We start from the raw sequence: 126,306 nt of genomic DNA on the forward strand, positions 1-126,306 counted from the left end.
CAGGTTCACCAATGACTATTCTCAATGACCTGTGAGTGTGTGGTGCAGGTAGAAGGGTGGAGAAAAATTGGAATGCCGACAGAAGCAGTCAAGGGTAAGGGTTTAGGCAGTGGGAAAAGAATAATGGAAATGCTAGTGTTGGACCAAGAGGCAAAAACATTAAAACTGACCACTACAGCAGGAAATAGCAGGAAGAGAAAGTGATTTGGGGAGAAACATGGCAATCTTGGTTTGGAGCTATTGATGTGTAAAGGCCAGAGGGAGACTGGGCGTGGAGTACATGTTAGAGCTGGATACACAGATGTGGACATTGTCTGTTCATCAATGGTAGATGAATCAATGGAAGGGTGTGAGGTTCTCAAGGGAGAAGAGGAAAGAGGATACACATGGGCAGGATTTAGAGTCAGGGATGGAACAAAGAGTCAATTATGGAACCAGGAGAGGCAGAGCCAGGAAAGTTTTCTATCATGGAAGTCAAGGAAGGTGGAGAGTTTCAAAGAAGGGTTTCAAAAAACACCACAGTGTTTTCAAGACGCAAGAAGGTCAAAGAGGATGAAGAACAGGGACAGTCTTTGGCTGAAGCAATTACAGGACTGCTTAAAAACAACAGAAGCAGGTTCCAGACAGTAGAGAGAGGAAGGGTCAGATGGCAAAATACTGAAGAATGAGTTGGTGGTGTAGATGTGGAAACAGTGAATGTAGACAGCTCTTTCAAGAAGTTTAGGACTCAAAGGAAGGCAGTGTCAGAAAGAGGAAAAGATGTGTTTAAGATAGGTAGGGTAACCCTTGGTATATATAAGCAGAAAGAGTGGAAAAGAATGAAAATGCTCATGGAAATAGAAAAATATATATTTGAGATGCTGGTATTCAAGCAGTTTTGACTTATAAAAACAGCAATTTCATATGATTCAATCTAATAAAAAAGTAATGAAAGCTAACTATTCACTCAGAAAAGAGTCCATTATCCAGGTTTGTTTTGGACTAGCAATATGCCAAACATATATCAAAGATCTTCCTGCCAGGCTCTGGAGATGCTAGATGAATAGTATCCAGTCAACTAGGACTGGATACTATTCATACAGGGAAATTTACAGATACAGAGAAATTTAGGAAACAGACATGAAACAAATCATTTTGATTCACCATGGTAAATGCCCAATGTATGCCACTTTAGACTGACAGTAAGGACTTCCAAGGAACCAGTGAAAATCTGAAAAAATGTCAAGAAAATGCCCAGGCAGGGCATCTGATCAGCCTAGAGGGACAGAGAACATCACCATGTGAAGGATGTGAAGGAAGCCAGCGTCTTCCCTTGAAGATGAAGCAGGAGAGCACGGTGAACTCAGGGAGTTGTAAGCTTTTTGACATTGCTGAAGTTAAAAGTACAAGGGGAGATTGTTAAGAGATTAAAGTGAAGATCAGACAGGGCAGAACATGGAGGTGCAGTGGGCAATAGGAAGGAAGTACTGCAATACACACGCTCCAATACAGCATCCTCAGTGCACCCACCAAAGACTAGAGTCTCAAAGCTTCTGCAACATTCATGACTCACCGCATCTGCAGCTCTGACCAAAGCCACCTGAAAGGGGCTTAGACTAATGGCAGGAGCATAAACTAGTTGGAAGTGTTTTAATCTGTGTGATCTTGCTGATCAGACACAGATGACCATATGTGTTTGTGGAGATAACACAGCACAATAACTGAAAGAAAGATTCTAGAGGCCACATGACTCCCTCCAAATAACATTTCTACCACTTACCAGCTGGGTAAGGAAGACGAAGGAAGACTGTTGCCTCAGTTTCCACATTGGCCAAATGAAGATAATAATGCTACCTACAGCAAAGGGCTGTATTCAATATTAAGTGAGATGATAAATGTAGACGTACATTGCCTGACACCCAGTAAGTACTTGACAAACATTGGTTAACAGTAATAAGCATGGTTACAGTAGTAAAAGCATGTGACATTATGTCTCCCACACTTTTTGGCATGAGTTCTGATCTCCCTCCATAATAGTAACCCTTGGACGAGCCAACACGTCCCAAGCATCAATAACGTAAGGAGAGTGTGAGGTCCAATCAGAGCTCATGTTCCGCCCACATTCATCTTTTGGAATTCTCCCACATGCTAGTAGTGTTCTTCCCTCTCCAGGCAACTAAAAGTAACCATAATTAATTGCCTGATTCCGTTGTTCCACACCTCTTAGATTCCATTTTTCACTCATGTTTTGAAGGGACAAAAAAACAGGCTGAGGAGTGGAAATGTTTTCTCACCCCAAAATTCACAGAGAGCATCCCTAAATGGTGATGCCACTTGTGTAAACCAATATGCAAGTGAGAGAATTGGACCTGAACAAAAATTAATGTACTACTACACCCAACAAACACATTCAGACGCACATAAAGAGTAAAGACTGGCGTTTAAAGCCTGCTGTGACAGTGAATAAAGGAAACCATTTAAAATGGAGTAGGGAGGCCAGAAGGGGGAGCTCTCACACACTACCACTGCCTGTCAAATACAGACCCGAACAGGAAGAGATATACATTGCATCCCCAACAAAAAGCGACTACTCCAGCAACTCAGCCAATGAGAAAGTATTACCACCTTTCCACCTATGGATTTTTGTTCAAAACAACAAAATTTTTCTTTCATCAAAGAAGAATTGGGCTTGGTGGGGAGAGAAGGCATGGATTATTTTCAACTTTTCCAAAATCTTAATACCAATAATTTATTTATGATAAGGCCCCACAGAACTCTAAATAATCCTTAACCTATGATCCATGAAGCAAGTAATGAGAGATTCCTTTTAGGTCTAAAATTAAAACATTTTGCAGTAACTAGGTAAGAAGCCTCATCTTAAGGTAAAGAGAACAAGACTCAGAGAGGTGAAGCAGGTTTTCCAAGACTGCACAGCTCCTCAGTTGTAGAACTGGGCCTGGTATCCAGAAGGATTCACACTCCTTGCAAAAACTTTCCACTCCTTTGCACTACTTTCTTCAAAGATGAAATTGGAGCTCATGTGACATAATAACAGTACTACTTGCAATTCCTTTGTTACTCTCAAGCTTTTGGGAGTCAATGCAATAGAGCTGATAAAGTTTTGATGACCCAGTAATCAAATAACATCAGGTAAAAAACGCTTATATCCTGCTACAGCCATGAGAGCAATTCTCATGGGGAGACTGTTTGAATCTTACTCTGGTGGTTTTATTCCCACACCTTTTTTATTTCTAAAATGACTTGGGAAAATGTAATAAAGAACACTATAGCAATAAAAACAAAAGGAGAAAATAAGGAACCGATACATGTACCCTCTAAAAAGGAAACTTGACTTCAAAGTTAGCCTGCTTTGTGCTTTAAAAAAAGAAAGAAAAGGAGAAAATAAAATTCCTGTATAGTTTTAGCACAGAGTTTTAGGACAGAATGGGGAAACACTGAAAATACATATATTTCATCCTCGGTGGATTTCCCAAGCACCACAAGAAACATCAAAAAATTATTAAATTCCCAATTACTGCCATCTGTACATATGTTTTTCACAGCTAGAAAACAAAGTTGAAAATCAACCAAGACAAGTGAGCAGAATATAGATGCTCTTGAGGCCTTTACCAACCCATGTTCCCCAAAGGGGTCAAGCAATTCAAAAGCTGAGCTAACAAGGGAAGATTTCCCACGGGAAATGCCTGCCTTGGAGCACAGGAAACACTGTTTATTTGCCGTTACTCAGAGGTCCTTCAGAGAAACAACGGTCCAATGAGCCAAGCTCAAAACTGACCCAAACAACAAGCAAGGGCCCAGTGTAGTCTAACCAAATGACCCTCTATTGGCGGAAGTGGCTGACACTGACATCCCTCACTCCCTGAATCACTGACACACACCAACTACAGAAACTCACAAGGATCACCTTTCTTTTCTCCCTATGGCTCTGCTGCCTAGAATAGAACAGGCTTAATAAGGGTTTTGGAACCTTAGGATAAAACTCTGAGGTTCCAACAGGTTAATCATTTTGTCCAAGGCCACACTGCTAGTAAGTTTTGACTCCTCGTCCAGTGTTCTCTCTACCCCTTCCACCTGCTTCTCCTCCTGCCTCATGTCATACACAGGCAGATCACATGCCCAGATCACCACACTCTATTAATCACTTATTTTCCTTGAAGATCCCAGAATGAAAAACAACTTGCTTCCAACAATTCCCCTCTCTCTTTCCCTACCTCTTCTCAGTGTCATTTTGCAGTCCCTCCCATTGGGCTGGCTTTGTGACTTGCTTTGACTGAATGGAAAGTGACAGAAGCAGCATTGATACCGGCTGCTTCCACTTGCCGTCTTGGAACTTTGTGCCTGCCACGTGAACAAGCGCCAGTGAGACTGAATGCCTACCACTCCCACCAAATTCGTAGTCTTTCCAGAGTCGGACAGGTTAAGTGAGTTGCCCAAAGGTACACAGCAAGTATAAAGGCAAAACTCTGTATAGAAAGCTTGTCTTGACTCCCCTTTAGGGCTTCTTCCACTGCACCTATGAAAAAATGCCATTTAATGAAGTTAAACAAAGAGTGTTGGATAAAAGAATGAAGCTCACAACAGAAAATTCTCACAATTAAATCTCAGTTCTGCACTTGTCACCCAAGTTCCAGGCCCACATTTCCAATTGTTTACTGAACATCACCACTGGAATGATCCTCCATTCCTCAAATTCCAAGTCAAATTCCATTCTAAGTCAAATCTTATATCCAAAATCAAGCACTGTGGTTTTGTTTTTGTTGTCATCACTGTTGTTTTGTTGTTGTTGTTCATTTTCTTCATATTTCCTGGAATATATGGTGACAGAAAGACTAGGGTTCAAATCCCAACTCAGCCATTTAATTGGCTGTTGCAACATTCTTAAGCCAAGGGCAGAATTTACTGCAAAGAAATACAAATCTGTTTGACCTGAACTTCCCTACAATTAATTTGCTGTCTAAAAATAGTTTCCACTAGAAAAAAAAAAGGGGGCAGGGGGAAGGTGTTAGCCTAACTAACATCTCTGGAGAAACAGCCAGTGGGACTTCATGGAGACAGTTCCTAAAAACGTATCTGCAAGGTACAGGATGTGGCTTTTTCGGATGTGACACGCCACAGGAAAAGCACCTAGAGCCGTTGTGTTTCTGCAACTTCTTCTTCTGTTTAATTAGAATTTGTCTGTCAAAGAAGCAGCTTAAGCAGCAGTTATAAAAAGGGCATAAATATCTCCATATCAACCCTTCTGCCCCAGAATTTAAATAGAACTTAAAAAAAAAAGGCACAGGAAAATGCCAGAGTGTCATTGCTACCTTATCATGTGAGCCTGTGGGTGGGCCGGTGCACAGCCACCAGGCGCCCGGAGCAGCCCAGGATGGAGGCAGGTTGCCAGATGTCTGTCTGGGGAGCTCCATTCCACTATCACTAAAGCAATTAGTTTAATGTGTCACTCCACTGGTCTCTACTTTTCCTTAAAATTCATTATCTGATATATTCAAATTTGCTGTATCTTCTCTGGCCAAGAAAACTCACAGGTGACAATAACAGATGATCCTTTGCCCATAATGACAACTTTTTACCTTTGGCAGCTATAGCAACAACAAAACGACATAGCCAGATATAGTCTGTTGCTGTTATGTTGTCATTGCTGCTTCTTAAACAGGGAAGTGGATCTTCTTTGTCCCACAATGCATCACTTCAGGGCCTGTCTAACAACATCTTTTTTTTTTAGTAACTTAGCAAAAGCTGCCACTTTATTGGGTTTGCAGAGCTGGAACTTAAAGACTAAGTTTAAATAAGAAGACTGGACGTTCTAGATAGGAAGCAACCAAGACCCCAGCCTTGGATGCTCCAGATTCAAAAGCAAGACAATTCATTAGAACGTCTTCAGGGGCTCCAACCAAGACTCATAGTAGGGCAAGTCAATAATACCTGAGATGAAATTTCTTCTGGAAAGGGAGAGGCCCGTGTAGCATAAGAGCCAGAACACTCCTAGGGAGACACTGATCCCGGCACAGTTAGGTCCAATACTGGACACCCCTCCCCTCACAGAGCCATGCTCTTTCAAGTGCTTGTTGTCTATGGAGACTTTTGCTCTACAAAGACAGAGTTGGGTAGATGCAACAGAGATCATATGGCCTGCAAAGCCTAAAATATTTACTACCTGGCCCTTTCTAAAAAAACTGTGTTGATCTCTGCTTTAAGGAACGGTGGCTGAGCCTATGACATGATGGGGAAAGCTGTAACTTTGGAGGCCAATCCTGGAGCACCAATAGCACATACTGGTATGTGAACTAACATTGACATCACTGCAGATTGTCCAAAGTCATAGAGCTGGTGACTGGCAGAGCTGGGCTCAAATCCACGTCCTTGTGATTCCAAGTCTGTAAACCAAACGAATACAAATTACATTTCATGAGGGAAGGGGTGAGTCCAAATGACTGCTACCAACTTAGGCTTGCATCTCAGGTCTTCCTCTGGGGAGGGTCGGCAAGGGAGTCCTCTTCTCTGAAGGATTTGCTCTCTGGAAGCCTTTAAAGAACTTTCCTGCTTTGCAGCCAGTGAAGCCACTTTGGGGATGGTTGTAGAAGTCAAATATATTCAAAGATTTTACAAGATAAACTACAACCAAGATAGCAGGCCAACTTGGTTGAGTTATTTATTTATAGCCTCTCAGGTCCAAATTCACCCTTCAATACCTGCTCTGTGACGATGGACTGGACTCTCGAAGCATTTCTCCTTTTCAGTGAGCACAATGTTAAGGTTTGTCAGTAGAGGGCACTGGTGGGACATTGCAGGAGGTAGGGGCTTCTGATTCTGCTTGTTCTGTTTTGCTTTTTCTAGCTCCACCTGCATGTCTGTCAGTGGTGCATGTGGGCGGGGACATCCAATGGCACTCTGTCCCAGATGCATGCGCAAATTGGGTAGTTCCCCAGTGACCTAACAGCCTCCGCCTCAGCCCAGGGACCATCTTGCTGCAGGTCTCCGCATGCTCCCAGCCTCCATCCCACAGTGGCACCTCCCCAAGTCCCTCTGCACTTCTAACTCCCAGCCTCAGCTCACTCGCACCCCACAGAGTTGTTGCTGTTTGTCCAGTGACTGTGGATTAGCTCTGGCTTCTACAACCCAGCAAATTCTCCATCACCCAGGGACCTGCACCTCGGCCTTCTTCCGTGAGGTCCGTTCACCCCCTTCCACATTGTCATTGCTTGGGTACCTTTTAGAGCTCTTTTCCATCTTTACACATATTATCTTATTATAGCTTAATAATTCTTTATATTAAACTTCCTCGGTGTTGAAATCACTGAATACAGTGATTGAATGCAGACTAATTCAGAGGGAAAGGTCAACCAGTAACAGGGATGTGCTACTGCTCTCACGAAGTCACCCTGAGAGGCTGGCCACCTGTTTTACTTCTCTGAACATCCCTCAGAATATATGCTATCAAAAGCTATTTGTTAATGAATGAATGAATGAACAAATAAGTAAACAACCCTATGATTGAGAAATAAAATACAGAGGGGATTAAATGGACAACCTAGAAAACAGAAGCCAGTATGACACAGAAACTCAGGAAATTTTACTGACACCACGAAGCCCTCTACACAACATCTCAAGCCTGTTTCTAAAAGGCAGCATTTTTTCTAAGTGTATATAAGCTATGCCTGTCCATATTGGAATATCTACTTCAATTCTTTTCAAATTCAGCATCCTCACGTCACCATGGCAACTCACAGCTCATAATAAACAATCAGCTTTTATTAAGAGAATTATAAAAAGGAAGCTTTTGATATTTTTCTTTAATACTCTTATTTTTCCGTTATGGAAAATCTGGTATTTCACAATGTACACCTTCACAAATTAGGCCACATGAGCTCTAGATGCAGCCAACAACAGCCCAATGTTTTGGTGCCAGAATATACAACTTTAATCCAACTGCGTCCTGCCCCAACATCCAGCAACTACACATCAAGAGTCTCCATTACATGAACGCTGCACGGCAAATAAGGGAAGTGAGAATGCATCTTGCCCTCGCCACGCGCTAATTATAATCCCCAGAGGCCATTGTCATAAGAGCCTCCTTCCAGGTTTTAGATAAGGAGGTGTGATGTCCAGGGAGAGCAAATGCCTCTGCCGGACACAGAGCTGTCACCAGCTGACCAGCCACATTGCCCATGAGCATTAAGACTCCACATTGGTAACAAGTATTTTATTTTCTTCCCTTGAAATAAAGAAAATTGATATTTGTTGAGCTCTTACTAGATGCTAGGCAGTGTGCTTGGTACTTTACATGATTATATCTAATCTTCACAATAGTTCTTCGAAATAGGTATTATTATTCTCATTTTACAGTTGAGAAAACAGGGGCTTGGAGAGATCAAAGAACTCTCCTGATGAGAGACACATCTGGACAGCCCTGAAGGCTCATTCCCCCCCCCCCCCATTTTAGGGGGCTTAACAAAGAGCAAGCTCAGCGGGCTTGAGTTATTTCAACTGAAGAACAGGTCGCTGCCAGCCCAACTCCTGGGCTCCCCAGACCCCTCCTTCCTCATAACACCAAGGAGCTCCCATTGCCATGTAGCTGCACAGACTCTCTCCCCCAGACCTGTCAGTATAGGGAGCCTCATGGAGGGGGTGTCCCTCTCCTCTGGGACTTGGCTGTGGGCCGCGTATCCTAGACCTGCCCCACACTGCAGGAATATGGGAATTCAGGGGATTACCTGCACTCTACTTCTCTGCTTACGATTTTCCCCCAATAAACTCTATTTTATTTCTGCCCCTTGTGGTGCTACAGGTGTGTGACTATGCCCCTTTTACATGGTATTTCCCAGGATTCCAGGATTAGAACAGTTTTTCTGATCTTTGAGCTCATCTTCCTTCCACAATGCTGTATGTGTGTATGTGTGTGTGCAAAATTCTCAGAGATTATTATCCAAGTTATCCCTACCACTTATAGCTCTTTGTTCTAAATAAGGCAAGTGATGGCATCCTTAAAGGTTTCCACTCCGTCATGGGGTGGACTGGGAAGAAGGGGACAACTGTACCCATTGTTTGCACTGATGACTCTCTCTTACTCCGCACTTTTTCTAGCTGCATTCTGCCACCCATCCCCCAGATAATATTCTGATTAATCCATTCTACCTATAAAATCAAAATTTTGTAATGGGCAAAATATTTAGACAGACACTTCACAAAAATTAAAGTAATATGAATGGTCAATAAGCGCAAGTAAAAGTGCTAGCATCATTATTCATCAGGAAAATGCAGCTTAAAACTAATTTGAGATACCACTGGACACCCTCCAGAAGGAATAAAATTTTGAAAGACTGAAAATATTCTGTGTTAGAATTGTCAGGCAGTTTCTGATAAAGTTGAAGATATGTCTATCATATAACTCAATAATCCCATTTCTAAGTATTTATTCAAGAGAAATGAAAACATAAGTCTACAAAAAGATGTGTACAAGAACAGCTACAGCAACTGTACACATAATAGCCAAAGTCTGGAAACAGCCTAGGTGTACATGAACAGGAGAATGGATAAACAAATTGTAGCATATCCATAAATGGAATACTACTCAGCAATGAAAAAGAACAAATTACTGATACACAGCACACCACAGATAAATCTCACAGGCATTTTGCTGGGCAAAACAGCCAGATACAAAATAGTAGATGCCATTTGATTATTTTTACATGAAATACTAGAACAGACTAAAGTAATCCATGGTCTCAGAAGCCAGGACAGTGGTTACTTTAAGGAGTTATTGATTTGGGCAGGGGCACAAGAGGGCCTTCTGGGGTGGCAAAGATGTTCTATGTCTTGATTGGGATGACGTTCATTTAGAGAACATACTTGTAAAATTTCATTAAGCTGAACACTCAAGATAATACACTTTACTAAATAAATAAATATGTGGGCACAAATTTTAGGACAGGCTATGAAGAACAGGTGAAAAGATAAAGCCCACAGCAAGTGGCAGAGATGCAGCAGGAGCCTGGACCTTCTGAAACGCACACATTCCCTGTATATACTACCCTTCTTCTGCAACAGAAAGTAGGGCTTTCTCATCACACAGAGCAAGGCAAGTAGCAAGGTAAGCTTGTTTCCCTAATGGAGTCGGAGTGCCTGCTCAGCAGGCTGTGTGGAATTTGGGGTGTTCATTTGGACAGTGAATCATAGCTCATGGGGATGAGAGTCCTTCAGCAGCTCAGGATTTAAATAATGATGTGTCAACATCTGCCTCTGATGACTCAGATTTAATCTTAACAGTGACCTTGTAAGCTTGCAGGATTATTAGAGCCAGCCACACAGACACAAAGAATATTAAAGTTGTTTGTCAAAAACCTCTCTGCTTCTGTCAAGAAAAACTTCCAGAAGAGAGGAACACACATGCTCAACACAGAAGAACCTCCAACTGGAACCGGAAGGCAGAAGATGCCATTTAAGCCTATTTTGCCAAGAACAATCAATTGGAAGGAGTAAACTTCTGGTGTTTGCAGCTTTAAAGGAATTCAATATCTTTCATGTCGTTCAAGGATCTACTGCGTCGCAATACTTTAAGATTAAAATTATATGCCTCTTGGATACTCTCCTATCTTCTCCACCCTATGCTGAAGTCAAAAATCCTAAGTGATTGCCTCAAATCATATTGGACTTGTGTCCAGGAACCCGATTTCTTATCCTAGCTCCATCATCGCTAGCATAGGTCCTCAGGGAAGCCACATCAGCTTCTCTGTGCCTCAGTTTCCCATCTGTAAAATGGAGATAAATATTAAGGTAGTAATACTAAAAGAGATAACGTTGAGGCTAGAGAGAGACCGGGCACGTGTAGTAGGTACTCAGCAGGCATGAGCTGCATTCAAAGCCTCCACACTACGCAGCCTTCCTCCATCCCATCCAAAACATAGCATCCTCAAGTTCTGCTGGGAACAAGCCTCACCAGGGCTGTGGGGTTGATGGACAGGTGACCCACAGAGCCTCAGAAGGCTCTTTGATTCCCTTATGCCTGACAGTGTACTAAGGGCCAGACACACCACAAGGCACTTTCAAATGGATTGGTTCCCTGCAACCTCACCACACCCCTAGGAGGCCTTATAAGGTCCTATAATAGATGCGAAAGCTGAAGTTCAAAGTTATGTGAATGCACAGCTAATAGGTGGCCGAGGAAAGATTCACACACTACATCACCAGAGTTGTGAAAGCCGGTGTTTTTCTCAATTCAACACAATTCGCAAGGCCTTGGGGAAAAGACACAGAAACCTGGAAGAGAAACAGAGGACCATTTAGTTTTCTATCGCTGGGTTACCAACTACCCCCAAAACTGAGTCTTAACACAATCATTATTTTTTTCACAATTCAGTGTGTTGGGAATTCACAATTCAATGGGTTGGGAATTCAGGAATTCAGTTGGAAATTTCAGGAAGCTGGAGCCGCAAAATTCACTTCCAAGATGGTTTCTTCCCTTGATGTTGAGCCAATACAATTGAAAGTAACTTGCAGTGCATCTGGCCCTTAGTATGCTGTCAGGCTAGGTTGGGTACATCTTTCTGCTCTTGGCCTTTCTTTCTCTCCACAGGATACATTATCTGGGAGTCTCAGGACAGTCACACTTCTTGCATGGCAGGTGGCTTCAAGAGTCAGGAGGCAGACATTGCCAGGCTGGCTAAGGGCTACACCCAGTACTGACACAGGGTCACTCTGCCATATGCCATTGGTCAAAGCAGGCATGGGGTCAACCTAGAGTCAAGGGGATGGGGAAATCAGCCACAGTCCTTGAGGGGGGAGCGGTAAGGTCACCCTGAGGAAGCACATGAGTTGGGAGATATTGTTGTGCCATCTTTGGAAGACACAATCCACCAGAAACTCCCTAAGAGTTCTATATTTGCAGAAGTGAGAACCAAGGAATTCATTACTACTATAACCAAGAACAGCAATAAGTTCAGTGGTTTACTGATTATCGAATGCTTTTTATGAGACATGTATCATTAAATGCTCATAAAACCCTGTGAGATCAGCATTGTTTGCAGAAGAAGAGGAGAGAAGAGGCTTGTCCAAAGACCTACAGCAGAAAGGTCTTTGGGGCTCCAAGCCTGCTATGATGGGATGGTGGGGGGTGAGCTGGAGCATGGGGTCTCAGAGGCCTTCCATGTGTTACCACAGGGTGTTTGGGAAGAGCTGTGAGTGTGAGCCTCCTGTACGTACAGGCTAAATCACTATGCCACAGACACTGAAGAATAAATAATGTTTGTGGCTCTTCCTACCTTACTTATGACATAAAACATCAGAACCCCGTCCTAGCAGGTGTAGGGCTCAGGTTTCCAGGCGAGGACTGGAGCTACCAGGGATATAACAAAACCACTGACATCAGTGAGAACAGGAGTCCCAACTGTGGCTGGAATTCACTGTCCCCCAGCTGGCCTTTGGTTTTCCAACAACATAGCCTTGAAGAGCTCCATTTAAAAAAATCTATACCCCACCCTCCACCACTGGTCCCTTGGGTTTTCTTGGTGATAAGGAAGAGTGGTCAACAAAGATGCAAGACATTGACGTGAGATTTGTGTTTCCCACAGGAAGCTGCCTCCTCTTGAGAAGAAATGAAGAAGGAAACATACACTCTCCTTGTTACACACACATATCCACAATCATTCTGTGCATTTCCACAGTACAAGGTTGAACATAGTTACAAAACTTGAACCAGTGAGGAAAGATACCCATGTGGACTGGACCAGTAAGCATCCTTCAAACTGTGTCATCATATTTTTATTTTATGAACTTCTCTGCTTGGCATCTCTCCCCTCTCAGATTATAACCTGCACCAAGGCAAAGGCAGTATCCGTCTTGTTCACCCCGGTATTCCCAATGCCTAGCACAGAGACTATGAAATATCAGGCACTGCGTGAATGTTATTGAACAAATAAATGAATGAATGCAAACTTCTGCGCTCCTATCATATCTATACTAGATGGATATGGACTATATCTGTCTTGTTTATCTGGGCTTCCCAGCTCGTGCATAGTAGATGCTCAATAAAGGTCTCATGAGTGAATGAGGAAGGGTGGGGCAGGGGGGAACAAAGGAACTTGGACTAAGAAACAAGAACTGCATCACATGTGTAGCAATAATGTTTTGCTCAAGTCATTCACGCCTGCTCTTGAATTTCTTAGCTTTTGAAAAGCCGAACAGCCACTGCCACTCTGAACAAGCTGCCTATTTTTTACCCTAAGTGAAAATATGATCACAGCAACTGAGAAATATCATTACTGAAGAATGTAGTCTCATTTGCAAAATTTCACAGCAAAGACAAATATAACCAAAGAAACAATTAGAACCAGAAGTTTGTGAGTTTCAAATAAAATGTGGTTTTAAGAAAAAGCCACGAAGCTATTTGCATGTTGTTTAGATGTTAATAGCTACATCTCTGCCTCTCTGGCCCTCCCCAGGGTTTCATCTTACTCCTCTCTCTCCTCTGCCCTCCTCCACCCTCATCTCAACAAGTCTAGTGAAATCTGGGGCTTTTTCCTCTCACAATTTGTCTTGGAGCTGTCTCTCCTCGCCACTTCTATAGGATCGCTGCAGCCCATCCATGTCATTCACATCCCACCTCTGCTAGCTGCCTCCTGGGGGAAGATGCAATGATCCAGCTAAAGCATCCTCCTCTGCTTAGTGCAGGAAAAGGGCATCCTGTGCGATGGAGCCTGTTCTGAGTGAGTCACCTTTCCCCAGAGACCCTCCCCCATGGCTGAGGGAGCTGACACCGACTGAGGTCCTAGCAGCTAGCTCATCTCCCTCCCAGCACAGAGACCCAGCCACAGGGCCCAGCACACAGCGGTTGTTCACTGCCTGGGTGCCGAATGGAGATCAGGGTGGAGAGACCCACGTGAAGCAACTCAGGGGAGGACATTACCCAGAACCTGAAGGGTTTCAAGTAGGCTTGTAATTCCAGATACTGAACTCTCTGTCTTGGTGAATACATTTTACATTTACTCAGATCATTCTCCAAGCTTCAGGGAGAAAAAGGAGGCTGGATCAATGAAGCTATGTGGCTCCACTTACTTAGGCCAGAAGCCTTTAGCATTCCTATTACTAGTGCCCAGATTTGTGCCTCTCCAAAAGGCTGAGGAGGCTTCCCTGGGCGGGGGGCGGGGAGTCACCCCAAGTAATCACGCTCGAGCTAGGGCACCCAATGTCAGAAGAGAAGCATCGGCAGAATGGATCCAGCTGGCCTAGCCATTCACCCACAAACAGTTATTGGGGTCTACTAGGTGCCAGGGTGCACAGATGGCCCTAGACATGCAACAAGGAACAAAGTCCAGAACCCACCTTCATAGTCTCAGGCAGGGGGCACAAACATAAGCATGCAAGTTCTGCACAGGGATCCCAGGCAAGCGTGGCAGGGCCACCTACCTTGACAGCAGGAGGTCAGGAAAGCTTCCCAGAATGAAAAGAATGTTGTACTACCTGGCTTAGAAACTGCCTGCTGCCCCTCATGGAACAGAAGACTTTTGGAGGTAAGGAGTGAGGGCCAACCGTGCACTCTGAGCCAGGAGTTCATTCACAAGCACATGCTCTACTCCCCTAACAAGTGGCAGCTGGGCCAATGCAGGGACACAGGACAAGGAATCAACTCCTAGGCCTATCACCCATCAGCTGTGAGGACCTGGGCAAGTCACTTCAGCTCTCTGGATCGCCTTCTGTTCAACCTGGGCACTGCACAGTGTGGGCCCTTCAATTCCCTCCTGCCACCGAATTCAGACATTTAGGACCACCACAAACTGCCAACAGAGGCTGGCTTTTCCACAGCTGAGTCTCCCCAGCCCCAGATCATATGTTGTGGCTGCTCCAGAGAGGAAGTGGGTAGTTCTCATCTTTCCTTCCAAAACCCAGAGCATTCCACCAGCAAGGCAAGGAAAGAAACAGACATTTATGGAGCCTCTTCCATGTCTGGGGGCTTTACCTATGTGATATCTCATTTAACCTTCACCAAAATCCTGTAAGGTAGGCATGGCTGCCCTCATTTTACAGACAAGAAAACTGAGGTTCAGACATGTCCAGAAATGCAGAGCTTGAAAGTGGCAGAGCCTGAATTGAACCCAGCGCTTTCAGGCTCCAAAGCGCCCTATACGGCCAACTCTCTGCGCTTATGAGGCACAGCACAAAGCAGCTGGGACAGGAACAGAGAGCCGGTGGTGTTTGCTAAGGGGCACCCTGCTGCAGAGAACACAAACTCTCAGGGCCCCTTGGACAATGGATTGCATACCTGTCAAAGCCCCCTCAAACCTCCCTCTCTCCACTTTTAAACACCACTTTGGCGTCTTGCTCTCCTCCCTCCACAGCACTCACCTCGGATGAGCCAGGTGGGGGCGAGGGTTGTGCTGATGGACCCTCCCACTTCCTTGTAAATCCTCCAGAAACAGGAGACGCAGAAACATCTCTGGGACTCCTCTGTGATTGCTCTGTAAGGACACTGGGACCTTCTTCTTTTAATATCTTGACCTCAAGGAACAAAAAATAACACTCATTTCAAAACCAGAAGACTGAATTTCTTTCATTCACTCATTCAGAAGATTTTTGTGGGGAGCCCACTCCCCCTCTCCTTCAAATGAAGAGGGAAATATAAAAGTCTCGGACTCTGTCATGTGTTCAAAAGGCTTCCCGCCAGACTGACTTGTCAAAGCTGTTAACCAAGAGGAAGGCCATGTTTCCAGTGCCAGACTGGGGGTCCCTGAAGACAGCAGGCACCAGCTCTACCTCTTCCAGCTTCGCCACAGCCCAGCATGCAGCCAGTACTCCATGCACGTTTGTGGACTCAACCAAACATCTTTCCTACAGAAGGCCACACACAATAAGTGCAACAAGATGTAAAAAATGGAGGTTTATCCTGAGGCAGATTCCAAAGGAGGTGGGAGAGCATCTGCAGAATTTATAAAGGAGTTGACCAAAAATAATAATAACCACAAGACTCTCATATAAAAGGGCGAAGGGTCGACTCTTGGAAGAGAGTTTTTGAGGATTCCTTGGGAGAGAGCTATGCTGTGACTCATTGAGGAGAGCCCTCTACAGTCTGGGGTCACAGTGGACTGCTGTCTGACTCCTCCTTGATTATTCCCAAGACAAAGGAATGTGCTGGCTAGCAGCTGACAACCAAGTCAAAGGAGGTAGGGCTGGGTAGGGTGGCCTGCACTCCCAAAGATGCCAAAACAGAAAAGCCACCACTGAGTGTTTGCTGGGGACCAGTGGGAACTTTACAAGAAAGAGAGCAGGCAGGGGGCCATCTGATCCTTCCAAGAGATACACCCAAAGGGAGGAAAGAGCCCTCAGAGAGAAACTGGAGGTTTTGTCAGATGCCTGGGGTCTGAGGAAAGAGAACACCGAGAGCTAGGTGAGTGTCATCACCTGCATCAGGTGAATTGCAAGTGAGTGGTCCTCAGGGAAGGGGAGGTGTGGGAGATAGTCAGTGCATCACCATAGTCCTTGGATCCCTTTTACCGTTTCTGTCCGTCCCTTTCCCAGCTTCTGTGTGCTTCCACTTTTAACAGCCCACACCTGCAACTCTCTTTGGAGGCCTTCCCTGGAGCTACTGGAGCTGCTTTGCCTGCTGAAGAAAATTGCAGCAAGTGCCCAGGAGTTTATGCCCTGCACACCCGACTGCCGTGATGGCTCCTAACGAACATCTGTAGGGTAAAGAAGGATGAGAGTCCAGTCCCCTGACCTTAAGTCAAGAGGAACTGAGGTGTAATTTACACTCCAGTGAGGCCCCCTCATGATCAATCTATGTGACTCTCTCTGGAATTTTGCCTGAAGTCGTACATTTGCCTGGCTCCCTCTCCTTGCCCATCCAACTTCCCTTCACTAACATGCACCCAACCTAAGACAGGGTGTCTCTGCAGAACCCCAAGAGAAAGTCAGAAAGAATATCAGCGAGTCTACACTGGTACCAGCCAAGTAAGATATTCCTGTGCCCCCTACCTCTTCTCCGTCCTCTATACCCAAGACCTGTGGAAACTGACATTAACAAATTAGGGTAGTGAGAGTAGACACTGAAGTCTCAGGAAGCAAGAATTGGCAAGCCACATTCCTTTTCTTGACCTCAGGCTTTCTTGTCCTCAGTAGCCCTTAGCTGGCAGAATGAAAAATGGAAAAGACATAACATTAAATCAAGTTCAAAGTTTGGACTCCTACATAGGAAATGGATATTGAATTACTTGTACTACTCAAGAGGGACCGGAGAAGTCATGGACTCCACCTGGATTGTCAACGAAGAGTAGAGGAAGAATTAGTCCCACCAAGTGTATTTAACAAAACAGCGAGGAACAAAAGGAATTCTAATTTCTTTATGATTCTATCCCACAAACATGCCGGTTCAACGCACGCAATTTTATAGGAAAGATCCTCATAGAGATGAGGCCCAACTTTGGAAGTGGAAGTCCTATTTTAGTACATGACACTGTTCTTCCCATTCTCTACAGTGATTCTGTTAAGAGACGTCCCCATAAGAGGACCACATATTTGCCAACCACTGACTTCCCCATGTGCCAGCTGCTGGAGGCACACTACAATCTGGGTTTGGTTTGCCTTTCCAGAATTCTCTCCAGCCACACCACACTGTGTTCCAACACCCCTTAGCTTCCCTGCCTCCAAGCTCTTGTTCCAGACATTCCCCCGCCTCCTTCTCCTGAAGTCTTGCCCAACCTGCCAGGGCTCGCAACCAAGTTCCACAGGGCCTTCATGGGGGTCCTGGTCCCATGGATCATTTCCCCCCAGGAGTCACAGTACACATGGCTTCATTGACAGTTGAAGAGGCTCAACTCATTTCTTCTGGATCTGAGGAAATGGGAAGCAGGCAGGAGGAGGAGCATTTGGGGCAAGACCAGCCCAGGCAGCTGGTAATCTCATGTCTTGCTGCTCTTTGCTTATGTCCGGTTGTTTTCAAACTTCCCTGAGCATCAGAAAATCCTGGGGAATTGGCTGAAAATGCAAATGTCCTGAGCCCTAGAGATTGAGAAAGTCTAGGGCTGAAGGGTGTTGTGGTAGACCGAGAGCTTTAATAGCCCCTGTTCCTCACCCCCTCCTGTATCCTACCCTTTGCCCTGTGATTTTTGCAGTCCCTTCCACTACAGTAGCAGAATCTGGATCCCACTACTACCCTCAAATCTCGGTTCAGCCACGTGACTTTCTTTGGTCAATAGAGTAGACAAAAGTGAGGATGTGCCACTTCTAAACCTCGATCTCAGGAGGCCTTGCCGATTTCCCTCTTGTTCTTGCACCTCTGCAATGTCCTAAGAATGACACACCCAAGCTAGCCAACTGGAGGATGAGAGATGGGGGGCACAGCTAAGGATATGCCCTCCAAGGATAGTCTCTTTTGGCCACTAGCCAGCTAACCCCTAGCCATGAAAGCACACCCAGCTGAGGCCAGAGAAACCACCCAGGTGAGCGAAGTCTGAATCTCCAATCTTAGCCTCTTAAACTAAATAAATACTTATTGTTTTAAGACACTAAGTTTTAGGGTGGTTTGTTACATGGCATTATCATCGCAATGGATAGTTGATACACAGAGAAATCTGCATTTGTACCAACTATCCCACAGTTTACTACGGGGCTCATCGAGAACACCACAGCCTCGCCCTCACCAAGCTCGACACAGTCTGCCTTGAACAGTGGTTACTTGTGGCAGGAGAGGAGGCCAGTCTCTACCCTTCCCACACAGATAGGAGCCCCTGGCAGGTAGAGATGCACCTGCAGTATTTATTTGTGTATCCTCCACAGCTTTGGCCCAGTGAGCAGTGAAGCTCCATTTGCTAATTCATTGGGAGGGTGTCAGTCTCTCACCGACTGCAATAAGGATGAAGAGAAAACAGAAGGTGCTAACTTTTACTGACCTCTGAGTAGTTAGCAACTCTGAACAATGCACTGGAGGGAAGGGAGGAGGGGGTCACAGACAGAGAGAAATTAAAATGGAAATTTAAAAGGGAATTTTTCCCCTTTTATTGGCAGCATAATTAGCGAGAGGAGCCCCAACTGATGCTGTTATGACTACTCTGATATGAAAGCGAAATCGAATGGGGGAGAATCAGATGGAAAACAATAACACTTAGCATTTATATGACTTTTTACAAGCAGCACTTTTTGTTCCTTTTGTACCTCATGAACATTAACTAATTAATTGCCATAGCACCCCAGAGTAGACAGGCGGTTTTCCTGTCTATATTTAACAAGGCATAAAAACAAGCGCTTCCTAAGCAAGATAGAAATTGATTCTAAATTCCGGGTACTCATTTTGGGTCTTTTGCATCTTGCCACAACTCTCAGGGCTCACACTTTTTTATGTCTTTGAATCCAGAATTCTAGAGATTCCTATTTATAGACTTAAAATATTAGTATATTTGAACAGGAAGGGACATTAGGGAAGCGCTGATCCAAATCTCTTATCTTACAGATGCTGAAAAGAGGCTTATTTCAGCCAAGGACTGTTTAAGGTCACAAAACAATTCAGGGAAGAAGCAAGTTGGATCTGTGTTGCTCAGTCTGGGTCAACCCTTACATCCCCAAATTCTAGAAGATACGGTTATTAATGTTAGACCCACAAATGACTTTCCCCCAACCTATGTTCACCAATGATTTTGTATATCCTAGTCATTCAGTCATCAGACCTTTATTGAGCATGTGCCATGGGATTCCTGGGGGACTAGGGATTTAGGAATGAATATGGCTTGTGTCAAGCCGGGTGTGGTCAGGAGTTAGTCCTGGCAATGAGCAGAGCACAGAGAAGCTCTGCCCTGGTGGAGCCACAGGAGTCCATGACCTGGGGAACTGTGGTATTTCTCAGCCACATATATTGTTCTGAGCACATAGTAGGTTCTCAGTAATATATGGTGACTAGTCAAAGTGGGTATATTCCAGAACTAGTTCAGAAGCAGCCCAAATTAAAAGCTAGGGAAACTTCCTTGCCCAAGAAAAAAACTCACCCACCAGTGTTTGACTCCTGAAATCCAATCATTGGGAGTTCGAATTCATTGTTATCCCCACTCCCAACAATTACAATTACAATTACAATTGAGAAACATTGCACCTTCGCCCCTTCATATGGATGATCTTAAGGCCCTTTATGGCAGGATCTCTGCCAAGCTCTTCAGCCACATCCTCACCTCAACCCTGACTCCATTCTCCAGCATATCAAACTGTCTGGACAGCCCTGCCCCCTGATGCTGGTTAGACTCCCAAGCCTTTGCACAGGCTATTCCCTCTGCCTAGAAAGCCTTTACCCTACCTGTCTGCCTGTCAAACTCACCAGACTCTCCTGACTCTACCCCCAGCCCCAACACAGGAAAGAGCACCTCCCTCCCTGATACCCTGTGTCCCATGCCCATATCTACTGAAGACACATCTGTCTCACCTATAAAACTCTAAGCTCTGAATCTTCAGCAATTAGCCAATGGCCTCACACACAGAGGTGCTTAACACATTAGAATTTCATTTTAAAATCGAATCCTGTTGTAAAAACAACATGTAAGACAGAGGGATTGAGTGTAGGCAGAAGACACCTATGAGCATTGGCAAAAGGGGAAGAACACAACAGGAGTCTAGAAGCTCCTAGGACACTCATTTTACCTCCTCCTCACTTACCCTGAAGTATCAGATACAGAAGACAAATGATGCACAGCCCCTCAGATTCCCCAGACCCTCATTTGGCTGGTTGATGGGCGTATTCACTCATTTCCCACCTTGCAGCTGCAGCCTCAGAGGCAGCCAGGAAAAGTGTATGCAGTTCCTCAAGTTTCTTTTCTTAGAGACAAGGAGAGTTGATCACCTGGGGAGGCTGTGACTCAACCATCATTCATCCCAGGAAGTGATCACAGCACGTCCCCAAAAGGCTGACATATCCTGGGTCTTGCCAGCTTCTCCACGGCTCAGAAGCATAGTGGGGAGGTCAAGGGTGTCAAGCTGTGCTTGTCCCTGAGCCCCCAGGTAGTTGCCAATAAACGCTGAAATCTCTCTGAAATATCACCCCATTCTCCAGGCTTCTGAGTCTCTGTCACTTCTTTCCTTTCTCTCCATTCACTTCTCTTTCGTTCCCTAAATCCCAAAGTGATCCTCTCAGGACCAAATCCATGCAAATGGCATTTAAAGGAAATTAAACAGTCAGGCTCTCCCAGTAGTACCTGTTCACTTCACACACACAGTACTGATTTCCCACTGATGGAAATAATTACTAAGCTTAAAGATCATCCAGGTTTTTCTTCCCTTTCCAAGAGGAGCACAACAAAGTGTCTTACACTGTGCCATGTCGGGGGTAAGGAAAAGAAATTTACCATACACTTTGTTTTAAATAAACTTTGTAAAGACATAGATAACCAAAAAATAAGGCTGAAGACTTTCAATTCAGCTGATTGTTGCCTAATTTTCACATGTGGCTCATCAAAGTCTCCCAAGGTCATGATTTAGTCAATGAGTTTGACTTGAGTCTGTAGAGTGAGCAGAGGGCAGAGAGAACAAGGATCACTGAGGCAGGAGACCCAAGACATCAGAGAATGTTGCACATACCTCCGTGTGCCAAGGATGGTGCCAGCCTCCAGGGCTGAGAGGGACAACAGGTGGTCAAGACCAGGTTCCTTTCTCAAGGGGCTCTGTCTCATGAGGCAGACAGGCAACTAAAGAGTCAATGACAATGAGATGACAATGGGATGGCCAAGGGACTAGGGGGAAAGGAGTGGCCAGCTCAGGCTGGATGGCCCAGAAAGGCCTTCACATAAGAAGGAAAAGTGGAATTGACTTTGAGGGACATCCCCTCCAGGGGCAGGAGCTGTCATGGATGTACTATGCTCTAACTAGATCCTGCTTTTTTTACATGGGTGCACCCATGCCCCTGCTGCTGTAAATAATGGCTGGTAACTTCTCACAACTGCCCCTCCTCCAGGTAATTGCTCTGGGCCAAAGGACCTGCCTTGTCCAGGAAGTTACACTCCACGGTGCCCCACAGGGGACAACCTGCACCCAATGGTTGACTGACAGAATGACACAAAATGCTGCCTCGAGAGCTGTAGGGAACTTTATTCTACACTTCCTTCCTGTCACCTCCTTCTGGGTTGGCCCCTCCAAGGACATTTTCCTCTTCTTGCCTATGAAGGTTATCAAAATTTTGCTTCAGAGAGGAAGGAAGAGACTACAGGAATCCCCTGTCTTCTTGCTTTTGCTTTCCATGACATCCCAACACAAAGATGCTCCTAGAGCTACATCCGCCAAAATCCTGTTGGAGACAAAGCATGCCCACTGTTCTATTAAGATGTTGGAAGAGGAGGTGGACAGCCAGGGTCTAAATACACTCTGAGTCTGTCATCACCTGACTGATTAGTGGTCAGCTTAACCTCCCAACCAATGACCTTGCCGCTTTCCGGCAAAGCAGCCACTTGAGCCAGAAATTCCACGATTGTGTCCCTGCTTCTCACCCCGCCCTCTGGGGAATCCTTTCAGATACACTTTAGCTGCAGACTTCAAAGAATGGGAACAAAGTTATCGATTCACTGTTATTAAAAATCAGAATGGGGAGTCACAAGACATTTGGTTCAGTAACATACGAAGTAAATCCGGGACAAAAGACTGAATCTTTGAAGGAATCTAACATTATTAAATAAATCTCTAATGGATTCAGATGGAAAAGTTCAAAAACAATTATTTTGGAGTTCCAAGAGTCAGTATGGTCTCTGGCGTTTTTCCTGTTATACTTTCCCTGAGCTGCTAAGAGTTATTGAACTCTTCCAAGAAGCAAATTCCTGGCCCTTTATAAGGGAGCCACAGCCATCATGGGAACCATCTTCCACCTCAGAGCCATTAGCAAATGTGAGACCCTTTCTGCTGTGCATACACCATGAAATTTAAAAAAATGAAATTAAAAAATCAAACAAAACTAAGAGCTGAATAGGAGAGTATCACATGGGAACTGACTTTAGGTAAAATAGATGGAAACACCTTGCTGAAGAAATCACATTTAAGGTGATGTTTTTAAAAATGGAAGCAGCTGTCCAAGCAGGGAGGGCTGAGAAGAGCATCCAAAGTAGAGGAAGACTGTTCGAGAAACTAAAAGAAGACCTGTAAAGGTACATTGAGGCAAGCAACGACAGGATCATCTATGATAAGGCTGACAGCAATGGCTGGGGCCAGAGCATGCAGGTCCTTCTAGGTTTTGGGAAGGGATCTGGATTTTATTATTGAGATAAAGCAGTTGAAGGATTTAAGGCACGAAGAGCACCATGATCTATATTGTATTTTGTTAGAAGAGCAATCTGAGGGCTGGGTGGAGGAAAGCAAGAATGAAGCAGGGCCAGCCAGGAGGGTTTTTTAAGAATGCAGACTGGAAATGTTAGTGATACGGGTCAAGAAGATGGTATTGGACGAGGAGAGAAGACTGGCCCCCAGTTATGGTTTGCAGATTGAATCAATAAAACTTCCTAATGGATCAGACCCAGGGAGTGAAGGGGAGAGGGGACTCAAGAGTGACACTTTGGTGTCTGGCTCGAACAGCTGGGTGACTGGAGGTGCTGTGAACAGAGACAGAGACAGCTGAGGGAAGTGAGAGGGCAGGTGGGGGGCAGATGCAGACATCTGCTTGGGCAGGTTAAATTTGACATGTCTAGGAAACAATACACTGGAGATGTCAGGTGAACAGTTGGATATGAGAATCTGGAACACAGAGAGAAACATAAATCTGCGACAACACCAGCATAAAATGACATGTAGACCTATGGGAATGGAGGAGATGAAGAAAAAGAATACAGAGAGGAGAAGAAAGACCAGACTAACCTGAAAGAAACCCCAACTTTTTGTGATCTGGTAGAGAAGGAAAATGAAAAAGATAATGAGAAACAACAGCAGGAGAGGGGGTACACAAGAAGCCATGCTAATCTGGTTTGCACCATCACCACTCCACTGAAAATGACCTGTCAAGGTCACCTATGGCCTCTGTGTAAGCAAATCCTAGCACAACCTTCAGTGTTTATCATTTACAGAGTCAATCGCTCCTGGCTTCTTGAAACATTCGCCTCTCTTGGCTTCCATTAGATGTTCAACTGCAATTAACAACCACCTCAAACCAAACAAAGAAAAGTATTATCTCACATAACAGGAAGCATCTCTAGAGGGAGATCAGCCTTCAGGGCTGTCTGATTCATCAGCTTAACAATGTCTTCAGGGACACAGGCTCTGTCTGTCTCTCTGCTTTGTTGTCTGTGGTACATGAACCTCTGAAAGGAAGGGATAAAAGAGAGAAGTAAAGCAAAAGGTTAGAATCCTCGGATCTCTCCCCAATTTCATCTAGCCATTCTCTGGAGCAACAGTTCTTGAATGTTTAGCCTCAGGACAACTATACAGTCTTCAAAATTATTGAGGACCCCCAAAAAGATTTTATAAGAATTATATATATTGATATCTATCACGTGAGAAATTAAAACTGAGTCATTTAAAACCATTTTTATTTACTCGTTTTTAAAATAATGGCAATAAATAGTAATTATACATTAACAACACATTTTATACAAAAAATTATATTTTCTAACTCAAAAAAATTAGTGAGAAGAGTGGCATTGTTTTACATTTTTCAAATCCCTTTAATATCAGGCTTAATGTAAGATAGTTGGTCTTCTATGTGCTTCTGCATTCAACCTCCTGCAATATCACACATCATGCAGCCTCTGGAAAACCTCACTGTATACTCACGAGAAGAATGAGAGTGAAAAAGGCAAATGAAGTCTCGGTATGATTATGAAAATAGTTTTAATCTTGATGATGCCCTGAAAAGGTCTTAGTGACTCCTAAGGGTCCTCAGATAATACTTTGAGAATCAACGCTGGAAAGAGGGTAAAAGTGGGGAGCTGTGGATGAGATACATCAGAGACAACTGATAGACAAACTTACTGTACCAAAAATACAAAAATTAACTAAAAGATCCACACTGACTGTTGAAACTCCACCCTCCTTCCCCAGACCTCTCAGTCTACCTCAGCTCCCCAGATACTGACAGTCAGGATAAATCCTCCAACCGGGAGACTAAAACACCTTCTCTGAGGAATCTAGCCAGCCTCATGGAAAAAATCTAAAGATACTGATATTGGGAGTTCCCCAGTGAAACAGTACAGTCTTCACCCTATGGGGAAAGCCATGAAGGGCAACACAGAGCTCCAAATGAGGGGTTTTTTTGATGTTCCTCTTAATTACCAGCAGACAACCAAAGATAACAAGATATTTGAGAAAAGCCTCTAAAATGAATAATTAAAAATAAGACAAACATACAGGGGAAAGAAATAGAGAAAGCAAAGAGTATGCAGGAAGATAAAAACTTTGAAAAACTATGATTAATATCTTCAGAGAAAATACCTAAAAATAAAGGAAATACTAATGAAATATTACCAGAACGCATTTTAAAATATTCAGAGAACAAATAAAAGAGCCCTTTGGAAATTAAAAATATGACAACAGGAATGAGAAGCCATTAGAAGTGCTGGCAGATAAAGTTGAGGAAACCTCCCAGGTGGTAGAGTAAAAAGACCAAGAAATGGAAAAGATGAAGGTTCAATTCTAAACAGCAGGCACTCTGGAAAGAGAGAACAGAGAACATCAATGGAAAGAAATCATCAATAAAATTATTCAAGAAAATGTCCCAGCACTGAAAGATTTGCATTTCCAAATTGAAAGGCTCACAAAGTACTCAGCACAGGAGATAAAAATAGACCCACATTGAGACCCATCATTTTAAAGTTTCAGAACAAGGGGGACAAAGAGAAGATGCTAAAGTTCCTAAGTAGAAAAAAAAAATTATATTCAAAGCATCAAGAATCAGAATAGCACTGAACTTCTCAATAGCAACACTGGAAGCTAGAATTCAATAGGCAATGCCATCAGGATTGTGAGAGAAATAGTTTCCAATAGAAAACTTTATATCCAAACTTTAAATGTGAAGGTAAAATAAAGACACTTTCAGACATGAAACACTCTCAGTAAAATCTCTATCACTTCTCAGAAAGCTACTGGAGGATGTGCTCCACAAAAATAAGAAAGTAAGCCAAGAAAGAGGGAGACATAAAAACCCAGGAACATAAGAGAGAAGGAAAGGAAATCCCTAAGGTGATGGTGAAGGGAGATCCCAATGTGATAGCTAGGCAGCAGTCCTGGAGAGCAACCAATTCAGTTTGGTCAGGTGAGAAAATTTGAAGATATTTCTTCAGGAAGAGAAAACTGATAGAATAGCTAATGTGGCTGAGCAAACTGAGAATAAAGCTACACAAGTATGGGAGAGTTTTAAGTTGAATTGGTGATAAATACACAGAAAACTATGCACTGCTAATAAGAGTGTCCACTGGTACAGAATTTGGGAGATCAAACTAGCAGTATTTAGTGAAATCAAATGATGTTCATATTTTATGATCCAACATTCCCATTTTGAGGGACACATCTCAGAGAATGTGTCCTCTCATTGGGGAGCACATGTACAGTGTTTTTTACAGTGGTAAACAACTGGAAACTACAAGGTAACTACAAATTGAGAAATGGATAATTAAAAGATGTAGGTACATATGATGGAATATTATGCAGCAAGCAGAAGAAATGAACAAGATACACATAGCAATAGGGAGAGATCTCAAAAACTTAAGTTGAAATGAAAAATGTAAAGAACAGAGCAAGATCTATCGCACAATACCATTAATTCAAATACTTTAAAATACAACGAACATGGATATATTTATGCAAATAGATGTATGGAAAGTAGAATGGAAGAATATACACAAAGGATAAATACACCAAAATGGAAGTATATGGGAGGTAGGGAAATTGGATTGGAAATGGAAGATAAAATAGGAAAGCAATATATTTAAAAATTTAAAAGAGAGCAGCCACAGACCAGCAATGATAGGGTATAATAAACTGAGGAGGAGGATGAACTCAATTTTGTGCACATAAGATACAAACAACCAAATCAACAAAGGCACACGCATACCTCACAGATTCATCTCATCCAGTGTCACCCTCTGCACTCACTGCTCCAGCCACTCATGCCAACCTTCTATTCCTTGAACATTCCGTGCTCTATTACCACCCCCAAAGACTTTTTGGACTTCGATTTCTTCTTCCTGAATTGTTCCTCCCCTGGTTCTTCGCATGGTCAACCCCTTTTCACCTTTCAAGTCTCAATTCAACATTTCGCCACATCAGAGAGGATCTTCTTCACCCTCCTATGCAAATTCATCCCTTCAACCTTATTCATCCCTATCTATCTAGCCTGTCTATTCCTTTAATAGCAACTATCAAAATGAAATTTTCCTGTTTGCTCACTTATTGTTTGCACCCCTCCACCCTTATAAAGTAAAGTCCATGAGGGCAGAGACTATGTCGATCCCATTGCTCCTGTAGCCTTTGAATCTAGAATAGTCCCTGGCAAGCAATCAATGTTCTATCATTTATCTGGAAAATTAAAAGTTCACTGAAGATGAGATCAGGAACCAAGAAGTCGTGGTCTTGGATGAGTCATCAATATGGATGCTAAAGACACTGAGAATGATAACAGTGTTTAGGAGAAGAATAAGAGAGTAAACCAGGTACTGAATTCTCCCATGACTAAGAAAGAAAGATGGGGCAGTCAGTGGATGACACATTAAGGAATAAGAAAGAACATCATTACCAGATGGCATGAGCTTCAAAGGAGCAGATTTTTGCGGGGAGGATGAAAAATACCTGTCTCGATGCAGCAGTGAGGAGAAGGGAGGACACCTACTTCACCTCTTAGCCTTTATTTAGGTAGGTAAGATGTGAGAGCACAAAGAATCTCCATTCGAGACAGCCAAAGGATAGCCAAGTTTCAATTAGAGACATGAGACAGGAAAATTCAGAGAAGGTAGATAACTTTCCTGATGACATTTTAAGAGGGCACAAAGGAAGGCGTAGGTTATATTAGAGCATTTCTCAGTCAGGGCAATTTTGTCCCCCTTTGGAAATTACTAGAGACGTTTTTGGTTGTCATAACTAAGGGAATATTACCGGCATCTTGTGAATAGAGGCACCTGGTGCGTGCTGCTAAAAATGCATGGAACAGCCTTGCATAACAAAGAGTTATCCAGCCCAAAACATCAATAGTGCCAGAAACCCTGGGTTGAGAAACAATAGAATACAGGACGAACAGAACCAGCAAGGACAAAAGACCAGCTGAGGATAGAATGCCAGGGAGCTCAGGCATTTAGCAGAGTCACTGAGGCAAACCAGGTTGGGTGGCATGATGAGATTAGTCCTGATAGATTCTGGGATGGAAATTGGAAACCACACCTGTTGGGGAAGTTGATTCCACATATCTAATGGGATGGCAGCTCCCCAAGGCATCTCCATCTAACATAATGGAGACCCTGTGCAAGACCAGCCCAGGGTAATGGAATGCACATGTGGCATCTCATGGATGTTTGGCTTGGCCAAGTTCCCAGGATGCCCCAGGTCTAAATGCTTGAGTGTCATCTTCTGAGGAACTTAGAAATCCTTGGAAAACATTAACACTCAAGATGCCTTGGGTTCTCTTAATTACCATATTGTTTACTGTCATTTTCTTCAATTACTTCTGTTAACAAAATGGCAAGATGGAAACATTATGGTGAGCTCCATTTAAAGTAACCTTTCTTAAAGGTGCATATCAGTTAATCAGGAACTAAATAAGGAAGATAAAACAAGAGAAACAACTAGTATTTACAGAAGCCTTAAGTATCAGGTATTGTTCCAGGTACATAACAGCCCTATGAGGGAGGGATCTGGAAACCTGTTATAGAGATGAGCAACAGGAGGCTGCAGAGATTGTGAGCTTTGCAGATCACACAAACAGCATAAACTTATAGCTGGGATTATAACTCAGGCCAGCATGGCTTTAAAGTCTGTAAGATTTTTATTCTAATATGCAGCTGCCATATCCAAGCTCATGCCTTGCATATATAAGCACACGAAATATTGGATGGATGGATGGATGGATGGATGGATGGATGGATGGATGGATAGAGAGAGTGATGATGGACAAAGCACCTGTATGGTTCACTCACATTTTTTTCCTCCTACTTCATCCCCTAGTTGTGGGGGTAATTTTTGCTCTGTTTTGGCTTGGTTTTTTGAAATATCAACTTCTGATTACCCATGATAACAGAAGAGATAGATAACAGAAATAATTGAAAAACAGAAGACAATCCAGAAATAATTTCTATTTAGTCTGGGGATTTTGCTCATGCCCTTTCAAACAGAAGATTTACCAACCTAATTATATTCTACCTTGACAAATATTAAAATTATTTTTATTCTTTAAACACACACCAACTGGTGTTGAGTAAGGTAAAGCCAGACACAAGCTGGATGGCAGAAAAAGGCAAGCTGGGACATCAAACTTTGGAACACAAAATTTGCAAGCTTTATTACCTTCAAGTGAGTGATGAAGAATTTATTTATAACCCCAGAAAAAACCATTTACATTTAATTAGAAATGATGAGTCATTTCTCTCCGGATGTTTTTCTATAGTACAATCTGTAAAGAGATATTATTCAGAATCTCTTTAGAAAGATTTTGACTTGCCCAGTTCCTTAATAGTAGGTCCCATCTCAATCTTTGGATGAGCACGTGGGAGTATGAAAGAAGCCAAGTTATCTCAAGCTGAATTCATGTGCCTTCTGATCATCCTAACTCAAGCCAGTCCCTCTGGTGATACTTTCCATTCTCTCTCCCATCAAAGTGTAAGTCAGAAGTCTCCTAGCTTTCCTAATCAATGGGCCAGAAGAACACAGGGAGATTCTGGGAGGCAAAGACTAGAAGAGCTTCCTCTTTGTAGAGAGACTCTCTAGATGGCAATGCAGAGGCCCTCGGGAACAATTAAGCAGTGCTGTAAATGAGGTGCAGTGGTGGAACTGGATGCTGGAACACAGACAAATTAACCACCAAGTGCAGAGGAATTGTGGTCCCCTGGGAAAGCAGCAATGCATGTCCTCTAGAGAAAGGCAGAAGAGGATTGTCTGGGTTCTAAAGGCTGTTGTGCAGTCCAGTGGGCAGTGTGGCCATTGCTCTGTGGCCCACACTGCCCCAAGGAACTTTCACCGTGCTTTTCCCAGCACCTCTGCTCAAGACACTGACAATTTCCACGTCACATCACCACCACTAAGCCATGCATCCATGACTTTTCCTCAAAATCAGGGAGGGAGGGAAGGATCTGGCCTCGTTTGGAGCCTGGTTAGGTCCAGGTACTTGAGGGCTTGACTTTATTTCCCCATGGTACCTGCCCAGCCCCAGAGCCTGACCATGATATAGGCTCAGTAAAGATTTGCCAAATGTCTGTTATGAATGTGGGTCTTGGCCTTGAAGAGTTAATTTCACCTTTTGTGGTGGTTGTTTTGAATATGTTGCACAGCAGGAATGAGCTAGCCAGACCCAAGCTATGAGATGATTATGAGGTGATTCCTGTCTCTCCCTGCTGCTTGAAAGTGAGATGAGGTCTGAGACACTCACTCGCTCACTCTCCTGCTAATGGGAGAAGAGGAGAACTTGCCAGGGCTAAGACAGATAACGAGGAACACTCTAGTAGAGCAAGGATTTTGGGGTCCAAGAGGCCATCTGTAGAGGGTTGGGAAAACCAAAAAGGCCTTGGGGCATGAGAAGAGGTGGAAAGAGACAATAGAGAGTGTGCCAGAAGATGTTCTGTTTGAATGGCATACACATCATTTCTAATTACATTTTTAATCTGTTGATCAAACTTTATTTTTAGATTGAAAATAAATCAGGGTGCATGTCACGGTAGGGGCAGCTCCTCTTGTGTTCCAGACTCCTAGGGGCAGCAGCTGCCTCTTGCCAAGCCCTTTACCTCTGAGTGTTGTTGATGGCAGAACAACAGCCTCTATCACCCAGACAAGCAGCCATCCATTAGGGAAAGAGATGCTCCAGTGAAGAAAAGATAATGGACAAAGATGTGGCCAACCTGTCCCAGGAATGGAACCAGAGAGTGGGATTGGTCATGGCATCATCCATTTTGGCACCTGTATTTCAAGTCCCCCTTATCACTAAATCATTCATTTCTCCCCAAGATTGGAGGAGGAATACAACACCTCCATACTTCTGCTTTGCTTGGTTCCTTCTTTCTGTAGGTTTACCTCTTCTTTGTTTAGCTTCTCTTAAGCTTCCCCTTTCATCGTGACCCAACCTCATCCAACAACACGGCACATCCCAGATGTGACTGTACCATAAAAGGAACAGTACAATGGGAGTCCCCTGACTGTGACTCTGTGAGGAACCAGCATGGGGGCAGGAGGGAGAGTGGAAAGACCTCAGAGCTTTAAGTCAGAAAACCTACATTTGTGTCTCCTATTTACTGGCTTTGTGACCCTGGAAAATCCCTGTTCTGACTTCTCTAAGCCTCGTTTCCTTATTTATAAACTGGAGAAAAAGTGCTCATGAGCAGCTGACATCCTGCAGTCATCTGAAAGGCTAGGCTAAATTATAAAACCAATAAATAATGTATGAGGTCAGTTGTGCAAATGGCACCTCAGAAACAAAATGTTTCCTGTGCAAGCTGCAAAGAGAGAAACAAATTAGCTTCATTTCTATCCATGGTATTAATTCAGAACACCAACAATAACATCAACAAAAGAAGTGTCCGTCAGAAGAGGGAGGGAACTCCACTTAGAATCCAGGAAAGCGAGACTCAGAGAGGCAACAGTTGACAGCCCATGTGGCAAGAAGCGAAGACCCTGGCCCTGAGAGTGCACCCATCCACTGGCTGCCCAGCTGTTAGCCTGATGCCATTAAGCACTAGAATTGTGATCCATTCTCAGTGGGAAAACTTACAGTGAATTGATTACCACATGGTTTCCCCATAGAGAGAGAAGGGACTAGTCAAGTGATAGGTCTGTCCAATCTTGACAATTTCACCTCAGAGGTTCACTATAAGACCCTATGAGAAATCACTTTATAAACTGCCCAGTGCTGTGTACTGCTCTAACATCCTCAAATGCTGAGTTTCACTGGACCTCTATAAGGATAGGTTTATCCATCAGCCATGACATCTGGGTCCATCTGACCTGTTCCAACAGGAGTCCAAACATCTCAACGAATCCAGAAAGGGGAGAAATGCAAAAAAGTGCTGTTGAGTCAAGATCTGCAGCATGCAGGAAGAGCCATCTCTTTGTCCTCAGTCCCTGCTTGCTTGTGCACTCTTAATCCATTTTGCCACAGACATACCACCAGTTTATCTCTGGTTCAGCTAGTCATTTACCTGCTAGCTTTAATCCCATTCATCTTTAAGGAAGGTTGATTAAAAACCCTGCCAACAGTTAGCTACTTATTCCACCATCCAAATACTACTCTAATATTCCTCTTGAATTTGTGGCAGTCTTTCATACAATTCCATAATCTCTCTTCCTGGGTTCTGGCATTCCAATTTCTTAGATATTGTTTTGAAGTTCTCAGTAGTAATGAAGTCTGCTTTGTACCAGATGGGAACAATTCACAAAACTCTATCTTCTCTCTTGGGTCCTACACCTAAAATTCAGAACTCTCCTCAATGATTAAATATAATTCAGCTTTATTCAACCAAATGGTAATTTCTTTATTATTTATACTGGATCAAGAACTAGGACCAGAGTTTGGGTAAAAGCAGTTGTTGTGTGACCCACATCTGTATTCATTCATTGATTCATTCATTTAGCTCTTACTTAATACCTACTAGGCTCCTATGTCACAGAGCCTATGGTGCACTCAGAGAATGGAGAAATGAGGAAAGTGGCTTCTGTTCCAAGTAAACCTGACAATCAGGCTCAAATCCTTCCACTGTCACTTGCTAGTTACTTAATCTTTCTGTGCTTCTAGTTACTTAAACTTTCTGAGCCCTAGAATGGAAATGAAATACTATTTGTAGTCAGCACCTTCTGATATGGCTCCCCACCTCCTGGTGTTCCTGACCTTGTGTAACCCTCTCCCCTTTGCGACATGCTGGACTTAGTGACTTGCTTCTAACCAACAGAAACCGCAAAAGGTAATGGGATGTCACTTCTGTGATTAGGTTACAAAAGACCGTGACTTCCATCTTGTTGGTATTCTCTCGCACGTGCTCACTCTCCCTCTCTCTTGCTCTTATTGCATGCTCTCTTTGATGAGAAGTCCACTTGGCAAGGAACCAAAAGCGATTTCAGGCCAGCGGCCAACAAAGAGCTGAGTCCAAGAGGAAATGAATCCTGCTAACAACCACAAGAATGAACTTGGAAGCAGATCCTGGTCCAGTTGAACCTTGAGGTGATAGCAGTCCCAGCCAACACCTTGATTGCAGCTTTGTGAGAGGAGAGACCGTGAAGCAGAAGTCCCAGCTAAGCCATGCCCAGATTCCTGACCCACAGAAACCACAAAATAATACCTAAAGCTTTGGGGTAACTTGTTATGCAACAATAGATAACTAATTATTAAAGTTTGTGGTACACCTGCGGGACAAGGAGCAAACAGTGTGTGGCAGGAACAATAAGAAAGGGTATAGAAAAGGAGGTACACTGGCAGCCAGATCATGGAGAGCCGAGAACCACATGCTGAATATTTGAGACTTCTCATGGGGTCAAAGGAAGTCACCAAATATTCTGTAAGCAGAGTAGAGACTCAATTTCTTCTTGAACAATAAGACAAATATGGAGTCATAAAGAAAACATCTTTCAAGAAAAGAAGCCACAATGACATTTTGAACTGGTGTTTTATCCAGGATATAAAACTGGAAAACTTCCAGAGAATCGAGATCTCTTATTTTTAGCCCCTTCAGCTGTTAGGCAAATCAGTTGGGATTTATATTACCAAGTTTAATGGTGAAGAAAAGAAACGAAAGTGAAGTTACTGAAATAAACAATTTCATTAACTTCAAAATCAGTGAGTTCAAAATCAATTAAATTGTAATACCCTTATTGAGGACACAAGTAGTGAATTAATAACAGTGAAAATGAGTTTTTAAGAATACAAAAGGCGTGAGGTTTTTGTAAATAACATTTGACATTTCAGCTTCCTAAATCAATAAAGATACATCATTTTTTACCTGCACACTTGTTTTTAAATCCCATATAAAGACTTTACATATACCTGCCCTTGGACTAGTCCCATAAATCAGCTGGAAAGTGACCCAGTTTTTGTACATGAGCCATAATATCCATGTATCTAGGTCTTGTCATTTTAAGATAAGAGTATGGTCTATAAAATAAATAAAAGGAAAATATCTCTGAAGTATTTACAATAAGTGTCAGGTTCAAAAGGGAGGGCATAGGGGACGAGGAAGAATGATTGCTAACTTGTAATCCATGAGACAAATCCTAGACCTTACTATTTAAAGTTATCTCATTGACCTTCACACATTCATTTCTTTGACCAGCACTTCTTGGGCACCTACTATGTGATGGGTGCTGTGCTAGGCCTCAGACAACCTCCTACATAACACTGGTACTGGAAATCTATGGAACTTTGACTTGTTTTTTTTCCTTGAAGGTGTAAGTAAGCCTAGTATAAGAGGAAACTCTCAAAGTGCCCAGAGTCGAAGCCTAACCATTAATTTGCTAAATTGTCCATTTCACCTCTCTAGGGCTCATGAGAAAAATGAAGGGGTTGTACACAATTATCTATAAAACTGCCTCCAATTCTAAAAGACTCAAAATCAATAGCTCCTGGGTCCAGCCCCATGGCAGAGGGGTTAAGTTCACGGGCTCCCCTTCAGTGGCCAAGGGTTTTACTGGTTCGGATCCTGGGCGCAGACATGGCACCACTCATCAAGTCATGCTGAGGCAGTGTCCCACACAGCACAACCAGAGGGACCCACAACTAGAATATACAACTATGTACTGGGGAGCTTTGGGGAGAAGAAGATGAAGAAGAAAAAAAAAAGATTGGTAACAGATGTTAGCTCAGGTGCCAATCTTTAAAAAAAAAATCAATAGCACCTTGAATGCCCAAATTTGGCTCCTTCTCAAACTGTGGAGACCATGACTGAAAAGGCAGAGGCTCCATCTCACCATCTTGACAGCCCACTTCAGGAAACAAGAGTCCCCAGCATCCCTAGGACCAGGCTGAGTGTGTTCTATCACCAAGGTGTGGCACTGCCCAGGGAATCCCATAGGATCCTCTCTCAGCACAGCTGCTGATGGAGGAAACATTTGGAAGCAGAGGACCTAGAGCCAGAAGAGCAGCCACCTCCTCCTTATTCTAGAGACAAGTCAAGTATGGTCCAGAGAGGGTTTTTGACCTGCACCAGGTCACACAGGGCATCTGTCCCCAGTCTATGCCATCACATCAGCATAGAGCTGGTCTTGAGCTAAAGCATCTGTCTAGATATTGCCACATCTGGTGACTACAGTTCTAATTCCTCCAAAACACAGCAACATCCAAGAACCACGGAATGTCTATGATCCCCAACCTACCTCTGCTCCTCCTGTTTCACAGAAATGAAATTCAAGGCCATGGGACTCAAGTGCTGGGATGCTGAGCACAGATCAAGAGCTAGAACTCAAGTTAGCACTCCATGCAAACCTCACTCTCCTTCCCAAACCCTCTCCCACCTGCTCATTGCAGAGTCATCTACTGAGTGTCCCCTGAGTGCCTAGTATCATGTCTAGTGCTGTAACCAGACTCAAAGCAAGACACTGAGCTGAAGCCTCTCATTCTGTACAACTGAGCTAGCCAGGCAGAACCCAGCCTGAGCAAGGCAGGCTCTAAGAGAAGTCCCAGTGGAAAATCTGAAGAGAGAAAGTGACGACAACAACCAAACAAGGCAAACCTATTCCTTTAATATCCCAGATAATTCCTTCCAAGAGTTGAGGACCCTTACTCCAGTTTTCACCCTTCTCCTTTTAGTGTTTTTCACAGCAGCAGGTCAAATCTAATCTTTGCAGATTCCTCCAAGGGAAGTAGCTGGAGAGGAGAATGATATTTGCTGATGAGCTGGAATTAGTTAAACTGATTCCTTGGGTGTGTAACGCCCTTTACTAAATCAGAGATAATGAATTCCACAGAGAGCACATGAGGGGAAGGAAAAAAATAAGCACACAGTGTAAATACACTCCATTTTAAGGGAAGAAAAGGGAGAGTCACAGAAAGTTCACCTTAGAAAGGGCACAGTGCCCTGACTGGACAGAGGGGAACAATGGCCTTCATGATTTGCCTGACTGACAGTGGTCTCTCTTGGCCATCTTCTCCACTCAAACCGTTTTTGTCCTTTCAAAAGCATTTTGGCTTTTGAGAGCCATCCTTCAGTCTCGCTAGGGTCAGCGTTAGCTGTAGCCTGTGTGAGATGAGAACTTCCCTACCAAGGGGAACAAAGACTTGGTCAATGAGAAATCATTTGTCTTCTGCATTCCCCTGGAGTTATTTATCACCATGATGGGGGCTGTCCCTGCCTCAGAAATTACTGAAGGGAGAAAGAATATGTTGAGTGACCCCAGGAAGAACCCTTGAAATACAGACATGGTCATTTTAAAGTGTCTGCAAATCTTTTGACACTACTCCCTTAAGAAGGTGAAGGCTGGTTCTCCTCCAATTGAAAGTGGGCCGCACTTGGGGTTTCACTTCTAACAAAGAGAATGAGGCAAAAATGATGCTATGAGACTTCTGAGGGTAGGTTATAAAAATGACAGCTCCTACCTGGCTCCTACTCTCTCAGCTTGCTTGCTCTGGGAGCCAGACTCCATGTCATGAGGACACTCCAGCAGCCCATGCAGAGGCCCACCTGGAGGATATGGCCTCCCACCACTGTCCCCACCAACTGCCAGAGCCACCTGTGAAGTGGATCCTTCATCCCCAGTCAAGCCTTTAGATGACCTCAGCCCCAGATGACATCTTCATGGCTGCCTCATGATATACTTTGATCTAGAATTGTCCAGTTTGGCTACTCCTCAATTCCTGACCCATAGCAATCATGAAAGATAAATATTTAATGGTTTTTTTAAGCCACAAAGTTTTAGGATAATTTGTTACACAGCAGTAGATAACTAACACAGTAGATGAGCCTGGTTCGCTCTCACCTTCGGAAGATCCCACACCTAAGATAAGAAGAAGTTGGGTAGAGAATAGGAGAATAGAAAGGAGGAAGGGAAAAAGAGGGAAGGGAGGGAGGGGAAGAGGGCGAAAAGGAGAAAAGCAACATCTCCACCTACTCCAGCCTACACTTCTCCCTCCTCTGAATTTCTATCCCTCCCTTGCCAACATGCTCTTGCTTGTTCTCATGTGTACTAGCTTTACCTCATCATTTGGCCAGCTGACTTCTTAAGATAGGAAAAGAGCTCATATTTCTTCTGTATTGTTTACAATGCCTGGCAGTGTCCTGCACAATGTGAACCAAGACCAGTGGGTAAAACTGGCAGGCCAATTATGACTCAGTATCAGAAGGAACATTCTAACAGAGTTTGGCAAAGAAATTGTGGTTAGGGCATGAAGGTTCAGAGAGGAGCTGAGCCATGTACAATGTTTTGTGTACTGTGGTTACAAAGTGGATTCTTAGAGATGGTAGTAGACTGTTACTGTCACTATTACTTTGGTGGTCCCAAATGAACCACATCTCTCAGTATTTATGTCTTTGTGTAGGCCCCTACCATATTGTCTCTGAACTTGGCCATGTAATTACCTTTGTCCACTAGCAAGCATGATGCAAGTGGAAGCTTGATAAATATTTGCATATTAAGGCTTGAAACACCCTTTCTTAGAACCCTGCTACCATGCTGTGAGGAAGCCCAAGCAGCCATGTGGAGAGGCCCACATGGAGAAGAACGAAGGCTCCCAGCCAACAATCCCAGCTGAGCCTTCAATCCGCAGGCAACACCAATTCTCATCCATGTGAGTGAAGCTATTTTGGACCTACTTGCCATCCTAGTACCCTAGCTTATATCACGTAAAGCAAGAGAACTGTCTCATCAGCCCACAGAATCATGGGAAATAAATTGTGCTTGCTCTTAGCTGCTAAGTTTTGGGGTGGTGGGTTACACAGCAATGGATAAGCAAAACGAAGGTCAATTTCGAATCTGGGGCAGGACCATTTCTCAGGCCACACAACTTGCTCAGGTGTGACTCAGAAATGGGCTTCAAACCAGAATGGGTCTGTTTGCAAACCTGAGTTCTTTCCACCACTGCCTCCCAAATCATGAGAGTCAGTGGATACAAAAGAACTTTGCAAACTCTAAAGTGTCTGGCAGATATTCTCACTGGTACAGATATCAAAGTTGTTATTGATTTCCTTCCATTGCTGCCTCTAGTTTTTATTTTTGCCTTGCATTTCCTTCTTTTTCTCCATCTTTCTTGCTAAGATCTTTCAGCTTCCTAGTGCACCTTCAAGCATCACTGGAGGCCAAAGGCACTGCTGACCCCTGATAGGGCTCGTCTTCTTTCCCAGGCTTGAGTTTGGGACTCAAAGCACAACTATATGGCCTTGAAAAGTTACGCTCTGAGGCTTGGTTTCCCCATCTGCAGAGTCTGGAAATCACAAGCTGTTTCACAGGGTTCCTAAGAAGACCCAGCAAGAAAAAGAACAGAAAACCCTACCCATAACAGAGTCTCTTGGCTTCCTAGGTTTCTCCCCTTCTTCCCCGTCTCCCCTTTCAGCTGCTCATCTGTAATGCATTTCCCTGCACTTGAGTGCCTTTACCACGACAAGACTCAGTCAACTCCTCTACTCCTCACTGGAATCCAGGAACAAGGAAGTTGCAGCTTTCGACGAAGTGATATTTGAAGTTCTTTTACGAATTTACAGAGTGTGAGCCATCCTGAAACCTTTCCCCTTTCCAGAAAAAAACAAATTGCATCCATTTTCCATGACTGCAGAATACAAGTAAACAGACCTCTCCTTTCACTCAAAAGATAGAAGACATTTTGTGACAAAACAATAATGGAAAAGGAGGAGAGAGAGGCGCAACTAATAAGAAATATATTCACAACAATCTGTATTATGAATATATATATATATTTATATCTCAGCAGGCCCTGTGGAGTTACAGATGAGCTAATTAAAATGCTTATGCTTTTAGCAATGATGTTTATTGAAATCATTTTATAACCATCCAAATCGAGATTTGTTTTCAGCTATAATGCAATGCTACCTGTAATATTCCGACCTAAATTATTTATGTGCCTAAAAATAGATTGCCTTCCCCCATTACTGATTTTGTGAATATATCTCAGGATGTGGAAATTTTTGGTGAGCTCAAGTGGCTCCTACAGGCTTTCTCTGCATCTCTTGTGCCTACTAAGACAGGCACTGAGCACACTCATGCAGTAGGAAGCCTGTGAAAGGTTAAGAGGTTGAAATAACCCTGTGGGAAAGGCTGGGCCTGGTTAGATGCTCCTGAGTACAAAAAGATGATCGTAACACAATTGGGATATAAATGGATAGTAATAGTTCTGTCTGGGTTCAGGTTTCCACTCTAGCTCTTCTAGCTCTGTTAGATATGGAAGGAGAGGGTGTGACTACAAAAGAATAGCACTAGGAAGTTTTTTGAGGGTGATGGAACTGTTCTGAATCCTGATTGTGGTGCTAGTTACATAAATCCATAGGTGTTAAAATTCCTAGAACTGTACACTACAAAAAAGTCCATTTTATTCTATGTTCATTTAAAAATAAAAATGTAAAGGGAAAAAATAAATAACACTTAGTATGTTTAGTAATTGATAATTCTACTTTCAAATTTTATCTTGAATCGGTCCGCTTCCCTCCATCTCCATCACAAGCAACACCTCTCTCCAGACTTTTGCAGTAACCTCCTACGTAGTGTTCCTCCTTCCACGTCAGCCCCTATAATCCACTCTCCTTGCTGCAACTGGAGGGTTCAGGTCACCTCCAGGCTTAAAACTTTCAAAGACTTCCCAGCATGCTTTGGTTTAAACCCTTCACCTGCCTGCGGGGCTCAGCACAATCTGGCCTCTGCTTCCCTCTCCAATCTCGTCTACCCACAATTGCACTGGACTCACTAGGTTCCTTTAAATAGCCAAACTCATTCTGGTCACAAGGCTTCTGGAAACAGCCTCCTGGGATGGTCTTCCTGCTTCCTCTTCCTCGCTCTCGTTACTTAAGTAAGTCCTCTTCATCTTTCAAGTCTTAGCTTAACTGCCACACCTTCCCTGACCAGCCGCCTAAATTAACTTCACCAATAGCACCTTCTCAGGATCAGATATATCTCATGATATGCATCGCTTAACAACAGGGATACCTTCTAAGACCACGGCATTAGGCGATTTCATCATTGTGCAAACATCATAGAATGTCCTTACACAAACCTAGACAGTATGGCCTACTACACACCTAGGCTATAATGGCACTAATCTTATGGGACCACCATTGTATATGTGGTTTGCCATTGACTGAAACACCATTGTGCAGTGCATGACTGTACACATAATCATACATTTTTTCCTTTCTCTCTTATGTACGTATTTTAATGTATTGATTCACCTCTATACCAAAGTACTGCAAGACCCCCAGAGGATCCTCTAGTTTACAGACATACTCTACCCGGCCTCCTATCATGTAACAGCTGCACCATTTCTCCTGAATAAACTGGATCAATCACCAGCCAACCAATCTGCCTGCTCATTGAGAGGTTGAGGGAAGCATAGAGCAAACCCAGCCTCTCCAGGCTAGGGGTTTGGGGGTGAAAGTAGAGGTGGAGGGCACTTTAGAAATAGGTCCTCTGACTCAAAATACTTCCCCTAGAATCCTCATAATACCTGAAATTCTACTGTTAGGAAAGAGCTGCTTTTTCAATGTCTCTCTTGGTTCATAAACTTTCTAACAGAAACAGCTTCTAAAAAGGAGTTGATTTGTTGCCACAGGGTTTCTTTACCCAAAAAGTTAAAACAGAAAAATGCGCGAGTCAAAAACTCAGGAATGGCTTTATATTGTGAAACAGAACAGAAAAGAGGTGCAGCTCTGTGCCTCTTGGGGCAGAAGCCTGTGAGTAGAATAATAGATGTCAAGAGTATGTGAGGGCAGAAGAGAAATCCTTCCCTTTATTTCCCTAGAGACAGCAGCTCAGAGGCCTGGAATTAAAGGTGACAAGCCCAGGTGTCAGATGGCAGATTAGCTTTGTTTGAGGGATCCAGCAGGAATAAGGGATTTACAGAGAGTGACAGTCTGCGGGCAGTGGCTGGTACCAAATGCCATCCAGAGCTCTTGCTATCTTAAAAGCAGACTCCAGGGAGAAACCTGCAGCGGGGAGCCTGAACATCAATAATGGCCACAATCATGGATTATAGTAGGCTGGGTCCTCTGCGAGTCCCTCTTATTTGGAAAGCTTAGCATTCGTCCAAAATTTGATCAGAAACTCCAATTCCACGGGTCTAAGACACTTCTCAAACTAGTCCTGATAACCTAGGAAGTTTATTTCCTGATTAAGATTTTGTTTGGCAGATGCAATCCACTGACATCTCTTAGTATGGGAAGGGTGATAGTCCTGATCAAGTGATCCATACATCAGAAATAGGGAATTTGTACCGACAGCTTAACTTTCCCCCTCGGTGCCTTGCCCAACTGTTCTTCTGCCAAGGGAAAGAGCCTGGTCTGCATGTCATGCAGGGAACCTCACAACTCCTACAATACCTTCCTATGTGGTAATCCCAGCTTGCCCAAGCTCTGCTCAACTCTCTGCCCTAAATCAACTCTGTACCTTGAGATTAGCAGCCTCACCTCCCTGGATGTGCAGAACAGCAGAGACCTGATTCCCCATAAGGACCCAGCCACCTCCATATTTCCATAAGTCTATGTTTTACTGAAGTTTCTCCACAGCCCCCCACACACACTCTTCCTTCTCAAAGCATATTCAACCATTCTCTCTTCTAGAAATGCAGATCTGACCTTAAGAAACACAACTTAAGAGAAGACCCACACCCAAATCTGGTTTGCTTCTTACCTTTGGCAAAGTTAATATGAGAAACAGTCCATGGCAGCAAATTAGGCCACTACTTAATGGCCTGGAATTCCAATTAAAGGAAGGAGCTTTATGAGGCTGCCTGACAGTGGGGAGGAGTGTCTGACCTAATCTTGGATCCCAGAAAGGCCACCTTAAGAGGGAAAGCAATTGCCCATCAGATTTGCCGTGGGTGGAAGGAAGCCATAAACTACAGGGAGACTGGGCTCGTTAAAATGGTAATGCTCCTGTCTCCACCGGGAAAGCACTCCCTGGACACCTCCAGAAATGAAATTTGGAACAATCAAAGAACCGAGTATTTCTGCCCCTGATCCAATCTAATTATTGTCATTTTATGTTTTGATGCACAGTGAGGCCCATTAAATCTAGACTTACCACTCCTGAGTGCGTGTCACACTTCCCAGACGCCTGCAGGAAAACAAAAGGCCTAGAATCTCAACTATAGGTTATTAGACGGGGATGTCAGGGAGCAGTCAACAGAGCTCCTTCTCACTGACACCATCTCATCAGTCATTTGAAACTCACTGAAAGGCTAGCCACCCCAAGAAAACTATACAATGTGTACTTGGAGGGGACACACTGTGTAGTCTGTGGTTGGGGAGAAGGCACGGAACCAGGCCTAAGAAGAAACCATGGGATCAGGCAATAAACAAAAATCAGAGAACCTGCAATATCTAAATTCATCATATTCCCCCCAATGACCCATCATCTAATCAATATTCAAAACCAGAATTGTGGTAGTCATCCTTGACTTCTTCAAATGCATAATTCCTTCACTCACTCAACAAGTATTTACCGATTCCTATTATGTGCCAGGCACTGTGTTGAGCACTGGAGACAGCACTGAACACTCCCATCTGTTCTGTCACAGGTCCCATTGGTCTCTGTCTTAGATTGGGCCCTCTAGAATCAGATTCTTAGATAAGAAATTGCATGCAGAAGTTTACTGGGGAGAACTCTCAGGAGCTACACCTGAAAGAAGGGAGGACAGCAGGATCGGGCAGAGGGAGAAGCTGATCCACAATACAGTTGTCACTGATGCCTCAGCTGATCCTATATGGGGCTCTGGAGCTTGGATGGCCCTTCAATGTTGTCCCAAATTGAAGACTTTGTATCCCTACATCAGACACTGGCTAGGAGTGGATCCCTCGGAAGCAGCGTAACCTAGGGCAAGGCAGTCTTGAGGCATTCTCTGTCACTGAGGGTAATTCCCAGCGGCTGTGAGCCATGAACACGATATTCCCAGCAGCTGCCTAAAGAGGGGATCTTGGTGGAGCACGACAGTAACCCCTGGAATGTCACCCATCCACCCCCTGCCAACCTTAAACCTTAGCTCAGTTACTGTCGCTCTTTAGGATGTCTGTCCCAGACTCCTCACTCTTCTCTGCCTGTAGTACGGTCCCCTCCCCTGGTGATCTTCAGGTCTTGTCACTTGAAGTATCCTAAATACCTAAATCATCTGTGGGATTGGCATTCCTAGCTGGAGACTGTGAAGGTCTTCAGACATAGCAAGGTAGGACTTCAAAATCTTTATGAGAATATTTTTCCTCTTTTCATTTCAATAAAATTTAAATTTTTTAAATATAATTATATTTTGGATCATCTGGATTTTCACTTTAAAATCAAGTACTATCCTGAAATTTTAGTGCCCACATTTGCATTTGCTAACAACTACATGGGCTCCAGGTAGTACAATTTTAATTTCCCCAGGCTAATGAGGGGAAGTCCAGAGACAAACGCTGAATAAATGATGCCTTGGGGCCAAATGAAGGTTGAAGCACTTCACCTCACTGCCCAGATTAAGGTTTTGCAGTGTTTAACAAGAGAAAAATGGTGAATGGTTGAGTCATTTCTGACACACAGCCCAAGTAGGTCAGACTCCAAACACTCTGCCTGATAGCAGTATCATTGTCACATTAAGAGGGGCAATTTTGTTTCCCCAAAACAACTTGATCTGACACATCGAATTAAATTTTTATTTGATATTCTGTTTAGTTTGCAGTTTTGTTTGAATGCAATTTATAAATTTGCTTTGGTTTCATAGTTGCATAAGAGCTATAAATATCAGGACACTAAGCCTAGTTTTACAGTTGTATATATTTAAGTAAAATTACAATGAAATCATTGAAGTCAACACTGGGATATTTTGAGACTTTTTTTTTGCTACAAGATAAAGTTGGAGGGTGTCAAAAATTACTCCAGCGGAAAACAGAGATCTCAACTCCTTCACATGGCCTCTGAGGGCCCTCATGGTCTGGTCCCCGCTTACCTATCCAAACTCTCACACAGCTTCCAGCAGACTAGAGGGTGAGACGATTATGTAATACCTAAAGGGACTGCAGCCACTTTGCCTTCCAGTGGGAAAGGGGCCGCATTATTTGTATAACAAGGAATTGCTCAGTTGTTCTATTCCATCTCACTTACAAAAGCTAAGGCTGAAAGGAAAATGGGAAGATTGAAATTTCAAAGCCCCTCCTACATCTTTCTGTGCTTCTACAGCGTGAGGCCCCAAGCATACAGCTCATCTGGTGGAGCTCAGTAAGTAGGGTTTCTCTAACAGGTCTCTTCGCCAAAGGAAAAGCTGATGTTGCAGTAACTCTAGTAATAGGGAGAATCAGACCCAGGAACAATCTAGATGGGTTTTTAAACTGTCCAAGGAGGGTGCCAGACAAGGCCTGTGCAAGTACGGAGTTGGAACAGAGATCCTTTAGACCAAAGCCCTTCTAAGTGTTGCAGGCACAGTGGGAAGCAAAAAAATCCCACCAGTACGTAGAACAACAAGGAAGCTTGTTCCTCCTCAGACTCAGAGTGAAAAAGTCGCCCACGAGGCATCAAAGCTGCAGAGCTCGTGTTGCGCATAGTCTGAGAGGCCAGATTGTCACTACCCACATTGCTTTTTTACTTTCCACATATAAGTGATGTCATGTGGTATTTGTCTTTCTCTGTCTGACTTATCTCAGCATAATGGCCTCTAGGTCCACCCGTGTTGTCCCAAATGGCAGGATGTCCTTCCTTCTCACGGCTGATTAATTTTCCATTGTGCATATATATACACGACACCTTCTTTAGCTATTCGTCCACAGACAGACTCTTCGGTTGTTTCCATATCCGGGCTATCGCGGATAATGTTGCAATAAACATGAGAGTACAGATATCTCTTCAAGATCCTGATTCATTTCCTTTGGAAATATACCCAGAAGTGGAATTGCTAGATCATATGGTAGTTTTATTTTTAATTTTTTCCATACTGTTTTCCATAGTGGCTGCACCAATTTACATGCCCAGGAGCAGTGCACAGGCCCCTTTTCCCCACGTTCTTCCCAACACTTGTTATCTCTTTGTCTTTTTCATAATAGTCATCCTAACAGGCATGAGGTCACATGTCATTGTGGTTTTGATTTGCATTTCCCTGATGATTAGTGATGTTGAGCAGCTTTTCATGTACCTGTTGGCCATTTGTATGTCTTCTTTGGGAAAAGGTCTCTTCAGATCCTCTGCCCATTTCATAATTAGATTGTTTGTTTCTTTCCTATTGAGTTGCATGAGTTCCTTATATATTTTGAATATTAACCCTTTATCAAATAAACAGTTTGCAAATATTTTTTCCCATTCTATAGATTGCCTTTTCATTTTATTGATTGTTTCTTATGCTGTGCAGAAGCATTTTAGTTTGATATAGTCCACTTATTTATTTTTGCTTTTGTTGCTTGTGTTTTTTGTGTCATAGCCAAAAAGATCATTGCCAAGACTGATGTGAAGGAGCTTCTTCCCTACATTTTCTTCTAGGAGTTTTATGGATTCAGGTCTTATGTATAAGTCTAATCTATTTTGAGTTAATTTTTGTGAGTGATGCAAGATAGGGGTCCAACTTCATTCTTCTGCATGTGATTCTCCAGTTTTCCCAGCACCATTTATTGAAGAGATTGTCCTTTGCCCATTGAGTATTCTTTGTTCCCTTGTCAAATATTAGTTGATCATATATGTATGGATTTATTTCTAGGCTCTTGGTTCTATTCCATTGGTCTGTGTGTCTATTTTTATGCTAGTACCATACTGTTTTGATTATTATAGCTTTGTAATATAGTTTGAAATTAGGAAGTGTGATGCCACCAGCTTTGTTCTTCTTTCTCAGGATTGATTTGGCTATTTGGGGTCTTTTGTGGTTCCATACAAATTTTAGGATTGTCTTTCTACTTCTTTGAAGAATGCCATTGGAATTTCGATAGAGATTGCATTGAATCTGTAGATGGCTTTGGGTAGTGTGGACATCTTAACAATATTAATTCTTCCACTCCCTGAATATGGGATATATTTCCATTTATTTATGTCTTCTTCAATTTCTTTCATCAGTGTCTTATAGCTTTCACTGTACAGTTCTTTCACCTCTTTGGTTAAATTTATTTCTAAGTATTTTATTGTTTTTGATGCTGCTGGGAGTGGTATTGTTTCCTTTATTTCTTTTTCAGATGTTTTGTTATTAGTGTATAAAAATGCAACTGATTTCTACATGTGGATTTTGTATCCTGCAACTTTACTGAACTTGTTGATTAGTTCTAACAGTTCTTTGGTGAAGTCTTCAGAATTTCCATATATAAGATCACATCATCTACAAACAAAGACAATTTTACTTCTTCTTTTCCAATTTGATGCCTTTTGACTCTTCTTCTTGCCTGATTGGTCTAGCTAGGTCTTCCAGTACCATACTGAATAGGAGTGGTGAGAGTGGGCACCCTCATCTTGTTCCTGATCTTAGAGGAAAAGCTTTCAACCTTTCACCATTGAATATGATATTAGCTGTGGGCTTGTCATATATGGCTTTATTACGTTGAGGTATATTTCTTCTATACTCAAGTTGTTGAGAGCTTTTATCATGAAAGGATGTTGTATTTTGGTAAATGCTTTTTCTGCATCTATTGAGACAAATTATATGATTTTTATCTTTCATTTTATTAATGTGGTGTATCACACATTGATTTGTGTATGTTGAACCATTGTATCCCAGGGATAACTCCCATCTAATTGTGATGTATGATCCTTTTAATATGATGTTGAATTTGGTTTGCTAATTATTTTGAGAATTTTTGCATCTATATTCACCAGGGATATTGGCCTGTAGTTTTCTTTTCTTGTAATGTCCTTATCTGGCTCTGGTATCATGGTAAAGCTGGCTTTAAAGATGAGTTTGGGCGTGTTCTCTCCTCTTTGATTTTTTGGCAGAATTTGAGAAGGATTGGCATTATTTCTTCTTTAAACATTTGGTAGAATTCACCAGTGAAACCATCTTGTCCTGGGCTTTTCTTTTTTGAGACATTGTTGATTGCTAATTCAATCTCCTTACTCACTATTGGTCTGTTCAAATTTTCTATTTCCTCATGATTCAGTCTTGGTAGGTTGTATGTTCCTAGAAATTTCTCCTAGGTTGTTCAATTTGTTGGTGTATAATTGCTCATGGTAGTTTCTTATGATCCTTTGTATATCATAGAATCAGTTGTAATGTCTCCTCTTTCATTTACAATTATATTTATTTGGGTCTTCTCTCTTTTTCTCTTGGTTAGTCTAGCTAAAGGTTTGTCAATTTTGTTTAGGTTTTCAAAGAACCAACTCTTAGTTTTGTAGATCTTTTCTATTGTTTCCTATTCTCTATTTCATTTGTTTCTACTGTAATCTTTATTATTTCCTTCATCTGCTAATTATGGGCTTAGTTTGTTCTTCTTTTTCTAGTTCCTTGAGGTGTGAAATTAGGTTGTTTATTTGAGGAGGGGTTTTTTTGTTAACATTGGCATTTATCACTATACATTTCTCTCTTAGAACTACCTATTAGTTATTTTTAGTGTCCCTTTACACTATGAAGTGTCTCTGTTTAGGGGCCTGCCCAGTTGCATAGTGGTTATGTTCACGCACTCTGCTTCAGCGGCCCGGGGTTTGCAGGTTCAGATCCCAAGCACAGACCTAGCACTGTTCATCAAGCCATGCTGTGGCAGCATCCCACATAAAATAGAGGAAGATTGGCACGGATGTTAGCTCAGCAACAATCTTCCTCAAGCAAAAAGAGGAAGATTGGCAACAGATGTTAGCTCAGCGCCAATCTTCCTCACACACACACACACAAAAAAGTGTCTCTGTTTGAATGATAAATTATATAGTCACCTTAATTACAAAGGATAAAGAAGGATATTACATAGTATCAAAAGCACAGTTCACAAGGAAAACTTAATTGTTGTTCCTCTATAGTGGGGAAAGAAGGGTGCCAAGTGGCTGAATGATGTTCAAAAACAACTCTTTCTTACTTGGGGTGCCTTTATGGGATTCAAGGAAGTTTCCCCACTAGGACATTTGACTGCATCTCACTTCTTGCAGGTAATACCCCTTCTGCTCCTAGTTGCTTGTGACTCCTTCCTCTACCCATGGGCATCAAGCAGTCTGTCCACACCCTACCGATGGTTCCATAGCTCATCCATGAACCCATTCACCCTCTTAAGCAAAGTTTAAAATTTCACTCCCAAGTCAAGGCACCTTTGATACCCATTGACATTAGTGGAAAGGCTGTTATTTCCCAATATCATCATCTGTCTTCACTCCACTGCCAGGTAGGCTGCTCCACTGATCTCTCTTCTGTTGACCTTTCAGGCATGAGTCAGCCACCAGTCCACTGGAGCCCCAGGAATACATATCAAGGCTCCATGGGGTCTCCTTAAATTACCTCTCACTAGACATAACCATACTCTCCCTCTTCCCCATGGGGAAATACCAGAGCCCTCCATCGCCTTTCTTCAAAGATATTCTCTCACCCAGCCTTTCCAAACTCCATCATGTTTTATCCTCAAGCCGGAGGTTGATTAAGGATCACAACTCTTGTTCCCAGTTACCTCCTTCACAGCCCTGTATAGGTGGTCTAGCACCTCATTTTAGAAAGTAGGTTTAGCATGCATTATTTTGTGATTAGATTTACACAGCCTCTACTGAAACTAAGATAGAAAGAGTTCTATTTTAACACCCTCTTAACAGAAGTGTAAATTCTATAAAACCTAGGTATAAATTGAGTAACAGAAGGCTGTCCTCTATAATTACATAGCAGATGATTTCAGAAAGCTTAAGATTCCTTTCTTTAACTCAAGATGAGAATTCTATTTCTAAGAGGACGTGAGACCCTGCCATGAACAGTCAGCATAAGGACTCCAAGAGATCATCTGGAGAGAGAAAATTATACTAAAATGATGGTGGGGTGAGAGAAGGAAAGGGGATCATTGGAGCAGAAGGTAATTTCCTGCTGGGCTGAGAAGGAGGCAACAAATATGGCATATGAGCTGCAAGAGCTCAACATACAAGCAGCACTTCTACACACAAAGTGGCTTCTCATGATGAACAAAACAGCGTAGAAACGGATTTATGGGCGAATTTGGGATGACAGAAAGTAAAATAGGCTTGGAGAACTATGTTTATAACAGCCCTAAACAAATGAGTCTGAACAACAGATGTTCCTCCACACAACAAATAAAACAAAGAAATTGAACTTTACACCATCTCTAACACACAACTACACCCGTTGGGATAAACAAGATCCCTGACTTCCCTGGAATATTCGTCTGAGCCACAAACATGCTCATTAATGACAACTTTCACAGTTCTTAGGGAGTATTCAGGTTTTGGATTTGGAGGAAGACAAATGTCTATGTGGTCAGGGTCTAAATTTCAGAGTTTTCAACAGGAGCAAAGGACACTTAACTTTATTTTTCCTATTTCTGATTGATTTTTTTGTCTGTTGATGTTACAAGAAACTATTTGTTTTCAGTAGAAGATGCTTCTACCGAAGATGCCCCTATTTCTTTGTGCTTCCAAGAAGAGACAAGAGTCTGACTAAATTTGAATGTGGGCCCTTCATCAAAAAACCAAATAAGCTAGAAGGAACCTGAGAGTTGCAGCCAATTCTCATCATTGTGTAAGTCACAAGACAAGTGACCTATCCAGGTATATAACGTATGTGCTTGCAAAGTATTTTCTGAAATGAGAGGGACACTTCAGAGATGCCATCTCCACATGTGCTTCCCTGATGGCAGCAGCAAGAGAAAGGAAAATGGAGAGTCATACATTGCTCTGAAAAAGTGTGCCTGGAAGTGACAGACGTCCCTTCACATTTCATTGGCCAAAACAAGTCATATGGCTATATCAATTTCCAAGGAAGTAGGGAAGTTTATTTTTACCATGTGCCCCTCTTTGTGGTCTCCTGCAATAAAGGGTGTTTTGAATTTCACCTTATTATTCCCACGTGTGGTAGTAAATGCTGCTGGCAGAAGGGCTCAGTCTTCCAGCCTTGAGTCAACAGTCTCTCTTAACCTGAGGTCCTCCGCTCATTCTCCTAAGTCCAATTCAAATCCACTCACCAAAACGTCTTCCTTGCTACACTCAACCCAAAGTGATTTCTCAAGCCTCTAAACTCTTACTCAATGTATATGTTGTGGGCACTTTTATCAGGCAGTTTCTGCAGACTACCTCATTTTGGTGTGTTTGTCCCACTGCCCAGTTAGACAGCAGGCAGCTTGAGAACAAGATGCCTTCTCATGCCTGAGAATGTGATCCAGTGAACATAGACAGTGAGTCACAGTGTGGAATGATCATGGGAGGTAGAGCTCCCTAGAAATACCCAATTTACATTTAATGCAGACAGCCATAGATTTTATTATTTTTTTTATTGAGTTAATGATAGGTTACAATCTTGTGAAATTTCAGTTGTACATTATTGTCTGTCAGTCGTGTTGTAGGTGCACCCCTTCACCCTTTGTGCCCACCCCCACCCCACCTTTCCCCTGGTAGCCACTAATCTGTTCTCTTTGTCCACGTGTTTAAATTCCTCATATGAGTGGAGTCAGACAGAGATTGCCCTTCTCTATCTGGCTTATTTCACTTAACATAATACCCTCAAGGTCCATCCATGTTGTTGCAAATGGGACGATTTTGTTCTTTTTTATGGCTGAGTAGTATTCCATTGTATATATATACCACATCTTTATCCAATCATCTGTTGATAGGCACTTAGATTGCTTCCATGTCTTGGCTATTGTAAAAAATGCTGCAATGAACATAGAGGTGCATGGGACTTTTGGAATTGCTGATTTCAGGTTCTTTAGATAGATACCCAGTAGTGGGATAGCTGGATCTTATGGTAGTTCTATTTTTAATTTTTTGAGGAATCTCCATACTGTTTTCCATAGTGGCTGCACCAGTTGCATTCCCACTAGCAGCGTGTGAGGATTCCTTTTTCTCCACAACCTCTCCAACATTTGTTACTATTTGTTTTACTTATTTTTGTCATTCTAATAGGTGTAAGGTGATATCTTAGCGTAGTTTTGATTTGCATTTCCCTGATGCACAGCGATGATGAACATCTTTTCATGTGTCTATTGGCCATCTGTATATCTTCTTTGGAGAAATGTCTGTTCATGTCTCCTGCCCATTTTTTGATTGGGTTGTTTGACTTTTTGTTGTTGACTTGTATGAGTTCTTTATATACTATGGATATTAAGCCTTTGTCAGATGTATTACTTGCAAATATTTTTTCCCAGTTAGTGGGTTGTCTTTCTGTTTCAATCCTGTTTGCCGTTGCCTTGAAGAAGCTCTTTAGTCTGATGAAGTCTCACTTGTTTATTCTTTCTATTGTTTCCCTTGTCTGAGAAGACATGGTGTCCTAAAAGATCCTTTTAATACTGATGTCAAAGAGTGTACTGCCTACATTTTCTTCTAGAAGCCTTATGGTTTCAGGTCTCAGCTTTAGGTCTTTGATCCATTTTGAGTTTATTTTGGTGAATGGTGAAAAAGAATGGTCAATTTTCATTCTTTTACATGTGGCTTTCCAGTTTTCCCAGCACCATTTGTTGAAAAGACTTTCTTTTCTCCATTGTATGCCCTCAGCTCCTTTGTCGAAGATTAGCTCAGACAGCCATAGATTTTAGACCAAAGTTTCAATCAAGAATGTTATGCACAAAATTAATAGTCATCAAGACCAAAGAGATCGCAATTGTCCTTAAGCATGCATTTAAACTGAACGTCAGGACCACATGGAATAAACCACACCCCTTCAGTCTGAGAACAAAAAGCTCTCTGCAAGATCTTTGAAGCAGCTTGAGATGGACCCTGTGAAGCTGGGTTTCCTAAAAGCAGAGCCTGAGACAAGGATTTGTGTCCAAGCAATTTACTGAGGGAGTGCTCTCAGAAGAAATGTATAAGGGAGTAAGAGAGCAGAATATAGACAAGGCAGAAATAAGCAAGAATGAGGCTTTCAGGTGAAATCTCGTCTTAACTTGATCCCATAGGGAGCTCTGGAACACAAATTGTACCTTGGAGTCTGTCCTACCTTTAGACAAGAGAGAAAAGTTTTGTAAACTCCCCCTCACCTAACCCCAGCCAGTTGGTCAGTACTACATGCTGCTCCAGTGTAAGCAAGGGGGCTACAATTCCAAGGCATCTCCAGGTGAAGTGACTCCAGTCATCTAAGAGCAGTCCTCAGGAGAAGGCTGCTACTATGTGCCAATAGCAGCAGCACCCGCAGCAGCTGGAGATGGGCACACCAAACTGAAAAAACAGAACCCAGTGAATCTGGAGAGGCTACCATCATTGTCCGCTCTGTCCTAAAAACCAGGCTGAACATACACAGAGGCCTTAAGATTATCCCTCACTTCCCAAAGTACACAAGAATGAGCAAGTGACCCAGCTGTAAGCTAAGAGTGTGGCAACAGCTTCACTCTCCTGTGGAGGGAGCCTCAATAAGTATGTTCATTATTAAGAGAGTCACTAATTTGAAACCACTGTGTCAGATAGACTCTCCTCTCTGCTCTTCTTCATATCCAGATAACCACACCTGGGAAAGGTCACTCTGACCCTGATAGTCCCTCCTAATTGCTAAGAGGGCAGCAGAGGGCTTTAGGTGGGAAATTCACTGAAAAGTGGGATGAATTTTGCCTTTGGCAGCCACAAAGGATTAGCTTCCATCGCAGGCTATGCTGAGGGATGATATTTTGAGAGAATGCCTTGAATTGATACCTCAAAGGGCTTCTTTCACATGGATGATTTATACATCACAAGACAAAGAGGATTTATATTAAAGAAAATGGATTCCTTTTCTGAACTGTTTTGAGGAAGATGGATAGTTTCCTGTAAACTGCAGTTCCGTGTCTGTGAGCTGAGTGTTTCCAGAAAATTACTAAGGTAATGCTGCCTCTGGGACCCACTACAGCGTCCTTGCCACCGCCCACACTCCGTGTGTGTGGGTGTGCATGTGTGGGTGTGTGGGCATGTGAGTAAAAGAGGCTGTAGAAACAGTTACCTAATGAGACTGCGCTCTCCTAGGCAGTCCTCCGGAGAAGAATTCATATTATTCAAACTACACACGCATAGAAATTAATGATAATGATGATGAAGGAAATTTTCAGCTTCCTGAGTAGTAGTAGCTGTGGTTGTTGCTGTTGTTGTGTACATATTTGCCCATCCAATTCCTCCTATAAAAGCATTGCTCTTATCTACTAAAACTCTCATTATAAGGGTCATTCTCCATATTTTAAATAATTCTGATGGATTCCCAGATAATCTTTATACCAGCTTTCATACACGTGTGACGGAGAAAACCTAACAGAGTCTAAGATTTGTCAAAGTATGAATAAGGTAAAGGCTTATCATTGCTTACAGGGCCTAGATCCCCGACCCGTGGGGAGGTAGTATCAGAGAAGACACAAGTGGAATCATAGAGGTAGTGAAAAATTTTCCCTGAGAAATAAGAACAACTTCCACTGAGCAATCCAGAAAGCTGTCTGGGGCTTTCTGGCAGACATGGCATCAGCCTTGAGAAAGCAAGAACTACAACTCCCTTTCTTTCATTGAGAAACCAACTACTGAGCTCTCAATTTCATTCAATCCTTACAGTGACTCTCATCCAGTGTTGTGCTGGTAAGCTAGGTTAAGACAGAGGGAAAAAGTTCTGATTTGTAGTGTTTGCTGACTTCTACAGCGTAAATATTCTCATTTTGGCCAATTACAAGCTACCAATGTGATGTCACCAAACAAGGAGTTGGAAAGAGATGCACATGATCAGCTCCCACAAGCCAGAATAAGCTGGCTCTAGACGGGCACAATGAGAGGCACAAAAAAGACGGAAGTTTGGATTGGCAAGCTGTGCAAACACTTCTGTTCCTGCCTTTCTATCTTCCACCTGCAGTTACATAGATCGCAGAAGAACCCCACTTTCAAATCACGTGCCCTGAGTGCAGGGGTGAGGCTTGTAACTTCCATTAATATGCTAAGCCCACTTTGTCCAACATAGAAAAAGCTTCTTGAGAACTGGGACTATGTGTTATTCAATTCTTTGTAACTCACATACCTAGCACAGTGCTTTGCCCATAGTGATCACTCAGTGATGGTTACTGAGGGAATGGGTTAGTGACCCTTTGTTCTGAAGGCCTCACAAAGGCTGATCACCCAAATCCAGCCTTCCAACACCAGAAGATTTTTTTCCAAAGTTATATGAGAAGTTGAAGACCCTGAAATTTGGAAGGGACAATAAACCCGTATACTCCACTGAACACAACCCTCTATCCAGTAAACAGTCTTTTTTTTCTGTCCCTCTAATAAGTGGTTATTCAGTCTGTAATTGAATATATCCAATGACAAGGAATTCACCAGCTAAAATCATTGCAACTCACTGATCATAGCCAGCCATTGTAGCTCAATGCTATTGATTGTAGTGTACCAAGAGCTCAAACAAAGAAGGTATGATCACCAATGACACCTACAAGAACAAATCCCTCTCAATATGCTTTTGTAGGCTCATTCCTCCTATCATTCCTAACAACATCCCTGCCACTCATATTGAGAGGTGAGTTTTTAATGCTGATAGGGGATGAGGGGGGTGGAAAGTGAACTGAAAAAAGTTGATGTGATACCCTGAGTAAAAGTGTGTTACCTAACACACAAAAATCAGTTGCATTTCTATATACTAATAATGAACAATAAAAAAGAAAATTAAGAGAACAATTTCATTTATAATAGCACCAAAATAATGAGATATTTAGGAATAAATTTAACCAAGGAGGTAAAAGACTTGTACACTAGAAAAGGTAAAACATTGCTGAAAGAAATTAAAGAAGACATACATAAATGGAAAAATATCCCCCGTTTATGGATTAGAAGATTGAATATTGCTAGGCTGTTAATACTACCCAAAGAAATCTACAGATTCAATACAATCTTTACCAAAACCCCAATGACACTTTCTGCAGAAACAGAAAAACTCATCCTAAAATTCACATAGAATCTGAATAGCCAAAACAATTGTGAAAAACAACAGCAAGATGAATAAACTCTAGAGATCTGCTGTGCAACATTGTAGCTATGGTCAACAATAATATGCTGAACACCTAAAAGTTTGTTAAGAAGGCAGATTTCATGTTAAATGTTCTTTCCACAATAAAGAAGAACAAGAACAACAAAGTTTGTGGTCTCACACTTCCTAATTTCAAAATTTACTACAAAGCTACAGTAACCAAAACAACGTGGTCCTGGCAGAAAGACAGACCTAAAGACCAATGGAATAGAATAGAGAGCCAATAAATAAACCCTCACATATGTTCAAATGAAGGGTGCCAAGATCATTCAATGGGCAAAGGACAGTCTTTTCAACAAATGGTACCAGGAAAACTGGCTATCCATACGCAAAAGAATAAAATTGGACCCTTACCTTACACTATATACAAAAATTAACTCAAAGTGGATTAAAGACCTAAAAGTAGAAGCTAAAACTATAAACTCTTAGAAGAAAACAGAGGGAAATCTTCGTGACATTGAATTTGGCAAAGGGTTCCTTGGATATGACACAAAAAGTACAGACAACAAAGAAAAATTAGGTAATTGGATTTCATCAAAATCAAAAACACTTATGCATCAAAAGTCACTAACAACAGAGTGAAAAGGCAACTCAGAGAATGGGAGAAAATATTTGCAAATCGTATATCCAATAAGGGATTAATGTTCAGAATACATAAAGAACACTTACAACTAAACAACAACAATTTACAAAATCAGCAAAGGACTTAAATAAAAATTTCTCCAAAGAAGATATACAAATGGCCAGTAAGCACATGAAAAAATGTCAACATCACTAATCATTAGGGAAATGCAAACCAAAAGCACAATAAGATACTACTTGGTACCCATTAGGATAGCTAGAATAAAAAAATAATAATAACAATAAAATAAAAAACAGAAAATAACACGTGTTGATGATGATGTAGAGAAATTGTAGCCCTTGTGTACTGCTGGTGCACTCACTGTGGAAAACAGTCCCTCAAAAAATTAAACATAGACTTAACATATGACCCAGCAATTTCACTTGTGGGTGTATACCCAAAAGAATTGAAAGCAAGTAGTCAGACAGATATTTGCACATCAATGTTCATAGCAGCATTATTTACAATAGCCAAAAGGCGGAAATAACCTAAATGTCCACTAATAAATGAACAGATAAACGAAATGGAGCATATACATCACATTAATAAAATGAAAGAAAAGAATCATATAATTATCTCAATAGACACAGAAAAAGCATTTGACAAAATTCAGCATCCATTCATAATGAAAACACTTAACAAATTAAGCATAGTAGGAACATTTCAACATATTACAGGCCACATATGACAAGCCCACAACTAACATCATACTCAACAGTGAAAAATTGCAAGCTTTTCCTCTTAGATCAGGAACAAGACAAGGGTGCTCATTCTCATCACTCTTATTCAACATAGTGCTGGAAGTCCTAGCCAGAGTGATCAAGCAAGGAAAAGAAGTAAAAGGCATCAGAATTGAAAAGGAAGAAGTAAAATTGTCTCTATTCACAGATGACATGTTTTTATATAGAGAAAATCCTAAAGACTCACCAAAACACTGTTAGAACTAATCAAGAAATCCAGTAAAGTTGCTGGATATAAAAGTAACATACAAAAAATCAGTAGCACTTCTATACATTAATAACAAATTTTCTGAAAAAGAAATCAATTGCATTCACAATAGCATCAAAAACAATAAAATACTTATCAGTAAATTTAACCAAGGAGGTGAAAGATCTCTATTCTGAAAACCACAAGACATTGATGAAAGAAATCAAAGAAGACACATAAATAAATGGAAAGGTATCCTGTGTTCACGGATTGGAAGGATTAATATTGTTAAAATACGAACACAACCAAAAGCCATCTATCGATTCAATGAAATCCCTATCAAGATTCCAGTGGCATTTTTTACAGAAATAGAAAAAACACTCCTAAAATTTATATGCTGAAGCCACAAAAGACCCCAAATAGCCAAAGAAATCTTGAGAAAGAAGAAGAAAGCAGGAGGCTTCACATTTCCTGACTTCAAGCTGTCCTATAAAGCTATAGTAATTAAAACAGTATGGAATCTGAAAAAAAAAAAAAAAAAAAAAAAACCTCATATAAAAAGAGATGAGACTTGTGGTTATAAGAGGTGGAGGGTGAGGGCAGGGTGAATTGGAGGAAGATAGTCAAAAAGTAAAAAATTCCAGTTGTAAGATAAATAGGTACTAGGAATGTAATGTACAACATGATGACTATGCTTAACACTGCTGTATGACATATATAGGAAAGCTAAGAGAGAATATCGTAAGAGTTCTCATCACAAGGAGAAAGTTTTTTTCTTTCCTTTTTACTGTATCTATATGATACGATGGATGTTAACTAAACTATTGTAGAAATCATTTCACAATGTATGTAAATCAAGCCACCAAGCTGTACACCTGAAACTTATACAGTGATGTATGTCAATTATTTCTCAATGAAACTGGAAAAAAATGATCATGTACAGACAATGAAATAGTATTCAGCCTTAAAAAGGAAGGAAACTTTAACACTGCTACAACATAGATGAACCTTGAGAACATCATGCTAAGCGAAATAAACCAGTCACAAAAAGACAAATACTTTATGATTCCACTTATATGAGGTACCTAGGGTAGTCAAATTCACAGACAGAGGTAGAATGGTGGTTGCCAGGGGCCAGGGGCTGGGGAGGAGGGGAATGGAAGTTACTGTTTAATGGGTATAGAGTTTCAATTTTGCAAGTTGAAAAGAGTTCTGGAGATTCATTGCACAACAATGTGAATATACTTCACTACTGAATTGTGCACTTAAAAATAATTAAGATGGGGGGCTGGCCCCGTGGCCGAGTGGTTAAGTTCGCGCGCTCCGCTGCAGGCGGCCCAGTGTTTCGTCGGTTCGAATCCTGGGCGCGGACATGGAACTGCTCGTCAGACCACGCTGAGGCAGCGTCCCACATGCCACAACTAGAGGAACCCACAACGAAGAATACACAACTATGTACCGGGGGGCTTTGGGGAGAGAAAGGAAAAAATAAAATCTTTAAAAAAAAAAAAAAAAGTTTAAAAAAAAATAATAATTAAGATGGTAAATTTTGTTACGTATATTTTACAACAATTTTAAAAAAGAAAAGAACAAGTAATGAAATTCTGACACATGCTACAATACAGATAAGCCTTGAAAACATTATACTAAGTAAAATAAGCCAAAAGGACAAATATTGTAGAATTCCACTCATATGAGGTACTTAGAACAGGCAAATTCAAAAGAGACACAAAGTAGAATAATGGTTACCAGAGGCTGGGGAGGAGAGTGGAGTGGGGCGTTATTGCCTGATGGGTATCTAAAAATGGATAGTGGTGATGGCTGCACAACAATGTGAACATAATGCCATTGAACTGCACATTTTCAATGGTTAAAATGGTCAATTTTACCTTATACAGATTTCATTACAATAAAAAAATATGGATAAAAAGTACGTTTCTCGGCACTGGGCTTGAGCCTTTTCAAGTCTTCTCTCATGATAGCCAAAAGCAACATAAAGTCAATAAGCTTCCCTAAGACTCGGTAAGCACCAATCACACATTAAGTACTCAACAAAGATTATTTCCCTCCCCCAATGTAATGCATTCCTCATTCTGCTTTATGCTGGAGAACAGGACAACTGTTTTCCATTTAACTCATTTATGTCTTCCACCCCTTCTTACATCAAAATTCAGTGATATTCTATAAAAGTTCCTCGGGGAAACTCTTATCAGTCACCACTTTGTTTCAAAACTGCAGTCTGATCTCTAAATGTGCCATCCAAGACCTCTATGAATCTTGCTGTGGGTTTCCTGGGAAGACTAACAGAACATTTGAGAGTTTCACAGGAAAAGGGAACAAGGTGCATTATCATATCATCACAGCAACACAGCTAAAAGATAAAAACGTCTTATACAGGAGCTCTTCTAAGCAGGAAGTAGTCCATTTGGGGTTAAACCAAAAAAGGGATATTTTCTTTTTAGTTTGCAAAAATCCCAAAGTAGGGGACTGACCCAGAAGCATAGCGGTTAAGTTTGTGTGTTCTGCTTCGGCAACCCAGGGTTCACAGGTTCAGATCCCAGGCATGGACCTAAACACCACTCATCAAGTCATGCTGTGGTGATGTCCCACATATAAAAGTGGAGGAAGATTGGCATAGATGTTAGCTCAGTGACAATCTTCCTCAAGAAAAAAGAAGATTGGCAACAGATTTTAGCTCAGGACCAAAATTCCTCACCAAAAAAAAAAAGAAAGAAAAGAAAATCCAAAGTAGGTGGTTTTTTTTTTTTTTTTTTTGGTTTCTTTGTTTTTAATGTGCCAATCTTTACTATATCCAAAATATGTTGAAATAGCCACTTGCAAGCATGCTCACAGCAATTCTAGCAAAATCTAGTCTAATTAAAGTAAGTTTTTAAAAGAAAAATCCAATTCAACCTAGTGTCAAATACTTAGCTAAAATGTTCTATTCAATTAAGCTGGATATCCTCCACCTCTCTCTAAGGTATTACCAAAAATTCAAATATACTAAATTTATTTTTCCTTTAATCCACTAATTTCATAATCCCATCAGTGAGAGGCTATCAGATTTTTTGGCATGATTCTTTTTTTACCGACCTGAACTGCTTGTTGCTGGTGATTCTATTGTCCTCCACATGACTACAGATTTCTTTTATCCCGGTATCTGCTCCATTATTGTACAAGGAAATTAAAATCTATTCCAATAGATATTCATTTTCAGTTTTCAGTATCTTTCCCATTTTTGAAAAACTGTCATTATATCTACCATGATTCCATCTTCCAGCATCTTCTTCATTTCATACCTGCTTCCACCATGATTGCAGGAGTTGATGAGCTAGACCCAGAAAACCTGAAATTAGTCAGAAATGAGCTCAAAGCCCTAGTCCATACCTTCTCAGCTGTATCCACAGAACTTCAGGGACAACGTCTTGTCAGTTTTTTGCTGTTTTGTTTTATTATTTTTTGTTTGCTGTTCTTAGAGGAAAGAGTGTTTGACAAATGGTTCAAATTCCCTTTTTGTCTTCACACAACATGAAGCTCGGTGCTTGGACATTCTAATACACTCATTTATTTCATTTTATTAATTTTAATATACTCATTTCTGTTCTTTAATTTTCCCTTGAGGAGGAAGAGGAAAAAACTTACCAGAATTCTGGTTTTATGGGCTGTAGAATTAAACAGACTTGGGTTCAAATCTCAGTTCTACTACCTAATCACTGAATAACCTCTGGTAAATTACTTGACCTCTCAAAGCATTGATCTCACCTGTAACTGAGGGATAACACCATCATCCCTTCAGGACTGTTCGAGATTAGATGAGCTAGCCTCTGTGAAAACCCTTGGAACATAGCAGGTACTTAACACTTTCGCTTAACCCCGTTCCAACTTCTGGTTCCCCAGCTGCATACACCTCCACCTCATGCCAAAATCCCCACTCCAAGGCATCAAACAATCCTTCTAGTAACCTCAAGAAAACACCTATCTAGCCACCACCCCTCCAGTCTATCTGCCTCCCAAACAAAACTTCAATGAGACCAGGAATCCATTTTTACCATAATTAATTCCAATAGTTCTGCAGTGAAAATGGTTTTTCAGCTCCGTGATTATTCCCACTTTTCCAATTGACTCTTTCCTATCCTTTTGCAGTAAAGTTCAGATGACTTCCCATAGAACTGATTTATCACACTTCTAGAACATACACTTGCTGTCTTTATTGCTTGTTATTTATAATCCTCCTCCGCTTTCCTAGGAGCTGAGCAGCAGAATTACTATGGAAGTTCTTCTGGCCATGAAACATCTTAAAATATATTCAAGAGGACCTGAGAATTATTATTTGAAGGAGAGATCATGATAGTTACATCCAGGAACTACTTGAGGAGGGCAGCTTAGTCTACTAAAGTAGGCAAATACCACCAGACAATTCCAGCTTGGAAATAATGACACCCCCATCCTCTAATATCAACAGAGTATTTACAATGGCTGGGCATCCTACTTTGTATTTTACATTCACTACCTCATTCTATCCTCACAAAAACTTAGCATATAAGTACAATTATTACATCAGTTTTACAGATAGGAAACTAAAGCTTTAAAAGGCAAAATAACTTGCCCAGTGTCACACAGCTAAGTGATGGATCCAGGATTCAAATCCAGATCTGACTCAAAAACTCAAGCCCTCAAGCCCTCAAGCCCAATGAATTTATGTATCCGCAAGTAACCCAGACTTTTTCATAATGATATTCATGAAGTTCATGGAAGTCTATTTGACATTGTATACCAACAACTACAAGTCTCTCACTTGCAGAGAAAAAGAATAAATTCTCTTTAGCTTATTAGGTGCAAGAGTCTACAAAGCAACTTTAGGGGCCTGGAAATGAATGACAGACTGTCCTCAGAAGACAGTGACTGAATTTTGAAACATGAACACTCCATATGATGTGTTGAAAGAAATGCAAAGATCTAACAGAAGATGTGCCAGCAGCAGAATCCAGAAAATGTTATTACTTTTTTAAATGCCCCTTATCAAAAAAAAAAAAAAAAAAACTTGTTAGTTTGTGATCCAGACCAAACTAAATGCTAAATGAAAACTATCGTGAATTTTTCTCCAGGCAATGTAAAGTCCTAAGGCAAAAGAACCCAACTTTTAGCTGAATACACAATATTTTTTATTCATGAGGCAAGGCAAGTGTGAGCTCAGGAGGCAGTGGCAAGACTAGCAGCTGTGCTCATTCTCCACCAGGAATTCCTTAGGACAGGAAAAGAGGGTACAGACAGAGTCACAAACAGCATCAAGCTCAAAGGTAGGTCACAATCAGCCGGTTGGGAAGTCTTTGCATCAAGCTGTCATCAGAGACCTGGAAATGAAGGAGCAATAATAGCTCCAGACCTATCCTTTGCTGTGTCTCTCCAAACCAAAAGTTATATTGGAAATGGTCATAAATATAGGACACATGTCTCATTGCCCATCTTGCAATAAAATTTCTGCTTTGTAATAAAGCTGCTAAAGTGTTCTTTATGGAAAATTTCCTTTTTCTGTTGCTTTTATCTCGTTTTCGTAATTTCAGTGGTGACACGTTATGAAAGAGCTGGTTGCACTGCTAATAAAAGCATTGCTTCTCCGGCATTTGAGTGACTGCAGTTGTCTCCAGGCTGCTGGCGGGTTAACGCAGCACAGTTCCAACACAGCCTTGAAAAATAACAATAATGTGATTTAGGTCTAGTGTCATTAAACTTGATTAGCTGAGTGAGCTCATGAAAATCTATAATTAACTAGAAAAACAAGAAGACAGATGTTTTTGCCAGGAAATGGAGAGAACCTGGGCTTCTGTTAAACTGCTTTTCTTCCAACCAAAGGCCCTAAAACAATTGCACCTCTCTTCCTATTCATATGCAACTGGCAAACGATACCCCCAAATATGACTCATCTCTTATGGAATCATCACTTTTCATGGGGAAGTGGGAGAAAGGGAAATGCAATTCCTTCAGATGTGTTGACACACATCAGACAAGTTGGTAAATGCCTTGAAATATGTTACCATCAGCCCAGCCCAGACCAGCCACTCACTCCCACTCTGAAGTCCCCTGGGCCCAGGGGTTCTCAATTAGGGGGTGATTTTGTGCCCTTGGGGCACATTTGACAATGTCTGGAGACATTTTTTTGTTACAACTGGAGAGAGTGCTACTGGCATCTAGTGGGTAGAGGCCAGGGATGCTGCTAAACATCCTGCGATGCACAAGACAGCCCTCCACAGCAAAGAATCTGACCCAAAATGTCAACAGTGCTGATGCTGAGAAATCCTGCCTGGGCCAAAATTAAGCCCAGAGTGGGAACATCTTCTGACACATACCAGCCAAACCCCCTCACTGGGGAGTAGGATCCTCAGATCCCCGGGTGGGTCAACACTGAGCTGCACATGTTGGTGATTTTAAAGCAAGAATCACAAGCAACCAGTATGCAGTGGCCCAGCAGAGATTCACACAGACCCTGAAAGAGTCACCATTTCAGGAGAGCCGGCATCAGCTCAAGAAAGCGTGCTTAACATAAGAACCACTTCTTATGATGGTATTTGTTATAGAGGCTGTGACCTCTCATATTGCAGTCTGCTCAACTTCTGGGGAAAGTGACTTCCCATCACATTCTTTCTCCAGCTTCTCATTTTCAGCTCAGGACTTTAAAGAGCAGGGCAGGGTCAAGAAACCACAGACTGAGTAATGGGAGAAAAGGTTCCACTCATGGATTTTTATACAACTTTGTACAAGTAACCTTTGCAACCTAGATTTCCTCAGGTGCTAAAATAAGGTTGTTTATAATCTTTCTGTCTCACAGGGACAATTCAGAGAAGTGAGAAGAGAAAGACTTTCCAAAACCTCTTATTAATATATTAGGCTGAACCATATGAAATGGCCATTTTTATAGGACAAAATTGATTATTGATATTTTCAGTTGATTCAACCTATTTCTATCAGTCAGGGTTCTCCAGAGAAACAGATCCAACAGGACATATATAGATATATAGAAAGAGATTTCTTATGAAGAATTAGTTCATGCAATTATGGAGGCTGAGAAGTCCCATGATCTGCCATCTGCAAACTGGAGGCCTAAGAAAGCTGATGATACAGTTCCAGTCCAAACCCAAAGGCCTGAGAACCAGGTGAGCTGATGTTGTCAATCCCAGTCCTAGTCTGAAGGTCTGAGAACCAGAAGCATCAACGCCCAAAGGCAGGAGAAGACAGACATCCCAGCTCAAGCAGAGAGAGTGAGTCGTCCTTCCTCTGCCTTTTTGTTCTAGTCAAGCTTCAGGGGATGGATTTTGACCACCACATTAGTGAGGGTGATCTTTTTTATTCGGTCTACTGATTCAAATGCTAATCTCCTCTGGAAATACCCTCGCAGACACACCCAGAAATAATGCTTTACCAGCTATCTGGGCATCCCTGAGCCCAGTCAAATTGACACACAAAATTAACTATCACGCTAATACTCCAGATATTTGGGAAATACTATGGCTCTTTACATTTCCCTAAACACTCAATTCTATCCCATCTGAATTCCAACCACCCTGTGAGAGAGGTATTACTTCCAATTAATATTCTTATTTGATAAATGGGGAAATTGAGGGTGGGGAGGTTCAATAACCAGTCAAATGCAGCATAGCTAACATGCAGTAGAACTAGGCCTCAAACGCAGAAGGTAAGACTCCAGATCCTAAATTCTTCCTGCCGGCTGCTCAGCCCTAAGCAAATACAACCTGCTGCCATCTACTACTTGATGAGACCATTATACTCTGTGCAAGAAAAAAATTTTACAACTGTGGCTGGGACTAAAGTCAAGGTAAGAGTTGGCTTTATTCTCAGCTAAGAACACTTGCCAAGAGGGAAAGGCAAGTCCAGTCCAGGCTCAAACAAGAGTTACATTAATTCAGAGGAAAAGGGAGCCCAAGATTGGTAAGAAAAGACCTCTCTGACTGGCAACAGCATCCTCGCTTCATCCAGCCCCCAGGCCCAGCACACTCTCCTCTCCTGCCTCTCAAGCCCACAGACACACAAACACATTCTTAATGAGCTTGGTGTCAAACAGCAAGCATCATGGGAGCAGGGCCCGGGATTCTGATCAATGTGAGCAATATTTAGCCTTCCCTGCCAGTTGCCCTTGCTCGTTCAGCAGTTCTGCAGTGTTATTTTTAGTGTGTTAAGTTAATAGAGATCCCTGGAGTGATGTGGAAAGAGGAAAGTCACCAGAGAAGCACTGCTAAATTCGTAACCTGAGAGGGGCCTGCAGCTACAGGACTTCAGGAGGGAGACGGTCCAGGAGCTAGATGAACAGCGCACTGCGGGTTCATATCTTAACTGAGGAACACTGCGTAAGGTTGCTCCGGGCCTGGTTGGAAAGAAAGGAGATCAGCACAATTCTCCTCTGTCTCAATGAAAAATAAATAAATGATAAAACACAATAAAAATAATAGTATTCAGGGAGGACAATAAGCCAGTAAGTTTATGTTACATTAAAATATATGTTAGGAAATAAAAATCATTCACTCTTAACTGATGTCAAACCTTCAGTTTCATATTTAAATAACCTCTACCCTAACATTCCCTCTGAAAATCTGTCACTGTAATTAGAGTTGTAACAAAGGACATACAGACTTACCCAGGAAAGAAAATTATGACAGGCTTGATCAAAATTACCCTATAAATATCACTTTACTGTTTTAACTACCATGTTTTAGTTCTAGGGCCATGAAAATGAGTCATGTGCTACCAAAACCAGGCACAGAGCTGAAATTTGATTCATTCCTTTTATGGCAGCCACAAGTAGAGACGTACCCTCTAAGAGACTCACCCTGTGATTAATGGATACAGGGTCCCTAGTGGGCATGGTCCATAAATGTGAAAGGTATACTAAAGGGGAGTAGAGGAAATAAAAATAGAAACCAAGAACTTTTCCTCCACCTTCTGCTGCTAACTCAATTACAATTCGAGGAGAGGCTTCCCCAGCCACAGGGATGGCAAAGGATGGAGCAACTCTTGACCAAGGAAAGTGCAATTGGTGCCACCACCTAACCGCTCAACTTTGCACGTCATTCTGGCTTTTTATTCCTCGATAACTTTAGAAGGTGACAGCTATTCACCAACTTGGAAACTACAACAAAGAACACAAAGGCAAGTTTGGGAGAAAAAAGGAAGAGAAAGAAAAAATATAGTTACCTCTGCCTTCTTGGAACAATAGGATGACTAACGAACATTTTCAAGTGATTATTTTTTTCTATCATTTTTTTATGTCATTTATTGAACTTCACTATGAAGATTGAAGTTACAAAGGAAAATGTCTTAGAAAGGGGAGGAAAATAACTTATTTTCCATCATAAAACAAAATGAAGAAAGCATCATGCCATTCACTAGATTGTTTCACATAAACACGAATCGTTTTACCTTGTTTCTGAGCAAGGACACTGTCGTACATCACCTCCTCTGGAAGTGGGAGTCAGGCTCTGAAAGCTGCTCATTGAAGCAGGATTTGATTCTGACTGACTTGCCAGAGGAAGACATGAAATTTTTATCTCTCTAGGCCCAGGGGAAAAAAGGCTAGACTTTCTTTCATAAAGGCTTTCGTTTAAAATATTAAATATTATTAACTAAATTGAGCAAGATGGTTTTAAAAGAAAGATTTCGAGTTTCCAGAACCACTAGTTCAAAAAATTTGGAATATCTGATAGGTCAATCCAGGTAATTTACTTCTAAACGATATTGCCCAGATTTGTTTTGATTTTACAGAGACCCACTCACCATCTACTCTATTCCTCTTTGTTAGGTGGATTTGGGGAAGCTAGGAAGACTAGAAGAGGAGGAAATGTCCCAGAATGCATTTGACATGCACGTTCAGCCTCATCATCTCAGGGCAGCAGCTGCTGTTCTTACTGGCTGCTCTAAGGAGCACTGACAGAAGGCGTGGGGAGGACAAGAGGATGAAAGGTGGGGCTGGCAGGAGCACATACCAAGGGGCAGAAGGATCATCAAGGCAGACTGGGGAGGTCTTGCGCAAACCCAATCAGAGACAACAGGGGGGTCGGACTTATGACCAACATACCACCACGAGCTGGAATTGCCTTCATATTTTCCTTTATCACCACAGGCCATCCAGCTGTTTTCCAAGTGTCATATAGGGCTGCTGTCGATCTGTCCTACTGAGGAGTTGCTGGTTTTGCCGCCAGACTTTCTACACTATCTGTTTCCACCATAAGTTGGCATTTTGGTTACAACAGCTAATGAAAACCAAGCAGCAGTTGTTTTTCAAACCAGCCATTATCTCATTAACGTCTCATCAGAAGCCATATTATAAGCCCTATGTCTAATGAACACTTTCTTACAGTGAATAATTGGAGATTGTCATTATCATTATCCCTGAGTACCCAGTGGAGACTTTTGCCCCCATTGATGCCATCTGAAAAGAGAAAAAGCTTGAGAAGGACTGTTCTGGGCTTTTTCTAACTTATTAGCCTCCAGTATCTTAGCACATCAGTGGACTAACCTATTCTTAAAATTCACCAACAGAGATTTCAAACCTTCTGGGTTCCATTCATATAATGAGAAGGTCCTTTTTCACTAACAGCTGGCTTGAATTCCCCTGACTGCAATTTAAACTTATACCCTCTTGGCCTCCCCAACTTAAGCACTGAACCACAAAACTAGGGAATACAACCCGAACGGGCCAAACTATTATCTGACCTTCGGCATTTCATTTTTACATTTCTGTCTGAATCTCAAATCTATCTGAGGGTGGGGGAGAAGCAAGCATTAGATTAATAAGATTCACAGGGAAATAATGATTACCTAATTTAGCAGTGGAGAGAGAATGGGAACACCCTTCAAATGTCATCATCGGAGGCACTGTTGAAATGCCTCCTTTTTCTGACACAATTCTGTCAATTAGCTGAGCAGAGCAATTACCATTCCTTTCTCTTTTTTATTTGCAAAGAACCAAAACTTTCTAAGGATGATAAATGACTCCCTGGAAAATTCAATGCTGGTTCTGCTAAATTTGCACTTTCTGTATTGTAAAGGTTTGGATGGACTTTTTTTTTCCAGTTATTTCTCATAATCAATGGGGTGAGCAGTTAAAAAAAAAACACCCTGTGTAGAATTCAGAGATGAGGGCCTTACAAGAAATCAGACACACTCAGATCTGTCCAAATGACCAGTAAATGAATACATATCTCGGTGTAATTAGCACAGTTGAGGACGTTGTTAGCCAAATGATGAAGTAAATTTCATTTTAATTGTTTTGAATCCTATCCCCTGATCCCCTAAAAAGAAGAAAAGGAAATGTATTCCGATTATGACCTTTGAGAATTCTGGACTCATTAGCGTTTCATATAACACAGCACAGAATTAAAGCGGGAAACGGATCCACAATGTGCCCCTAACTGTGGCATGTACATCATTAATGGCACACAATTAAGGAGGTGTCAGTGTTGGTCCCGGGTCTCAGATGACAATGGCTCACAAACAGCATTTTCAGTCCAAAATAATAGCCAGCTTATAGTGGTTAAACCTGTTCATTTAAAAAAAGACAAAGGAGACCTAATTTTGCTCCAGTGCTAGGAGATGGGACAAAGGAATAGGAGGGTAGGCAATGATGCAGATCCTGGACCAGGTTTCAGAAGTGTCTGTAGCCTTGAGGGCTCCCCACAGCCGCAGAAGAGGAGGAAGCAGGAAGGAAGTGAGGAAAACCAGGCATAGATCCAGACCGTGGAAGGGATGGTGAAGCGAAAAGTTGGAAAGAAGGGAGACAGGGAGAGCCATTGGCAATTGCCCTCTGGTGCCACCTGCACCCCTAAGACAGACCACCTTCTACAAGGCTATAACTGAAGTCAAAGTAAAGGAAGAGGTGACAACAGAAACTTTATAGGCAGAGGGTCCTAAAATATGTCTGTTTTGGAGACTCTTTACCCAGAAGAGCCTAACAATAGCCTGATTTCCCCATTTCAATCTATCTGCAGAGGTCTGTTTCAGTTATCTATTGCTGAATCACAAACCATCCAAAACCTAGTGGCTTAAAACAACAACAATCTATTCTTCTTCACCGTTCTGTGGATGGACTGGGTACCGCTCCACGTGGTGTGGCTGTGGTCACTAGTGTGGCTGCATTCAGGTGGAGCTTGGCTGGGGCTGGAACTTCCAAGATGGTCTTTCATCCCCTGGGTGTCTCTCCAGGGTGTCTCATCATTCAGCGGTCTACCTGAGCCTCTTTACAGCATGGCAGCCAGGTTCTAAGAGAGGCTTCCAGGAGACAAGCCCGAAAGTGCAGGCACTTATCTGGCCTCTGCTCACTTTACGTTTACCAGTGTCCCACTGGCCAAAGGAAGTCCCCCTGCCAAGTCCGGGGTCAGTGTGGGAGGGGCTACCCAAGGGCATGCATACAAAGATCCATGATTCCTTGGTGAACACCAACCTACCAATCTACCACAAGGGCACAAGCCTTCTCAGAATGAAAGCCCTTCTCAGAGGCTTCACCTTTTATTTCCACCGAGGCTGCTGAAAGGTCCCTAACGCAGCAATGCAGCAGAACCTATCATGGATCTGAGGTTCTCTCCTAGCCCCCACACACATACACACACACACACAACACACACCCCTCCAGGGTTCCTTTACTCTGTGAATGTACCACCATCCATCCCATTGTACATGTCAGAAACCTGAGATCCTCCCTTGATATTACCCTCCTCCCCATACCCTAACTGCCACCCATTACCAAATCCTGTCCATTTGGAATCCTGAATGGTTCTTGAATCTGGTCACTTATCATCATCTTCAGGCAGCTCTCCAGACAACCACAACAACCTCCTAATTGGTGACCCCAAGGCATTTGCCAGGCTGTAGCCAGAAAGAACTTTGCAAAACACAAATCAGATCATGTCATTCCCTCCTGCCTCTCTTCCACTCTTAAACCCTTCAAAGTCTTCCCTTCCCTCAAGATGAGGACCAGGGTGCTTTCATGGCCTTGGATGTTCTGGCTACCCCCACCCCTCAGTCACTCTCCCCCTGGCTCTCAGCCACACCTGCCTTCTTACTTTCTCAAACACACCTACACTTCCTCTCACCACATGACCTTTGCACACTCCCTGCCTGGTCAACTCCAACTCCACAATCCAACCTCAAGCATCTCTTGCTCAGGAAATCCTTCCTTGGCCTCCCAAACCAGGTGAAGTCCCACTTACACGTACTCTCCTTCTCTTAACACCAGTTGTTCTTTACCTCGATGTGTGTCAGTTACTAGAATAGGAGCCCAGGGAGCACAGGGACTGGGTTTGGATTCGGTTACCTAGCATAAGATAATATTAACAATAAATAGTTATTGAGCCCTTACTATTTGCCAGGTACTACTGAGGTCTACAGCAGTAAGCACGACAAAGTCTCTGCCCTCATAGAGCTTACAATCTGTTGGGGAAGCAAGAAAAAAAAACCCAAATGCACATTCACACACTGTGATGTCTGCTGGTGATACATGCCAGGAAGAAAATTAAGGCAGAGTGAGGGAGTAGAGAGTGACAGAGGAGATGCTCTTTTAGATAAGACATCCAGAGTCAGTTTCTCTGAAGAAGTGACATTTGAGCAGAGAACTGAGTAAAGTATGGGAGCTAGTCATGGGACTATCTGGGAAGAATGTTTCAGGCAGAGGGAACAGCAAGTGCAAAGGACCTGAGGACCAAATGTGTTCAACACATGTGATGGGCAGTCAGAAGGCCAGGGAAACCAAGGGGAGAATGGTAAGAAACGAGCCTGGAGAAGTAGCCAGGAGCTTTCTAAGCCATGATGAGTGTATTACTGTCCTAGGGCTGCTGTAACAAAGTATCACAACCTGGGTGGCTTAAAACAAGAGAAGCTCAGGGACCGGCTCCGTGGCCGAGTGGTTAAGTTCGCGCGCTCCGCTGTGGCGGCCCAGGGTTCGGATCCTGGGCACGGACATGGCAGCATTCATCAGGCCACGTTGAGGTGGCATCCCACATCCCACAACTAGAAGGACCTGCAACTAAGATATACAACTATGTACCAGGGGAGGGTTGGGGGAGGGTGCGGTTGGGAAAAAAAAAAAAAAACCCAAGAGAAGCTCATTCCTTCACAGTTTCAGGAGGCAAGAAGTCCAAAATAAGGTGTCAGCAGGGTCAGTTCCTTCTTGGGGGCTCAGAAGGAGAATCTGTTCTACGACTCTCTCCTTGCCTCTGATGATTGCCGGCAATCCTTGGCATTCCTTGGCTTGTGCATGCATCATTCCAAGCTCTGCTCTGTCCTCACATAGTTGTCCTTCCTCTGTATATATCTCTCTCTCTGAGTCTCTTCTCCTCTATTCTTCTTTTCTCTTCTATTCTTATCAGGACATGGCCATAGTAGATGAAGGGCCCACTATACTCCAGTATGACCCCATCTTAACTTTACTAATTACAACTGCAATGACCACATTTCCAAATAAGTTCACATTCCGAGGCTCAGGAAAGGACATCAACTTTGGGAGGACACTATTCAACACTTAGGACTTAGGGTTTTAGTCTAAGTGTGTGATAGCAATGAGTGAAAAGTGAGTAAACAGACAAACACAGGAGTGAATGGTCACCCAGGTGAAGCAAGCAGCTATCGCTTGCCAAGACCACCAGATGGGCCTTTGTGAGTCCCCAAGGGACACTGCCTTATGAAGGGGGAAAGCTTTTGCTACCTTGGGTCTCTGGCCTCTCTTTCTGAATGGATATTCAAAACCTAGTGTTTCTCAAAACTTGCCAGAAAGCATGAAGACACCTCTCAAAGTGAAAGGCAACAACGCTCATAGTAGTGACCTTCCAGATTCCACGGAGGGGAAGTTTTGCAGCACACCTATTCCCAACAGGGGGCTACCACCCTTGTCTCTCGGACCCCCAAAGTCAGTTCTCCCAGGTTATCACTTTTCATAATTCGGCCTGAATTTGGGTCCATCCAACATAACGACAAGTGCCCAGAGAGGGCCAATCTTATTTCCCTGCTCAGCCCTCATTATAAGTCTCTGCTGATAAGCTGCTGAGTCCTGACACTGCACATTTATTTAGAATTGCAAACACCTGTGCACTAGAAAACCAGGCCAGCAGAAAGTCTTGCCTCCTCATTCCTCATCCCCTCCCCCATCCCCAGCAGCCTCTATTCTCAGGGGCAGCCTGTCCTCCCACCCCACTCACCGCCGGAAGCCAGAAGTCATGGTGATTCATGCACCTAATGAAGGCAAACCTCCCCCAGCTGCGCACCTGGAACAGCCTCATTAAGCTTCCCCGGCAGTGCAGTCCCATCCCACGCTAAGGTGCCGTCCCACCAAGGGTTAAAGAAATAATTATTGTGGGGCTGGGAGACTTGGTAAATAGTATTAGCCTAAGGAAGAAGCAGATTTCCTGAGCCCAGCTGAGAAATACAATTAAGTTGTAATATTTTGTCAGGGCTTTTTCCTCCTCCTTACTGTTTATCAGTGTTAAGAGACAATTTATACTTTGCAATTCTCTGGGACGGTGAGTGTACCTCACAGCAGGCAGGTAAGATTAAACTGTCTGTCATGAGGCGTCGGCCTTCTCGTGTTGCTACACACACACAGCCGGGGAGATGAGAGCCTTGGGCACTGGAGGATCTGCTGACTTCAAACTCCAACAACTGGGAGCAGGGCACACCATCGCCTCCTCTGCCTTAACTGTTGCTCAGAAACTGGAATCAGGACCAATAGGAAGATTTAGGATCCCCCTTACACACTAGCAGTGGGGCAGCCTGTGGTCCCCTCTTCAACACAGAAGATTAGAACTCTTAGCTTTATTCCCAAGGGTCTCTGGTTCCCCAACAAGTCAAAAGTATGGTCCATTGCAGGCCTCCCTCCCTGCAGGGAAATCTGTGACTAAGCTGAAGGCACCATGATTAAGTCATCTCCTCACACAACCTTTTGTAATAGACACATTCAAATGAGATGACGCATCTCAGAAGGGACATATTTAGCCTGTCTCGAAATCCAGTCAGCCCTGGATCTCTCTCTCTGTGTTATAAAGGGTTTCATCACATTGAATAATTGAAAATCCGTTGACTCTCCTTATCTTCCTATGTTTCATTCACTTTAAAATGAGTACCTATGTCCACAAAAAGACTTGTACATGGTATTCACTGCAGCTTTATTCAAGTAATATTCAAATAGCCAAAAATTAGAAACAACCCAAGTGTCCATCAACAGGAGAAGGGATAAACAAACCCTGGTATATTCATATAATGGAATATGACTCAACAAATAGGACAAGCCACTGACATATGCAACATGCGGATGAATCTCACAGACACTGTGTTGAGTGAAAGAAGCCAGACCCAAAAGCACATACTGTATGATACCATTTCTATGAAGTACAAGATCAGGTAAAACTGATTTTGGTAACAAGTCAGAACAGTGGTGATCTCCAGAGGTGGGGGATTGACTGGAAGCATACTTTCTGGGATAATGGAAAAGTTCTGGTGGCCACATGAGTGTAAAAAAGTCATCAAGCTGTACACTTAAGATTTGGTCATTTTACCATATGCAAATTAAACCTCCATAAAGAACTTCTAAAATTCACTCATGATGTCATTTAACTTAAATTATATCCTCCCCTCCAACATTCCAGCAGTCTGCTCAAAATACTCTTCTTTCAACACTCTAGGGCTGTTGGATCCTCCACCAGACTGTGAACTCCCACCTCTTTATGGGGCCCTCAGATGTTTGCTGGATGGATGGTTGGATGCCCTCCAACATACAGAAAGAGAATGAGCTATCCCGCAACGCTGAATTGCTCTCCTGGAAGAGGGGCTTGATCTGTTCTCATTCAACTACCCACCCTCAGCTGATTCCTCAGGTGCCAACAACACAGATGACCACCCAGAGTTAGGCTGTGTGATCAGATGACAGACTTAAGTCAATGGGTCCACAAGGTGATAAAACCATAATTGTTCCATTCATCTGAGCTACTAGGAAGCCAAGGTTATAAGCTATGATGAAGGAAAAGCACTAACTTGGATAATCCAAACTCGATCCAAAAATGACTTGTATGTGTCTTGAAAATTGTTACTGCTGCCTTATTGTTTAGTTCAAGATTTTCTTACTTGTTAAACGGCTACAATGGGCAGGAAGTACACCAAATTAGCTAAGGAGATGACAGGCTGGGGAAAAAACTTTTATAGGCAATTAACATCTGAGAATAGTTCCAGAGCAAATGCAGTTAATCTTTGGGTCTCCATTATTGGTAGTATCTTGTTTAGACTGAAACCTGCCCATATCAGGATCCATGTTTCTGCTTTGAACCAGATTTCAGAGTCTTTATCCTTTTAACGCTGAATTTATGCACAGGATTCTTTTCCCAGAGGGACAAAGAAAAAAAAATCTTGGCTATAAAAGGCGTTCTCAATTGCTTCAGAGAAAGAAAGACCTCAGATCCCAAGGGAAGGTACCAAGGGGAGAAGAGGGGAACTGTCTTACTTGAAAGAGGGGTTCCTTTAACCCTTTGGGAGATTGCAGATATGAAAAGGTTAGAAGATTTATAGTGCTGAAGTACTATAGGGCATTTATTTTTTTTTTTTTTTTTTTTTTTTTATTTTTTTTTATTTTTTTTTATTTTTTTTATTTTTTTTAAAATATTTTATTTTTTCCTTTTTCTCCCCAAAGCCCCCCAGTACATAGTTGTATATTCTTCGTTGTGGGTCCTTCTAGTTGTAGCATGTGGGACGCTGCCTCAGCGTGGTTTGATGAGCAGTGCCATGTCCGTGCCCAGGATTCGAACCAACGAAACACTGGGCCGCCTGCAGCGGAGTGCACAGACTTAACCACTCGGCCACGGGGCCAGCCCCAGGGCATTTATTTTTTAAAGATTAATACTGAACCAGTTTGCCACATATTTCTTAGTACTGGGTCTACGATACTTCAGATACAACTGGCTAGGATTTCAAAAATGGAGATTGCTGTCCTGTAAATCAACAGAGCACACAGCTGTAATAGATTATACAGCCTCCAGAACCCCGGCCTTCATGAGCTATTGCCTGTATTTACAAAGCTACCCTATGCAGGGTACTGTCCTTAAACAGCCAGAGGCTCACAGCCTGCAGGTGCAAAAGTCAGTCAGGTGACCGACTTTAGCAATTCCCTTAGACAAGCACACACCCGCACATTCACACACACACACACGCCATCCTGGCACCGCCAGCATCCCATCACGAGGAGCCAGACAGCACCCACGTATAGCAGGTGCCCTTGGTCTGGATGTCCTACAGAGAGTTTAGGGGAAGACCTTTGAAGCTTGCATCCTAGAGCTCCAATACACAAACCCAGTTTCCCACAAAGCCTTCCTCCACTTGACATGGAGAAGCCCTGCATCTGGTTTGTCCTGACCACAACCTGGGGCTGTCAGAGGGAGGGTGGCCACTAGTGACATGGGCCTCCCCCCATGCCTTTTTCTGAGTTTCACAAGTTTCTGACAAGCACAGCTACAGAATGCCTGCACAGCATGCTTCACACTTGTCTCCTTAAAAAAATTCCACCCTCTCCCATTTGTCATATTCCCACAGGGGATATGAGGACGTGATCCACAACTTATGGCTGATGCAACCAGTTTCGTGTGAGCAAGCTGGTGAGATAAAGGGACAGAGCCAAACTGAAATTTGGGCATAGCCAATCCAGTCTGAGAAGGCTCTGAGAAGAGGTGCTCCCCTCCAGAATGAGCTGAGGAATCAGGGGACCACAAGAGAACTGATCCCCTACAGAGCAGGACAACAGGAAAGAGAAAAAAACAAGAGGCCCCCAAGGTATTAGCCGTCTTGACCCTCAGCTTTAATCCCAGCTTCCAGCCTGTCCTCAGCCCAGCCCTGGCTTCAAAATGGAAAGGTGGTAAGAGCTGCTCCAGATCGTGGGCTCTGAAGCTGGAACCTTAGCTCTGGCACTCAGCTGGGTGACACTTAGGAGACAGCACAGCTCTTGGCCTCAATTTACCCATTTGTGAAGTACGGATTATAATGGTACCTACCACATATATTTTAAATGGGAAATGTATGTAAGGCCCAGAGCATCGTGGCTGGTACATAATGAGTAGTACTCAAAAGTACATTGCAGATTAACACAAAGATAAATAAGGAGTTCAACAGAATTTGGAGCACTGCTCTTAGCCCAGAACCACTACTGCTAATATGGTTTCCAAGAGAAAGGCATTCTTTCCACCCATGGGCTCATTTGTTACCTCCTTCTGAGGGCACCATAGTGAACTCTCCTCAGTCTGGGGCTGGAGCAGGATGTTCCCTGAGTCTTCGTTATCAATATCCATTTTCCCTCCATGTGAGAGGATTAGAAACAGAAAGGAGGGAGAAAATGGAGGGATTGCCATGAGCACCCTACTTTGTGCCATTACTACTTTCTCACTCAGAGGCACTGACTGGCTTGCCACTCAGGGCCTGAGACTAGCTCATCCCAGGGAAAGCCCCAAGTTCAGGCCTGCCCTCAGACATGGGGCCAGCTCCCTCAGCAGCATTCTCTGCCCACACCACCACCGCCACAAGCCCATTCTTGGGGTTTCATGTACACACACAGCCCAGAGAAGTGACACCTCTATAGCCAGGATACCTGGTGGTTTCCAGGCCCTCAGTCAGCACCTTTTGATGAGATCAATTCTATTTTAAGTCAAAATGGTGCTGAAAGAGTCACGAAATCCCCCAGTCTACCTCTTTCTCCTACAAAAGGCTGCTATCTAGAAAAAAACCTCTTGTTCTCAACCTGAAAAAACATAGTGTTGGAACCTGAAAGTTTATGGGCCAGAAGAGATTTGAAGAAGATGGAAAGACAGAAGAAATAGCTGCATATGGTAGATTTGTGGTAAGAAGCTGAGTCCAGCCTGGGAAGTAGGAGTCTGGATAGTGATGGTAAAAAGAGAAAGGCACTGGGAGGGCGAGGGGCAGGAGGGTAAGAAGTCTGGGGTCCCACGGTAAGCCAGGGAAGGAAGACATAAAGATAAACATTAACATCGGGAAAGCCCAGACCAACTCTTGAGTCTCTACCTCACATTCCTCGTGTGAAAAATAGGGTGCCAGCTTGCCACCTTCATCCCAATCTTGACAGAAAGCACTTCCAAAATATGCCATTCCGTAGAGGTGTTTGTGGTAACAATAACTCTACCTTTTGCCAGGCCTCCTCCTCAACTCGCTCCTTTCTTCGTGAACTGCAGCTAATTATATAAAATAAGGGTGGTTTTGTTCCCAAGAAAAACTCATTTTGAGCACCCTCAATGTTCAAGGATTGATGGCATGCCTTCAGGTTTTCATCCTGAAAGAAATGTTTTTGCCAAACATTTGTGAAAGGCAGATAACATAAAAAGGGAAAACGCTGAAGGCAGAGCTTACGAAGGGAATAAAGAAGAGAAGCTGGGTGAGTAAAACAGCTTCTACATCCCAGTTTCTTCAATTAAAGTTTAAATGGTTGAACATTCCCCCAAATGCCCAGAATGCTTGCTCCTTAGAATCCGTGTGCTTACTCTCCACACATTCCAGGGAGTGACACCCCATGCAGAGGGTGCTGGAAGGTGCTGGAAGGTACTGGAAGGTGGGAGTAGGCCCTGTTGACTGCGAGGTACCAAGAGTTTCTGGAGGACCCTCAAGCATTTCCCTTCCCATCTTCATGATCCCACTTCTGGAACTACCCCACTACAGCACCAGCTACGTAAATCTTGTCTGTACCTTTGTCCTCAGAGCCTGTCATTAGGTACACACTTCTGCTTCAGGGAGTTCTCATGCACTTTTTTGGAAAAGGGGGGTTTAGGGATTCAGTTTCACACAATGATAGATTACTGATGTAACAGGTTTGGTTGACCCAGAAACTTACAGTCCCTCTCTATGTTATAAATACAGAATTGCAAAGAGCAGAGAGAGTGAACAACCAAGTAATCCAAAAAGATAGTAAATAGGGAGTAAAGGGTGGGAGAAAAATATAACAATCCGGAGGCATCTGGTGCGAAACTGGGTGCAATTGCTCAAAATGGCTCCTGAGCAAAGCCACAGGAGATGGTGCTGAACCTCAAAACAAGACAAATTCCATCATATTTATGCAACAAATGATGTATTGGGTATACTTGGAATTCCTCGTTTATGTCTCAAAATCTTTCCCAAAAAGGAATATTTTTCCATTTCTTTGCATCTATTAATAATGACTTCATTTTCAAAGAAAAAAAAAAAGCGCACTGTCACAGCACAATAAAACACTCCCATTTTCATGAGAGGAAAAGTCCTAAACCTCAACCCTCCAGAAACAGCCTGTGAATGCCCAAGATAAACCCAATATTAAAATCCAGGTAGGAAAACTCTCTCAAATCCTACATGCTCATACTTAACACAGAATTTTAACTACCTTAGCTATATACCTTTCCAGACTAGATTATGGGAGACAAACCAGGGAGAATCCTCACAAAGGCGAGGATACAAATATGAAAAATACACTGAAAAGGGATGTGTATTAGATGTACTACACAAATAATGTTCATAATGATGACCTTAGGTCAGCATAAACAGGGTGAATTTAAATAATCTGGGGTAGAGGGAAGTGGGGAACGTGGAAGAAACATGGCTGGTCATGAATTGATCATTGTTGAGGCTGGCTTTGGGTACACAGGGTTTATTCTATGATTCTCTCACTTTTGTATATGCTTGAATTTTTCCAAAATGAAAAAAAAAGATATTTTAAGTCTGAATTGATCTTAGGGTACTCTGCTTTAGAAAGATGTAAATCACTTCATATATTTTAAAACCATTCCTTTCAAAAACAATTTAACAAAATACAAAGTTACCTTAAAGGATATACTCTGGAAAATGCATATTTATCTAAAAATATCTCATTTCTTGGCAGAAGTTTTTTATGTAGGGGGAGGGAAATGTGTGTGTTTCAAACTCTCTCTCTCTCTCTCTCTCTGCCAAGGCCCAAATCTGTTCTTTCTGCACTGATAACCTCTCTCTCTACATAGACCAGCCAATCCTGAAACGTGCAGCCCAAAGCACTGGTAGCCATGACCGTGGAAGGTGAAGATGCTGGGCTTTCCGCCAGATCCTGCCTGAGGAGAGACACCCTCCCATGCTGTCCACAGGTGCCTGGAACCAGGATTTCTATCTGCTGCTGGCTGCCTAGGTAGCCTGGAGAGGGCTAAGCTGGATTCAAGTTCTCAGATTTGGGCTTGGACACACATGCGTCACCACTAGCCTCTTCCTGGAACCTGAAGGGTCTCACCTCACCCCCTGTGAGTCGGCCATTAGAAAAGATTGGTGCTTCAGAGCGATGCACTCTCTCAGACTAAAAATAAATTGAGCTTTCAGGAAACACAGGCAATCGAGTCTGAGTGGAATCCAATCATTCGTTCCAAAGCATGTTAATTTATTCTTCATTCGTTCCCATCAAGGATGTGCCGACGGCTTGAGTTCAGGGCTGGGAACAGCAGCCAGCCTTGGCATTCCAGGGGGTGCCCTTTGGAGGCTCCAAATTATTTCCTGTTTGTGAACACTCAGAGATGCCAGCCTTTTCGGTATGCTCTTGTCAAGGACTATGTGAGGTGATTATTCTTGAGGAAACAGTACATCGAGATGGTTAACGATTGATGGACAGAGTCATTCAAGGCAGTAGTGGCCATCCACTACTTTTATAGCAGTCCCCATCTCACAAAATGGCACCATGAGCCATCTTATTTCTCAAAACAAAACAAGGGCACTCTCTCTACCACCTCTCACATCCAATACAGTCCATTTTCATTCCTATATATTTCTCAAATCCATTCAACTCTCCATTTCCACCTCCAACACCCTCATCCACTCTAACTTCCTTGAGCTTACTGATATCTGTGAGAAAGTTCAAAAGGAGACCAAGGAAGGGAGGAAGCACCTCTGCACTCCAGGAAGGAAGATGTGCCCTCCCTGCAGGGGAACTTGGCATCACAGAATGTCAAATCCTCCCTGTGTCTTAGCATCTGGCTCAACCCATCACCCAAATATGGAGCCAGTCAGGCCCAGCATCCATGAGGGGAATTTGCTTGAGGGGTTGTCCCTGAAGGTCACTCCAAGTGGGGAGCAGAAGATCAAAAACTCTATCCCAAGGAGCATGAGGAAGGGAGTTGGGGGCCCCAGTTAAGAATTTGGCATGGGTTTATGGGGATAAAAAGTTGATGATTGCATCTTCCAACAAGTCAGGCTGGCCTCATGTGAAACTCACTGTAATCCTTGAGGGACTTGAAGAGGTAGCCTGTTGACCTGACCAAAAGCAGATTTTGTTCATGGTATTTTTCAAAATTGGACTGAAAGCCCTTTAGCTGGAACATGCCATCTCCATTTCTTCCCAGGCCCCACTATACCTGACAATATGACGCCTGGCCTCATTCACATATTTCTGCAATCTTCTGAACCCTCCAGGCCTTTAAGTGTTTCACCCCCATAACCTGAGAATAAATGGCAACAGAAAGCCCCAGGGTAGCACATTGTAGAGCATGTGACACTTTCTCCCTGACTCAGTGTCTCTGGAGAAGGAGGGAGCTGCAAGCTGGCCCAGGACCTCACGCCAAATCCAGGGAGAGAGGCAAGTCAAGTGCCCAGCAAGTATTCAGACTGCTAAACCAAAAGAGAAAAGCAAGAGTCCTGAAAGCCAGACAGTTGAGAAGTAGGCTGTGTAGCAAGCTTCCACTCCCAGGCAAAGTGGGAGTGGGGTCAAAGCCGTCACTCAGCTGAGGAGCTGCTCTCTGGAACCGGCTGTTGTTTCAGTCCCTCAGTACCAGCACGTGAACAACCAAGTTTGAGGCACTTCTACAGAGGCCATCATGTGGACAGCTGCAGTCTCCTGCACAGACCCTGGTCTGGCCTGTGCCTTCTCGCCAAGGGCCGAGCAGCCCTGGATGAAAGGGCAGCTGAAGAGTTCAGGATGCAGCTGACAATCCCTCTGTGCTCACTCCAGAGGAGACACTGCTACCACTGGACATCATGGGGCAGGAGGCCACAGTCAAGTCCTCCCCATCCTAAGTGGAGTTCCTCATGCCCAGTAAGGCGCTGGCATTTCCATCTCCTGCCTTTTTAAAGAACAAGGTTCAATCCAATTCTTTTTTATGTTTGAAATCCTTTTTTGAAATCTAAATCATTCAGAAGCCGAGATGGAGCAAACCTATTCTTGGGCAGTCCTGGAGGAGGTAATGACCCCTCCACAGGCAGAAGTAGTGCTATCCAGGAAGACCAGAGGACCCATCATAGACTTGAGCATCAGGAGGAAACTCTCATATTACTCATAAAGAAATGGAGCCCAGAAAAGTTAAGTGACTTGCCCAAGGTCATACATCTGTTTTAGAACAGACTAGAACTAGGAAGTGTGTTTTCTTGCAGGACTATGCCTGGAGCTCTCTCCCCAGGCATCATGTTCTCTTCCTAACTTTCAGCAACATCCTCATCTCTCAAAGAGGGACATAACCTTGCATCATAGAGATTGTCTGAGACTGAAACATAAACACGAATTTAACTAATGATAGCATAACTATGCTTAGGTGAATAATGTTCTGTTAAGAATATTAAAAGGGTAGGAAGATTATTTGGCAAGTTATATATGATCATCATATGTCATCATACTTTCTAAGGAAAGTTATTTCCAAAAATACTTATAATTTTGTTTATGTGCAATATGCACAGATAAAATCATAAACCTTTATGCCAGCCACATGAATTAGAAAAGGCCCCCTGGCATAGAAGAAATTAAGCAAATTTTTAAAAAATCAGTTTCTCAAAAGAAAGTATTTGGGTAAACTAACTAAATAAATAGATACACTCTTTCCCTCATACTCTGTGATAGACTGCATGCAAAAATAGTCACAAATTCTTTGCTATATGATTTCACAGCTCCTCCCAGCAAGCGGTGTAGTCTATTTCCTCACTCCTTGAATCTGGACCAGCCTTGGGACTTGTTTTGGCCAATGAGACATTAACAACAAGCATAAGGTAAGCAGAGGCTGGAAAAGCACTTGCCCACTGGGGCTTGCCCTCTCTCGTTGCACAGGGCACCAAGCGAACACAGCCCTGTGAATGAGCCCAAGCTAACCTCCTGGAGCCCAGGAACCCATGTGGAGGAGAAGTGAAGTTCCCCAGCCGACAGCCTGCCAACCACCACCCAGGGAAGTGAGCCCATCGTAGGTCAGTCTCAAGCCAACCCACTGACTGCCGACAGACTGCATGAAAGCCCAGCTGAGATTATTCAAAGCATCCCAGGTCAGGAGACTCATGAGCCATTAAATTTCGATGTTGTTTTTTTTCAGCAAAAGCTACCTGATTCATTCTCCAACATTGCAGGTACCTTCATATTATCGAAGTCATCAGAAATCTGTTTCACTTTTTTGAGGAAAGGGAAAAACTCTGTGGAGCGGGCCAGCAGAGATTTGGATATGGGACTGATGGTTATTTCTCTGAGTTTTCTTCCACACCAGCCCAAGAAGCCCTGTGGCGTAAGGCCTCTCATTTATTTCTGTTTGCTCATAACTGCCACCTCGCTGTGGTTGAACCCTTAGTGAGGGTATCAGAAATCAAGTCAATATCAGAGTTAATTGGATGTCCACTGAGAATTCTGAACCAGGAAAGAAAGCAATGGGGATCAGGTTATATGGTGCCCACAGCCTGGTGTCTGTTTTCTCTAGCTCTGTTCATTGGGACCTGAGCCTCTCATGGAGCAGCATGGGTTTTGCTCTTCTTTGAGTTTCAAATCCCAGGCGAGCTGTCCATGGCAAGCAGTGGCTGCTCATTTCACCTGTTAAAAAACCTCTGCTTTCATTTTCCCTGGTTGATCATTCATTCCTGCATTCGTCTGTTTACTCATTTGTCCCTAACACACACTTAGAAAAAAACTTGAAGTCATCATCATGACTTACAAGGGTCCTGGCTGCTTCTCCAGCTTCATTTCTTACCACTTTCCCCTCGGCCTGGCCTCCTGACTACTCTTCATACACATTAAACATCCTTGGTCCTCGAGGCCTTTGCACTTGCTAGGATGACTCATCTGCTCCATTCGTCTGTCACCCTCCAGCAGGCTAGCCTGGGCTTGCTTACATGGTAACCCAGCAAGTTTCTGAGAGAGAGAGACAGGAAGTTCACAAGGCCTCTCAAGACCTGGGCTGGGATCTGGCACTTGGTCATATCTGCCACATTCTACTGGCCAAAGCAGGTCACAGGGCAAGCCCAGATGCAAAGGATGGGGAAATAGACTCCACCTCTTGATGGAAGAAGCTACAAGGTCACAGAGCAAAGAGGTGTGGATAGAGGGAGGGAGAAGAAGTGTGACCATTTTTGTAATCTACCATATTAGCTTCGCTTTCCTATAAGGAGGCCTGTGAGAAACCTCCCAGGGGTGGGAGATAGACTTCTCTGTGTATGCCTTCTCATCCTTTTTGAATTTCGAACCCATTAAATAATAAATAAGTAAATAATGTCAACAAAATCTTTTTTTTAAAGATCTAGGAAGCAAGAAGATGGAAACTTTTAGCTAAAGAAAATATGGGGCTGCATGATCCCTGTACCAGTTAAGATGGATAACCATATGTTGGCTGGGTCTGCATTTCCAACAGTCACTTGTTAACTTTCTAATAGTTTGATTCTTTCTAAATTCTGTCCTTAAAGTACAAGGTGACTGAAGTGTCATTCCAGAGGGGTGATATCTTGCGATGCTATGCACATGTGTTCTGAGGTCACACTTCACGGGTTCAAATCCTAGTTACGCCATTTCCCATCCGTGGAATTTCAGGCAGCTCATTCATCCTATTTAAGTCCCAGTTTCCTCCTCTGTAAACTGGAGATAATAACACCTATTCTGTAGGATTTGAGTAGTAATGAGAGAAGACATATACAAAATGCCTACAGAAATGTCCAGCTCATAATAGATGCAAGAAACATTAAGTATTATTTAGAAAGTAGAAACTTCTATTTTCTTTCCGCAAACCATTTCCCACATTATTTTCAAAATAAACCCTTTCAGATCAGATAACTGGCTCATGCTCCCACAGGAAGCCCTGCTAGTCGACCCTTTAAAAAGACATGACAGTCTTCTTATTGGTTACGATTTTCAAAACCCAGGTCTCCTTAAGGTAAACAGTGCCAGTGTTAATCACTGTCACTCGGAAAGCAAATCTATCCCCCAAACCATTAAATACACCATCAAAAGAGGCTGGGCATTTTTTACATCCACAGATGAGTCAGGCCTCCAGCAACCAACAGAGAGGTAACCTCTTTCTAAATAAAGTGTGGGGTTGGGAGAAAATTAAGACTTTAACTCAGAATTTAGATGGCTAATAACAGCATGGTATGACGCCATTTGCTCCGGGAGGTGCTCCTGTGAACCCTGGAGAGATGAGGCTCAGGTTGACAAGATGCCGCCTGGGATTCGGGCAGATAACTGGGATGGATCAAGTGGATTGCCACGGCTTTAACTAGGCTGATTGCCTCCTTGCCCACTAAATCACAGAGGCATGTCTCTGGAAGAGTAGGCCTCCACCCTTGCTAGCAGTTTAGAAACAAAGCTTATGGCATCCAACCAGGGGTGTCAACACAGCCTGGGAGCCAAGACATGGTGCAGCTGCACAAGGTGCCCGCTGAGTGGCTGAAGACGGCAGACAATCACTTTCCAAAGACAAGCTCCAGCTCACACTTGCTCACATATACAGATTGATGACCCAAACACTGTCTGAGAAGCAAAACGTTATGTCTTTGACAAAGAAAGAGTATTTTGAACTAGGGATTTACAACAACGAGGAACAACAGAGAGATACAGTCTTTTGCATCCAAGCAGGCAGCAGTCTGAGAAATGATTATCACTGTGTTTCTTGAGGGCATTCATCAGAATTACAATGAGAAACTGGAAACTTCCACCGTGGAAGGGCTGGCACAAATGTAAAGAGGACTGAAATGCGCATCCAGATCTCCTGGCTGCTTTCTCCTCCCAGCCAGCCTGCCAATGACTCGCCCCTAGACCCTCTATCTCTCCTGTACCCCGCTCCCCTAGCATCAAAGGTAAACCCCCGGAATGATCTAATCCAGCAGCCAGCTAACTTTTCCCATCAAGGGCCAGAGAGTAAATATTTCAGGCTTTACAGGCCATCAGTCTCTGTTGCAACGACTCAACTCTGCCACTGTAGTGCAGAAATAACAAAGACAATATGTAAATGAGTGGCATCATCGTGTTCCAACAACACTTTCATTTGTGGGCACAGAAATTTGGATTTCATATAATTTTCATGCGTCATGAGATAGTTTTCTTATTTTGATTTTTTCCCAACCATTTAGAAATGTAAAACCCATTCTTAGTTCGCAGGCCACACAAAGACAGGTGGGCAGGCAGAATTTGGTTCTGGGGCAGTAGTTTGCCCAGTTCTGATCTAATCAGTTCACACTCACTGAGGAGTAAATGACTACTAAGGTTGAAAGCGTTACCTCTCCCAGGGTAACCTGCATGTAAGGGAGTCAACAGAATCCATTCTTTGGATAACTAGTTATATTGAGCACCTTCTAAGTGCCAAGTGCCATGTTGGACAGTGGAGATATACTGGGTGACCCAAAAGAGACCTGGCGCCTGAATTCCTATAACTGATGGGTTAGCAGGGAATTTCCCTAATCATACTACATGAAGGCATCTCTGACCAGGGAGAGAGGATCTTAGAATGACCAGAAGGCACCCCAGGATGCCAAATCCACAACCCTGAGCCCAAAGTGGATCTTTGCAAGCCCAAAGGCTGACCTGGGCATGGCACAGGCCTGCCATTCCAGACGGCTGTCTTCTGGCTCCAGAAATCCCTGAGGAAACCACATCCGCTTTCTCCCTGCAATGCTGTTAGATTTCAGGATGGCTGTAACAGTGGGTACCTTGGAAAGACAGATGCATTTTGGGGGTTGGAGTACAGTACAGAGGTGAGGGGACCAAGCCATGGAAATAATTGAATGATAGTAAAGCTCAAACCACAGAGATGTGATGGCATTAACATCTGTTCCCAGGCAAATTTACCGATGATAATTCAGAACTTCACACTTTCTGGGCAACAAGACTCATTTACGCAGAACATTTGAAAATTCTGTTGTTCTGTCTCCCCAGCCTGTGAAGGGCGCAGAACACAATCTGCACTTGCTTATTTTGTATCTAAGCAACTGTCAGATTCCATATCTACTAATAAGAAAGGGTATAATTATACCCTGATACTTTAATTAGTAGCAGATGCCTGTGTTTGTGAATAAAATGTAAGATTTTTAGAGGCCCAGAAGCTCAATTATATGCAAACTTCAGGTGCCTGATGTTCAGGTCTCTAATTCTGGTTGGTCAGTGAGGACACAGAAGCCCAGACGGTGGCCTTTACCAGGCTTGGCCATAGTGAGCAGGACTGGGGGCCTATTTTCGTATGACCGTGTAATATGTGCAAACATTCTCTAGCAATTTTCCAGTTATGGCTGGTAACATCTTTATTTTTAATTCACCATTTCTTCCTACCCACAAAATCTGCTCAGAGAAGGAGAGGTGAGAACATGGGGAGTTAGGGCAGCCTACCATCAACTGGGGTTGTGTGGTGGTTTCGACAGCATCATCCAGAGGGTAAGTTTGAGCTTCTCTATTGCAAAAGGTGTGTTTCCTCAGGCAAAAAAAAAAAAAAAAAAAAAAAAGAAAGCCTTTAAGTTTACTAGTTTGGTTTATTTCCCCCTCTCAGAATTCAAGGCAAGTTCCTACAAATAAAAAAAATAAAATTTGCTTCCTCAGGTCTGAAAGCACTACCTCTTGTATTGAGGCCTTTGGGGAAGGACATAAGTGATCAAACACGTCCTTGGAATTGCTAATATTGCTGCTTACTCCCTTCCACCTGGTAAATACTAAGTCCCCAAGGGCCTAAAAAATCATCAGACTGACACACACACACACACACACACACAAAAGGAAATAAGAAAGAGAGAGGAAAACTAATATAATGTAAAAAAAAAAAAAAGAAAAAGAAAAAGAGAAAGAGAGAGAGAAAGCCATCCTTCTGCATCTGTAAGTCATCACTCACCAGCAGGATGACCTGGGCCATAAGCCTGTCCACAGACTAGATAGACAAGCTGATCACTGATCCGTAAACTGATAGAGACTGTGTTTCATGCTCCTCATATGGCCTCAGTCCCTGGCACAAAGTGGGTACTCACTTAAGGCTTGTCAAAATAAACCAAATGGAACTTTCTAGGCCTCAGTTTTGCCATCTGAACAAGGCAGGAGAGGGACAGGACAATCTCTAATATCCATTCCATAATTCTACAATCTTATTACCAGAAGGCCTGCAGACTTCTGCAGGAGTCAGCTGTCCAGCCAAGCCTAAATTTTGGTAGAAGAAAGAGAATAACTTGAAAAAATTCAGATCCTGAACTCAAATACTAAAATCTCTAAGAATAAAGCATATCCACCCACCTGACATGGGTCTAAGATATTTTCACATAGCACTCCCACCAAATGGTCAGGAAAACATTACTCTTTCTCGAATGGATTTCCATTAAAGTTCTCTAATGTTTGGGTCCACTGACCAAATGAGAGAGTCCCACTGGAACTAACCACTACAGGATAAAAGAGCCGGGCTCTAAAGGGGACCTCACAACTTGAGGAAGTTCATGCAACGTTCCTTTGCCTTGTTTTCTTAGAAGCTAAGTTCCTCAAATCTAAAGATGGACTTTCGCCTCTCCAACATGGGTATTACAGGGATCCGTCCTAGAGTTTAGTCCCAGGGCGCCTCTGAAGGATGACAAAGAAAGAACCTTAGGAGCCAAGATAATTCTGCATATTCTTTTTCCAGTCTGGATTTAGCCAAATAGCTGGACACAGAGGGGAAGCAGAGCTTTGATCTGAACACTTCTCCGAGTCTTGCTCCATCCCCTTCAGAGCTGAGAGGGTGTTGCCAAAGCAACTGGGCAGCATATGGTCATATCTCGCGAGCCCAGTGCATGGTGGGAAAGGATGCTCTCATTCCCTGCAGGCTGGCTTTGACTGATCCACGCTGCAGACAGGCTGCCGCTGCCTCCCCTGACCTCGGGGAGCAAAACGAAGTGGATTGGGAACTTTTTACCCACAGTTAATTCCCTTCAGCTTCACCATACCCAGCTGCTGACATCCCTCCCCTGTGGGAAGATCGTGTGCATTTAACATAGCTAGAGGCAAAAAAGAAACAATTACTCTTGCCCACAAAAACAGCCTTCCCAGACTTGCTGGTGAAGTCCCAGTTTCTTTAATATCATCCCAACAATTTCCTTTCACTACCCAACTGTGCTTAGCCACCACCCCCCACCCCTACGCCTTTATCATTTTGTCTTGACCCTTGGCAGTGACAGAGCTTCGCAAGTTTTCTGCCAATGCCTGTCCATCCATTGCCATCTAGCGTCCGCACGCTGTCAGATCTGCCAACTCACAGGCAGTTACTGAGAGCATTTCTTTGAGCTACTTTGTTCATTCCCCTGGAAATAAATACTAGTAGTGGATCCAGCTTTGCCTACCATTTGCAGGGCAATTTCTGACACTGAGGATGCAACAGTGTGGAGCTTCTCGGTGTGACAGCTGACCCTAGGCCTCGCTCTGAAAAAGTCTCCTGAACTAGCTTTCTTAAGCCCTTAGTTTAGGAAAGGCATCTCTCCGAGCGGTGCTTCTCAAATTTTCATATGCATTCGCATCACAAGAGGATCTTGTTAAAATGCAGAGTCTGAGGCAGCAGGTCTGGGTGGGGCCTGAGACTCTGCATTTTTAACAAGCTCCCAGGCAATACTGATGCTGTGGGTCCGGAGACCACACTGAGTAGCGAGGAGCTAAAAGGGCAGCAGAGACTCATCAAGTATTAATCAGCAGGAAAGCATTCAGAAGGAGCCTTAACCTGTCTCTAAATTGCACAGCGCCCCCGCCAAGTCCACAGGACAACCCCGCTTCAGCCCGCTCAGAGTGCGGGAAAAGCTCACCCTGGTGGGCAGTGGGAGAGAGTGGTTACGTGCTTGAGTTTGGGGTTTAAAATCTGACCCTACCACTCGTTGTGTGGCCTTGGGAAAGATGCTGAACTCTCTCATCCTCAGTTTTCTCCTCTGTAAAATGAGGACAAGAATACCAGTCACTGAGATCATACACACACGGCGAGAATTAGCCCATGCCTGTCCTGAGTGGCTCAATATTATTCTCATTCATTGTTAGGAAAACACCACGTTCCCTCTCTTGCTGCCCCTTGACTGTTACTTTGTTCTAAGAGAGATGAGGAGTATTCAAAAAGACAGGATCTGACCCAGGCCGAAACAGCAGACCCTTATCCTAAGAAAAGCTGGGAGGTGGAAAGGAGGGTGGTGAGGAGCAGAAGAGGTATTATTGCTGCTGCCTTTTGATTTCTGCTGAAACTTCTGGAACCTGCTTTGCCTGTTGGAAATGACTCTCCAAGGGAATGCAACCACTGATAGCCCAGCTCAGGGGGTGTCATCCGGCCATGTGCACGCACAGCCCCACCCCACCCCACCCTTCTACTTGGTGGTGACGGCTTTTATTTCTGCACAACCTTCCTTGCTCCCACCCCACTGGGCATGAGGCAGAGGGAGAAGCAGGTGTTCAGTCCCGGCCCCGGGGCCTTTGTGCCCTCCAGGGAACAGCAACAGGTCGGCACCATGGAGGGCGGGTGCCACCCAGGACAGTGCTCAGTTCCCAAACTGAGGCCTCAAAGAGCTGACAGTGTGAGGACTTAGGGAGGGCAAGAGTTATTTTGTTTATGCAAGACCATTGTTTTGACCAAACTAACCTCCATCAAAATTTCCATATAAAGGAATAAAAGTTACAAACTCTTTTAACATTGTTTATTCCTACTTCCAACTTGCTCAATTTGATAGCTAAGAAGAGTTTTCTACCTACTAAATCCCTTTGTTATTTGAAGCCCGAATCGGCCATGAGAAGCAGCCATAAGCTGAAGCTTTAGAAATACTGAGAAGTAAATACATTTGATTGTTCCAATTCTTTCCAAGGCCTTTTCCATTCTGTTTTTCTATATTTGAATGGCAATTCTAGATAAAACGATTAAAAAAAAAAAGGTAGCAAATCTTTGGAGGGCCAGGAGCATTTTACAGTAAGTCTCCCAAAAAGCCTTGGGAAAAATGACTTCAGGGTTACAGAGGGGACACTGAGGCAAGTCCTTCAAAGCACTAGTGTGAGAACCTGTAGATGAGCTGAGCTCAGAGAGGCCAGTGGGGGTTCCCCTACTGATGATCTTCTGAGATAATCGGAGCTTCCCCTCGCTTTCCTTCCTACCTGCTTTCCTGTTATTGAACATAAACTATGTTCCTGCTGACTCTAAGATACCTTCCTCCATCCTTACCACCGCTGACAGCCACCTGAAGACTGCACTGGAGGACACTGCCATTTGTCCCTCCAGAAGTCGTCCCATCCTGAGGCCTGAGGGGAAGAGGCCTCTCAAGCTCCACACGAGGAAGAGCTAGGTCAGAGGAGCCTACCCCGCACCTTGCAGCCCTTCTGGTGAGAGGCCAAGGAAAGAGGTCACAGAGGTGTACTCTTTCCCACATGTAGGAGGCCAGGGTGGCTGGCGTGGACAGAACAAGGTAGACAGTGGGAGGAAATGAGGTCTTAGGGACCAGAAACCAGATTACCCAGGTCTGGTGGGCCAGAGCAGGGGTTACTGAACATGCCAGGCACAACTCTGCCTCAGGGCCTTCGCACTTGCTGCGTGCTCTGCTCCGAAAGCTCTTCTTCCCTCAGAGATCTATAAGGCTCTCTCCTTCACTTTCTTGGTCCTCACTCAGAAGTCTCCTTCTCAGCGAGGCCTTCCCAGACCACCCGCTAACACTTTATATCCACCCTCCTTCCTTTATTGTTCTTTGTTAGCATTTATCACTACCTACTAGACTATATATTTTTCTGATTTGCCTTATTTATTGTCTGTCTCCCCTACCGGAATATAAGCTCCATGAGGGCAGAGACTGTTGAATCCCAAGTGCCTAGAATAGTGCTCAGCACATGGTAGATGCTGAATAAATTTGGGTGGAATGAATGAATGAGTTGTGAGACTGGGTGCACGATCAAGCCTAAACCCCCAAATCACACCAAGTGATCATGGAGCACTCACTGTCAGCATGCCATGTGCCATGTGCTGCTGCTACAAGGAGTCAATCCGCCATGCTGCTTCGTCCCTATTTCAGAATACACGCAGCCTTAGTTGGTAGTCAAGTCATAATGTCAGGAGAGTTATAACAACAAAGGATTTCACGCTTAGCAACCCAGCAGGATTTTCTGGTCTCTCTAAGACAAAATCCCTACGGTCTAGGATCCTGGACTTCTGGTTTAATGGCATTAGTGATTCTCCACTCACTGAAGAGTCCTCCGTCCTCCCCAAATGACAAAATCTTCTTAGTACACACAGGAGGCAGGCTTACAGACATGATGGGACTAGTGGAGAGGTGTGCTGGCTCAGGAACCCCTGCTCTGGCCCACCAGGCCCTGGATAATCTGGTTTCTGGTCCCTATGACCTCAGCTCCTGCCATTATCCACCTTGTTCTGTCCATGCCAGCCACCCTGGCCTCCTACATGTGGGAAGGAGTACACCTCTGTGACCTCATTTCTTCCCCTCTCACCAGAAGGGCTACAAGGTGCGGGGTAGGCTCCTCTGACCTAGCTCTTCCTTGTGTGGAGCTTGAGAGGCCTCTTCCCCTCAGGCCTCAGGATGGGACCACTTCTGGAGGGACAAATGGCAGTGTCCTCCAGTGCAGTGTCTTCAGAAGATTGTCAGCGGTCGTAAGGATGGAGGAAGGTATCTTAGAGTCAGTAGGAACATAGTCTAAGTTCAAGCTGCCAATACAGAGAAAGGAAGACAGACAAAGTTTCAGTGTATTAAGCGCTAAATAAGAATTTTAAATCTTCCTAAAAGATATACCATGAGCAGGTATATTTAAAGTTTCCATGTGGACCCTAGAGAAGATTATTACCGAGAGAGTCAGGGAGCAGCAGAGGCCCCTTAGGGGCACTTAAAGCAGGACAGGTCAGAGAGGAAGCACGTTGGAGCCAGACTGTTGGTTTCAAGCTAACTTGAATACTGCCTATGGAGAGATCTGGGCTCCCTCAGAGGAAATGGAGGAATTTCCCAGAGAGGGAAGGAACCCTCTGACCCATTAAGGACCTCAACTTAAACCCCACAACACCATGCTCTGGAAGCTTCTCCTCAGAAGTGAACTCTTTCTCAGGAGCGCCTCGCTGTAGCATCCCGAGAATTTCAACCCCTTGGAACACCCACGCCATGCTTGATTTCAAGGATAGCAGCCTTCATTTCCCAGAATTTCCTCTTGTCCTTGTGTCTAAGAAAAGCTGAGCCTCAGGTGGCTTTTAGGACTAACTTACAGCTCATGCCTGGTGGAGCAGGCCTGTCTTCTCACCTACTGCTTCACTTTCCATCTTTCATTCATAAGTCACTCTCAGGCTCACTCCCAGGCGTTGCTCCTTGGCAAGGCTCTGCCGTGTTGGAAGACTGCAGATGTGAGCAGGAGTCATGCTCAGGAGAGAGGGAAGACAATCATCTACCAAATGTACAGCCGCCAAAATAGCAAAGTGGTGAGTCACTGAAAAATGCCAACCATGAGGATTATGTCAGCGATATCATCACAAAGAGGAAAAAGTAAGGAGGAATAAGAGGAAATACTCTAAATTCATCTTCTCCTTAAAAAAGTTGGAATATGAAATGGGAGCGAGAGAGCAAGAAATTGCTCTCAGCCATGAAGATCATTCAGCAGAACATGACAGCATCCTCACTCCCTAGCAGCCCCTCACACACTTCCTCCTGGAAAAGGGGGTCCTTGCCCCCAAAGCCCCCCGTACATAGTTGTATATATTCTTCGTTGTGGCATGTGGGACGCTGCCTCAGCGTGGTCTGATGAGCAGTGCCATGTCCGCGCCCAGGATTCAAACCAACGAAACACTGGGCCGCCTGCAGCGGAGCGCGCGAACTTAACCACTCAGCCATGGGGCCAGCCACTGCCCTAAAGGAAATTCTTGAGGTGATGCATTCAGCAGACGTTTTCCGAGCACCTACTACATGCCAGGCTCTGTGTTCAAATGAATCAAGTAAGCCTCTAAAATAAAGGAGTCCAGTCTTTGCAAGGTACTCAAGTCTGATTTCAAAATTCCTACTCACAATCTTATCTCTTGGCTGTTTTTATCTTAAATTTGCCTGAGAAAGAGCTGCCATCTAAAAATCAACCCTACTTGACTCAGTTTCCAAAGAAAGCAGCCTCCCGCACCCCTTGGAAGAATCTGTTGTATCCAGTACATGACAACACGGAGCCTCGAGGGCATAGGGTATTCCTCTAAAATCTAACAATAAGAAAGGTCTGCCCTGTGGCATCTCTTTGCACCCTGGGGAAGTAGAGATTCCATCTCCATCTAGCCGCCCCTCCTCAGGGAGTCAAGACAGCAAAAGACTAAAGCTGTGGCCACACTGTGGGGCCTCGTAGAGCCAAGGAGGGTCCTTTCCCAGGAAGAGTTAGGCCTCAAGATCACCACCCCCTTGTGGGAACAGCCTTAACATCCTGTTGAGTCCCTTATTAATGAGTTAAACAAAACTTTGAGGGTCGGGCCCGGTGGTGCAGCGGTTAAGTTCACATGTTCTGCTTCTCAGCAGCCCAGGGTTTGCCAGTTCAGATCCCATGCCATGCTGTGGTAGGCATCCCACGTATAAAGTAGAGGAAGATGGGCATTGACGGTAGCTCAGGGTCAGTCTTCCTCAGCAAAAAGAGGAGGATTGGCAGTAGTTAGCTCAGGGCTAATCTTCCTCAAAAAAAAAATAAATTAAATTAAAAAATAAATAAATAAATCTTTGACACTTCTTCATCTATGTTTGAAGGTTTGGGAATATTTTTTGGTGGAGGAGGGGGCAGTGATGACGCAGTTGGAACACATGGTTGCGGGGGGGTGTTCATTTGTTTATAGCAGCCCCTCATTATAGTCCAGGATTCACTCATCACGCCCTCCCAAGCTCTTTTTATTTACAATTCTTTTTTTATTCCTTCCTACCTTGCAAAGATCTCAATTCATCCTCTTTCACAAAGAAAATTTATTGTAAGTTCCTGACCTCTTTTCACTGAGGATAAAGGAAAAATCATATTGTTTCCTGCTTGGAGATGTATCAGGAAATCCTAGAAAACAAAATTAAATCTGAGATCAATCAAAACCTCAAAGAAAGAGAAGAACCAAATTGCAGGGCAAAGGTCTGTAGTGAGCCCTGCCACCCTTCTGAGGATGAGGGCCATGGGGCAGCAGGGACTCAAAGGCCAGGAAGCCCCACAAGGTGACTCCATCCCCTGGCTCTGAAAGGGTGCCCTCGCCTGTCCTTCTGTCCCAGGGCCTTCTCTTCATCATAATGTTAATTTTCTCAAACTTGCTCTGATGCGTCGTTCCTGGTGTGTTTTTCTGTTCTTTTCTCGCCACCTTTCCCTCGGGAGTGATATCACTGATGAAAAGTGAGGAGTTGAGAACGTGCTTATTTTAACCAAGCTGAGGATAGCCTTCGTGGGTTGTCAAAGAATGGCAATTAGCAGCTAAATGTTGTGTCCTTCTCTGTCATTTTCTTTAACTCACTAACAAATAAGTCAGGTTGATCTGGGATTTTCTTTTTTTGCTTTAAATTGCAAGTAGCTGAAGCTTAAAATGTCACAAATGCAAAAATAACATCTCTTTACATTTGCAGCTTAAAGGCATTTCGCAGGGAGAACTATATGTTCTGTTTCTCTCCATTTGTTTAGCTTACATCACTCTTTCCCATCCATGTCCTGCTGATGATATCACCGATTTCTTTCCTATCCCTCTGTTTTGGCTGGCTTTCTCATCTTCTGCAGAACTTTTCCTTCCAACTTCCCTCTCTCTTCCAGGTTCTAAACCTGCGCATCAGAGTCTCCCCAGCAGCCATGTTTCCAGCAGAAACTTTAACCCAGGAATGCCCACCATCTTGTACAGGATCCATCTTGTACAGGGGTCTTTCGTCCTGTTCTCAGACCCATCTCCATCACTGAAGACCTGGGCTCAGCTCCAATGCCTACATTTATCAATTAGGTGATAGAAGTAAATCAATGTCTTTGATTCTGTTGCCTGGTCTATGCAATGTGAGTGATGATAGCAGCCACAACTTTGGGTAGCCGTGGGAGGCAATGAGACGATTTATGAGAAAGCACATCAAAGGATCTGGAAAGCACTAAACAGATGCTAACTGATTTCTTTCACCAAACGCCTGGCCATGATTTTTCTCACTCAGGGATTTCCTGCAAGGTTTTCCTAAGACAATCCAACAGGTCACCTGCCCCCAGAATAAGAAAGACAGCTCTGGCTGCTGCCTAGAGGACTGGAGTCCTGGCTTCTTAGCAGCTGTGTGGCCTGGAGAAAGTGTTGAGTCTCCCAGAGCCTCAGCTTCCTCATCAATGAAGCAGGGACAACAAAGACCTGCCCTGTCTTTCTCATGAGGTATCAGGAGGATCAAACGAACATTTTTTTGTAATCATAAATTTTATAGAAACAAAAGGCATCATTGTGTCCCAGCTTGGAAAAAGGGGAGGAATGCTTGGCTTCTGTTCAAAATTTTTCCCCTGACCTCCTGCGCCTCCTATAAGGACAATTTGACTCAGAGATTTCTCCTAAGAAAGTTTCTTCATTCATTCATTCATTTAATCAATCCATCAACAAAAATTTCCTAAGCACCTGTAATTTGCCAAGACCCTCTGCTATGTGCTGGGCATCAAAGATGAATAAGACAGAGTCTGTGCTATCGAGACAGTCACAGGCTAGTGGGAGAGACAGACAAACACCAGGTGGGAAGGGTTGCGATGGGACAGGAGCTACAGAAACACAGCGGAAGGGGGGCCAGCTCTGCCGCAGAGACCAGGGAAGCTGGGCCCACTTCACTGGCTGGCTGAGGCATGGCCAGTTACCTTCCCTCTCCGGACCACAGAGGGCCCCTCACATGAAAAATGAGGAGCTTGAAGTAGACAAGCCCTAAGGTTCATAAATAAGTCTACCATGCCCTGTTACCCAAAATCCTATTACCAAAAAAAATTTGAAGATTAAAAAAAAGTTCTAAGCCTCAGGAGGCCCATGTGCTCTAGTCAAATTGAGATACCACACAAAAATTCTCTCTCTCTCTCTCTCTGTGTGTGTCTCTCTCTCACACACACACACACACACACAAGCATGCAGGCACAGCCCCTTCACCATTCGCTGAGGGGATTTGGCATGGAACTCGTAATCAGTCAGCCTTTCCTCTATCTCCTCCCACTCTTTTGGTCATGGCTGAAAGGTATTGCAGGGGTTTTCTGGATGCAGCTGGAATAAATTCAGTCGAGCCTGGCACAAAGCTGCTGAAGTTAATATGGACAATATCACAGCTTCGGGAGGCAGTTCAGGACTTTGAGCTATTTATAGACTTTTCAATATGCGGAGCTGTTGCCTTACAATTTCCATTAACCCCTCAGAGGTTTGAGCCGTCAAATTAATTTCCCAGTTCCCCAAGGAATGTTGACCTTTATTAACCTCATTAGACCATTTTCTTTTGGGGTTCGTTTCTCTGTATGTGAAAAACACTCAACAACTTCAGAGACCTGCTCAACTTACCTTGTACTTCTTTTTTTTTTTTTTAAAGATTTTATTTTTTTTTCCCTTTTTCTCCCCAAAGCCCCCCAGTACATAGTTGTATATTCTTCGCTGTGGGTCCTTCTAGTGGTGGCATGTGGGACGCTGCCTCAGCGTGGTTTGATGAGCAGTGCCATGTCCGTGCCCAGGATTCGAACCAACGAAACACCAGGCCGCCTACAGCGGAACACGTGAACTTAACCACTCGGCCATGGGGCCAGCCCCTTACCTTGTACTTCTTAAGCCAGAAAAGTGAAAAAGAGTTTCTGAATTATAAGAATCCTAAGCACCCTTCCCCAAACAGCTGTCAAAGCAAAAATTCACCACGGAGACATGCAATTATAAGAAATTATCCATAAGCCATGTATGAGCATGGTGTTTTACATACATACATAAATAGTAATATGCATGACTTTATAAGTATATACTTAATCAAACTGTACAAAAGACTATATATGTGTGTCCTGAGTTCAAGTTCTAGCTCTGCCACTGACTCTCTGCATGACCTTGGGCACAGCTTTCTGTCTCTCTGGGTTTAAGTTGTCTTGTGTGTCAGATAAGGGAGTTGGACTAAATCAGCAATTTTCAAAAATTTTGAGCACCAGATTCCTTTCTTCAAATGATATTGTAGAGGTGCTCCATATATAATAGAGATGCTCTAATATATAAGGGAGGTACTCCAGCGGCTCCTGTGGGTCCTGAATCCTACCTGATTAGCCTCTCTTATCCCCATCCTGGAGCGCCCAGGGCACCTCATGGAACCTTTGGGGATCCCTGGAGCACAGGTTGAAATCTCTTGGAAAGAGTGAGTTTTAAGTCCTCACCAAATCCCAAGTTTTGTTATTCTCATTGCCAAGTTTTTGCCTCCGTTAGCCCAACACCATCCTAGGATGTTCTGCTGTTTTAAACAGGTCAAACCTATAGTAGAGAAACCTTCACGACAAAAACTCATAATGGTCACTTCCCTTAGGGTAACCACACATGACTCAGTTCTCTCACCCCACAGCACTGGAGCATGGGTAAGAGACGACCAACAGAAGCGACCCCACTCCACAGGGAGATACTATAGAGTGGGGAGATTAGACAAATAGCTCAAGATCTGAAGTGATAATCCAGATCTCCCAGGACACAACAAAGCACTTCTCAAATACATGGGTCCACCTACCTGATGCCAGGCACTGGATGAGAATGCAAAAATGAAGGTGAATCCTCAGAGGAAGTCACCTCCACTGGGAGATGTTCAGCTCTGAGTATGAGCAACCCACTGAGAGAACCTTGGCAGTCATGGGCAGAGCAGAGAGAGTGCCATCCCTGGGCCCAAAGCTTCCAACCCAACCCTCCTAGATGGGGAGGGACCACTTTAACTTCCATCCCAAGTGCATAGCACACAAATGAGAGCCTCTAAAACTCTGGGGGTTCATTAACCCCTGCAGAGTCTCTACAGCTTCCATAGCTATCAGTCAAGAGATTAATTTAAGGATGTGTCTGCAGGCTTCATTGACTGTCCCGCCAGGTAGACAGTCTCCCACCGGACACGATGAGGAAAGATAGCAACTTGTCTCTTTCTTCAACAGACACTGAATGCCTACCATGTGCCCTGAAATCCACCAAGAATTAAGCAATAAATAAGACAAATATATTTCCTTCAAAGCCACCAAATCCAACAGACATTTATCAGTCTTCATGTTGCAGAACTTTTCAGCATTTGACACAATTGACCACCTTCTCCTTGGGTCAGTTACTTCCCACGGCTTTCACGGACAAAACTCTCATTTTTCCACCTCTCTCTCACGGCTCTCTTCTGCCCCTTTGCAGTCTTATCCTCCTCTGCTTGGTCCTAGACTCTGTCCTAGCATCCTAAGCACTCTCTTCCTCTCACTCTAGGCCAAGAGTCTTAACATGGGGTTCCCAGGCCTCTTGGGAATCAGTGAACCTGGATGTGATAAAAAAAAAACTGCATCTTTATTTTCACTCGCCTCTTACCGAAATTTAGCAATTCCTCCGATTACAAACGTAGACAACAAACCACAGCAGCATTTGCAGGACTGTGATAGTCCCCAGTAAAAATACCAGGTATCTGCATCCCACAGGTCTCAAAATCTATATTCATCCGTACTTTGAAATTATAGTAATTTTTACAACCGCCACTGGGTATTGTTATTTAATGAGTTGATAAAGAAACATACATTCTTCTTTATCACAAATTTATTTTTAATATTTTGATAGCTATATTTCAGTGTAATTGCTTTCCATTGTTATCTTATCCATTTTATTTCACACATTTAAAAACATAGGCATCCTCAGACTGCCAAAGAAATTCAAAGCACAAAAGAAATGAAGAGCTGCCTCCCTAGGGGGTCTTACGTGAGACTGTGGCTTTAGTTATCACCAACTCACACATATGTATCTTCAGCTTAGACCCCTCCTCTGAGCTCCAAACCTCTCTATCTAATAGCCTACTCAAGAGCAATGTTTGAATATCTCAGTTACCTCAAACTCACCGTGTCCACAGCCAATGTCATGGCAGCCCCCTCCCAAACTCCTCAACCTTGCAGAGAATACCCTGCATGCTCTAGCCCTTACTCCCCAGCCTCGTGCTGTGTCCATCTCCTCACTCTCTGCCACCCAGCTTCCCCCTTCAGTCCTTTGTACCCCACATTCTCCCTCCCACCAGGAGTCTGGTCACAGCTGCTTCCTTCCACTCCCTCCACCCTCAGCTCTTGCCCAGTCAACATTTGTTCTCCATATCTCAGCTCTTAAGGAAGCCTTCCGCGTCCCAATTCCCCCATCAAACTGCCCTGCCAGCAAGACCCACGGCATCATGTAACCCTCTTTTGTAGAGCTACCTCTGCCGCAATTTTACTTTTGTTTCGGTAATGATCTTAATGATGGTGTTCCCATCTGATTATAAATTCCCTGAGGGAAGGAACTGGCTCTATTTTTATCTCCACCATACCCTCAGCACCTTAGCACAATGCCTAGCATTCCATAAACAGTCGTTAAACAGATGACTCAATTAATTAAGGTCCATGGAATCTACAGTCTAGGAGGAGACAGACATTAAACAAACATTCAAAATAAGAATTACGTAATTCTGTCAATAGTGCTAGTAAGAGAGAATGACGTGCACTGAGAACCTATAACTGGAGAACCCGATCTAGTTTGTCCAGGTTAGTCAACAAAGATTTTCCCAAAGTTTATGCTGAGACCTGAAAGGTGAGGAGCAATTGTGCAGCTGAATGAGGGAACAGCATTTTAGGCAAAAGAATCAGCATGTGTGTAGTCTCCAGTGCAGGAAGAACTTGGTAGTTTCAAGGGACTGAAGGAAGGCCTTTGGGACTGGAGTGCCAAGAATGAGGGGACAGGACACCACGATGAGGCTGGAGAGGAAACCAGGCACCAAATCACAAAGAATTTTACAGCCAGGGTCAGGGTTTGGGGCTGTAGTAGGTTGCAAAAATGGCTACAATTTTCCCCCTACCTGGATCTAGCCCCTTTGCAAGATGACTTTGCAGCTCCTCCCATCAAGAGGTGGAATCGTTTCCTCATCCCTTGAATCTGAGCTGGCCTTTTCCCTTGCTTGGGCCAAAGAGATGCAGAGGAAGTGATATGCCCCTTCTGAGCCTGGGCCTCTAGATGCCTTTCAGACTCTATTATCTCTTTCTCTTAGAACCCCTCCCAGATCCTGGAGGATGAGAGATGCTGTGGAGTAGAGCCCGGCCATGCAAGCTGAGTCCCTCCTAATCCAGCTAGTTCCCAGCTGATCCACCAGCTAACCTCAGATTCATGAGTGAGCCCAAAAAAGGCTGGAAGAACCACTCAGGTGAGTCCAGAATAAGTTACCCATCATAAGCCATAAATGCCTGTTTTCGGTCACTAAGTTTCACACGGTTTGTCATGCAGCAAAAGCTAACTGATGCCATGGTTTATCCTGAGATCCACAGGAAGCCATTGAAGGAATTTAAACAGCTAATTGACAGGGGAAGATGTGTCTTTGTAAAAATTACTCCAGCTGCTGTGTGGACAATGGGTGGAGAAGAGGCAAGACTAGTGGGTTAGTAGGTATTGCTGTCATCCATGGGGAGGTGATGGCCACCTGGCCCAGGAGGTGGCAGTGGATGTGATGAGAAGTGGATGGATATAGAAGTGCTTCAGGAAATGATGTCAATAGGACTTGGTAACTGATTTGATGCTGGGGGTGAGGAGAGGGGGACGTCTATAATGATTTCTCAGTTCTGCTTGAACAACTGGGAGGATGATTTGTGTTAGTCAGGGCTCTCCAGAGAAGTAGAACCAATAGGATGTGTGTGTGTGTGTGTGTGTGTGTGCGCGCGCGCGCGTGCGCGTGTGTATACATATACATAGAGAGACATTTATTATAAGAAATTGGCTCATGCAGTTATGGAAGCTGCCAAATACAAATCTGCAGTGTGGGCCGGCAAGCTTGAGACCCAGGAGAGCCAATGGTGCAGATGAAGTCCAAAGGGAGTCTGCTGGAGAACTTATTTTGCTTAGGGAAGGGTCCATCTTTTTGTTCTACTCAGGCCTTCAGCTGGTTGGGTGAGGCCCATCCACATTATGGATGGCAATCTTGTTTTAATCGCCTATGCTCTACCAATTAAAATGTTAATCTCATCCAAAAACAGCTTTGCAGAAACACCAAAACAATGTTTGACCAAATATCTGGGCACCCCTTTGGCCTAGTCAAGTTGGCACATAAAATTTACCATCACGAAGGTGCTGCCAATTACTGGGAGGAGCAGGCTAAGGTGATGAGCTCAGGGAAGCACAAGGCTCAGTGGACAGAGGGCATTCTGGCCAAGCCCAGGGTGTCCCAGGGAATCCTGAGCAGTGAGGACTGGTTTCTTCAATCCTTGCTGACAGTCCATTATTAGCTCATGGTGTGACCCTAACACCACGGCAGCCACTGAAAAGACCAAGGAGAAGCAGATGGCACAGCCCCCACCCTGACAGACCTTAGCAACTAGTTGGAGGGGAAAAAAAACGGAATTCAAAGAGAAAGGACCCCAACTGGACTAGTGGAGTAGACCCCAAGGCTGCCCTTCCAAAGCAGCCTCGCACTGCAGCCCTGAGGCCTCTGCAACGAGCAGCCCAACTCCATGCCTGCCCGGCCTCACAGCCCTTGGCCTGTGTGCTGCATACAAGGCCCTTCAAGGTCTGAGGCCTATCTACTTTTCTCTCCAGACTCACCTTCCCTCATCCACCCTTCCAGGAAAAGACGGCAGGAAAAGAACAATGATTAAGAACACAGGCTTGGGGGGTGGCCGAGTGGTTCAAGTTCCATGTGCTCCACTTTGGCGGCCCAGATTTGCAGGTTCAAATCCAAGGCACAGACCTACTCCACTCATCAGCCATGCTGAGGAGGCATCCCACCTACAAAAAAAATAGAGGAGGACTGGCACAGATGTTAGCTTAGGGTTAATCTTCCTCCAGCAAAAAAGGAAGAAGATTGGCAGCAGATGATAGCTCAGGGCAAATCTTCCTCACCAAAAAAAAAGTGGGGGGGGGGGGCTTGACCTTAAGGCTGCCTGGGAGCAAATCTTCACCCCACTGGTTATGGACTGCTCTCCCTTGGCAAGGCACTTAACCATGCCAAGCTTCCTCTTCTGTGAGGTGGGGATAAGAGGACACGCTTGTATGTGATGAGAATTAGCAGAAATACTGCTCAGCACAGTGCCTGCACTTTGTGAGTATGCAGCAAGTATTACCTACTATTACAAGATTATTGCTATTATCATTATATTGCTATGGTCTTTCAAGTCCAAGGAACCTGGTCCACTCCCTATTAACTACTTATTAACTGTGACTCTTGGACACTTAACCTCCCTGTGCTCTAGCTCCTGAACTGTGAAATGGGACAATGGTTCTTACCTCTCAGGGACATTATGAGGACCAAAAGAGACAAAGCAGAGAAAATACTTAGAACAAAATTCCCTGGCACTTGGTAAATGAGCGATACATTTTAACCAGGAGTAGCAGAGCAGTACAACAGTTCTCAAAACGCTCTCGAAACGCACCATGCTATTTGGTACTTCTGTGACTCTTCTGTTTGGAATGCCCTTGTCCATCTCCCAAGCATCCATTCATCTTGTGAAGCCTGCTCATGCCCCTACTCCCCTAGAAGCTTCTCTGACACCTGCCTCAGCCCAATGCCCCCTCTCCTGGGTACATCTGCTATTGAGGATATGCCTCTGTCACTGCGCATGTTTCTTCACGTTGAGGGTACCTGCTTACATGTCTGATCTCCATGAGTGTCCTCCACACCGCTGGGCCTCAAGAGCCCAGCACAGGGCCTGCAACACAGCAGGAGTCCAGTACAGGCTGATAACACTGAACCAGCCTGGCAAGAGAACATGCTGGACTCATAGGAGGTCCATAGCTGCAGAGCACACAGCCCCTCTGACACGTGGGTCCCTGAGGAAGGTGAGGAGACACCGAGACCTCAGGGAGGCAGCCTCTATGCCCTGTCTTCTCCCCACCACCCCACCCACCCTCTGTCCTCCAGCTTCCCCGTAGCCCTCCCCAAGAGAGCAAGAGGGAGACCACGGGGAAGTGAGAGGACCTGGAGGTGAGGCGATGCCTTTGTGCCTTCTCTCCCGCTACATGGCCCGAGTCTGCAGGTTTCCTGAGGCTCCAGCCCAATCCTTAATGAGTTGGCAAGAAAAGATTTCTCAGCCCAGTTTGCTGCTCCTGCCGCGGTCAAAAAATGCTAAATGGCATCTCTCTGCTCCAAAGGCAGGAGGGTCACGCTGGGCCTGCCGTGTTAGATAACACGCCAGCAGGCTGGGGCTCGTGTGAACCTGAGCGCACCTTCCTGCCACTGCACTCCCGGTAATTGGCCAGGTCTCTCCAAGCAGGCCCTGTTCCCTGTGCTAATGGCCTCACAGCCTGGCACCGCCAACGGCTTTGTGCACTTTACCCAGAGCTGTCTGCAAAGGCTCTCAGGGCTCTCCTCCACGATTAATTCAAAGTTCCTCATGTCCACGCAGACCCAGGGAGGTAGGCCTGGAAGCTGCAGCCTGCACCCCAGGAGCCACCTACCTGTCGTAGTAACTGTCTCATCAGAACTGCTGTGTGTGGGAGGGAGCAATGGGCTAGGCAGGAGGAGGCAGACAGATGTTCACTACTTTCTTTTAGAACCCTTACACAAAACCGGAACTGCTCATTCATTCACTTTTTCTTTAGAAATTTACGGAGCACTCTCTAAATGCCAAGTTCTATATTAGATGCTAGACTCACAGTGGTGAGCAACACAGACATGGCCCCCGTTCTCTCTGGTGCTGTTTATAAGCTGGTGATGGGACCAGATGGGAATCAAGGAATCACAAAAACGAAAGCTTAATTCAGCTCTCCAATAGCTGCTGGGAAGTTCAGAGTGACAGTGTGTGTCCTCCACGACAGGACAAGAGGCCCAGACTGAGTCAGGGCCTACAGGTTAATCATCTCCAGAGATGCCTCAAAGGCATTTAATGAAATTGCATATATTCTTAGGATGATTTCATTCTTAATAAAAATTGGAGCTACTTTACTGACCATCTTATAAACCTTTAGAAACTGTTAGTTGCCCCCAATATTCATCCTTTCCTTCAACATTAATTGTTCACCTGAACATTAGCTGGGTACTTGGCTACCTAGAATAAAAACCACATCTCCAAGCTGGGTATGACTATGCAATTAATTTCCAGACAATGGGATATAAGCAGAAATGGTATGAGCAACTTCCTGGACAATATACTTATATGGAGAGAGAATGTCCATTTTATTCCCTTCCCTCCTTCCTGCTGGTAGAGAAGTAGTCCTGGCTCCTGGTGCTGGCGCAGCCACCTTGGACCACAAATGGAAAAGGAACGTTGAAGACAATGGAACAACTCCAATAATCCTAATTTAGTCAGAATTTGGTAACCCGCAGGTGCGGAGTCTCAAGTAGTGAAGTTTAGAATGCGGCATTGTCCAAGTGGAAGGAGCTGGACAGCAGAAGGCAAGGATGCAGACATGATATTTTATTGCATCTAGGATGCACATTTCTTGCCCATTTTAACGTTTATGAAGTTGATTTGCATCTTACAATAGAGAGCATATTATGATTGCCAGCCATTTTTTTACATTTTAACATTGTTGAGTAAGATATGTCTGGCAATCACTAACATCTTACTTAAAATATGACCTCACAGGCTGGTCATCTGGTGACTCTTATTATTCCATACAACGCTCTTAGTTAAACCATCACTCGTGGTACCTTGGAAGACAAACAACCTGCCAATGGAGGTGAAGCATTTAGGAAGATTCCAAATTTTGGTGGGCATTGGCTGCCTTTTTTTTTCTTCCACTCAACGTTACAAGAGAGATTAACTCAGTCTAGAGCCAACCAGTCACAAACAGAGATGGAAGGGGACAGAATTCTGCTAGGAGAGGAGGTGCTTTCTGTCTGTGGCCGGCAATCTAAGTTGACCGGGAGTGCAGTACTTTTATGGATTTGAAGAATAAAAGACAAAGAGAAAGTTTCCCACAGGCAGAGTTGGGGACTTTAGCAGACGATGAACAATAGCACTTTTCCCAGAGAGCAGAAATAGGTAGTCTGAAAGGACTAACCATAAAATATGTTCTACAGCCAAACAAGGGAATGTCTTCCATTACAGCTCAATGTCCTCTCTGCCATGGACCAATGTCTGCAGCATTTGCCATTTTCCCTTTTCAACATGGAGTTCCTGTTGCATCCACTGAGTCACAGTATATCAGCCATGTTGTGATTAGGTCATTTTCCTTTTAGTTTAAAGACAGTCAGATCAAGGGAAGCCTATCTTGATCTGTTGGTCAGAATTGTGCATCACCCAGAGATCCCAGCCTTTGACCCAGATGCAGGACTCAAAAGGGACTCTGTTCCTTTTAGGAGACGATGAGTACATTCTACATAGGGAAAAGGCACACACAGGTACTAGCCTGGCTGAAGGAATTGGCTCCAGCAGAGGCTGCTACTGATGGATGCTTCCCTAATGTGATGGATATATCTCTCAATTTTCTAAGCCAGCCTCATGTTTAATGGGAAAACACAAGAAGCACTCCCATTAAAGTTGGGAACAAAACAAGAATATCACCCTTACTATTTAACATGGTTCCGGAAATACTAACCAGTGCAATCAACAATGAACAGAAATATAAAGTACAAAAAAATTTAAAAGTGAAGGCAAAGTTGTCCAGATTTGTAGTTCGTATGTTTATCAACTAATAAAAGTCCAAGAGAATTACATGAAAATCTACTGCAAACAATAAAATTTTTTGTAGGTTGGGTGTATACAAAACTAATATAGAGAATTTAATAGTCAGTTAGAAGACATCATGGAAGAAAATATCTCATTTGTAATAACCAAAAAGGATAAAATATCTAGAAATAACCTAAGATGTGTAGAATCTGTGTGAAGAAAATTTAAATTATCCCTGAAGAATCCACACAAATAAAGGACTTGCATCAATGGGGAAGATGCACCATATTCTTAAATGGGATATCCCTCATATGGAAAAAAAAAAAGCTAAATTTTTCAAGAAAAGTCATCTTTAAAAAACAATGTGAGTGGACTGCCAGATATTAAGATATATTACAATACTATAGTAATTAAAATAATAAGGTACTGGTGCATAAAAGGACAGAGAGATCAAAGGAACAGAATTCAAAGCCCAAAAAAAGATTCATGAATAAATGTGAATGTGTATAAATAGATAAACATTTAACATATGATAAAGATGATATTTCAAATCAAATTTTTTCAACAAAATAATGTTGGGAAAACTAAATAACCAGATAGCAGGGCTGCCACATTGCAAATATTTTTACCTAATTTGTTTTTAGTTTTCTTATTTTGCATATGGTGTTTTTTGCAATGCAGGCGTTTTTTATTTCTGTTTCTGTTTTATGTAGTTGAATACATCAATCTCTTTTACTATGACTTCTAGGTTTGTATCATTCTTAGGAAAGAAAATCTTACCCATTTTGAGATTAAAACAATTCTCACATTTTCTACTAATACTTTACGACTTAATTTTTTTTTATTACTTAAATCTTTGATCCACCTGGCCCTTATTTTTTTTTAATGGATTTGTTGGTGTCCTTTCTTTTTTTTCTAAATTTTATTTATTTATTTTTTTTCCTTCTTCTCCCCAAAGCCCACCAGTACATAGTTGTATATTTTAGTTGTGGGTCCTTCTAGTTATGGCACGTGGGACGTCGCCTCAGCATGGCTTGATGAGCAGTGCCATATCTGCGCCCAAGATTCGAACTGGCGAAACCCTGGGCCGCCAAAGTGGAGCACTCGAACTTAACCACTTGGCCTAGGGGCCAGCCCCACCTGGACCTTATTTTGTTGGAAGATGCGAGGTAAGGCCAAATTTATCTCTTCTATTGTGATTTCTCACTAGAATCACAGCAATCTCATGTGCTGTCATCAGTGGCCCTGAATTGCCACCAAGATAAAGGTCAAAGGCAGGCTGAGGGCACTTAGGACCCTGCCCTGCTTTTCACCCCCATCTCCCTCTGGCTTGCTCCCTGCCCAAAGCATCCTCATTTTGTTGTTGGTGCCTTCGAGTCAATTCTGACTCCTGGTCCAGCTGAGTGGAACCCTGCCTGGTATTTCTGCGCCATCCTCCGGCACTGGATCAGACAGTGCTCCACTGCTAGTCACAGGGTTTTCACGGTCAATTTTTTCAGAAGTGGGTGGCCAGTTCCTTCTTCCTAGTCCGTCTTAGTCTGGAAGTTCTGTTGAAGCCTGTCCACCATGGGTGACCCTGCTGGTATTTGAAATACCAGTGGCATAGCTTTCAGCATCACAGCAACACGCAGCCGCCACAGGACGACAACAGACAGACAGGTGGTCTGGTTCCCAGACCAGGAAACAAACTCGGGCTGCGGTGGTGAGAGCACTGAATCTTAACCACTAGGCCACCAAGCACCCTCATTACCTGGGATGAAATGCCTTGTGCTCACCAGAATTCACTCTTCACCACATTCGTTACCTAGCTAATTTATTTTTCAAATCCAAACCCAGCCATTACCCCTGGGCTGGCTTGCCTTACACAAGACACACACAAGTTCCCCACCAACATCCCTTTAAGCCATATGTACCTGTCTCCAGACCCCTCCACACACACCACTACCAAAAGAGAAATTACATCCCACACTGTGCTGTTCATTATTATGCATCTTTCCTGCTGGACTCCAAACAAATGTGTCTGCTGCTTCTGTTTATCCCTCACCTAATGTGGAGGGATGCTGAACAAATGATTCTCGAATGAGTGAAGATCTTCCAACCCTGCTCCATTAGTATGTATTTTTCTAATGCCAAGACTGGTAAAATCATCAAGAAGAATGTGATGTTCATAGCAGCGGTATATGTAATGCCCAAAAAAAATGCAAACTATAAATGCTCATTACTAACAGAGCTGATATTCAGCCAGCCATTCTGGTATAAACAGCATGGTAGTTTTTTGCAAATATGGTCCAAATTATTCTTGTCCCTGTATCAACACTCTTTTCGATGTGATTTTGCAGTGCCTTCCATCCAGAGATGGAATCTATTTCCTTGTCCTTGAGTTTGACCTTGAGACTTGCTTTGGCCAATTCAGTGTGGCAGAAGAGACATTGCGCTCATACCAAGCCCAGGCCTCAGGAATTCTTCCATGTTTTTGCTTGCTTTCTTGGAACTCCATCCAGCCATGTGGAAAGCCCAGGCTAGCCTTCTGGAGGATGAACTACGCACAGCCAAGTCATCTGCATCACACCAGGTGACCCTGCAACACCCAGAAGCAGACTGTCTACCTGTCCAGCACAGTCCACAGACATGATTGACCCTAACCAAGATCAGAAGCATCACTCATCTGACCCCAGCACAAATTGCCAACCCACAAAACCATGAGCTAAATGTATTGTTTTTTAAGTCACTAAGTTTTGGAATGGTTTGTTACACAGCAAAAGCTAATTGATGAAATTGGTTATTAAATTGTCACAGTTCTTCCATATCAGTTAGTAAATATTCACTGCTCAACCACAACACCGACAAATTGACCCCTGGGCCACTGTACGACCAGCAACAAAAGAGTTAATGCCCAGTCCAGCAGGGGCCTCCAGGACACGTTCCACTTCAACAGAATAGCCTCATCTATTCTGATTGATCGATGTTAATGACACATCAGTTGTCAAGTACTTTTAAAATACCTCTGATCAAAGAGGAATGGCTAAGTCAACTATAGCACATCAGAATATTATATTGTCACTAAAAATAACTGTGTGAACTGTCAGTCTGTAAAATCTTGTCTATAAAATAATGTTAAATGGAAAAGAACAGATCACTCCTAACTTGTATGCACCCATTGTAATAATGTTAAATGCCTACATGCACCTTGACAAAGATGAGAATTGAAATTATAGTACCAAGAGCTAGGTGTTTATATTCTCTGTAATTATTTTATTTTATCACATAATAAGAGAAAAACAACCATAATCTTTCTAAGTAGAATGTATTGGGAAACTCGTCATCTTGGAATTGAGATATCTCAGAGCAAAGTACTGATGTAGAGTATAATGCATTAAGAAAAAAATATTTGGTTCCCTATAGGCAATACATCTTAAATGTCTATTTAAACTTCCAACCTATTTTTAAAGGTTAAAAATTCTCAAAATGAAAACATAATCAATGTGTTCTAAAATGGATCATACTCATTTAAGTGAATATTTATTCATGTATGAATATCTTTGTTTAATCAGCTTTTCTTCCCCACTCCTATATGGAGAAGAGCCCTGTTTTTGCCAGATCAGCCCCTCAAATTCCTGTGATGCAAAATCTAGAAGATGAGTATACCAGGCATTGCCAGCTTCTTATCCAATATTTATCTCCCCTTTTTTATTAGCAGGATCCTGATTTTTTTTTTTTTTTTTGAGGAAGATTAGCCCTGAGATAACATCTGCTGCCAATCCTCCTCTTTTTGCTGTGGAAGGCTGGCCCTGAGCTAACATCCGTGCCCATCTTCCTCCACTTTACATGTGGGACTCCTACCACAGCATGGCTTGCCAAGCGGTGCCATGTCTGCACCTGGGATCTGAACCGGCGAACTCCAGGCTGCCGCAGCGGAGTGTGTGCACTTAACCGCTGTGCCAGCAGGCCAGCCCCACAGGACCCTGATTTTTTTTGCAGGGTTGCAAGGTGACCAGTTAGACTTACCTCCCCAGATTCCCTTGCAGAAAGCAATGGCCATGTGACCTTTTCTGGCCAATGAGATGTAAATGGAAATGTACTGGATGGGGCTTCCAGGAAAGTAACTGTTTTTCTGATATAAAGAAACTGTTCAGAAGGCACATGTCTTTTGCGTTTGGCCATTCCCCCTCTTCTGGCCTGGAATGTAAACATGATGCCTACAGGTACAGCAGCCATCTGTGAGAATGAAGAAGGAAGGCATACCCCATAAATGGCAGAGCAGAAAAGCAGAAGGAGCTGCTGGATCAGCCATGGAGCATCTTCTTATGGACTCCTGGTCTGGGGAGAAAAAGAAACTTACTTGTTTTAGCCCCTGTAATGGGGTTTCTGCAACACACAACCAGACACAATCCTGACTTATATAAGAAGAGAATGGGTCCTGAGAAACAGGACGAAGGGAGAGAGGGAATGGTAGAGAGGCCAGGCCAGTCTATTTGATAAAGAACTAGACAAGAGAAAGGAAGGAGCAAGAGAAAATTCAGCTCCAGATTGTTGTTCAAGAAGCAGTTGGGTGTTGGCACAAGAGACCATCTGCAGAAGCTGAGAGAAGAATAGAGGAAAGGGCCTTTAAAAAGTGTTACTATAACTCATGAATCATATCCCCTTAAAGTTCTTCAACAGAGTCACATAACAAATGAAATTCCTTCTCAATTCTGGATGCTGAATTTAGCTTTTGTGTATAGTTGGGGCGGGGGAGTCTCACTGCAGTGACTGGGCCATGTGGAGCCCCAGGATTTATTAGGGTTATTTAAGCATTAATTTCAGAAAGTTCTGAATGACTAGTAGAAGGGTTGCTGTAGTGAAAAGAACAGAGACAAGGAGCAGGAGATGTGAGTTCAAGACCTCATCCTTTCCCCATTTGCTCTGGAGCCTCCAGCAAGTACTTTGGCAAGTCTGGCTTCAGGTCCTCCTTTGTGAGAGAAGAGAGGCAGACCAAATGTGCCATAAGAACCCTTCTAGTTCTGTGACATATTACTCGAAGAGATACTGTAAGAGAAGGATATCTGGACTCCTAGAAGGAAACCCTTCCCTCAGGTAGCTTTCCTTTTTGACTTTGATGGCAATATTTGGTGTGGAAGAGAGAAGAGTGTGCAAGGAAAAGAAGTCCATCCCATTCAATAAACATCTGTTGACCAGCTCCTTTGAGTTGAGCGCTCAGATGAAGATGGCCAAAGGATACAATCCCACAAGCCCTCCACATCTGGCCCTGTCTGACTCCTTGGCCTTTCTCTCCCTGGTTCTCCACATGCACCCTCACTTCTGGCATCCTGAGTGGCTCACAGTGTCCTCAGCCTCTTGTGACTCTCAATGCCACCCAGTCTCCACTCTACCTTTACCCTCTCCCTGCCAGGGATACCTTCCCCTTTTGATCTGGGAAACTCCTACTCATCCTTCATTGCCCAGAGCAAGCATTTTGAGAAAAGTAAAAGCAGCCCTGAGAGCTTTCAGCAAGCAGGTGGCCTATTTGCTACCAGCTGGGCTGCAATGTTCCCCTTATGAAATAAACAATTTCATAGAGTATCAACACCAGTTGAGAATTCCAACAAGACAAAAACAATACCACTTCATAATCATATCTGAACAGAGAGTTTAAAAAAAGACACGGTGCAACCACAAGAATGACCGAACGTCCCCTCCCTAGGCTACCATGAGTTGCTGTTGCTTCTTTTCCAATGACATCTCTAACCCCACTCCATTCCTCCACCTCCCAGACTGAAAGTATTAAGATGCGCAATCACCCAATTTCCTGGCTTTCTAACAATGACTTCCACTTCCTTATACTCAAAACACCAAACACAAGCCCAGATCTTCTATTAAGCGCCTCCCAGCTCCATCTTACCCAGGCATTTCATGATTCTCTGTGGTGTGCATTCTCCTTTCGTGTAGCGAGTTACAAACCCAACTTTAACCACCTGTGTATTCCTGGCAACCTTTGGCAGGTGGTCATTGAAAGTCTCTCCCTCTCTGCCTTTCTTCAATCCAGCAGAGAAAAACTTAGCCCTCATGTATTTCTACCTTACCTGGGTGCACTTCTAGCTTCCTTGAATCCTATTTGGAACAACATTTTGTTGCAGTATTTCTTCCTCTTATTGCACTTCTGAGCGTAACTGTCTCTCTACCTCTCTCCCATAAGACTGTTCACTCCCCGATGAAAGGATTCACGTCTTCTCAGCACTGAGCAGGTCCCCAGGATGTCTGCGGAATAAACACCCCAAGACTCCACACCACAAAGCAGCATGGCTAAGCCTCTGAGCATCTCGATACCAAGCACCAAATCGTTCATAACTCTTCCTCTTTCGCAGCTCACATCTCACGTGGAAACACAGGCTGGGAATATTAGGAAGTTCTTCTTCATCAGCACTTCAGATACTGCTTCTCATTTTTGCCTTATGTGCCATTCCTAAATGTGCAAACTTGCCATCACTGTTGATCATCCACGAGGCCACCTCTGTGACTGCAACATCCCCTGACAGCGCTATGCCCCTTTATTGAAAGCAGAGGACTGCAACTCCGGGAAAATAACAGGAACACAAGTTAATGAGTTGACAACACCAAGATCTTTCACCGGAGGGAAGGAAGGAAGAGTGCTAAGGTTTAAATCACCTCCATAAAACATCGGAAAATAGGAGTTGGAGAGGCTGCTGAGAGCCCACGGTTCCTGTTTAACATGCACTGTTAGCAGTTGTAGGGAGCAGCCTTTTGGAGATAAGTGTGTCCTGAAGTGCACCCTTTTATTTCTTTTTCAGTTTAAACACATCGGCTTGAAGGCAAGCTGCCCTCGTGCTGGCTCACGCGCCACACCACACGGCCTCTGACAGGAATGGCGGCAGCCCATCTTCAAAGGCTTTCTGGAAGAAACTGCAGATGCTTTTACCAGTAAAATGTGATTTGGCTCAGTTTATTGAACGTGAAGCAAATACGTTTTCTAAGTGGTCAAAAATGGCAGGTGTTTTTTTTTTCTTCTCTCTCCAAAATGGTTCCCTGGATGACAAGGGCAGCACAAACACCACTTGCTCACAAAGTTTAAAATGAAAACTTCCTGTTCTACTTCTGTTTCCTCCCTCATTCCTGCAGCATCAGCCCCCACTCACCAGGACCTCACTCTCCTCAGAAAGGAATTAGGGTCACAGACAAATACACAGGAGAGAAGCCGCCCAGCATGACTCTCTGCAAAAGAAAAGAAAGAGCTCCTCTTGTCATCTCTTTTTCCATAGCTGAGAGGAGGTTGAAATATAACAAAATGGCCCTTTTTTCCAACAAAAATTAATCCCGCCAGCCACAGGAAGGGTTGTAGACCAGATGCCACTTCTCAATAGTTTAAGAAACATGTGACCTGGAGAATCACCTCAATTTTGTAACTCGTAAAGCGAGCTTCCTTTATCTGACCCCAACATCAAAGTGATGTTATAAGAAACATTTGTACCATATCTTTAAAGTGCTTGTGGTTTCTCAGAGAAGAAAAATGGAGTATGAGGTAAGACTATAAAATAAAGTGTAGGCATGTCCAAAAATGAATGAAATAAGTTCTTAGACCACATGTCAAAACCGACTTTACTACTTAGAATTCACCCAGGACTGATCCTGGCTGAGGGAGCACTTGCACCCTCTGGGAGCACAGTCAGGCATCCTGAGGAGCCAGCTCTTCTCCCGACAACCCAGGATTCAGGGACATACCTCGTTCCTGAAGTTGCACTACTTTGTTAATCACAGCACGGACAGCTTCCAAGGAGTCAGAGAGAAGGGTTGGCCCTCCTACCTCACCACCTAGTCCTCTTGCTAGTGCCCCCCCACCACCACTGCTGCCCCCATTGCTCCATCCTCATCATCAACTACTCCATCATCACTCTCTACCTAGACTACCAGCAACTACCTACCACCACTCCACCAACACCCATCCATCATCACCCACCACCCCCAGCACCACATCCACCACAATCCCACCACCCCTAGCACCACATGTTGGTTGCAAACTGGCCCCCATACACGAAGGGCAGGAATAGAGTGAAGAAAGGCATAGGCCACTCCAGATTGCTAAGCGACAGGTTTAACAAGCAAGGGAACTTACATACAAGGCTTGTCTTGGGCGGCCACAAGACGAGTAGATCTCTGTACCCCCCTGCCAGAGTCTTAAAAGTTTATAAAGAGGCCTTAACAAGGCTCAGTCATATACACAGTCCAGGTGGTTTCAACAATACCTTGCTCTCTCAAGGCTGTGTCCTTGAAACCAGCTCCCACTGTGGGGGTGGCGATTAGAACGTATGTTCCAGGGATAGGGTTAGGGATGCGGAACCTCTAATTGCCCAGGTCCAACTCAAAGGTCAATCCACTGTCAGTGACCTCCCCATACCCCACACTACCACCATTCATCCACCCCCAACCCATTCTCATCACAGCATGTTGAGAAACAGGATCCAGGGACGTAAGACCACTGATCTAGACTGTCTAGTAGATTCACACAACCCTTTAAATTCATCATCAGAGAACATTTAACAAGTGGCCTAGGGAAATAACAACAATAACAATAGCTCATAATTCTGAGTGCTTACTATGTCCCAGGAACCTTTCCAACTGCTTTTCATGCATTAACTCATAATAACTTTATGCAGAAAGTGCCATTACTGCTCCCATTTTGAATATGGGGACGCTGAAGCACAAAGGGGCTAAGTAACTTGATTCAAGTCTTGCAGCTGATAAGTGTCAGACCTGGGACTTAGCTCAGGCCATCCAGCTGTAGAACCCATGCTCTTGACCCTTTTGTCACACTGTCATCTCACAAAATAATTCTACTGGCACTTTAATGAAGGTTGTCAGCTAGGTACCAGTGCCATCACGTGAAGCAGGATGCTTACATTCTTGGCTACTAACATTTGCCTACCCCGTGTTCACCGCGTGCTCAAAGAACAAAACTAGAGCCTCGATAAAAATAGCCAGGCAGGGTGCTAGGTGTGTACACCCTTCATTTTCTTAATTCTCACAATAATCTTGGGAGGTAGGTAATCTTATTCCCATTTTGTATGTCAGGAAACTGAGGCTCAGAGAGAATCAACAAGTTGCCCCATGGTCATGCTGTAGACATACATGAAAGGACCCCATTCAGAGTAGTCACATTTACCCAACACGTGCCAAGCGTTCTGTGAGTCACCAGCGACCCATAGCGCTTGGGTCAGGTCCTGTCCTGGGGCCGCAGCATCCAGGATGGAGCCTGAAAGGGTGGTTTTCAAAAACAACTGGATAAATGCATGCAGGCATGAAGGAATGAATGAAAGTGTTACTCATAATTAAAAGTGCAAAAATAACAGCCAACAATCCTTAAAGGTCAGAAAAGCAGATAGTGTAACAAATGTTAATATTAGAGTCACTGCGGGAAGTTCAAACACAGAACTAGCTACTGGGTGGTTAGTAAGCGACTCCGCCCAGGTAGACATTTTGGCCCGCTTCGTTCAGCCTGAACCTATTGCAGGGCGAGTAAGGGAAATGTTTGGAGAGCTATTCCTTGGTTCGATGCTGACTTGTAAAAGTGGCTGTTGCCCTTTGCAATTAGACACTTAAGACCTCTATTCTGTGCCCTAAATATATACAGTGACCTATGTGCTGATGTGGCCAAAGGACAAGGAACGTGTGAAATTGTTCCCATTAAAATCAGCCCTGGGGCAACCACTGCACAACCAAGTGGAAGGTCTGGCTAGGTCCTTGGGTTTTTATTATAGGATCACGGCCTTTCTCCGCCTATGAAGTTCTGATCTCGCTCCCTCCTGCACCATCTCCCGCCTCCGCCCCCTCCCCGCTCCCACACGCAAACACAACACCTTTTAACAGCCACTGAATTCATGGAAAACCTTCAGCTAGGTTTCTACCCTGAGAGAGGGTCTGTTCCTACCAAAATAACAAACCAAATATACTCTGCTTTACAAGGTTTCCTCTAGGGGAGGGGAGGGCGGGGGGCAGGGGACGCCGACAGCAAACCCACTGGGGGCGCTAAACTTCACTTCTCACTAGAACGTGGGAGACTCACTTTTTCGAATCGCATCTTCCTCGATTCACAATACAAGGATGCATCAGCTCTTGGCGAGGTGTCAGCTACAGCCTCATCACCGGGCCCCAATTACATCGCTAACAGTAAAGAAGGAAACTTGAACCAATTTTAGAACAAGAGTTGAGGGAATTAGAAAAATCCCTGCCGTGCTCTTTTAAAACATTCGTTGGGAAATAGTTCCCTCTTGTGGTCGAACTGGATATTGCGCTCTTACCTAGAAAGTTTTCCAACGTCTGAAGGTTAGCGATTTTTTTGTGCCCTGAAGCGTATCAGGTAAAGCCTATGGCCCTCTTCCCAAATTCACAAGGTAAAATACATAGAATTACAAAGAAAACCAATTATATTTAGATTCATTTATCCAATTATTAAACGAATGGGGGCTATACTAATATACGTGCTTCTTTAACACAGCAGATAACAAGCCCTAGTGCAGGTCTAATTACCATAAACGCAAAGTAGTGATGAGCATAAATGACATTTTGAGAAATCGGTAGCAACTGTAATGCAACATGCGAATATGCAGGATTTCTAGAAGTGACAAAGTCACAGGTTCTGGTAATACTACAAAGGTCAGTATTTGACCTTTTGTTGCCATTTATAATTGAAGAAAATTCTATATTTCAGGTAGAGGTTAGTAAACACAAACATCCACTCTTTTCCCATTCTAGGATGTGGGTCTCCTGAATTCAATCCACAGACCCCTTGGGGTCGGTGGGACCCAGCTATTCTAATCTAGCTTAATCTGTTCATTGAGCAGTTTCTCCACATGAGGCAAGGAGATTACCCATTTTGTAGTATTTCAGGGAGAAAAATGTTATTGTTATCTCCAGGGTGTGAGAGAACTGGGGAATCTGACCTAACGGCCAATCTGACAAACACACTTAATGTAACTGACACAACACGGGTCTAAAAATCAGGAGCACTAGCTTCTGTCCCGTTCTGGCTGAACATGGCAGAAATAGAAGCACATTTCAGCCAGATAAAGTACAGATAAGCCTGAAGTCATAGAAAGGCCAACAATCCCACCAAATTCTCCACAAGTGAGGGAAAAGTTTGCCTGTGCTAGCAACAATTAAAACAGCCAACAGTGTTCAAGCATTGAAGTGGTCGCATCTTCTTGATGAGCTCCTCCAACCCCCAACCCCTTGTGAAGGTTCTTGCAATCTTACACTCCTCCTCTTCGCAAGGTGCCCTGAGCGGTCAGCAAGGGATTTCATTAGCGTGGAGGTGGCTCATTTCAGCGATGTCTGGCTGCGCAGGAGGCAGATACCAGAGCAACAATATAGGCATATTCAAGAGAAAACACAGGTGGAGACATGATTCCCAAAATAAGTAACAATTTTTTCCATCAAGAGCTCCATGATCCAAACCACCAATTTATGAAGTCCTCTAGGCTGGGGGTCGGATCACTCAGGGCGTTTGCTTCTGTCCTCACGTGTTTAGTAAAGATGATACACTAGCAGACTCATCAGGTACTAACACACCACGTGCTATTTGGATGATGGCATAGGCACCTTCTTGTGAGGCAGCCACAATGTGCAAGGACAATCTATTTTGGAAGACTGCTTTCCTCATTAGAGATGTTTCAATGTTGAATAAGGACAGGCTTTGCCAGCTATAGTTTAAGACTTGTTGGGTGAGTTTAGTAAGGGCTTTTAAGTGTGCTGGAATGTCCTCCGGGCCAATGGAGGGTACAAAACTGCAGCCAAATTATTGTACCAGCCAAAATGTGCCCATTTGGTCTTGAGGAGAGGGAGGTTGGCAGCTACAGGGACTTGAGCTGGTTGTGCATACCATGCATTCTGGCTAGGAGAGGCAGCACTGTCAAGTGTGAGGAGACAGACTCGGGGCGGGCTATGCCATACCAAGCACCTTTTCCCCTCTTTCCGTTGTGCCTGTTCCATTCCAAGTATAGTCTGTCTCAACAGGTCTGGCTTGCAGCAGGACACCTGGAACCCCATGGAGACTGAGTAGTTCCCCTTCACCCAGGGGCGAGAAGTAATTCACCCATCCTGGTGGGACATCCCAGTGTAAATTCCAACAGATAATGCCTTTCCCAGACATGATGGGGCTTATATTCTCAGCTGCATAGAACGAGGATCCATGGTGAGAGTTGGGGCAACGGCTATTCCTTCAACTCTTGGCCCCAAAGACTCCACCTTCTGCTCCCCACCCAGCAAACAACCCCTGGGGCAGGAACACACAGAGGGTCTAGCTACCTGGCTGGAGCTGAAACAGAGAGAAAGACAAGGAGAATCCCCTCCCACAAATTCACATCTTAAGATAACATTCAGGGCCAGCCCAGTAGTGCAGCAGTTAAGTTCACTCGTTCTGCTTCTCAGTGGCCAGGGGTTCACTGGTTTGGATCCGGGGTACGGACATAGCACCTCTTGGCAAAAGCCATGCTGTGGTAGGCGTCGCACGTATAAAGTAGAGGAAGATGGACATGGATGTTAGCTCAGGGCCAGTCTTCCTCGGCAAAAAGAGGAGGATTGGCAGTAGTCAGCTCAGGGCTAATCTTACTCAAAAAAACGATAACATTCATCTTCCAATCTATTGTTCCTAGTTCAATTTCACTCTTTCCTGGATCATAAACTCCTTGAGGGCACAGTTACATCCCAACACCTAGAACAGTAAGTAGTCTCTCAACATAGAGTTTTGAATTATTGGGGAGAAAAAAAATGAATGGATAGATGGATGTGAGGAATGAGAGCAAATGCCCTCCTATAAAAGAAATACTTCAAGAAACCGGAGAAACTTTAGAAAGACTTTAACTTTTCATCTCAATGAGATGCCAGCTCCATCACATGCCTGCCCCAGATAGTCACCCTCTCTGTGCCTCATTTCATCCTCTAGTAATGGGGTGAAATTAGTGGCCACCTCACTAGTAGCTTCTCTGTTAAAATAAGTTCATGGGTTCTATTTTTTTTTTTTTTAAAGATTGGCACCTGAGCTAACAACTGTTGCCAATCTTCTTTTTTCTTGCTTTTTTCTCCCCAAATCTCCCCAGTACCTAGTTGTATATTTCAGTTGCGGGTCCTTCTAGTTGTGGCAAGTGGGACGCTGCCTCAGCAGGGTCTGATGAGCGGTGCCATGTCCACGCCCAGGATCCAAACCGGAGAAACCCTGGGCCACTGAAGTGGAGCACATGAAGTTAACCACTCGGCCATGGAGCCAGCCCCTAGTTAATGGGTTTTAAATGCTTAAAAGAGGACCTGGAACATGATGGGAGCTCAGTTAAATGTTAGCTATTTTTAGCAGCAGCACACAAGAGGAAGCCGTGTTTGTGGTGACAGCCGTTCAGATCACAGGCAGCAGGTAAAAGAGAGCTGTGCCCTAGCTCAGCTATTTGGCATCTATGTGTGGACAGTGATAACAAAATGGAGTAACATATGTCAAGGCTTCTAAAATGGGGCTTGGAAGCCATTAAGGAAGTGGGGCTTGGCACACTCACCACATCCAGCACCAGATGTTAAGTGAACTTTTGAACTTTACCTGACACCAGAGGTCACATCTTGAAACATTTTCTCATTCCAAGAACAATCTGCTCAGATAGAACCCAAGGACCAACTGTGTGCTGGCAGGCCGACTCACTCCATGCTGGAACCAATCCCTAGCTGTTCACTGTAAACCTTTATGGGGCCTTTGTAAAGCCCTACCTTGTTTGTCTTCCTCAGAACACACTTTAGGTTTCTACCTGAATCTATGACTCCTGAATTGCAATTCTTATTGCCCAAATAAATATCTGCTGCTGGAATTGTACTGAATTCTTCCCCAGTCAACACATGTGACCTTGGACAAGTTTCTCAACTTCTCTTCAACAAGTTGACTCCTCTGTTTCGAGTGAGTATGAATAAAAATAATATCAATTTCAGAGGGTTCTTATGAAACAAATAATTATCTAAAGACTCAGTACAGTGCCTAGAACTAGTAAGCACACAGTTGATGTTGAGCAAGTCACTCTTATATGAAATAGAGTAGCTACCATGATGTCAATGAAATACAGTAGCGGTTGACAATGGAGTGAAATGTGAGATCAGTAAAGATTGCATCAAGAGGTAAATATGACAGTCAAATTTAAAAATGCTTTGGGGATGGTGTGTGGAAGACTCAGTGCTGCAGGAAAGTGAATTCTGAATTAGAGGACTGTCTTGGTTAATTTTGTGTGTCGATTTGGCTGGGCTATAGGGTGCCTAGATATTTGGGTAAACATTATTCTGCATGCATCTGTGAGGATATTTCTGGATGAGATTAACATTTGAATCAGTAAATTGAGTAGAACAGATTGCCCTCCCAAATGTGGGCAGGCCTCATCCAATCCATTGAAGGCTTGAATAGAACAAAATGCTAAGAAAGAGAGAATTTGCTCTCTCCCTGATGGTCTTCGAGATGGTACATGACTGCCTTTGGACTCAGACTGGAACCCATACCATTGGGTTTCCTGGTTCTCAGGCCTTCAGACTGCAGATCTGGGAACTTCTCAGCCTCCATAATCGTGTGAGCTCATTTCTTATAACTAATATAAAAACCATTTCAAGAAATCCTCCCAGAATTGAGAACATGGAAGAAAGGTAATAAATTCTCTAAGCTTAAGAAAAGCTTGAGTTTTTATATCAAAAAGTTGATCTGGTCTTCTGATTTCTGCTCTGACATGAGAAGAGCTTAGAAGTCATCACTCCATACTCACAAGAACAACAACAAAAAGCTGAACAAACTAAAAATCAGACATTCTTTTTAGATCAATCAGAGACTTGAGGTCACAGGGAAAAGAGACACTCCCAAAACTAGAGAAATAGGTGAAGACAGAGAGCCACAGCTCACCAGGAGCAAAAGCCCCTGGAGCCATGATCTAGGAGGAAAACAAACTGTAACCGACAAACTGCTGGAAACTGAGTGCAAGCTAGCTTGAGAGTTGAAAACTTCTGGGGGCCCAGTCTTAGAGGGACCCCCATTCTTCTATGAGCTTTACCTCCAGGAAGCTCATCAGGTTTTCATGATAAAGATCTAAGAAAAATCTCCTCCTGCTTTCAGGGGGAGAAACAACATGGGGGAAAGAAAATACCCAACTCCAGCCCCCTCTAGCCTTCCTGTCTCACCTGAGGGTGGGGGGCAGCGGGTCGGGGCAGGAAGCTGAGAAGCACTTGTGAAAGTTACAGCCCAGGGCCCCAGGCTCATTAAAAGACTGAGACCTAATCATAAGATTATATTACACTTCTCCTACCTCCACACCTTACCACCACATCAACAGGGCTCTTATAAAATCACAGAGGGTTACCACTGAATGAACCGAAAAGCTCAGACTCTGTTTAAGGAGGAGTTTCTAGGGAAACCCAAAGACAATAGTAGGAAAAAAACAAGGACACTAGAGGAAATTGAAGACTCAGACACCTACAAACAAACCTACAGAAAACTGTCTAACTCCTAGCCAAGTAAATATAAACCCTCTTACTAAAGATTTATTTACCTCAGTTCCTTTTACCCAATACATCATGTATTCCTTTCAACAAAATACTCAGGGCATGCTAAAAGGCAAGATAAAAAACAGTCTGAAGGAAAAAAGCAAGCAACAGAGTAAGATTCATATATGGTAAAGATTTTGGAATATTTGACCAGGAATTTTAAATAACTATAATTAGTATTTTCTAATAGAAAAGTGGACAATATTCAAGAACAGATGAGGAATGTAAGCAGAGATTGAAACTCTAAGAAAGAGTCAAATGGAAATGCTGGAAATCAAAAGCCCTATAAAAGAAATGACAATGCCTCTGATGAGCTCACCAGAAGACAGGACAGGGACAAGGAAAAAATTAGGAGCTTGAAGATACGTCAATAGAAACTTCCCAAATTGAAATGCAAAGAGGAAAAAGAATGAAAAATGATAACAATATCCAAGAATTGTAGGACAATAATGTAACATGTAACATACTCATAAGGGGAACAACAGAAGGAGAAGAGAGAAAGGAGCAAACAAAATATTTGAAGTAAAAATGGTTCATAATTTTCCAAAATGAATGACAGATATCAAACCACAGATCCTGGAAGCTCAGAGAACATCTGTCAGGATAAATATAAAAATATTTTAAAAATCTACACCTCAACAAATCATATTCTAACTGTAGAAAACCAAAATAGAGAAAAATCTTTAAAGAAGCCAGAGAAAAACACACCTTACCTATAGAAGAACAAGGATAAGAATTACATTGGACTTCTCTTCACAAAGCATTGAAGCAAGAAGAGAGTGGAGTAAAATATTTAAGGTGTTGAAAGGAAAAAGTAGCAACCTAGAATTCTGGATCAGGCAAAATTATTCTTCAAAAATGAAGTAGAGGATCACAGACCTAAACGTAAAACACAAAATTATAAAGCTTCCAGAAGATAGGAGAAAATCTATGTGATCTGGAGATTGACAGCGAGTTTTTCAATAACACTAAAAAGCACAATCCATGAAAAAAAAAATTGACTTCACTAAAATTAAAAACTTCTGCTCTGTGAAATACAGTTAAGAAAATGAAAAGACAAGCCACGGACTGGGAGAAAATATTTACAAAACACATCTGATAAAGGATTTGTATCCAAAATATACAAAGAACTCTTAAAACTCAACAATAAGAAAAAAATAAATTTTAAAAATAGATAAAATATCTCATACATGAATAAAAAATCCAATTTAAAAATAGATAAAACAGACACCTCACCAAAGAAGTTATAACATGACAAATAAGCATATGAAAATATGCTCAACATCATAAATCATTAAAGAATTGCAAATAAAAACAACAATCATATATCACTACATACCTATTAGAATGGCTAAAATCAAAAAAACTGACAATACAAAATGCTGGAGAGGATGCAGAGAAACAGAAATTCCCATTCATTGCTGGTGGGGATGCAAAATGATACAGTCACTTGGAAGACAGTTTGGCAATTTCTTACAAAACAAAACCTAGTCTTACCATCCAGCAATCATGCTCCTAGGTATTCAAACATATGAGTTGAAAACTCATCTACACAAATCTGCATACAAAGCAGCTTTATTCATATTTGCCAAAAACTGGAAGCAACCAAGATGACGTTCAAAGGGTGACTCGATAACCAAGGTGTGGCATATCCAATATATCCAAACAATATAATATTTTTCAAGGCTAAAAATAAATGAGCTATCAAGCCACAACGAGACAAGGAGGAACCTTAAAGTTACATTGCTTAGTGAAAGAAGCCAGTCTGAAAATGCTACATACTGTGTGATTCCCATATATGACCTTCTGGAAAAGGCAAAACAATAATAAGCAAAAAGATCAGTGGCTGCTAAAGGCTGGGAGGAAGTGGAGAGGGGTGAATAGATGGTGCAAAGGGGATTTTGAGGACAGTGAAAGTATTTTATATGATACTATTATGAGCATGTGACATGATGCACTATGGACAAAATTCCACAGAATGTGCAACACAAGGAATGAAGCCTAATAGTAAACCATGGACTTTAATTAATAATAATGTATGAATATTGGCTCATCAATTGTAGCAAATTTACCATATTAATGCAAGATGTTAATAATAGGAGAAAGTGTAAGGGGAGGTACGGGGTATATGGGAACTTGTACTTTCTGCTCAATTTTCTGTAAACCTAAAAATGCTCTAAAAACTAAGGTCTATTAATTTTTTTCATTGAGGTTATGATAGTTTACAACCCTGTGAAATTTCAGTTGTACGTTATTATTTGTCAGTTATATTACAGGCGCACCACTTCACCCTTTGTGCCCACCCTCCATTCCCCTTTCCCCTGGTAACCACTAATCTGTTTTCTTTGTCCATGTGTTTGTTTATCTTCCACATATGAGCAGAGTCGTACAGAGATTGTCTTTCTCTATCTGGCTTATTTCACTTAACATAATACCCTCAAGGTCCATCCATGTTGTTGTGAATGGGACGATTTTATCCTGTTTTTCTGGCTGAGTAGTATTCCATTGTGTATATATACCATATCTTCTTTATCCAATCATCAGTCGATGGGCACTTAGGTTGCTTCCACATCTTGGCTATTGTGAATAATGCTGCAGTAAACATAGGGGTGCATGGGTCTCTTTGGATTGTTGATTTCAAGTTCTTTGGATAGATACCCAACAGTGGGATGGCTGGGTCATATAGTATTTCTGTTTTTAATTTTTTGAAAAATCTCCATGCTGTTTTCCATAGTCCATTAATTTTTTTTAAGGTTCATATATAATCAGGCAATTTTACTAAAAATAGACCATTGCTAGGAGAAAAATCTCAATTCCAATGGCTAAAAATTTTGTACGAGATTACCTATAAGGAAAAACAATGATTTTGTAGCAGACATCTCTTCCACAATGCTACAATCTAAATTTCAAAGTGGCTTCCCTTGTGCAGAGCTCCCCTCACTTCCTTCTCCATTGTATTTCCCTCCTGAAAGCTCCACATAGTGATAAAAGAAACGGATATGGAAAGATTCTTTTGAGAAAACAAAATATGAAGTAAGAAAATGCATCTTCTTTAGGAAGCAAACAATCTTTCACTAAAGGGAAATGGTGAAGCTGACACTTGGGCCTACATGTCCTTTGGGGAGTCGCCACTCTTGTAAATCTCCACCTTTCTGCTCATGAGAGAAGCTAGAGCATACGGTGTGTTCATTATAACCCAGGGAGCTAAATGAGGAAGCTATTTGTTAGTAAATCAAACTGAGTATAACTCATTCACTGTTGCTGCTGTAATAAACTACCACAAACTTAGTGACAACACAAATTAATCATCTGACAGTTACGGAGATTGGAAGTCCAAAATGAGTCTCACTGAGCTAAAACCAAGAGCTGTGTTCACCTTCTGCAGGCTCTAAAGGAGAATCTGGTTCCCTACCTTATTCAGTTTATAGAGACTGCCCATTTTCTTTGGCTCACAGCCCCATTCTTCTGTCTTCAAAGCCAGCAACATTGACTGGAGTCCTCATGATGCCATCTTTCTCTCTTTTCTGTCTCCCTCTTCCACTTTCAAGGAACCCTGTGATTACATTGGGCCCACCAGAACAATCTAGAATAAACTATATTTTTAAGGTCAGCTGATTAGCAACCTTAATTCTACCTGCACCCTTAATTCTCCTTTGCCATGCAGCCTAATATACGCACAGGTCCTGGGGAATAACACACAGACATATTTGGGAGGCCATTATTCTGCCTACCATGGTATCAAAAGAAAATTAAATGTGTTCTCTCTCTGAGGTGAAGTTGTTTTCTATGAGTCAATGTTAGTAGTTTTCATGCTGAAACATTATGTGTCAACCTAAAATGTAAATCTTTGTCAAAAATTATGAGACACACTCTGGGTAATTATGAAAAACCATAAAGCATTAGTGGGGATTAGAGATTAATGATCATTCAATACATGTCATTAGTGTTAATGTCAAGTAGAGCCAAACTTAGAATTAGCTCTCTGAAGTTTCCAGCTAAAAATGCACTCTTCTGTCTCTATGAAAGAAGGAAAAGCCAGGGCAGATGTCGGTCTTAGGCCCCACTGTCATAATTCACTGCGTCCTTTCTGCAGGTCGCAACACATCTTCTTCTGGTAATTGATAAGCCTAAACACAATCCAAACTTTGTGTGCACTGGTAGCAGAGACTGTCTCCAAGGAAAGGAATTGGATCGAGTCTTTTATTACATACTTTTTACCTTTTGAAATTTATAACACGTGCATAAATTCTTATTCAAAAAGTATACTAATTTTAAAAAGAATATATCATGCAGCCCAGTCTATTGTGGTGGGTGGTCAAGGTTGAAGGGGCGAGGTTTCTTCATCCCCTTTCTTCCAAGTTCCAGCAGAGAAAGAAGGCAGTGGCCCTTTAGGGGGCCCTCATCTGGAATCCCCAGTGCTTACTGGCAACAGAGAAGCCCACAGGGCTGGAGGCACTAAGGAATTTGGTGTAAGAGAGACAGCAAGATCAAACTTCCTGAATGCTCAAAGGCCTTCCCAAGAGGGAAAAGAAAGGAGGCCCAGCTACATCCAGGTTTTAATAGACCGTGTTTACATACTTTGTAAATTGAGTAATATAAAACTGAATGAAAAAACTGACAGTAAAGGTCAACAATTATAATCAAGAGATAATGCTTAAGAATAATAGCTCATTAACAATAATACAAGTCTAAACCCTGTTTACAAAAATATATTTAAAAAAAAGACAAGATTTGGCTGAGGATGGGAGGGAAGAAAATATGAGTATCGGTGTTCTAAATACCTAGAAAAGAAAAAAGAAAACATAATGCAAGGAATGATGGATAGGAAAAAGAATTAGGACAAAATATTTATACCAGACAAAATGTCAAAGATCACATAATTATAACAAAGTTGTCAATTAGTTAAACTTTCCTATTAGACTACAAAAACATCTGATTGGGTCAAGTAACTAAAGCTACACACCTAAAACTAAGGCAGGCACACACAAGTTAGAAAATGTGCTAATGCATCCCAAAAGAAAACAACGGTGGTGGTATTAACAAAATATATTACAAGGTGAAAAAGGGAAAAGGTCACATCACATTCACAATAAAGAC

At 43.2% G+C, this 126,306-nt stretch overlaps 1 long non-coding RNA gene across 1 annotated transcript; it reads right to left on the reverse strand.

The window, feature by feature from the left end:
- Nucleotides 1–15,336: 15,336 nt before the first annotated feature.
- LOC139075970 (uncharacterized) lies at nt 15,337–115,906 on the reverse strand. Its single transcript, XR_011527064.1, has 3 exons — nt 115,730–115,906; nt 111,738–112,884; nt 15,337–15,489 (listed from the first exon to the last, which is right to left on the reverse strand). It is a non-coding gene; the product is annotated as an uncharacterized lncRNA (long non-coding RNA).
- Between the last annotated feature and the right edge of the window lie 10,400 nt (nt 115,907–126,306).

This window comes from Equus przewalskii, chromosome 15 (genome assembly GCF_037783145.1).
Source record: "Equus przewalskii isolate Varuska chromosome 15, EquPr2, whole genome shotgun sequence".
Taxonomy (NCBI): domain Eukaryota; kingdom Metazoa; phylum Chordata; class Mammalia; order Perissodactyla; family Equidae; genus Equus; species Equus przewalskii.